This window comes from Nothobranchius furzeri, chromosome 3, assembly GCF_043380555.1.
Source record: "Nothobranchius furzeri strain GRZ-AD chromosome 3, NfurGRZ-RIMD1, whole genome shotgun sequence".
In the NCBI taxonomy this organism is placed as follows: Eukaryota; Metazoa; Chordata; class Actinopteri; order Cyprinodontiformes; family Nothobranchiidae; genus Nothobranchius; species Nothobranchius furzeri.
The window spans coordinates 46,071,775-46,208,732 of record NC_091743.1 but is presented as its reverse complement, the minus strand read 5'-3'; the positions used below and the strand labels follow the sequence as shown (position 1 = coordinate 46,208,732).

At 44.2% G+C, this 136,958-nt stretch overlaps 8 protein-coding genes and 3 non-coding genes across 17 annotated transcripts in view; 5 read left to right on the top strand and 6 right to left on the bottom strand.

Moving 5' to 3' along the window:
• Positions 1–10,028: 10,028 nt before the first annotated feature.
• Positions 10,029–10,135, top strand: LOC129157230 (U6 spliceosomal RNA). Its single transcript, XR_008560540.1, has one exon. It is a non-coding gene; the product is annotated as a U6 spliceosomal RNA (small nuclear RNA).
• Positions 10,136–12,391: 2,256 nt separating this feature from the next.
• LOC129165637 (uncharacterized) lies at positions 12,392–16,049 on the bottom strand. Its single transcript, XM_070549234.1, has 5 exons — positions 15,128–16,049; positions 14,818–15,024; positions 14,381–14,706; positions 13,862–14,262; positions 12,392–13,775 (listed from the first exon to the last, which is right to left on the bottom strand). Exons 1-5 carry the CDS (start codon positions 15,645–15,647, stop codon positions 13,196–13,198), a joined length of 2,034 nt encoding a protein of 677 aa, XP_070405335.1. The 5' UTR covers positions 15,648–16,049; the 3' UTR covers positions 12,392–13,195.
• Positions 15,563–45,131, top strand: LOC139068850 (uncharacterized). The gene is made up of 4 exons (XM_070549236.1): positions 15,563–15,702; positions 42,406–42,612; positions 42,724–43,049; positions 44,319–45,131. The coding sequence occupies exons 1-4, from the start codon at positions 15,651–15,653 to the stop codon at positions 44,409–44,411; spliced, it is 678 nt and encodes a 225-aa protein (XP_070405337.1). The 5' UTR covers positions 15,563–15,650; the 3' UTR covers positions 44,412–45,131.
• LOC139068849 (uncharacterized) lies at positions 17,097–21,776 on the bottom strand. Its single transcript, XM_070549235.1, has 4 exons — positions 18,826–21,776; positions 18,202–18,650; positions 17,796–18,120; positions 17,097–17,714 (listed from the first exon to the last, which is right to left on the bottom strand). Exons 2-4 carry the CDS (start codon positions 18,648–18,650, stop codon positions 17,478–17,480), a joined length of 1,011 nt encoding a protein of 336 aa, XP_070405336.1. The 5' UTR covers positions 18,826–21,776; the 3' UTR covers positions 17,097–17,477.
• A 14,893-nt stretch (positions 45,132–60,024) lies between the features above and the next one.
• On the top strand, positions 60,025–60,131 carry LOC129157234 (U6 spliceosomal RNA). The gene has a single exon (XR_008560541.1). It is a non-coding gene; the product is annotated as a U6 spliceosomal RNA (small nuclear RNA).
• Positions 60,132–61,968: 1,837 nt separating this feature from the next.
• On the bottom strand, positions 61,969–92,848 carry LOC139068844 (uncharacterized). Of its 7 annotated transcripts, XM_070549220.1 has the most exons (11): positions 88,141–88,602; positions 87,881–88,013; positions 83,877–84,504; positions 78,834–83,769; positions 76,294–76,453; positions 65,254–65,709; positions 64,850–65,174; positions 64,538–64,768; positions 63,700–64,261; positions 63,390–63,596; positions 61,969–63,278 (listed from the first exon to the last, which is right to left on the bottom strand). In XM_070549220.1, exons 6-11 carry the CDS (start codon positions 65,628–65,630, stop codon positions 62,938–62,940), a joined length of 2,043 nt encoding a protein of 680 aa, XP_070405321.1. In that variant the 5' UTR covers positions 65,631–65,709; positions 76,294–76,453; positions 78,834–83,769; positions 83,877–84,504; positions 87,881–88,013; positions 88,141–88,602; the 3' UTR covers positions 61,969–62,937. The 7 variants fall into 7 exon arrangements, with proteins under 7 accessions (XP_070405321.1, XP_070405325.1, XP_070405320.1 ...); XM_070549224.1 differs by lacking the exon at positions 88,141–88,602 and adding an exon at positions 92,709–92,848 and having other exon boundaries at positions 78,834–84,504; XM_070549219.1 differs by having other exon boundaries at positions 78,834–84,504.
• LOC139068947 (transcription factor Adf-1-like) lies at positions 80,114–83,048 on the top strand. The gene is made up of 4 exons (XM_070549788.1): positions 80,114–80,299; positions 80,663–80,840; positions 82,515–82,826; positions 82,981–83,048. Exons 1-4 carry the CDS (start codon positions 80,114–80,116, stop codon positions 83,046–83,048), a joined length of 744 nt encoding a protein of 247 aa, XP_070405889.1.
• On the bottom strand, positions 88,842–92,303 carry LOC139068845 (myosin heavy chain, clone 203-like). The gene is made up of 2 exons (XM_070549231.1): positions 92,281–92,303; positions 88,842–92,173 (listed from the first exon to the last, which is right to left on the bottom strand). Exon 2 carries the CDS (start codon positions 91,414–91,416, stop codon positions 89,623–89,625), a length of 1,794 nt encoding a protein of 597 aa, XP_070405332.1. The 5' UTR covers positions 91,417–92,173; positions 92,281–92,303; the 3' UTR covers positions 88,842–89,622.
• A 487-nt stretch (positions 92,849–93,335) lies between the features above and the next one.
• Positions 93,336–101,589, bottom strand: LOC129156157 (UDP-glucuronosyltransferase 2B33-like). The gene is made up of 9 exons (XM_070549787.1): positions 101,391–101,589; positions 99,876–100,004; positions 99,687–99,760; positions 98,828–98,890; positions 97,227–97,358; positions 97,062–97,149; positions 95,211–95,380; positions 94,402–94,739; positions 93,336–94,121 (listed from the first exon to the last, which is right to left on the bottom strand). The coding sequence occupies exons 1-9, from the start codon at positions 101,587–101,589 to the stop codon at positions 93,839–93,841; spliced, it is 1,476 nt and encodes a 491-aa protein (XP_070405888.1). The 3' UTR covers positions 93,336–93,838.
• LOC139069012 (U6 spliceosomal RNA) lies at positions 98,659–98,765 on the bottom strand. Its single transcript, XR_011520241.1, has one exon. It is a non-coding gene; the product is annotated as a U6 spliceosomal RNA (small nuclear RNA).
• A 33,720-nt stretch (positions 101,590–135,309) lies between the features above and the next one.
• The window catches only part of LOC129165611 (uncharacterized), a 15,743-nt gene continuing 14,094 nt past the window's right edge, over positions 135,310–136,958 (top strand). The window contains exon 1 of the mRNA XM_070549212.1: positions 135,310–135,898. The gene's annotated coding sequence lies outside the window, so the exon portion shown is untranslated. The remainder of the gene's footprint in view (positions 135,899–136,958) is intronic.

Here is a 136,958-nt window from a genome sequence, read left to right as displayed (position 1 = left end):
TCGCCGCTCACAAAGCCTGTTTGTGCACTACAGAGACTCTTCCCTTGGGCAAGCGCTGTTGACCCATGCGTCTTTCACACTGGCTATGTGACGCCATTTCACTCGCTTACACATCTTCAGGGCGGGATCCTCCTGAGACACTCAGGTCTCACTCAGCCAGAGGGATTTCCTCTTCTATGGCGCTCCACAGTGGTGTGTCGATGGAAGACATTTGTCAGGCTGCTTCATGGGCTTCCCCATGTTCCTTTACTTGTTATTATTTACGAGATGTGTCTTCAGGTTCCATCACTCGTTCAGTTCTTGGACCTCAGCAGGCTGAGTGAAAGCATTATGGCACCACATCAGCCCTACTTGAATGAATTTCATCCTCTTGTGGATGATATTTTAGTGGGAGCCCCACTCTTCTCTCTGGCTGCCGGAGCCTTTTAAGCCCTGGGCTGAGGCTGAGCAACCCTCGCTTAAAAGAGACATGTTGGGTGTGTCCATTGGTTGAGCTAACCAGTGTGGCGTAAACTCATCCAGCTGCGCATTATTCCAACAGCAGCTAGCTTAAGGGCTAAGACTAGACGAAATAGAACATTGGTTACGTATTGTAACCCCAGATTCTATGAGTCTAGTCGTAGCCCTTAAGCCACTGGCCCCACTGGTTCTGTTAGGATCAAGAGCCATCGGAGGTGAACAGTGGAGTCGCTCCACTTATATACCCACAAGGGGTGCCCACCATTGGTGGGCGTACATTTAAGCTCTTCATGATTGGCTGATGCTGAGATCATCCTTCCAAGACTAGACTCATAGAATCTGGGGTTACAATACGTAACCAACGCTTTTCCTCCTTCTGCGACGAGGAGCTGACGCAGCAACACCATACTGATGCTGTCTGCTCATTTGACTGTTTTAACAGGTTAGTATCATCATATTAGAGCGATAAACAGGTGAAAACAGGAGAAAACTGTGTCAAGATGTGTTTGTCAAATACCTGTTAATCGGTTTTGGGGACGTTTTGTTCTTAATGTGTGGTTAAAATGTGCTGTAGGCCCGATGGCGAAGTTGATATGGCGGCACAATAGCTGCTTCATGTTTATTTGGATTTTATCCTGTGTGCTCCATGTAAAATGAATGGCATTGCTGAGAAAGAAGTGTTATTTTGTTCATGTAGGTGAAATAGTGAAAATAGGCAAGGTAGTTGATGAGAAAGAGTTGTTATTTAAACTGGTTTACGTTTATATTATTTTAAAGCTCATGTGGAGTAGAAATATTTTATTAATTTTTTTCCCTGAGTGTTTTATTATTTTATGAACATGTAGTGATGAACCAGTATTGCAAGAAAATGTCAAATGCAGTAAAATAAGTGTCTGACTATTCAGAATTTGTCAAAAGGAAACTGGTTCAACAAAGTGAATGGTAGTGAGTGTGCTGCTTGACATGGTTAAACGTGTTAATAAAAATTCTGTGACGAGGAGCTGACGCAACAACACCATACTGATGTCCTGTCTGCTCATTTGACTGTTTTAACAGAATCACCTGTTGCATGGTCACATACCTGGGACCTGTAACAGATTTATGGGGGCTCGTCCGGGATTGGCGGCACCAGGAAGCTGAGAGAGGTCGTCAGTCCAGTGATCACTGAACCCGTGGACTGCCAGGACCACGCTGTTGGAGCTGGAGGGGGAAATCACAGGCCCAAGACGTCTGCTATCGGGATTCAGTGTTTCCAGTGCTCCTGAGAGGTGTGAACCATTTCAACTCACACAAGAAGAGAACTGGTCTGGTTAGTGAAGAAGAGTTTGCTGCACCTGACGGCAGACCAGATCTTTGAATTTGCACAGAACCTTCCAGAACTCCCTCACCAAGCTTCGGCTATAAAGAAGATGAAGGGGGTTGCTTTGATTATATTTGTTCATATATGTCTTCATCACTCCTACTTGAGTTAGAAGATCAAGGTCTATCATATTTACTGTCTTTAAAAGATGTTGTTGAGGAGTGCCGCACAAAACATAAACTAGATAGTGATCCTACTGAAGAAGTAGTAGTTCCGTTTGCTGCTATTCAGGTTAACCCATCTGCTAAGGTTACACGTTCTACCAATAATCAGACTAGTGATGGAGAAACTACCACACCGTCTGATGGTGGAGCCCCAACGCCACTACCCTTTCTATATGACAAACCACCCTGTGGGATTGAAAATTTCGTTGCCCTGAGAGATATGGCCATGTTCCACCGAAAAGAGTTCAAGATACATGGTGGCCAGATAGGTGATAGTGTGACTGACATTAGCTATAATAACATCAGTAAACAAATTGATGAAGGATTAAAGCAGGGGTGTCAAACTCAAACTCACACGGGGCCGAAATGAAACTCTGGGACGGAGTCGAGGGCCAAACTTAATATTTTTTGAAAAAGTGACGGCAAATTTGCACATTTTCTTTATCAACATATATGCAATTTTGAACCTTTAAATTGGGAAACAAACTTATTTCTGCATTAACACTGAATGTGGAATAACCAAATTACACATGAGCAAGTCAGTTACAAATAAAAGGCATCAGAGGTATTCAGTACTTGTGGTATAATCAGCATTTTAAAAATCTATTCAGGATTTGTTTTCTTGTTTATTCATTTTTCTTATTTTTATTCCTTTTTTTCTCCTGTAATAAGTGTCATCGCTGCTGTGACGTCTAGCTTTCCCCACTGAGGAACAATAAAGGGATTTTCTATTCTATTCATCTATCTGCAGCCTTTCCACTTCCTGTTTACTGTAGGTTAAATCTTTTCTCACGGGCCAACAACAAAATAAAAATATCATTTTATCTTAAATGAAAATGCAATATCTCACCTGTTAACTTTCATGTTTTGGAGCAGAAAAAGAGCAGAAAATCAACATATTTAAAGCTGTTTGCTCCACTGGTTTACTGTGATGCTCACCTGTTCCAGCCAGATACCTGCATCATGGGGTTGATCTGAGCTGAGGAGGAGACTCCTGTTGTTTTGTTCATCGCCATCATAATAATGACAACATTAGATGACAACAGGTGCTCACATAGGTTTGTGCTGCTGAACATGTCTGAGCAGCTTGACCACGTTGTTGTGTGTCGGGGAGGAAACACGACAGCAGCCACAGAGTCGTGCTGGTTTGAGCGTGTCGCTGTTCGCTGGAGTTATATCAGCTCTGTCTGGACGTTAGTTGGAAAACTTTCTCTTTCAGTCGTGAACACATTACTGAGCGGCTAGAATCTCCGTTTCTGGGCTTCAACGTCAGAAAATAGCTGACTGAACTCGGCGCTGAGTGACAGGAGTTTAGTTTGTCCGAGACAGAGGAGCTGCAGACACCGGCAGCAGACGCTGGAAAAAACACAAAGGAGGGGGAACGTCGGCTCCGCGCTGACGCCGCAAAGCATCATGGGAGTTGAAGTCTTTGCGGTAAAATCGGCCAGCGGGCCAGTTTTAATATATTTTTGATATTTATCTCGCGGGCCACATAAAAATGCTCCGCGGGCCAGATGCGGCCCGTGGGCCTTGAGTCTGACATATGTGGATTAAAGGAACAATACACACAAAGTGAAGTGATTCGTGCAGTGTTGTGGATCATAAAACCTGGACACTTAAAGGACATGTTAATAAGTAAAGATGATATGTCTATAAATGAACTAAAGAGCTTTCTGAGATTGCATATGGGGGAAAAGGGCCCCACAGAACTCTTCCAAGAACTGATAACAGCTAAGCAGCTTGAACATGAAACACCACAACAGTTTCTATATCGTATGGTGGGTTTAAAACAGTGGCTGACACACAAATCAAAACAGAAAGACACTGAGATTATATGTGAAGCAGAAACTGTACAGAATGTGTTTCTGCACACAGTTTATCAAGGTTTAAGTGAAAAACATGAAGATATAAGGCGTGAGTTAAAACCTCTCCTCTCAGAAAAGTCTGTTTCAGATGACGCCCTTCTAAGACAGGTCATCAGAACAACCGGCGAAGAGAGCGAAAGAAGACGGCGCCTTGGGCGTAACCCACATGCCAAATACGCTTATGCACAGAGTGGGCAGGTGACTTCAGGGAAGTTGGGAGACAGTAAAGAGGACCCCCACCTCAGAAGTAAGGATGAAGACATGAAGAAGCGGAGTGCACAGGTGCATGCATTAACACAACTAGTGGAATCACTGACACAGCCAAAACCAACTGATACGCGACCCCAGGCTCTACCACTTGAGTCTTGTTATTGTGCCAGCTATCAGACAAGACCACAACAACATAAAAAGGTTAAACAACACAGATGTCCCTCTTGCATTGAACAGAAGCTTGCTAATTGTCAACACTGTTTTTCATGTGGTGAAGAAGGGCATCGTGCGGTAGGCTGCCTAAACCACAAGCAGTCGGGAAACCAACAAAGGTCACATGTGAGGGGCGACCTGTGATCGAGGACAACATGCAGTCCCAATCAAATGGTAACAATACTAAACAAATTCCACAGTGCCAGCAGCAAACGTGTTTTACCAGCATGTCAGCCACTGATGAGCCTACATCTGAAAGAGTGGCACAGTTAATTGGAAAAAAAAGTCTGCTAAAGTGTAACATGAATGGTTACGCCGTGACAGCTCTGCTTGACACGGGCGCCCAGGTTAGTCTTGTGGACAGAGCCTGGAAGCAGAAATACTTACTTTGACAATTAGCAAGCTTCTGTTCAATGCAAGAGGGACATCTGTGTTGTTTAACCTTTTTATGTTGTTGTGGTCTTGTCTGATAGCTGATAGCAACTTTATTAACACAGAAAGGGGAGCTAACACATCTGAAGAGGTGGCAGTAAAGATAGGCCATCATGATCTTGTTCTTAAGCCAGGGTAAATAGCTAATATAAAGTTTCCAGTGCCTGCTAGCTTCACCCAATCGGTTGCTCTGTTTGAACTTTGCACTGAATATGATCAGGTTGAGTGGCTGGATGTGGGAGATGGTCTAGTTGAAGTACATCACACGGAAAGACCATTTGTTGAGATTCCAGTGGGCAATATAACAAAGCATGAAATTATCCTACCTCATCGCACAATGCTAGGAAACATTCAGTGCATTGAAAAGATTATTGAAACTGACCAGACAACTAGAACTGACACACAACCCACAATCAGTGGAGATAACAACACAGACACAGCAGCAGGTTGGCACCCTCCAGTCGACATCAGTCCTCTAAGTCCAGAAGAACAAGTTGTTGTGAGACAACTATTGTTTGAGGAATCCAAAGCTTTTGCTCGCAATGACACCGATATTGGCTGCATTTCAAATCTACAAATGACATTCAGTTTAAAAGACGACATACCAGTACAACGCTCCTATTCGGCCATTCCTAAACCTCTTTACAAAGAAGTTAAAGAATACATTCAAGATTTGCTAGCCAGGAATTGGATACTTAAATCCAAATCACCATACTCTGCTCCTGTGGTTTGTGTGCGGAAAAAGGATGGCACACTGAGGCTCTGCGTTGACTATCGCCTTTTAAATCGTAAGAACATTCCAGATCGACATCCACTACCGAATCCAGGACCTAATGAACACACTAGGGGGATACCACTGGCTCTCTATATTAGACCAAGGGAAGGCGTATCACCAGGGCTACATCTCCGAGGGATCCCGGCACCTCACTGCTTTTATAACCCCCTGGGGTCTATACAAGTGGGTCCGCATTCCTTTTGGCCTGTCAAATGCCCCAGCAGCTTTTCAGAGGTGCATGGAGGAAGTCCTGGACTCCTTAAGAGATGAGTGCTGCATTCCCTATCTGGATGATGTGCTTTGCTATGCCAAGACTTTTGAGGACCATGTGGAAGGGCTAAGGAAGGTCTTAAGGGCTCTTCAACGACATGGCATAAAACTCAGACCTACCAAATGTAAGTTATTCAGGAAGGAAGTGCGCTATGTTGGAAGGCTGGTGTCAGCCGAGGGTGTGCGTGTTGACCCGAAAGACATAGAAGCAGTCCAAGCCCTCAGGGAAAAGACACCAACTACAGTTGGAGGTGTCCAAAAACTGTTAGGTTTTCTGAGTTACTACAGAGCTTACGTGCAGGACTTTGCCAGAACTGCCAAACCACTGTATGATTTATTGCAGATCAAAGGGAACCATGCCGTTCACCCTCAGCAGAAAACCAGTAAAGGAAAAGTGGGACAGCTTTCTTCAAAAGCCCCTATTCAGTGGACTCAGGAACACCAGCATGTTCTGGACAGACTAGTCCACATCTTATCCACTCCACCTGTGCTAGCTTATCCCAACTTTGACTACCCTTTTGTATTACACACAGATGCATCGGCTGAAGGCCTTGGAGCTGTGTTGTATCAGTGCCAAGATGGAAACCTGAAAGTCATCGCATATGGATCGAGGACACTGTCTCCCGCAGAGAAGAGGTACCACATGCATTCCGGGAAAATGGAATTCCTCGCCTTAAAGTGGGCGGTATGTGAGAAGTTCCGCGATTACCTCTTCTATGCTCCTTCTTTTTTGGTATATACAGACAACAACCCCCTGACTTATGTCATGAGCACAGCCAAACTAAACGCTGTAGGTCACAGATGTGTTGGAGAGTTGGCTGATTTCCGCTTTGAAATCAAATACTGTCCAGACAAAGCCAACGGTGATGCGGACACCCTCTCTAGGTTGCCTCTTGACATCAGTAAATATGTGGATGAATGCTCAGAGACCCTTTCGAGAGAGACCATTCAAGCAACATGGGAAGGCACCCAGGCTGCCAGAGAGAAAGATGTGGCTTATGTGGCTATCCTGGACCTTTTGCATCAAGGCTTGGAGCCCTGCACGCTGGGAACTCAGTCTTCCATAAGCCATGAAGAGCTAAGACAAGCACAAAGAGAGGACAAAGTAATCGGTGAAATCATCAAACTGAAAGAACAAAACACACAACTCACAAGTCACACCAAGAAGGCTATGAGTGGTCCAGTGAAGAGACTGTTGCATGAGTGGGAAAGGCTACACACTGATGGGCTACTATATAGAAAGACGGTACAGAGACGACAGTTGGTTGTGCCTGAAAAATATTAATTGATAGCAATAAAATACCTGCATGATGAAATGGGACATGTAGGAGCAGAAAGAGTGACCAGTCTGGCTAGAGACAGATTCTATTGGCCTTACATGAAAAAAGATATTGAGGTTTATGTAACAAGAAAATGCCCCTGTATAAAGAAAAAGAAACCAGTAAGTCATGTCAGGGCTCCCATGGGTTCTATCGTCACTGTTGCCCCCCTGGAACTGGTGTCCATTGATTTTTTGCACCTGGAGTCCAGTGTAGGTGGCCACGAGTATATCTTGGTGGTGGTAGACCATTTCACAAGGTTTGCTCAAGCTTACCCCACTCGCAACAAATCAGGAAAGACAGCAGCAGAGAGGTTATTCAGTGACTTTATTCCAAGGTTTGGTTATCCCCAAAGGCTCCATCACGACCAAGGCCGGGAATTTGAAGATAACCTTTTTAAGGCCCTGCAACAACTTTCCTTAGTGATTCAAAGAGCTTACAGATCACATGGCTAGATCAGTTTCATGCAGCACTTAAAATGTATTTGACTCATTTTACTTAACATCTTTTAGCTTTCACCAGCACATCAATATCAGAAGTCACATCCTGAGTGGCAGCCAACTTCAGGATGTGATTCAAGTTCTTGTGTGAGCCTTGAGTGCAGCTTTGTCTTACCCCGGCTTTCCACAGGAGCCGTCAGCAGCACGTTACTGCAGCAGCACGTCATAGCTGCTCATAGGAACCGCTGTGGTCAACAGAACCTTTTCCACTGGAGCCGTTGGCAGCCGTCAGCAGCGCGAGTCGGCCGCGTCTCAGGAGCAGCATGTCACGGCCTTTACGCGCCGGTTCTATTTTCTATGCGCGACGCCTCTGAAACGGGTCAAGTTCGACATTTTTGGGGAAGGAAAGACAGGAAATCGAACGCGGAAATGGAGAGAAGCTCCCGAGATTTTCAGAATAAAGAACGTACTGCGTTCCGGTTGCTTTACTTTTAAAAACAGTTACTAACTGTGCGGCCCCGTGAGAAGTTATCACCTAGCTAGCGGTCTCCTTTGTTTTTCAGTTCCGTATTGGCGATTATAAAACGGACAGAACATAAAACACAAACCATGTTGTAGTTTTCTCCTGCTTGTTGTTGTGTTTACTGACGAAGTCACTCGTGTGACTTCGTGCTCGGTCGGTGACAGCTGCTCCCCTTCTGCTTCGCGTCTCGTGGGAAGGGCCAAGCAGCAGCTTACGCAAGCAAGACGCGCTGCTGCAGTAACGTGCTGCTGACGGCTCCCGTGGAAACCCGGGGTTACTTATACTCATTACAGAGAAAACTTGCTCACATCGATAATGTGGCAAGGTGGATAAACAAGGGCCCGGGCGGGATTCGATCCCCAGACTCCCGGGTGAGAGTCATACGCTCTAACCAGTCAGCCAAAGGGACATCCCCTTGGCCAAGTAGCCAGGGCGCATGATCAATCGGGACACTGTGACAGAATGCTCACACTGTCACAGTAAGTTTATTTTCACTCTACATTGTAAAGTATGAGAATAAAGTTTACACAACCGTCTCGCGGGCCGGATTTAACCTGGATCCGGCCCGCGGGCCGCATATTTGACACCCCTGATCTAATGTAATGTATTCCTGTGTGAAAAAAATATATATTTAATGAATTCCAGGCTAACAGGAAAAGAAAAAACTTAAAGTCTCTAAGGACATTGTTATTATTAGTCTTTGTAAACTGTTCTGTAAAAGTAATGCACCTTAATGCCAGTAGAGAGCAGTATGATACTTGGCAGCTGACCGGGACCATCGAGAGTTTGGTGCAGACGTCGCCTTGGATGTTAGCTTTTCCTCCTTCTGCGATGAGGAGCTGACGCAGCAACACCATACTGATGTCCTGTCTGCTCATTTGACTGTTTTAACAGGTTAGTATTATCATATAAGAGCGATAAACAGGTGAAAACGGGAGAAAACCGTGTGAAAATGTGTTAATCGTTTTTGGGGAAGTTTTGTTCTTAATGTGTGGTTAATGTGCTGTAGGCCCGATGGCAAAGTTGATATGGCGGCACAATAACTGCGTCATGTTTATTTGGATTTTATCCTGTGTGCTCCATGTAAAATGAATGGCATTGCTGAGAAAGAAGTGTTATTTTGTTCATGTAGGTGAAATAGTGAAAATAGGCAAGGTAGTTGATGAGAAAGAGTTATTTAAACTGGTTTACGTTTATATTATTTTAAAGCTCATGTGGAGTAGAAATAATTTATTAAGTTTGTTCCATGAGTGTTTTATTATTTAATGAACATGTAGTGATGAACCAGTATTGCAAGAACATGTCAAATGCAGTAAAATAAGTGTCTGACTATTCAGTCAAAGGGAAACTGGTTAAACAAAGTGAATGGTAGTGAATGTGCTGCTTGACATGGTTAAAAGTGTTAATATAAATTCTGCGACGAGGAGCTAACGCAGCACCATACTGATGTCCTGTCTGCTCATTTGACTGTTTTAACAGAAATTATAGCAGTCTGACCGCGACCTCTGGTGGTTAGTCAACCCAATTACAGTTTTTGAAGTCTATTTTGTTCTTTTTTCCACCTACGACAATCCACTTGAATAAGCCTTTACTCTTCGGGTAATTAAAAGAGGGCAAACAGCTGTTATGCGTTTTATTCAACCAATATAGTAAAAACAAGCAGGTTTCTTGATAATGGACCAGACAGATCGTGTGTGTACTGTTTAAGAGTGCTGAGAAGTTGGTCAGTGGGACTAAAACCAACGAATACCATAAATATTCAGTGTAACACAACGAGTTAGGTGTTATTGTTATCAAGTGTGCAGTGCAAGAGCCACAGTGTTTTCATAGCGTAACTGAGATGAGTTAAACACATTTATCCTCAACATTTTAGTCGGCATTTCCGCTTGGTCCGCCCACATATCCCATAATGCAGCTGGGTCCTTTCATTGACACCGTAAGTTAGTACACAGCCCAATCATTGAGTTTGGAAATCGGCTCAGGAATCGTCACATCATCGTGTTAGCTCGCTAACACATACACTAAAATTGGAACGATACAGAGAAGATTAGCATGGCCCCTGGCGCAAGGATGACACGCAAATTCGTGAAGCGTTCCTCATTTTTTTTAAATAACATAACTAACCCTAATATGACACTGTTATGAAGCAGTTAGGGGCGTGTCCCCCTGCGCAGTTCCAACATTTGACCAATCAAATGACTGGGTTGTTTCAATTTTGAGAAGCACAGGTTTTCAGCATCCAATCAGAGAGCTGGATTGTTTCAACTCTGAAATAGATCCTCTTTCACTCTGAGCTGGCGTTCCTCCACTACTGAAGTGACTGAGACGTACAATTGTTACTTTAAAAAAACAATTAGACTTTTAACATGTTAAAAAAACAGTTTGTTGTCCTACGAGCGATGTTTAAGATATGGTAATATTTTCTTCTGAACTAAGGAGGAGGAGAGTAGTGTGAAATGATCTTTCACCACGTCCCCAGTTGGCACAAAGTTCTCTGTTTTCTGTATTATGTGTGTAAAAGCATGTTTTTAAACTGGTATTTCCCTGTTTATGTTCTTTGTTTAATGTTATATTATACTGATCTGCTCGTTGGGAAACTTATTCCACAATTGTACATTTGATGCCTGTACAGTACTCTCACCATTCCTTTTCACTCTGCAGACTTCCAGAACAAGTCGGAGACCTGTCATCTGCAGAAAGACTCAGACGATTCTGCAGTCGTCGGGTTCATGAGAGATGGTCAAGAGTACAGAGAGCTGGTGGACCACTTTGTGGCGTGGTGTGGGGACACTCACATAATCTTGAATGTGAACAAACCAAATTGGATGATTTAGAAAGAAACGGGAATAGCTCAACATGCATTATTGGGGAGTAGGGGGAGGTGGTGGAAGATTACAAATACCTCGGTGTTCATCTGGACAACAGACTGGACTGGAGACACAAGCATGAAGCCATCTCCAAGAAGGGACAGAGTAGACTGTATATCTTGAATAATATTTTAGATCCTTCAAGGTCTGCAGCAAGAGGCTGCAGATCTTTTACAGGTCTGTTGAGATCTCTTGGGCCACCAGCTGTTGGGGCAGCAGCATCAGAGCCAGCAGGGACCTAAAAAGGCTCAACAACCTGGCAAAAAGGCTGGTTCTGTTCTGGAGACGACTGAGAACCACTGGAGATGATGGTGCAAAGAAGGATTTTTCATAAAATCAATAACATTATAGACAACACTGAGCATCCTCTTCATGCAACAAGCATCTTCTTCAGAGCTGCTGTAACACAGGAGATCCATCCTGCCCACAGCCTTCGGCATCTTTAACCACTCAGATTTCCAACTGAGCTCATTATTATTACTAGTATTTATTTTAAAGACTGCTTTGAATAATTAGTTAAGACAAATCTTAACTTCCTTCTGGGATTAATAAAGTAATTTTGGACTTTAGACAGAGAAACTTAGTTCTGTGGAGTCGATGAAGAAACCCAATAATGAACCGGTGACACTGCTGAACTCAAACATAATTGTGATGCTCTCTAACGTGTAATAAATGTGGCTTGTAAAAAATCCGCTCCACCACCTGCTGCTCAGCAGCAGAGTTTCTCCTCACATGTGTGACGAGGTTTTCGCCCCACGTTTGCTGGCTGTTTATCTGTGAACCACACCTGGTTTGTTGTTGGGATTTTTGTCCAGTCACACTATTTCTAACCTTCGTCCTCAGTGGTTTATTAATTTCCTCACCCAAGCTCCTGTTTTCCTGTAAACTCCTCCAAAGATGTGCTATCTACACCTGAAAAGGACGGGAGAATGGATGCGTTGAAGAGCTGAGGGAACAAGCTGTTTTCTTCAGTAAATAAATGATCCGACAAGAATACCAACAATCTAAATGTGTTAACAACAACCTGCTGTACACATGGACATGTAAAGAAAGGAACTTCACAATAAAAGCTCACTGCAAGAATTTAAAAACTTTTATTTGAAGTCATGAGTTCCAAAGATAATTAAGAGAATGTCTATGCCTAGGTCGATTTCATTCGTATAGGAAGGTAGCGGAGGCTACTGCTGCAGCTGCTGCTAGCGTGCAGGCTCCACCATCAAAGACAGCCCGCCTGCAGTACACCTGCAGCAGAGGTTGTCAGCCCAAGCGGCTGGACACTGGACACACACTGCAGGCGTGTCCTACTGCGCATCTGTTGGCGGAAAAGTCTGTAGAGGAGTGGAGGGAGGAGGAGATGAATAACACTGGAGGGAGATTGGATGTGTCGAGGAGCTGAGGGACCAAGACAGAAAAACTGTCTTCACCTTTTGGATTTTTCTTTTTAAAGACTTTTTCTTTTATTTCATATATATATATATATATAAACGAAAACACTTTAAATCTTTGAAAGTTTTTATGATCTTGGACACATACATTTATTACATGTTTTATGACATCACAAATATATTTCAACACAGATGTATTTTTTTCATATGTATTCTATATTTTACATGTGTATTATCACAAATATATTTCACAGCTCAGTGGTTCATCACAATCATAATTAAATTTAAAGAGGTAATTGTGAAAAATTATTTACGTAATAATTAGTGTTATTATGCAGATTTCGCATACATTTCCACTTTTGTATTCGCACTGAGCGGGAAGGGAGTCGAACCTACGCACTTCGACTCCCGGAGTGAGCGCGAGAAAACACGAGAAAACAAGCTGCAAGGAGCGAGAAGAACAAGCACCATCCGCCGAGACGGAGTCCAACTGCGTAGGTTCGACTCCCGCTCTGTGCGAATACAAAGTGGAAATAAAGATAAAGTGATAATATGCATAATAATACTTATTCATATATACTACATACTAATAATACTAATTATATAAATCTTTTTAAATAATTACCAATTTAAATGTAGTTAAAATTGGGATGAACCACTGAGCTGTGAAATATATTTGTGATAATACACATGTAAAATTATAGAACATATATGACAAAAATCTGTTCAAATATATTTGTTATGTTATAAAAAACATGTAATAAATGTATCTGTGTCCAAGGTCATAAAAATAGTCTAATATTTAAAGTGTGTATCATTTTAATACTGAAAATCACAATAATAAAAACATCTAAAAATTATTTACAATATTTACAAGTTCCAAAATTAAAAAATGAGAAAATGTCCCAAAAAGTCACTGTTTTTCGGGCCCTCCTCCAGTCTTGCTCTTCATCTCCTTCTTCCACTCCTCTACAGACTTCCCGCCAACAGATGCGCAGTAGGACACACCTGCAATGCGGGTGTGGCCAGTGTCCAGCCGCTTGGGCTGACCACATCTGCTGCAGGTGAACTGTTGGCGGGCTGTCTTTGATGGTGGAGCCTGCACGCCAGCAGCAGCAGCAGCCTCCGCTGCCTTCCTCCTTCTAAATGCTGTTGTCCTAGGCAAAACAACAGGAGGAGTCAGCGGAGTGGACCCCGGGAAGGGACGAATGGCGCGCAGGCTCTGAGCAGAAGAAGGAGGGAGGTTGCAGCTGGTAGAGGGACCGGGATGAGGAGCAGGTGGAGGTAGTGGTAGAGGTGGCAGTCCCCTGGAGGAGGGACCAGGTTGTTGCTCCTCAGGGAGGTTGTATTTAAAGGGCTGTCCTCTTCCCACCTGTATGGAGGACAGCCCTTTCACAGAAGGGATGGGCTGGTGGGAGAAAGTTGGAGCAGAAACGGTGCCAGTTCCCTGCTCCAGCACACCTTTCTCCCACCCCTTCTGTCTATGGCTGAACCTGGAAGGACAAGAGGATGAGCTGAGTTGAGGCTGCAAGCTTTAACCTGAAGTCTGAAACACGAGGAAATATCTACCAGTTCTCACCATTGAGAGATGGTCTTCTGGTTCAGCTCATAGAGATGAAGCTGGGTCTGAGCCATCAGCCTCGGGCAATACAGCACCACCTGTCTGACGGCCATGTAGTCGTCGCGGATTAGGAACCAGCGTGACCTGCTGACCCCGTCCACGCGACTGGCCGCAGGGTGAAGACGGCAGAGCTGGCTGCACATGGCCTCCACCACACGGCTGGCGTCTAGCCTCTCCCGGCATCTGCTAGGGTAGACGATCCGTCGTTTGTCACGATCTGGCAGGCGTTGCCAAAGCACGATGAGTGTGTCTACCCTGCTGTCAGACAGTCCCTGGAGACTCCTGAGCTCCACCAGGGCCTGAGCCAGCTTCAGGACATGCTGGTATCCTGTCTGGCCGTCAGGACCCTGGATCTCCTCCTGAGAAACAAAGAAAATGGGAAAAAGAAGTCAAATTTCTGAAATATCTCTGAATACGTGAAAAAACAAAATTAGGTGGGTCAGCTGTGAAATGATTAGCAGAGGGGGGATCAAAGACCTCTGAATCAGAGGAGTGTTTCTCTTCAGGAGTCTGGCTTCCAGGGACCTCGGGAGGGGCATGATGCGCAGGGGCGGCAGGATGTGCTGGCTCAGACCCGGGTGCGACAGCTGGATCCCCTGACCGGGCTGCTCCTGAAGTGCTGGTGGCTGGGTCGTCAAGGACGAAGGCGGCGACGTAGTCGCCCACGTCCTCCTGGATACCCTCGTCCACCTCGTCCAGGTCGGTGATGGCAGCAGCCTCGTCCGGAGCATCAGGGTCCATGCTGATGTCCTCAAGCACGCGGCCTGTCTGCTGGAACAGGTAGTCCACTCCGATGAGCTCACCTGAGATTTTGTGGAAATGTAAACGGTTCAAAGCTCCTTCTTAGCAAAGTATTGGTGCACAGTGTCATTAAAAGTCACGAGTAAATAAAACGTGTTTCTCTGTTCCTCTACCTGTGTAAGCAGCAGGCTTGGTGAAGTCCTTAACCATCTGATGACCAAACACCCTTTGGCTCTTCTGGTTCAGGGTGTGCCTGAGGTGGCCACTGTAGGACAGCAGAGGCGCCTCGTGTCCCTCAGCTGCCGCTGCGCGGTCCTCGTTCCACCTGACCAGTCCATCAATCAGGAACGCCTGGAAGTACTTGGCACTGGCCGACGTTCCTGCGTGATTAGATTATAAAATCAGCTTAAGCTTTTACTGACACCTGAAAATGAACAGTTTACAGAAATAAAACTGATTTCTTGACAGATTCTGGTTTCTCACCTGGGATGAAGCGGTTCAGGTGGAGATGGAAGGACTCCAGGGAAGTGGAGCCCCTCGCGCAGCGATAGATGGGCAGTCTGACCCCTCCTTTTTGCAGACTGCCCGTCTGGGTGTACAGCTGCATGCCAGGGGGGTCCTGGATGCAGCTGAGGTGGCGCCTCTGCGTGTCCCAGATGTCCTGGATGCGGAGAGCGTTTAGCAACGGGATGTTCAGCGTGTTGTGTCCTGCGGGCCCTCTGAAGGTGTCAAGGAGGTTTTGGATGAGGAGCGTCGACTCCTCTGCTCCACGCGTCCTCCTGCGGCAGTGGAGCCTCCATTCCTCCTTGCTGATCCGCTGGATCACATCAGCGTCCGTCAGGTTGACCATCCCGTGCGTCCCCTCCAGCTCGGACCGCTTGGCTCCCACGAGACGGCGAGCATCTTCGGCGTCCACCTCAAAGATGCAGTAAGACAGCTGCCTCATGAAGGTGGGATACAGCTCGTGGCTCTCTGTGGTGACACCTGATGCGAAGCGGCGCATCAGATGCCAGATGTCCAGCCGAACAATGAGCCGTTCCCACTCCTGCGACAGAGAGGTTAGTCATTGGAGTGTTGCACACCATGTTTTACCTGCACCTAGAGCTGAAACGATTCCTCGAGTACCTCGAATAATTCGAGTACAAAAAATCCTCGAGTCAAATTCTCTGCCTCGAGGATTCGTTTAATTCATATTTAATTAATTCATGGCTTTGCAATCGCCCGGGGTCATGTTTCACCCGGACCGAAATAAGTGACGCACATGCCCACTGGACTGAATGCACACGCGAGTGGCGAATGTAACTTAACTTTCTCTTAAGCCATGGCGGACAACTTGAACCCCGGTGGAGTGCGAAAAAGACAGAAAATGTCAAAGTTGTGGAACCATTTTTCACGTCGTTAGGCGGAAAACGTAGTCCAGTATAAATACTGTAAAATGGATTTAGCCTAGCACAACACCACATCCTCCATGCTGCAGCACCTGTAAATGTCACTTCTGCAAGCGGACTCGGAGCCTCTACAAGATAATGCTTTTTAGCCTGTTTTTCTATATATTCTGCGGACACTGTGCGACTTTTTCATTTGTAGCAGTCAGTTTCAGCTCACACCGTACATCTGGTAGCAACACGTCGGGCTTAAAATGTGCTAAAAATAGCAGTTTTTACACAACACGTCAGACTTTTTATTGTGTTATTGATGTCTGTTGTCCCTCGGGGTTTCTGCAGGAGGACACGGGTATTTATGAGTGGCGGAGGAAAACGAAAGAAAGTAAATACATGTTTTGTGATCAGTATAATTTGACAAAACCACAGCAAACATGCTTTTGGCAATCCTTGTTAGTGTGAGAAAAAAAGTGTGGAAATTAAAACGGACGTGTGTTAATAGGGAAACAGCCGGCGAGCTGTTTGCGCCGTGAGCGGTTCTGGTTCTGTTTGGGCCGCAGCCGCTCGCAGCGTTATCCTCCTAGTTTTTGTCTGACTTGCAGGCTAGCAGATTCTCGCACGAGGGGAAAATCGGCTCAGGTTTACTTATTTTTTGCACACGCATTTGTTTACTGTGAAGTAAAGTTGAAGTGCTGAAGTTATGCAAACTAATTTTGAATAAAACTTGAATAACTGGCAATTGCTTGCTCATTTTAAGAGGTTTTTCATAATTATAACATGCTATTTGATATCAAATCAAATCACTTTTATTGTCACGTCACATGTGCAGGTACACTGGTACAGTACATGCGAGTGAAATTCTTGTGTGCGAGCTTCACAGCAATAGAGTTGTGCAAAAATACAGTAATGTAAAAACAATTAAAATATAAAAATGGCTAATCTAAGTATGCAAATGAATAAAGTAAACAATAAGATAAGAGATATAAAATGTACAGAGGTTGGTATGTGCAAAACAGTGGCATTAATGTACAGTATGGAGCGTGTAATGTTGGAACTTGGTGAAGCTCGCGACGAGGCAGCCATACTCGGCGCCATCTTGGCTCATCAATATATGATATAAAGGTTTACAAACACAAAAGGGTAATTTATTAGAGTACTCGATTAATCGAAAAAAAGATTCGATAGAGTACTCGATTACAAAAATATTCGATAGCTGCAGCCCTACCTGCACCACAGTCAAGATCAGAACCCCAAAAACATTCACTGCTCTATAAATTGTCTTTTACAGAAATTTATTTGGGTGTCTGATTGTTTTAAAATTTTCAGAAAGACATTGGGTAGAAATTCAGGTGACCTGGTGATCCATTAAAGTAATTCACAACAAAGTAACGAATCATTGCTATGAAAAATTAAATAAACAACTAAATAAGTCAGTCAGCAACAATGCAAGTTTATACCGGAAATAAGGCAGCCGTCTTGGACACGCCGTCCTGTCTGCAGCAGTCGCGGTCCACGTAGATGAGCTGGGGGGCAGGTACCTCGGCTAATCGGTACCGCCTCATCAGTCCGGCCGCCATCTTGGACAGGCCCTCGGAGCCCTCGCAGCAAGTGAGGACGCTCATGAGGACCTGGCCGTGCTCGTTGCCCACGTTGGTAGCCCAGGCGGCACCTGCGAGCTTCTTCGTCACCTGCACACAGAGAACTTCCTGCGTAAAGACCAGCAGAACTGTTGTTCACAAGCAGCAAGTAAACACAACGCGGTGACCGACCTTCTTTGTGGAATCCATCTTTAGGATGGATCCGAAGGTGGACGTGATCCTGGCCTTGTACTCGTCCAGCCGCGTCAGCACGTCGTAACCGTAAACGGTCAGCAGCCAGACGGGTGAGGGCACAGGGGGCATCTGGGGAGGTGGTGCGATCTCCCCCCTCGTGGTACCCAAGGCCAGGAACTGCTTGCAGACGCCGAGGTACTGAATCGCTCTCCGCATCCAGGCGTCGGAATGCTGCTCCCGCAGGGTGTTGCACAGCTGAGTGGCACTGTTGCCCAGAGTGCGAGATCTCAGCGTAGCAACCACCCTCTGGTCACAGGACAGCCTGCGTGAACAAAACAAACATTACCACATTATACTCTGCTGGACACACCCGCATGAGCACACAGTTTCACTCTTCTCATACTTGTACGTGAGGACAGCTGGGAACTGGCAGCTGTAGGTGGCGGGCAGCTGCCTTAAGATGCCCTGTGACCACCCTCCGACCTTCTTCTTACATCGACGGCACTCCAGGTACTCAGTGGCCATGAGATACCAGCCGTCGATGTCCAGGACCCTCCGGATGGTCCTGTAGAGCCCAGCCTTTATCAGGATGCCGCTGCACAAAGGCTGGGGGCACGTCAGCTGCAGGTGCCACATCCTGTGAGGCATCCACAGGAAGAGCCGACATGCAAAGAAGGGGTCGGGAGAGGCGGGAGGCTGATTGTAGACCGCCCGGGGCTGGGGAGGGTACCACCAGGGACTGAGCTCCGTGATGAGATGCGGCCTCCCAGCACGGTCCCTGGTGAACAGCACCCGGCCGATCCACTCCTGCTGTTCTGCAGTCAGAGCTGCCTGCCAGGACTCAGGCAGCATCTAGAGAGAGAGAAAACAAAGCAGCAGAGTAAGAAAGGCGACTCGGGTTGCAGTCACCAATTCTTGTCATTTGTCTATGCCCATATATGTCTGCTCTCATAATTGTGTACTGAAACTAAGTTCCCTCTGGGATTAATGAAGTTTCTTTGAATTGAATTAATGTCTGATGCCTCACCTTAGAGCTGGCAGCAGGAGGTGGGGGAGGGAGGACTGCAGCAAGGAGCTCTGGAGATTCCTGCGTGGCCTCCAGGAGTTCCTCGTCTGTGGGTTAGGGTTAGGGGTATATTTTTTAAAGGCTCCATTTAAAAATTTATTTTCACATTTTCTTGCTGCGATGTTCAATTCTCCTATTAATAAATTAGGAAGTGGTATTGAACATTAGAGAAGAGAATTGTGTTTTTTACCATTTGTATCAAAGTCACTGGTAGAGCCTTACATACTTTCTTATATTCCTGAAGAGGACATTGAATGTTATTAAATTTGTATTCAAAATTATGTAACTGTAGTATTTCATCATCTTTATCCATAATATCGTGTACAAAGATAATTCCTTGATCAAACCACTGTTGTTTAAACAAAGACTTTGTTTGCAACAATTACTCGATTATTCCACAAGGTGGCACAATGAGGAGTAAAATTATGGGTAAATACCATCTTCCAATAATGCAATACTTGTTTGTGAAATTCAGATAATTTAAAAGGCAATTTAGTGATTTCAAAAGAAAGTTTAGCCCCCCAAACTTCTTGAAGACATTTTTTGGAATATGAAACCAAATTGTATCTGTCTTTATTAGAAATTCTTTCAGCCACTTTGTTTTAAATGTTCCCAGCATTGCTTCAAAATCCAGATTTCATACCTCCATTTTTATGTTCTTTGACTAACTGGGATCTTTTTATATAGTGGGTTTTATTTCTCCATATAAATTTGTATATAATAGCGTTAATATTTTTCACTGTTTTTGGAGCGATATGAAGAGATTGACATGGATAGATCAATTGGGAAATACCCCCAGACTTGGACAATAAATTTCGCCCAAAAATAGAAAGATCTCTGCTAAGCCATTGGTTCAGAGTTTTTTGTATTTGATCAGTTTTTTCTTTCATATTGATTTCTTCTCTTTGTTTTTCGTCTGCAACTATCTTAACTCCTAGATATTTAATATCTTTTTTAACAGGAATTGACATTATCTCATTATCTGTGCATTCATACAGTGAAAGAAACTCACAATTTTTTGTGTTCAGACGAAGACCTGATGCTTTGGAAAAAATTGAAAATAATTTGTAATGCTTTGTTAACCATAGATTTATCCTTTAGAAAAAAAAAGTGTCATCTGCAAACTGACTTAAACGAAATTCATAATCAAAAAAATGTATACCCTGAAAATTTGGATGATTTATTACTAGATATGCTAATAGTTGTGTACATAAGATAAACAGTTTGGGGCTGATTGGACATCCTTGTCTTATTCCACAAGTTATATTTATTCTTTTTGTTAATCCTGGGTTTAAGGAAACATAACTGTTAATATCAGTATAGAAAATTTTTATCACTGAACAAATTTTTTTTCCAAAACCGAAATATTCTAGGGTGGAAAATAAAAAATTATGTTCTATAGAATCAAAAGCTTTGAAATAAGTCTATAAATAAAACGAGGCTGTCCGTTTCCAAAAAAGACCTATAATCCAGCATATCCAGTACTAATCTCACATTATTATGTATGCTTCTTCCTTTTATAAATGCAGACTGATTATCATCTACTATTTCATCAATCAAAGGGTTATTATTCCAGTTTTCATTGTTGGGGTAAGACATCCTTCATTTATACACTCATTAAATGTACTTAATAACAATTCTTGAACATCTTCCCAAAAAAATTTAAGAAATTCCGAGGTCAATCCATCAATACCGGGCGATTTCCCATTTTTTCATGGAATTTTCTATTTCTTTAATATTCAAATCATCCTCCAGATTTTTTCTGTCTTCCTCTCCAGTAGATTTAATATTGTTCTTTATCTGAGTGAAGAAGGATTTACATTCCTCCTCACAGAAATTAGAACTATATAGGTCTGAGTAAAAACGTTGAACTTCCTCCTTTATTTGATTTTGGTCTACTATTACAGTGTCATTTTTTAATTTGCATATTTTCTTTTTGGATTGTCTAGACTTTTCTAATCCATAAAAATATGTTGAGTTCTTTTCGCCTTCTTCAATCCACTTAGCCCTGGATCTTACAAAGGCTCCATTCGCTTTTTCTATATAAATTTCGTCAAGCTGTTTTTGGAGCAAGTTTAGCTCTGTTAGTTCATCCTCCGTGTTATTAATTTTATCACAGAGTAGGCTGATTCTTTTTAGCAGTTCTTTCTGCTTTAATTTTCTCTCTTTTGTCATAATTTTCCCCATTTCAATTGCTAACCTTTTTGTTTCAAATTTAAACCATTCCCATTTTCCTTTATTTGACATATTCATCCTTTTTACTTTTAGACAAAGGGCTTTTATTTGTTTGCAAAACCCTTCATTTGATAAAAGGCTATTATTTAGTTTCCATAAACTGTCTGAAGAGCATGTTTGTTTTATTATTATTAAAGTTAAGCTTATTAAACAGTGATCAGTAAGCGGAGAAGTAATAATCTCACATTTCTTTATAATGTTACCTATAGAGTGAGAGATTAGCCAATAATCTATTCTTGACCGTTGGTTTCCATTAGAAGCACTGATCCATGTGTATTCTGATTTTGTAGGATTATTTAATCTCCAATAGTCAAAAGTATTAGTGATAGAACAGAAATCTTGTAAGATATCATTGTTTTCAGGTTGCTGACCTCTAGGTGGTAACTTAACTAACCAAGAGTTTGGTGCGATACTAAAATCTCCCACAACCACCTTATCTGTCATATGAACATTTTGCCAATCTGTTATCATTCTGCCCAAGTTTTCTAACATCTCTCTGTTTTTAGTTTTGTTATTATATCCATAAATAGAAAGTATAAAACATTTCTGATCATAAATTTCTATAGCTGCTATTAACCAGTGGCCGTCTTTGTCTCCTCTATGATTAATTACTTTCCCTGTAAATTTGTTAAATAGTATCATAACCCCTGCCAAATAGCTGGTACCATGGCTATATAAAATATTATCCCCCCACTGTTGTCTCCAAAATTTTTCCTCCTCTATGCCTGAATGTGTTTCCTGTAACAAAATTAAGTTGGCCTTAAGCTCGTTACAAAATAAAAAAGTGCCTTTGCGCTTTATGGTGTTTTTCAACCCTCTAACATTCAAAGAAGTAAACAAAACTGACATAACAAACAAAACAAATGGCCAGAATGTTACCTAGTATATCTGCTCTGGATTTATCCAAACAGCAGGAATGAGCAATATTGTCCAACTATATTATATCTCATCCAAAACCTCCTCCTTTAACAATCAGAAGATAAAAAAAACATTGGGCTGTTTGGTCTAGTGAGATCTCATTCTCAAAATAGCAGCCCATATTAACAGAGGAACAGTATATAAAAAAAAAAAGTGTATTGGTCCTTTCCTGAATATTGAAATGTATCATATTTCTAACATATATAGACCTTCCTCCCATCGATGATGGTGTATCCTTCCTTCAAGAAGGCCTTCTTTCCACGTCGTCTGGCTTCCTCCACCTGGGGCCACAGCTTCTCCCTCGCCTCCGATCCTCTTTGGAGAAGTCCATTTTAAAGATGATCCTCTTCTCCTTGCATACTCTGGCCTCTTTCGACATCTTCCACACTTCTTCCTTCATCGTACGTGACACAAACTGAATGATAATGGGTCTTGGCCTGGTATTCCTTGCATCTTTTTTTCCCAAACGGTGTCCACATTCCTGCAGAGCTCGTCAACAGACATGGGGACCACCCTTGTGAGTATGCTGATATCCTCTCTGATTTTCTCTTCCTCTTTTTCAGCTAACCCAAAAAGCCCGAGGTTCCATCTCCTCTTGTACCTCTCAGCTTCCAGTACCTTCTCTTTCAGAGCTTTATTTTCGACACCCAGAAACTCAACTTGTTTTTGTAGTTTAGTGATGTTTTCTTTGTTTACATTCGTTTCTTTCTTCGTGTCTTCTGTGCTTTTTTCAATGTTTTGTAGTTTGCTTTCTAGAGCCTCCAACTTTTTTAGAGCTTCTTGAACATTGTTCATTCTCCCTTCAATGTTCTCCAACTTCCCGTCCAGCCCGACACATTTTTTTTTTATCAGAATCTCCATCATTTGCACAAGACTGTTTGTACTCTCCTCTCTTGCCTTCACACTTCTATTCCTCAGCTTTTTGGGTTGCGGACTGTTCATATCAGTTTGACTGTCCTCAAGATTATCATCAGCTTTTCCGGCAAAATGGCGGAGCGGGTGCATCACAAATTCTGAACGCAATCTATTTGTCCCAGTTATTCAACAACCTGACCATCCAGCTATATTCACCAGATATTTCAAGCTTTATATCATTGTGAAATTCACTTTTAAGAAAGAGTTAAGCCATGGAACCGTCTTCAAAACGTGACACGGCCGCTACCCACCACAACTACGCAGCAAAGATGGAAACTTCGGCTGAGAGCCTCAAAAGGAAAGACCCTTTCTCTCCGGCAAAGAACAAAACAACCTCCAAAATGAAGGACCAGACTACAGATGAAGGTACGAAGGCCATCCTTGAAGCGATAAAAAAGCTCACAGATAAAGTGGAGGGCCTCGGCACGCAAATTAGTCACAACTCCAATATGCTAGCTAGCATGGCTAAAGCAGTGGAGTTCAACGCAGCGGAGATCAAAGACTGTAAAACGTGGCTACAAACCATGGAGCGAGAGGTATCAGTCAATAAAAAAGATAACACCATGCTAATGGAAAGTGTCCTGGAGTTAGAGAGGTACAAACGCCGATGGAACCTCAGAGTCAAAGGATTAAAGGAACGTGAAGGAGAAGACACGCGAGATATGATAGCAAACTTGCTGAAAAAAATCTCACCTGAATGGGCTCCGAACATCAACCATATCGTGGATTCTGCTCATCGGCTGGGGAAAAGAGAGGAGAAAAGAACCAGGCATGTCCTCGTCCAGTTCACACAAAGATTACACCGTGACGCGCTGTGGAAGATGACCAAGGATTCCTCCATTTGCAAAGAACTGGGGATCGGATTCATTGAAGACCTCTGCAAAGCTGACAGGGAGGCTCGAATGGCGCTGTGGCCTAAAATTCAACAAGCACGGGCGGCTGGAAAACGAGCGTACTACAGAGGAGGAGACGGTTACATCGATGGTCACAAAATCACGGTCTGAAGAACAGGAAGACTTAAATACGGTCCGGATGGTCCAATAATTCAAAATATTGAAGGGACATTAACATATCCTTTTGTGCCTTTTTGAGCCTTATGTCCTTTTTTTTTTGCAGACTTTTCCAAAAGTCGGTTGAAGTTATTGTTCTCTAGCAGTTGCTAGTTAGTTTAGTTAGTTTAATAATGAATGTTAATCTGTTTTGCATCTCTTTGAATGCTAGGGGCTTAAGAAACATTAATAAGAGAAAATCTATTTTTTTGTTTTGTAAGGGAGAGAAAGCTAACATTATTTTATTACAAGAAACACACTCACAACAGGAGGACGAAAAATTCTGGATTAATCAATGGGGGGATAAAATTCTTTTTGACCATGGCTCCACCAAATCAGCAGGAGTGGCCATTCTATTTTGTAATTCTCCTTGGAAATTAGTAGCTTCTAAATCTAGCAGCAATGGTCACTGGCTAATCTGTGTTTTAAATAGTGATGACCAGTATTGTATTGTGGCTAATATTTATGGTTTTAACAACCCAAATCAAAATAAACTCTTGCTTACAGAACTTTCTAACAATATCACTAATCTAAAACTAACCTACCCAAGTGCAAGTATTATTGTTGGAGGTGATTTTAACATGGTTTATGATGAGCATTTGGATAGATACCCTTCTAGGTGTCAACATAGTTCTCATAATTCCACCTTATCTAATTTCTGTGGCAATCACAGCTTAGTAGATCCCTGGCGCCTGGCAAATCCTAAATTTAAACAATACTCCTGGTTCAAACCAAATAATAACCTAAAATCTAGGATTGACTTCTGGTTAATTTCTGCTTCAGTTACATCTCATGTCTCAGACTGCTGCATGTCAGCAGCTCCTCTGTCTGATCACTCAGTTATAAAGTTGAAATTTGCGCCTCCTGGCGGTGGACTCAGAAATAAAGGCTACTGGAAATTCAATTCTGCATTACTAACTTCTCATGAATACTGTGATGGTATTAAATCTCTAATCACTGAAGTGATGGCTGATAACACTATAGGGTCTTATGTGTCAAAGTGGGAGTTTCTAAAATTCAAATTTCGAGAATTCTCCATCCATTTTGGGAAATCATTTCACAAAAACAATAAACTAGCAGAACTTAATCTAATTAAAGAAATTAATACGTATTGTAATAAGGCATCACCAAATGAAAGTGACAAACAAAAATTATTAACTCTACAAGGTAAGCTTGATGAGATGTATCTAAAAAAAGCAGAAGGAGCCTACATAAGATCCAGAGCTAAATGGATTGAAGATGGTGAAAAAAGCACAGCTTATTTTTGTCAACTAGAAAGAAGAAGGCAAGAAAGAAATTCAATTAAAACATTATTAATTCAAAATAAAATATGTACAGATCCAACTTTAATTACAAAAGAATTGACCTCTTTCTACAGCAAATTATACTCAGCGGCCTTCTCTGAGACTGATTCAAACTTTTTCTTCGATCACATTAAGAAATTTATCCCGAGTATAGATGATGATTTTGCAGAGTTATGCGATGCTGATATTACTATGCTTGAACTAGACAACGCAGTTAAAAACTTAGCCATAAATAAATCCCCCGGTTGTGACGGCCTAACGTCTAATTTCTATCGACACTTTTGGGATCTGTTAAAAAATCCATTTATTCTTATGTTAAATGAAGCAACTGATACTTTATATTTTCCTCCCACTATGAAACAAGGCCTAATTACTCTGATACCAAAACCCGGTAAAGACTCTAAAATTATAGATAACCTTAGACCCATAACATTATTGAATACTGATTATAAAATTGTAACCTTAGCCTATGCCAATAGATTAAAAAGCAAATTAAACTCAATTATAAGTGATTCCCAATCTGGCTTTATGAAAGGTAGATCTATTCACAATAACATTCGTTTGGTGATGGATCTCCTAGACTATAGTCACTTAATTGATGATGACGGTTTTATTTTATTTCTTGATTTTTATAAAGCCTTTGATTCTATTGAACACCCCTTTATCTTTCAATGTTTAAAACAGTTAGGCTTTAGAAACAAATTCTGTGCTACCATTGAATCTCTGTATGATAATGCAACTAGCTCTATTTCATTACCAAATGGAACGTCACCACGATTTGATATTAAAAGAGGGGTTAAACAAGGGTGTCCTATCTCTCCCTTTCTCTTTATAATTGCTACAGAAATGCTTTCTATCTTTATTAAAAATTCAGATATTGCTCCCTTAAATGTTATGGGATTACCTGTAATCATTAGCCAACTTGCAGACGACACAACTATTTTTATGAAACATCTTACAGAGACTCCTAAGATAATAGAAGTTCTTAAGGTGTTCTCCCAGGCCTCCGGACTTAGTCTTAACTTAAAAAAATGTGAGTTAATGCCAATTCATCAAAGTGATTTAACAGAAGCATATAACATTCCTATTAGGTCAACGGTAAAATACTTAGGAATACATATATCCAAAGACCCAACTGAAAGGGAAAACTTGAATATATGGAAAACAATAGCAGAGTGTCAAACTAAACTAAACTCCTGGTTGTTGAGAGACATCAGTTTACTTGGGCGTGTCTTTCTTACTAAAATGGAGAGCATATCTAGATGTATCTACCCCGCATATTCACTGACCATTCCTAATAGAGCCATTAAAAAGATCAACCAAATCAACTTTGATTATATATGGAGGAAAAAAATGCATTACATTAAGAGAGCAGAAATGACCAAAGAATATAAAGATGGTGGACTACAAGCTATAGACTTTGAGATCATGGATGGAACACTGAAAATTAACTGGTTAAAATCCTTCTTTAACAATAAAAGCTTCTGGTATCATATACCCAGGGAAATCTTCAAAAGGTTTGGAGGCATTGTGTTCTAAAATAAAATGTTTTATTTTATTTTAATTACCTTAAAAGACTCAAAGTCTCTTTTTACACTTTATATTTATTTAATCAGGATCGTTGTCAAGTCGACGCCAGAAACAATGAAACACAACTTGAATATTAGAGGAACAACAAGGCTTTATTCAACCAGCATTCATACAAGTTATCAATCATGAACAAAACATTTCTCTTACCGTTGCTTATGGGTGGAGAGCTGAACACCCCAGTTAGAAAACGTAATCCATGAACCTCGTCAAATAGAATCCTTCAAACAGCTCTAACAGCTCTGAGCTCTGCTCTGCTCCTTATACATTCCCTGATGTGCGTGCAAAGCTGCACACCTCCACCAGGATTACCTTGATTACATCCTCATGATCACATTATGTTCGGCTCTCCTTGATTACATCCTCATGATAAGTGTGATTGACAAACAGTAGTGATCAATAACTTGTATAAAGCAATTATACAACAGATGACAAGTTCATTTTTATTACATTCCACTCTTGAACTTTTCATCTAATTTATGTAACATATCCATCACCATTTCCCCATCAAAACCAACGTCATTTATAACATACCTTGTAGTTCCACTTTAATTTTCATCGTAGTCTTTGCATTATTACCCAATTTATTTCTCTTCTTAATCGAATAACATACCAACAAATAATAAGATTACACAATGTTAGAATGCTGATTATAATTAATGCTGCAATCATAGGTGGAATTAGCACTTTATTAGCGGTACTCGACATGCCTGTAAATATATCCCACCAATGATGAGCGGAAGCCTGTTCAATCAATGTAGCAACATGTTTTATTTCCCCTTGTGTCACAAGAGTAGACACCATGAGCCTGGAAAGGTTGGACCTATGAGAGTCAATCAATTTTGCCACTTCAGTGGAACCATCCAATGCGCATTTGAATCGTTCCAGTGAGAGTGTCCAAGGGGAGTGTAAAACCTCCCATTGTATCTTAGTCAGCCGACTAGATACAGTGTAATTACTCAACCAATAGGTCACGTTATTCCATTCCCACATATGTATACCCTTGAGACAACCTGAAAAGGGAACTGAAGGTACCTGTGGGGAATTGGTCATTGTAGCCACGCATAAGGTGTTAGGACCCACCTGCCAAAACTGTTCCTCTGGGGGTGTGACCGTCCAATCACAGAGTACGACCCTTGAATCAGTGAAACATGGATTGCTATGTCCTTTTACCAATGGGCAGGCTAAACCCTTATCAGTCTCATCACAGTGTTTTACTTCATATGTTCGATTTGTTTTAACATCCCACCACTCTCCACTAACATGGAGATACCAAAACCCTTTAGTGGTTATCACCGGCAGTATCTGATATCTACACACAGTCATTACTGATGTCATATTATACTGATCCCAGTATCCAGTACACATAGATTTATTACAAATCGTCATTTCTGCATGTAGCTGTAGCCATAATGAACTACTGATGTTCCATAATGTTCGCCATGCATGATAGTTATTACTCATTACCTGTATTTGAAACCTATTTCTCTGTGTCTCAGCATGAATAGTCTGCAAGGAACAGACTGTCCAATTACCTATGTGTGACAAATTATGCAATGCATCATAAGTTTCATTCCAAAGCTTTAGATTCCATTTAAATACACTTTTCCACACATCACTTCCTTCTAGCTGACTAGATACAGTCGAAGGCATCCATCTTGCAGTCTTGGTGACAGCTTGTGCGGTGTATTCTCCAGTGTTGGACAGCATAGTTCGTGTTACCTCATTGTTTGCTGTGTTAGCCAGACCATACAAAGTTCCAGTTCCTCCTAGCACGGTGTCATACCATGCTCGCCTCCTCCTGTTGCAAGGCGGAATAGGAGGGAATTTCACAGTCCATCGCACATATTCGGCTACCCTTATTTGTCCCATTTGTTGACAAGTGTGAACCAGGGGAGCTACAGCTGTCTGCGTAGCTCTAGCTGTGTCGGGCAGCACCCAGAATATGTACAAATAGGCGCGTCCTCCTGTGATTACAGTTCCATTCCTGATCCGGAAATCGCGATCAACCTTCATACTCCAATTTGTGCCATTTTGTATGCAAGTACCATTCCCCTGATGGTATGCACAGATGCACGCTGCAGAATTAAAGGTTACTGTTGATCCTTGAACCAACACCCCCGGGCTGATCACCCTTCCTCGGATTTTAAGACATCCTCTGCACCGGTACATCTTACCGGTAGATGTTAGGTTTCCCAAGTAGCAAGCGTCATTTGCTCTGCATGTGAATGTGCCTTGAGTGCGGTTGGACATACTGCTAACCAATTCCAGATGGCCCATGACCCCTTCTTCCAACACTTGTCCTTCCGTGAGCCCCCAACAGAAATGTGCCCTCAGTGCGATGACAGCGAGGACATGGAGGACGATGACCAAACATCCGACACCACCAGGTCCGCGGAGCCCATCCATCGCCTCGACAAAGGTTCAATCCTTTTGTAGGGGAAGGGGACCCAGTCAACCACCGTCACTCAGACACCCGCCTATGGGATACATACAAAACTGCAGATAGAATGACAAGCATTAATTTTCTCTCCTGTAACATTTGTTTATCGGAATATTAATCCATTTTTCCTCTCCGGGGAACAATACACTTACCACAGCATCTTTTCCCTGTGCAATAATCTCTCCAGCTCTGGGAGGACCATTGAGCTGCTCCACCCACACTTTTGCCCCCGCAGTAAAGTCTGATGATTCAAACCCAGTTTCACCCCTCTGAGTGATAGTGGTAGGTTTAGTAATCTCTTCAACTTTGGACATTACACACCGTTTGATTACTAACTGAGCTATCTTGTCTCCTTTTTCCAGTACCAACGGTTCTTTACCTGTATGCTGACAATGTTCACAATCTTCTATGGCAGTTTTAATATCATCAATGATGAGATCTATTCCTCTGTCCCTCGCCCATTTCAATGTTCCCTGCACACCCCAATGTCCAGCAGTAACGTGAGCCCATTTGGCTAATCCAGGACTTGATTGTCTTACAGCCTGAATTTTCACTATCTTATCTACAGTCTGATTATGCAGGGATTCAGGATCATTGTTATTAGTATGAGCATCCACATGTAATACTGACACAGGAATATTTTGGCATTTCTCCCAAATGTCCTTCCATAGGTCAGCTCCCCAAACCTCTTTTGAATGTATCTTCCATTGTGTAGCATGCCAAGTTGGCATCCAAGTTAACATTCCTTGGGCTACTGACCAGGAGTCAGTATAAATACTTACTCCCTGCACCCCAGCTGCCATTATTACCATGTGTACTGCTTTCAACTCCGCCCATTGACTACTCTTTCCTGTCCCTGTGAGTTCCATAACTTGTTGTGTACCAGGGTTAAATGCCCCAGCCTTCCATTTCCTGGTTCCTGCCACATATTGACAGGAACCATCAGTGAACCAGGCTCGCTCCTGCTGCTCTGGGGTGAGTTCGCTCCATCTTACCCCCAGTTTCACAGGAGAATCCTGGATTGGTTTTACCTCAAAAGGCACTTCATCCATTTCTGGAATGTCTGCCACTTGCTCGTGGAGCATTGATACTCCTTTTTCTCCTGGTTTCATTCTCTCAGAAACATACCACTTCCATTTTATGATGCTAGCCTCTTGAGCTACCCCTATGCGGTGAGTTGTAGGATTGCTCATGACCCAAGTTAGAATGGGTATATGTGTTCTCATCATTACTTCATGCCCCACAGTTTGGGCTTCTGTTTCCAACAAAGCCCAATAACATGCCAACAACTGTTTTTCAAATGGAGTATATCTCTGTCCTGCATCAGGCAATTTCCTAGACCAAAAACCCAAAGGTTTTCTGCACCTATCTTGTTTTTGCCACAAACTCCAGTTAGCATAATCATTTACTGCAGAAACCTGTAACTCCACTGGTCCTGACAACATCTTCCCCAAAGAAACAGCTTGTTGGATTGCCTCTTTAGCTAGTTCAAATGACTGTTGTTGATCAGGCCCCCATTCAAACTGCTCCTTCTTCCGAGTGCATCTGTACAGAGGCTGCAAGATCTGTCCTAAATGAGGTATGTGGTGTCTCCAGAACCCAAACAACCCAATATACCGCTGAGCATCTGTCTTATTCTGTGGTATTGGGAACCGTGCTATTTTCTCTTTAGCTTTAGTTGTTATTTCTCTTTCCCCTCTATTCCAGATAATTCCCAAGAACTTCACTGACTGTGCAGGTCCCTGCACTTTCGCTGGATTTATCTCCCATCCATGATTCTTCATATGTGTTATCAGAAGTGGGAGCAATTGCTCAACCTCTTCTTTAGTGTTTCCCTGAATCATGATGTCATCAATGTAGTGTGATAACAATATGCCTGATGGGATCTTTAAAGTCGACAGATTTTCAGCCACTATCCTATGACAGATTGTGGGTGAATGCACATACCCTTGTGGTAATCTGGTGAAGGTGTACTGTCTTCCTTCCCATGTAAAGGCAAACTGTTCCATCTTGTCCTCAGGGATAGGTATGGTAAAGAAAGCATTGGCCAAATCTATCACCGCATACCATGTACCAGAGTGATGCTGCACCCTTTCCACAATCGTGATAACATCCGGAACCGCAGACGTTAAAGGAGGAGTATGTTTATTCAGCGCTCTATAATCCACAGTCATTCTCCATGAACCATCTGATTTCTTCACTGGCCATAAGGGATTATTCCACCGTGTGGTGCATGTTTTCAAAACTCCTGCCTCCAGATATTCTTTAATAGTGTCCGTAATTTCTTTCTGACCCCCAGGCAACCGGTATTGTTTTTGTGATACCACCTGTGTTGCTTCAGGAATGGGAAAAGGTGTCATTTTGACCTTGCCTACCAAAATGGTGTGGATTCTGTTTATACCAAAACAAAATCGACCATGTTTCAGATGAAGAGTCATTCCGGCCAATATATCCATTCCAATAATCCATTCCTTTGCAGGAGCCACTACTACACTGTAATTTCTAATAGGTTGATTTCCTATTTTTAAGGGCAAAGTTACTCCCTTTCCTACTAACATCTGCCCCCCAAGTCCAGTCAAAGGTACAATGTTTCCCTTTATTTTATCAGGATTGCCATGAATTACAGAGGCCTCCGCCCCAGTGTCAACCAATGCCATTACTGTCTGTACTGATTTTTTCCAATAAATCTGTAATTCCACATGTGGTCTGATATCATTTACTGACCATCCTGAGGCACTGGCAACAACCCGAGCTTGACCTTCATCCTATTCATCATCATGTTCCCTTCGGTGCTGTTTTTTCTTTCTACGCTTCACTGCCGCCACCTGATAACACTCATCTGAACTCTCCTCCTCTGAAGATTCCTTGGGAGGGGCGGAAGGTTCAGCAGGCTTCGACGCCACCTCCCTGATCACATTCTGCAACATTCCAACCAATTCTGACACAGACATCCTGTCGTCCTTTTCAGGACAATGTCTGAACTGACAATGGACCTTCAGTCCCATTTGGCTGCATTTCTCCATCAATGCATTAGTGGGCAATCCATCAATCTCCTCAAACGGCACTCCCGCTTGTCGCAGTGCCCTCCACAGATCTGTTCTAGAGGGGCCCATTGCCCCCCCTTTACGACCCCTTGAATGTGGATCAATCCTGGGTTTATTTTCAGTTCTAGCTCCCTCTCTCCTCGTCTCAGACCAATCACCCAGCGTGGTGAGTTCGCCAAGACGATCTTTTATCGCGGCAAAAGTCTGGTCTGCCGCGCCAAACAACAAGCTGGTCACCATGGGTTTATAATGTGGTGGGGCATGTCTGATGAGGTGATCTCTAGTTGCCTTAGAGATGTTACAGTCCACCACTCCAGCTCCCCCGTTTCGAGCCACTTGCTCTCTAATAGTGAGTCTGGTGAGCCGCTGAATGGCATCTCTCACTGTCTGCCATTGCCCTTTAATCTCAGACCAGTCCGCCGTGGTAGGATAGATTACATGACATGCCAGAGCATATGCATCCCCCACATTGAAATCTTCATCAGCTGGCAATGCCCGGACTGTAGCCCTGTATTCAGCATTTATCTGTGCATCAGTACTTAATCCTGAAAATCTCATGGCATCACCGGCATCTATGGCTATATCACACGCGCCATCCTCCATAAGGCGATTAAGCCAGGAGTCAGTTGGTTCGCCTGGGCGCTGTTTCAGCTTCCCATTCATGTGATTTAACTCATCTTGTGAATAATCCTCTAGCGTTGTTAGCAGCCTAGGGGCGGGTTGTGGCTGCTGTTGTAACATCCTTCTTATATTACCCGCCTCATCGAGTTCCGGCCGTCCCTGATCATCCACCATATCTACCAGTATTGGTGGAATAATTTGCTGTTCTCGCCGACGCCTAGTAATAGGTCTTTGTTCTGACATCTTTATCCTCTGTAATGATGGATACGAGGGCTGAGGTGGTGGGTCAGGTTTAATCACCCACTCCTCCTCCTCATCATCCCCCCAAAGATCCCCGTTCCATTTCTGCGGGTCCCAATCTTCACCAACATTCTTTACAAACGCCCGGATCTGAGCAGGACCTGTTCTACGAGGTCGCTTCTTTTCCTTCCTTTGCGCTCGAGACACAAAAGTCAGCGTTTTATCCAAAACATTCTGAGCATGCTTTAGCTCTTTCCCCATCACACACACTCTCTGCTCAAACTCTGAGCATGATTTCTCAACTTCTTCAGCATGGATTTTCTCCTGCGCCGCTCGCTCTCTACAACTGCTCAATTCTAACTCCTGTTTTTTCCATGCTTCTGCAAAAAGCCACATCATATCTCTCACTCCTGCCAGCGGCGCTTTTTTTTTAACTTCTATCCGCGTCAAACGGTCCAGCACCACGGCGGGGCTGACCACTCCATTTAACTCTCCCCACGGCCCAGGGCGTCCACCGCGCTGCCTTAACATATCACCAATGGATCGGAACTCCTCCGTTTCCCAGCCGGGAATCGGCACGGGAATCGGCGTTCCCTCCCCAGAAGCACTCGGCTCCTTTTTGCTTCTCCAAAAACACTTCATTGTTGCTGGAATAGCTTGACTGATCCTGTTCGTGACGCCAAAAATGTTCTAAAATAAAATGTTTTATTTTATTTTAATTACCTTAAAAGACTCAAAGTCTCTTTTTACACTTTATATTTATTTAATCAGGATCGTTGTCAAGTCGACGCCAGAAACAATGAAACACAACTTGAATATTAGAGGAACAACAAGGCTTTATTCAACCAGCATTCATACAAGTTATCAATCATGAACAAAACATTTCTCTTACCGTTGCTTATGGGTGGAGAGCTGAACACCCCAGTTAGAAAACGTAATCCATGAACCTCGTCAAATAGAATCCTTCAAACAGCTCTAACAGCTCTGAGCTCTGCTCTGCTCCTTATACATTCCCTGATGTGCGTGCAAAGCTGCACACCTCCACCAGGATTACCTTGATTACATCCTCATGATCACATTATGTTCGGCTCTCCTTGATTACATCCTCATGATAAGTGTGATTGACAAACAGTAGTGATCAATAACTTGTATAAAGCAATTATACAACAGATGACAAGTTCATTTTTATTACACATTGACCTTTTGTTAAAATGCGATTTCAATATTAAGAAACTTCCGATTAAATTATCCCAGTTCCACCAACAAGTCCTTTTATATTGGAAACTTTTATACAACCATAATTTCACTCCACACAACACGCCAATTTGGAACAATAGATATATTACAATTAAAAACAAATCATTATATAAGAAGGACTGGATGGACAAAGGCATTTGGTCCCTAATTCATTTAACTGATAATGATGGGCGTGTGATGACCCATGAAAATTTCTGTCATAAATATAATATCACAGTTGATCAGAATTCATTCGATTCCATAATAAGAGCCATCCCTATTCCTACATTAAATCTAATTCAAGAAATTGTTTCGAACTCTCATTCAGTCTCCCCTGCTCTTCCTCATCTAGTAGCTGGGAACTTCGACTTCAAGAGCGTTAAAACTCCTAATAAAACAATTAGAAAAATGCTTGATGATATTTCACACCCTTCACTGCCTTTCAGAAATTCCATTAAACAAATTTTCTCCATAGATATTATATACTCATTACGCTCTAAATACCTCAAATTTCCTATAACTCCAAAAGCCAAAGAAATCCATTATAGAGTTTTAAATGACGTATACCCATCTGGGGAATTCTTACGACAGAGATGTGGTTTTGAAACAAATAAGTGTGTATTTTGTGATGATATAGAAACCTCTGTTCATTTATTTTTTCAATGCATCTACTCTGAAGCTCTCTGGACTGATATACATGACTGGCTATACACAAAGATGCGTATTGAACCCTTGTCGGAGAACGATGTCATTTATGGAGCCATATTAGATAATACTGAGTGGGACTTTCTGGTAAATAACATAATCATTGTTGCTAAATTTTATATTCACAAATGTAGATATGGAAAGGTGAAACCTAGATTCTATGCATTTCATAACGAGTGTCTTTCTTTCTCCAAAGCCCTTAAATTTATGAAAAGTAAACATGCAATGAAACTCCTTAATCTTTTTGAAAAGTATGATTTGAAAACAAAGCCCTAGCTCTGTCTCTTTTTTTGTTTGTTTAATTTATTTATTTATCTTTTGTTTGATTGTTTCCTTCACAAATATTCTTGCTCTCTACGCAAAATCTCTTTTGTTATCCTTTTTTGCACCTGATCCCGGGTAATGTAAAACAAAGGAATTTATGCCATGTTGTTTGTAAATGAAAAAGTTCAATAAAAAAAAAAAAAAAAAAAAAAAAAAAAAGATTATCATCAGCTTGCTCTAAATTTTGGGGTTCGTTTTCACTCATATCATCCATCACAGCCATGCCATAATCATGATCGATGATGCTAGCTTCGCTACGTTGTTCCATCTTTAACTCTCTCTCACCATAATTAGCTCTTCAAAAAAGTTCCTCAGTTTGTCAAAAAACGGATGAAAGTCGCTTCTAATACGTTATGGCTTGGTTTTCTTACCTTTAAACAGCGTTTGGACTTGGAAAAATACTGTTTTCCCTTTGGATCCTGCTATAAACCAACTGCTCACTCCGCCATCTTGTCGCCTCTCCAGTGGGAGCCCGCCCTGGACCAGCTCTTCATCACTGGGCTGCGAGGGCTCCGAGGGCCAGTCCAAGATGGCGGCCGGACTGATGAGGCGGTACTGATTAGCCGAGGTACCGAGAAGCGGCGGGAAGATGGCGGCGAGGGGGTAACATTCTAGAGCGTTTAGACTCCAACCATTATAAACTTTTTAAAACCCCGAAACCACGAAAAACGCCTCAGACACACATTAAAGAACTGACACATTTTTAAGACGGTGGCAGTTGGATAAACTTCGAAAGAAATAAGGAACTGCAACGGAAAACTACTCAGTGAGTTGTAAGCTAGCAGAATGCACCAACAAAGGAGAAAATGAGTCACCAACTAAAAAAATAAACGGAATTCAAGAGAAAAGACAGACTCAACTCCAACTAAAAAGAAAACTCCGTGTGCATTGCTTAGCGACCATAATTACAAGCCTTCACAGGAGGAAGAGATGGAATCACCTACCTCCATGACTCTCCATCAAGTAGCTTCTTCTTCTTCTTCTTCTTCTTCTTCTTCTTCTTCTTCTTCTTCTTCTTCTTCTTCTTCTTCAAGTTTAATGGCGGGTGGCATCTAACTGCTAGATGCATTTCCGCCACCTACTGTGCTGGAGTGTGAGTCGGAGAGCGAGAAAAGAAAAAAAATAAATAAATAAAAACTAAATTCTATGCAACAGACCACAGTGCTTTAGATACCCAACAACCAACTTATAATTCCTTTCTTCACCATTTAACAAATTCCTTACAGTCCCTGAGTTGCCCTCTACTTCCCTCATATTTTATGCAGTCACACAAAACATGTTCCACCGTTTCTCCCCCCACCCCACAACCACGCAAACCTGGATGTTTCCCCATCAGATGCATTGTATTATTAAGCCCAGTATGTCCCAATCTTAATCTTGATATTATCCTTTGATCTCTACTATTCATTCTTATATTTTTCCATTTTCCTACTTTCCCTTGTATCTGAAACAAATGTCTTCCTTTCTCTCCCCTTTCCCACATTCTTTGCCACTCTTCCATTATATGTGCTTTAATGATAGATTTAATTTCAGCAGCACTATATGCAATATTTAATATTTTCCTATCTCTTATTGCCTTTTTTGCAAAATAACCTGCCATTTCATTTCCTACTCCTCTATGTGCCGGTACCCATAAAAATTTAACTACCGTACCCAAATTCCCTAATCTAAATATGGTCTCATATATCTCATATAATACATCTATTCGACTCTTGGTAGACATTAATTCAACTGACACTAATACAGATAATGAATCAGTACATATAATTCCTTTTTTAATTCTATTTTGTTCCATCCATTGAAGACTAAATAAGATAGCCAACATCTCCACTGTGTACACAGATAAATGATTAGGAGTTCTTTCCCTAACTACTACTCCTATATGTGGTATTACAAATGCAAACCTCCAATGAGTAGCCCACAGCGGACAAATGGAACCATCTATGTATGAGCTACATAGGTACATAGGTCTGCTGGAGTCATTATATTAAAGGACAAATTTGATGGAAAGATTTTAGATAAAAGAATTGATGATAAAGGTCACTACATATTTCTGGCAATAGAGCTTCATGCACATATTTTATTATTAGGGATCATTTATGGGTATAACTCAGACTCTGTTAACTGTTATTTATTAAATGAAACTGAAAATGTTATTCATTCTCTTACCTGTAAATACCCTTCAGCCAACATTATTTTGGGAGGAGATTTTAATATGGTATGGTCTCAAGAACTGGACAGACACCCCCCGAAATATTCTAAATGTAGAGATGAGGAAAACAATCTTATAAAATTTAGCAAAAGATTCAACTTAATGGACATTTGGTGACATCATAACCCAAGAGCGAAACAACATGGAATAATAAAGATCTATCGCGCTGTTCCCGAATTGACTTCTGGCTGATCTCTGATAACCTTCATGAACAGGTCACTGAAGTGAAAATAAGTCCTACTGTTATGACAGATCATAAAACAATTTTTATTAAATGTAGTCTGTCTCAACAGCATAAAACAAAACAATTTAACTATTGGAAATTTAATAATTCTTTATTGAATAATAGTAGCTTTATAGAAACTACAAACAGACTTTTAAAACGATATTGGGAACAAGCAGTCTCTACAAATGAGTTTGGGAAACATTGGGAACTGTTCAAATTCCTGGTCGGGTCATACCAAAGACTTTGAAAAAATGGGACCCAATGCCTCCCTGCTTGACACTCAGCATTAAGGGGTTGGATTGGGGGGTTAAACCACCAAATAGTTCCCGAGCGCGGCTGTGTCTGCAGCTCACCGCTCCCCCAGGGGATGGGTCAAATGCGGAGAACAAATTTCGCACACACATCAGTGTGTGTGACAACTACTGGGACTTTAACTTTAACTTTAAATATGAAGTTAGAAAACTTGCCATTAGTCTCAGCAAAGACTAAAAAAAGAAAAGCTAGAATAGAATTTTTAATTAAAAGTATATCAAACATTACCCTGAATCTTACGGATAATGAAAAATTATTACAGCTAAACTCCTTTCAATCTGAATTAGATGACATTTATGAGGAAAAAGCTAAAGGTGCATTCATAAGATCAAGACTGAAATGGTTGGAAGCAGAGAAAAACAGTAAATATTTTTTAACATTGAAAAAATGAAACATTGAAAGAAGTACCCTAACTAAATTAAAAATAGGAAATGCCATAACAACAGACTATACTATATCCAAATTTGCGTCCAAATATTATACTAATCTGTACAAAATGGAAACATGTTCCGATTCATCCAATATATTTAATTTGCTTGAAGAGGTCAAAAAAGCAAGCACCACTCTTAGAGAAGAGTGTGACGAACCATTATCTTTTGAGGAAGTAAAATGGGGAATTAAAAATCTTAAACTCAACAAATCACCTAATGATGGCCTCACAGGTGAATTTTACCAAACGTTTATGTCACAATGGGTGTAGCTAACCTCTCTGAGTTTTCCTGTTTGCAGGTGGGCGCGCCCGGAGAGCAGCTGCTGCGAATTCCCTCATCAGCTCGCAGGGGATTTAAGGAGCGGTGTGACAACTCACCAGTGCCGGATGATTACTCACATTGGGTAGTTCACACCAGCTCTAGACCTGTTTCTAATTGTTCTGCATCCTGTTCTGCCTGTTTAAGCCTCATCCTCATCCTCATCCTCATCCTCATCTGTCCCGTTCCTCCGTTCTCCCGCCCAGGTACTCTCATCATCTGCCTGTTACCAACTCGTCAACCTGCATTCTCACCTGTTACTACAAGGAGCCTCTGGATCTCCTGTCCACCAGCCACACCGCTTCTCCTTTGGCCACCTGCTCTCCTGCCCGCTCTCGGAACCGGTGCTCAGCTCCCAGCCTCCTCCACCAGCTACCCCTCAGACCTGACACGCCCTCCTCTCAGCGCTCCACTACCGTACTGGAATCCGTAAGCCTCCATTCTATCACACCTTCCCCGTCTGCTTTACATTCCTCATTTTTGTTCTCTGTCTCAGAACGCTGCCAGAACTGTCCTCCTCCGACGTCTCCCCAGCCTCATCAAACTCAATAAATAACATATTTTACTCACCTTGTCTCTTTGTGATTCTGCATGTCGTGGGTTAAAAGACTCAATCACAACATGACAGTTTACTGCAGAAACCTCTAAATTCCTTTTGGCTGCATGTAATGAATCCCTAAATAATGAAGAATTACCTCACTCCTTGAAACAAGGTCTAATAACATTAATCCCAAAACCGAATAAAGATGCTCTTCTAATTGATAATTGGCGTGGCATTACATTATTAAACAACGATTACAAAATTCTTGCTTCAGTAATAGTCAAACGGCTAAAATATGGAATTAATGACATTATCCATGAAGCCCAAAATGGCTTCTTACCTGGATGTCATATTTCAAACAATATTAGATTAGTTTTGGACTTGATTAATTATAATTATTTACTCTCTGGGGACCCAGTTATTCTTTTTTTAGACTTTCAAAAGACATTTGACACAATTAACCATGAATTTATATTTGATACTTTAACCTTCTTAAACTTTGGTAATTTTTTCATCAAAGCAGTGCAAACACTATAGAAACAACAATAGCTCAGTCAAACTCATGTGTGGAACATCTCAAAGATTTAACGTAGAAAAAGGGGTGCGCCAGGGGTGCCCAGCCTCCCCTTATATCTTCTTGCTAGTAGCCCAAATATTAAACTATTTAATACTGCAATCACCTTTGAAGGGAATACAAATTTTTGACAAAGAAATCAAAATATCGCAACTAGCAGACGACACTACTTTCTGTAGTGTTTCTGCAAAATATTGAACAAATACCCACAGCTTTATCTACAATATCTGAATTTTCAAAAATATCAGGATTAAATCTAAATATAAAAAAATGTGAAATTCTACCCCTAAAGGACAGCTGCCAATCTGAAATATGTAACATTCCTATTAAAAACATAGTAACTTATTTAGGCATTAAGATATCAAAAAATAACAGAGAAACTCTGGACTTAAATATGCTCCCAGTGACTCAGGCTATTAAAACTAAGTTTAATTGTTGGGCCTCCAGAGATTTATCCATACACGGTTGAGTTCTGCTAAGCAAGGCAGAGGGATTGTCTAGAGCAGCCTATGTTTTTTCAGTCTTGGATATTCCCAAATCCATTTGTTCCCAACTTGATAAAATTCTTTATAATTTTATATGGAAAAACAAGCCTGACAAGGTAAAAAGATCTGTTCTCTCAAATCCAGTGGCTGAAGGGGGCCTTAAAGTACTGACCTTTACCTCATTTAACCAAATTATAAAAATCAATTGGATTAAAAGATTCATTAAAAGCCCTAATTGCGTGTGGAATATTGTCCCAGATAATCTATTTAATGCCTTTGGTCGACTTAACTTTCTGTTGATATGTCCTTTCTCAGTAGGAAAACTCCCAGTTAAATTAAGTAATTTTCATAAACAAGCTTTATTATGTTGGAATCTTATCATTAAACACAACTTCTCACCTAACAATTGTATTATTTGGAACAATACATATATTGTAAACAAAAATAAAACACTCTATCTACACAATTGGTCATTAAATAATGTAAACACTGTGAATAATCTACTAAACACTACTGGCGAAACATTATCCCACAAAGACTTCTTAGAAAAATATAATATTAATACTTCACAAGAAGAGTATAACATGGTAATTAAATCCATCCCTGTTTGTATTTTCTCTTTAGCACAGACCATACAATCAAACATTACCTTATCTGCAGCAGTCAGACCTCCAACTATTTCTGGGATTCCAATCACAGATAAGAAATGTAATAATTCTGTAGTTAGAAAAGTAATTGATCCTGTCTCAACCCCGATATGCAAACATCGATGGACTTTGATGAATACAAAACTCTGGAACAGGATCTTTCTGCTACCTCACCAATATATCATTGTGAATAAGATAAATGAAGTTTAATTCAAGATTGTTCATAGATATTACCCGTCAAAAGCAAACATCTGTATTTTTTTTCCAAATGTTTCTGACATCTGTACTTTTTGTGGTTGTAAGGGAGAAACTATTGCTTTCATGTAACTTTGTTTTGGTTCCAATTACAAAGATACATTTCCAGAAAGTTACAAAAAAATGTTTCTTTAAGCAAATATGAAATACTTCTTATTGTTAATAACCCTCATTTATCATCCAATGAAAAATACATAATTAACTTAGTCATTATTTTAGCAAAATATTATTTACATAAAATGATTTTTCAGAAAAGTATCCCCTCCTTCTATAATTTCAGAATTACAGACTTTATGAAATATTGGAACAGCATTGAAAAATTAAAAAAGAAGAACAATAAACTAACAAAGACCATGAACCTATTTCATCATTTCAACTTGGACACAGCAGACCCCTAAGTGTTATGTTTCTAAGTTATTTATGTTTTTGTCAGTTTTTTGTTTATTTCTTGTTTTTTTGTTTAATAGTTACCTAATGTTGCATGTATGTTATTGCAATTGTAAACAACTGTAAAATGTGATCCATGGATATATTGAATGTATTTTCTGAATGTATTGACAACAAGTTAATAAAACCTGTAAAAAAAAAAAAAAGATTAGCCGAGGTACCTGCCCCCCAGCTCATCTACGTGGACCGCGACTGCTGCAAACAGGACGGCGTGTCCAAGATGGCTGCCTTATTTCTGGTATAAACTTGCATCGTTGCTGACTGACTTATTTAGTTGTTTATTAAATTTTTCATAGCAATGATTCGTTATTTTGTTGTGAATTACTTTAATGGATCACCAGGTCACCTGAATTTCTACCCAATGCCTTTCTGAAAATTTTAAAACAATCAGACACCCAAATAAATTTCTGTAAACTCTTCATTTTCAGGTGTCAGTAAAAGCTTAAGCTGATTTTATAATCTAATCACGCAGGAACGTCGGCCAGTACCAAGTACTTCCAGGCGTTCCTGATTGATGGACTGGTCAGGTGGAACGAGGACCGCGCAGCGGCAGCTGAGGGACACGAGGCGCCTCTGCTGTCCTACAGTGGCCACCTCAGGCACGCCCTTAACCAGAAGAGCCAAAGGGTGCTTGGTCATCAGATGGTTAAGGACTTCACCAAGCCTGCTGCTTACACAGGTAGAGGAACAGAGAAACACGTTTTATTTACTCTTGATTTTTTATGACACTGTGCAACAATACTTTGCTAAGAAGGAGCTTTGAACCGTTTACATTTCCACAAAATCTCAGGTGAGCTCATCGGGGTGGAGTACCTGTTCCAACAGACAGGCCGCATGCTTGAGGACGTCAGCGTGGACCCTGACGCTCGGGACGAGGCTGCTGCCGTCACCGACCTGGACGAGGTGGACGAGGGTATCCAGGAGGATGTGGGCGACCACGTCGCCGCCTTGGACCTTGAGGTCCGGTCCACCAGCACTTCAGGAGCAGCCCGGTCAGGGGATCCAGCTGTCGCACCCGGGTCTGAGCCAGCACATTCTGCCGCCCCTGCGCATCACGCCCCTCACGAGGTCCCTGGAAGCCAGACTCCTGAAGAGAAACACTCCTCTGATTCAGAGGTCTTTGATCCCCCCTCTGCTAATCATTTCACAGCTGACCCACCTACCGTAAATCCTCTAATACAGGCCTGTATTCAATTAACGGCCGGGTCTCATATTTTGGCCGGTGTCGGAGTCGGCGGAGGTGAATAATGGCCGGTCTCTTATTGCGGCCGGGTGGAATGTGGTAACAAGCAAGTATGGGGGGCGGTTGTGTCATCGTCTCACTTTTGATTTGCCAGTGATAGACCGCGAGGGTAACTTTAACCGTGCGGAGACGAAGAGGAGGTGAAAATTTGATATCAAGGTCAAAGAGAACGTGCGCTGCAGAACACTTGGGAGCAATAGGGGGTGTATGAACTAGGCGACTTCACTATAGTGACTTTTTATGCTTGTCATCGACTAGTCGCTGTCACATTATAATGACCGGCAAGATGCAGCCCTCGGAAAAGACAGCAGTCTGCTGTCAGCAGGTGACAAGCTCCTGCGCTCGGGGGGGGCAACGCGCTGTGCCAGAGCGTCGGTACTGACACGCGATCGTTCATGTCGGTTCATTTCCTTTGATGTTTTCTGTCTTTTATTTGCGCCTGATGTGTTTCGCTGTGGAGCGGGGCGCATCACCTTGTCATCCGGTGACGCACCGATCACTGATGCGGCCACCAAGCAGCGAGCACTCCGCTGTTTTTGCGGTCGGTAGATCTTTTATAACTGTCGAGAGGTAACTCATAAGGTGAATATATATGAACCCAGGTAGCAGTTTCTCTTTAGGATTGAGAGGAGATGCAGGAAGATAATAAACAGGCAGGACAGAAAAATAGTCAAATAAAAACAAGTTAGTTTTTGTACCTGGTGGTTGCAACAAACAGACACCATTGAAGGTAATCAGAAGTGAGGAACAGAAAATGAAATAATTATTTTAATGTTTAGAGCAGCAGGAACTCCGAGAGGCTGCAGGCGCATCAGTGAGTTTGCGGCCGCTGCGCAGGGGGAGGGGGGGGAGGGCTGAAGCAGAAACCACCGTTGTTAAAAGAAATGTATTTAACTTTGAAAATGTAGGCGCAATTTTAATTGTCAAAAACTCCAGCGAACCATTAGTTCATTTTGCTCAAATAGAAATAGAGGCCTGCCTCTAATTCTGGCCCATCTTCCAATAAAGGCCTGGAGCTTGATGAGCTTGAGTCAAATACAGGCCCAGGCCTGTATTAGAGGTTTACGGTAATTTTGTTTTTTCACATATTCAGAGATAGTTCAGAAATTTGACTTCTTTTTCCCATTTTCTTTGTTTCTCAGGAGGAGATCCAGGGTCCTGATGGCCAGCTAGGATACCAGCATGTCCTGAAGCTGGCTCAGGCCCTGGTGGAGCTCTGTCTGACAGTAGGGTAGACCGACTCATTGCGCTTTGGCAACGCCTGCCAGAGCGTGACAAACAACGGATCGTCTACCCTAGCAGATACCGGGAGAGGCAACCAAAGGAGCGGTTCAAGGCAGCGAATGGGACTTTTGAACAATCAAATGACTGGGTTGTTCCAGTTTTGAGAATTACAGGTTCTGAGCATCCAAAGCTGGATTTTGTTTCAACTGTGAAATATCCTCAGAGCTGTGATATACATGATAAACTAATCTTTCACCATAACCTCAGTTGGCAGTTATGAAGTTTTCTATTTTCTGTAATTTTTCTTTTATATGCATGTTTTATAACTGGATTTAACTGTTTGTGTTGTTAATGTTATATATTGATCTGCTCCATTGGAATATTATTCTGCAAGTGCACATTTATGTCCCATTTATACTTGCATGTAAATACTTCAACAGAAAGAATTAATTTCTTTTAATGTTTAGCTTTGGATTTTTTTAAGACGAAGCACATAAGAAACCGCAACCTGATTTTTTAAAAAGTTGTGCTATTGTGACGCACACAGAAAGATGTGGTCACATTTTTTGTATTGATGCTTTAACCATCTAATGTAATGTATTCCTGTGTGAAAAAAATATATTTAATGGATTCCAGGCTAAAAGGAAAAGAAAAAAAAACTTAAATAGAGTCTCTAAGGACATTGATATTATCTTTGTAAACTGTTCTGTAAAGGTAATGCACCTTAATGCCAGTAGAGGGCAGTATGATACTTGGCAGCTGACCGGGACAGAGTTTGGTGCGGACGTTGGCGCAGACGTTAGTTCTATTTCGTCTAGTCTTAGCCCTTAAGCTAGCTGCTATTGGAAGGATGATCTCAGCATCAGCCAATCATGAAGAGCTTAAATGTACGCCCACCAATGGTGAGCACCCCTGTGGGTATGATTGGAGCGACTCCACTGTTTGCCTCCGTTATCTCTTCAAGCCAAGCTTAAGAGCTTTCTTTAAAGAGCAAATTATCTAAAAATAACATTCAACTCACCAGCCATGTCCAGCGACGCCAGGACCTGCCCGGCCTGCCAGACGGGCTCCATCCCCAGCGGCGACCTGCACGTCAAATGTGAGGTCTGTCTCAGGGCTCATCACGCTGGCCTGGCCTTGACCCCCCAGGCCTCATGCCCGTTTTGTGCCGGTCTGCCTGTGGCTGAAAAGATCTGCCGGGTCGAGTACTTCACCCCCGCCACCGACGAGGAATTTCCGGTGGCTAACACGTACTCGCTGGACAAGGCCTTACAGTTCGTCAACGTCGGCCAGGAGCCGGCTGGCTCCTACCAACTGGACGATGTCATCGACAGCAAGGAGTACGGCGAGGCTGGCTGCCATAGCCCTTCTTCCCTCCTGGACAACACGGAAGTCAACGGGCCTCCCTCAGCGGGCTCCTCTGCTCCAGTGCCTTCTCTCTCCTCCCTGCCAGCAGTTAGATCATTGCTCCAGGAGCTGCCTGTCATCATCTCCGCGGCTGCGGGCCGCAAGGGGCTAGCTGTGCCAGAACAGGCTTCGCCTGAAGCAGATGATTTGGCGGGAATTTTCGGGAGAACACAAACGCACTGTCCAGACCCCATCTGGCCGCGCTTCCCCGCTGCCATGAGCTGCTGGTCTGCCGCCTTCTCTGAACCTGCTAAGCTCAAGGCGCCTATTTCCACATATGCGCCCATTACCAAAGTCGAGTGCTTCTCCGACCAGGGCTGGCTATCCGTTCCTCCACTGGAGCCGGACTTGGCCTCGCTGTTCGGCGCCAAGAACCACCTCACTGGCCCGCGAGCAGTTCCTGCTTCTAAGCATGACCAGCTGCTGACGCGGCTCACCGATTGTGCACACCAGTGCGCCTTACAGACCGGCGCTGCAGGAAATAACATTGCCCTTCTTGCCTTTGGATTTTCCAAAATGGTGGAAGAGCTTGACGTGCCTGACGAGTCGAAAACCATCATCACTAAAACTGCTGATGCCATTTTCAATCTGTGATTGATTCAACCGGTTCTGCTCGCATTGCGGCCTGGCAGACCCTTATCCAGCGGGTCTTGTGGCTCAAGGCCCTGCCCTCCATTCCTGCAAACCTGCACAGAGAGATGCTGGAAGGCCCCATCACCTCTGACGTTCTGTTTGTTCCCCACCTTAGGAGCGTCATCGAGAGGGCTCAGAAGACAGCTGAAGTGTCAGCCACGGTGCGAGACCTGGTCCACCCTCGGTCCGCCTCTCACTCCGGCCGTTCCTCCAGAGGATGGGACGAACCGCGTGGAAACTTCAGATGCCCAGCTGCTTCGCCCGCCCCATGGAGCTGGCCTCCCACTGAGGTGGAACTGAAGCGGGACCAGAGAGTTGACAGCCAACGGTTTCGAAAGAGCCAGCGGACACCGTCTTGGCCATCACAGTCGCAAGAACCTCGCCGAAAGCAACCACGAAAATGACTCGTTGGGGGGAATGTGTGTGCTTCTGACTTAATGTTAACTCTGTGAATGATTTTGGTTTTGAAATAAAACCCAAAAAAACGTCACATCGAGAGCACAATCCTACAGTCCTCTGCAGAATCCTCTGCTGAATCCTCACACACGTTCCCCACACCAAGCACTGCAACACATCTGCATGTTCACGCAGTCAGTCATATTACACGGCCAGCTGTACGGGTGCGCTCCATCTGCGCACCGGCCCTAATTTCCAGCCAGGCCCAACACATCCCGCTCCCCCCGCAACGTAGGGTGGGATGGGATGTCATGGCGCTATCGCGACCACACGCGGCGACGCAGTGTGCAGCTCCATCTGCTGGCACTTTGTCTTCTCCGTGCACGGGTCCGGCTCCCACTCGTCCTTTATCTTTGGACTCCACGCTCCGCGGTGTGGATCTGCCTCTTCCAGCTGTTTCACACTCGCCCTTTCGAGCGCAGCCCTCCACAGGTCGCTCCCAGTTCTCTGGTGCGAGCGACGGTGGTAAGGCCGCGAACCCAGTCCTCAGACGTCATTCAAGTGACCTCGAACACGTGTCCGCTGTCGGAACGTGCGCAAGAATGGCGCCGCCTTTGTCTCATGAGCAAATGGATATCGGACACCATTCATTGCGGTCACACACTTCATTTTCAGTCCGCTCCTCCTCCCTTCAACGGGATTGTGGAGACGACGTTCACGTCACAGGAACATTCACAGGCCCTGGAGATGGAGCTGCGGGAACTTCTGTCCAAGGACACCATTTCCCAAGTCCCTCGCGGACAAGAGCTCTCAGGCTTCTACTCCCGCTACTTCGTAGTACCGAAGAAGTCGGGAGGAATGAGACCAATTCTCAACCTTTCCCTGTTCTACTGCTCCATAGCAGTGATGCATTTCCGCATGTTAACAATGAGGCAAGTTCTAGAATACGTGCGCTCCGGGGACTGGTTCACGTCAATAGACCTGAAAGACGCATACTTCCACGTCCCAGTAATTCCCAAACACCGGAAGTTCCTGCGCTTTTCATTCAAGGGAGTTCAATACCAGTTCAATCGTCTCTCTTTCGGCTACTCTCTAGCGCCGCGCACCTTTTCCAAATGTCTGGAGACCGCTCTGCAGCCATTGCGCACGGCGGGAATGAGGGTTTATTTTGCCTCGACGATCTGCTCCTATGCGCCCGGTCCAAGGACGAGGCGTCAGAGCAAACCAGGAAGTTAATAGAGCATCTGTAAACCCTAGGGTTTTCCCTAAACTGGGAAAAGAGCTCCGTCCTTCCATCCCAGTCGATTGTGTTTCTCGGGGTGGAGCTGAATGCCTCCCTAATGAGAGCACGTTTGTCACCGGCGAGAGCAGAAGATCTCACCACGGTGATCTCCTGCGTGCAACCCCGCAAGATCGTGACAGCCCTGTTAGTCATGAAACTTCTGGGCATGATGGCTGCAACCCACGCTGTGGTGCCTTTAGGTTTACTGCACACGAGATGCCTACAGCGTTGGTTCATCTGCCTCCGGGTACACCCGATACGCCAGAAGAGACCTATGTTGAGGGTTCCCCCTTCACTGGGTGGGGACCTCGCTCACTGGGGGAATCCCTGCATCCTCTCACACGGGGTCCCCATCGGACGTCCTACGTCACACGTATCTGTTTTTACGGATGTGTCACTGTTGGGATGGGGGGCACGTGCTTGTCCCATACGGTGGCAGATCGCTGGCCCTCCCACAGGCACGAGCACATAAATGTGTTGGAGCTTATGACAGTGAGGAATGTGATCAGACACTTCGCTGCCCTTCTCGAGGGCCGTCATGTCGAAGTTCACACAGACAACCAGGTGGCGGCAGCCTATATAAATCGCCAAGGGGGAGTTCGATCCCTCCCACTGTTGCACGCAGCCACAGATTTACTGTGTTGGGCACATGTCTACCTGCTGTCCATCAAAGCCACCTACATTCCAGGGGTCCTGAATGTGGCAGCAGGCATCCTGTCGAGAGGGGGACCCCGCGACTCTGACTGGCGTCTGCATCCCGCACTGATGTCACAGATCTGGATCAAGTTCGGGGAACCCTCTGTGGATTTGTTCGTGGCTCGCGAAAACACTCAGTGTCGCCTGTGGTTTTCCCTGAGTCCCCGGGACCACTCCCCACTCGGAGCGGACGCCTTCTCATGCCAGCCCTTGCCTCAGACGCTCCTGTGTGCGTTCCCGCTGGTCCCACTGATTCCCCGTCTCCTAGATCGAGTTCGGCCGGAACAGCTCTCTGTAATTCTGGTAGCTCCCAGACGCTTGTCCGCGTCATGGTTTCCGGACCTGCAAGCGCGTCCGGCTCCCCGTGGAGGCTCCCGTGGAGGGCGGACGCCCTTCTGCAGGCGGATGGGATAATCAAACATCCTCCAGAAATAGGCCAACGGCTGTGGGTCTGGCCGCTGAGCGGTCACTCTTAGAGGCTTCTGGGCTGCCGCATGATGTGGTCGCCACAATTCAGAGTGCGTGCGTGCCTTCTACCGTTGCATCTAATGCTGCTAAATGGGCAGCTTTCCAAAAATGGTGCACAGAGCAGAATGTTCAAGCGCTCTCCTGCCAGCTGGCAGTTGTCCTATCGTTTCTGCAGATACTGATGGACAGGGGCCTCGCATTCAGCACTGTTAAGACATATGCTGCAGCTATCTCGTCCTGTCATCAGGGTTTTGGAGATAGATCTGTTTTCAATCATCCCCTCACAAAACGTTGTCTAAAAGGTGTCAGAAGGAACAGACCTGTGTCCCGCCCGCTATTTCCCCAGTGGGACCTAACGGTGGTTCTGCGCGGCTTATCTGAAGCCCCATTTGAACCCTTGGACCAGGTCTCACTCAAGTTCCTGTCACTCAAAACTGCCTTGCTGCTGGCACTGGCATCAGTCAAGAGAGTGAGCGGCCTAACCGCCCTCTCAGTGGCTCCCGCATGCCTCAGGATCCGGGAAGATGGCGGGTCTGCTGTTGTATGCCCCAACCCAGCCTTTGTGCCCAAAAACATTAATACTTCCTTCAAATCCAGGTCAATTTCATTGGCTGGACTTTTTCCTCCTCCCCATAATTCTGATGAGGAGGCGGCTTCCCACCTTCTCTGCCCGGTGCGCACGCTCACACGATATGTGTCACGCACTTCAGGGATTCGCCGCTCACAAAGCCTGTTTGTGCACTACAGAGACTCTTCCCTTGGGCAAGCGCTGTTGACCCATGCGTCTTTCACACTGGCTATGTGACGCCATTTCACTCGCTTACACATCTTCAGGGCGGGATCCTCCTGAGACACTCAGGTCTCACTCAGCCAGAGGGATTTCCTCTTCTATGGCGCTCCACAGTGGTGTGTCGATGGAAGACATTTGTCAGGCTGCTTCATGGGCTTCCCCATGTTCCTTTACTTGTTATTATTTACGAGATGTGTCTTCAGGTTCCATCACTCGTTCAGTTCTTGGACCTCAGCAGGCTGAGTGAAAGCATTATGGCACCACATCAGCCCTACTTGAATGAATTTCATCCTCTTGTGGATGATATTTTAGTGGGAGCCCCACTCTTCTCTCTGGCTGCCGGAGCCTTTTAAGCCCTGGGCTGAGGCTGAGCAACCCTCGCTTAAAAGAGACATGTTGGGTGTGTCCATTGGTTGAGCTAACCAGTGTGGCGTAAACTCATCCAGCTGCGCATTATTCCAACAGCAGCTAGCTTAAGGGCTAAGACTAGACGAAATAGAACATTGGTTACGTATTGTAACCCCAGATTCTATGAGTCTAGTCGTAGCCCTTAAGCCACTGGCCCCACTGGTTCTGTTAGGATCAAGAGCCATCGGAGGTGAACAGTGGAGTCGCTCCACTTATATACCCACAAGGGGTGCCCACCATTGGTGGGCGTACATTTAAGCTCTTCATGATTGGCTGATGCTGAGATCATCCTTCCAAGACTAGACTCATAGAATCTGGGGTTACAATACGTAACCAACGCTTTTCCTCCTTCTGCGACGAGGAGCTGACGCAGCAACACCATACTGATGCTGTCTGCTCATTTGACTGTTTTAACAGGTTAGTATCATCATATTAGAGCGATAAACAGGTGAAAACAGGAGAAAACTGTGTCAAGATGTGTTTGTCAAATACCTGTTAATCGGTTTTGGGGACGTTTTGTTCTTAATGTGTGGTTAAAATGTGCTGTAGGCCCGATGGCGAAGTTGATATGGCGGCACAATAGCTGCTTCATGTTTATTTGGATTTTATCCTGTGTGCTCCATGTAAAATGAATGGCATTGCTGAGAAAGAAGTGTTATTTTGTTCATGTAGGTGAAATAGTGAAAATAGGCAAGGTAGTTGATGAGAAAGAGTTGTTATTTAAACTGGTTTACGTTTATATTATTTTAAAGCTCATGTGGAGTAGAAATATTTTATTAATTTTTTTCCCTGAGTGTTTTATTATTTTATGAACATGTAGTGATGAACCAGTATTGCAAGAAAATGTCAAATGCAGTAAAATAAGTGTCTGACTATTCAGAATTTGTCAAAAGGAAACTGGTTCAACAAAGTGAATGGTAGTGAGTGTGCTGCTTGACATGGTTAAACGTGTTAATAAAAATTCTGTGACGAGGAGCTGACGCAACAACACCATACTGATGTCCTGTCTGCTCATTTGACTGTTTTAACAGAATCACCTGTTGCATGGTCACATACCTGGGACCTGTAACAGATTTATGGGGGCTCGTCCGGGATTGGCGGCACCAGGAAGCTGAGAGAGGTCGTCAGTCCAGTGATCACTGAACCCGTGGACTGCCAGGACCACGCTGTTGGAGCTGGAGGGGGAAATCACAGGCCCAAGACGTCTGCTATCGGGATTCAGTGTTTCCAGTGCTCCTGAGAGGTGTGAACCATTTCAACTCACACAAGAAGAGAACTGGTCTGGTTAGTGAAGAAGAGTTTGCTGCACCTGACGGCAGACCAGATCTTTGAATTTGCACAGAACCTTCCAGAACTCCCTCACCAAGCTTCGGCTATAAAGAAGATGAAGGGGGTTGCTTTGATTATATTTGTTCATATATGTCTTCATCACTCCTACTTGAGTTAGAAGATCAAGGTCTATCATATTTACTGTCTTTAAAAGATGTTGTTGAGGAGTGCCGCACAAAACATAAACTAGATAGTGATCCTACTGAAGAAGTAGTAGTTCCGTTTGCTGCTATTCAGGTTAACCCATCTGCTAAGGTTACACGTTCTACCAATAATCAGACTAGTGATGGAGAAACTACCACACCGTCTGATGGTGGAGCCCCAACGCCACTACCCTTTCTATATGACAAACCACCCTGTGGGATTGAAAATTTCGTTGCCCTGAGAGATATGGCCATGTTCCACCGAAAAGAGTTCAAGATACATGGTGGCCAGATAGGTGATAGTGTGACTGACATTAGCTATAATAACATCAGTAAACAAATTGATGAAGGATTAAAGCAGGGGTGTCAAACTCAAACTCACACGGGGCCGAAATGAAACTCTGGGACGGAGTCGAGGGCCAAACTTAATATTTTTTGAAAAAGTGACGGCAAATTTGCACATTTTCTTTATCAACATATATGCAATTTTGAACCTTTAAATTGGGAAACAAACTTATTTCTGCATTAACACTGAATGTGGAATAACCAAATTACACATGAGCAAGTCAGTTACAAATAAAAGGCATCAGAGGTATTCAGTACTTGTGGTATAATCAGCATTTTAAAAATCTATTCAGGATTTGTTTTCTTGTTTATTCATTTTTCTTATTTTTATTCCTTTTTTTCTCCTGTAATAAGTGTCATCGCTGCTGTGACGTCTAGCTTTCCCCACTGAGGAACAATAAAGGGATTTTCTATTCTATTCATCTATCTGCAGCCTTTCCACTTCCTGTTTACTGTAGGTTAAATCTTTTCTCACGGGCCAACAACAAAATAAAAATATCATTTTATCTTAAATGAAAATGCAATATCTCACCTGTTAACTTTCATGTTTTGGAGCAGAAAAAGAGCAGAAAATCAACATATTTAAAGCTGTTTGCTCCACTGGTTTACTGTGATGCTCACCTGTTCCAGCCAGATACCTGCATCATGGGGTTGATCTGAGCTGAGGAGGAGACTCCTGTTGTTTTGTTCATCGCCATCATAATAATGACAACATTAGATGACAACAGGTGCTCACATAGGTTTGTGCTGCTGAACATGTCTGAGCAGCTTGACCACGTTGTTGTGTGTCGGGGAGGAAACACGACAGCAGCCACAGAGTCGTGCTGGTTTGAGCGTGTCGCTGTTCGCTGGAGTTATATCAGCTCTGTCTGGACGTTAGTTGGAAAACTTTCTCTTTCAGTCGTGAACACATTACTGAGCGGCTAGAATCTCCGTTTCTGGGCTTCAACGTCAGAAAATAGCTGACTGAACTCGGCGCTGAGTGACAGGAGTTTAGTTTGTCCGAGACAGAGGAGCTGCAGACACCGGCAGCAGACGCTGGAAAAAACACAAAGGAGGGGGAACGTCGGCTCCGCGCTGACGCCGCAAAGCATCATGGGAGTTGAAGTCTTTGCGGTAAAATCGGCCAGCGGGCCAGTTTTAATATATTTTTGATATTTATCTCGCGGGCCACATAAAAATGCTCCGCGGGCCAGATGCGGCCCGTGGGCCTTGAGTCTGACATATGTGGATTAAAGGAACAATACACACAAAGTGAAGTGATTCGTGCAGTGTTGTGGATCATAAAACCTGGACACTTAAAGGACATGTTAATAAGTAAAGATGATATGTCTATAAATGAACTAAAGAGCTTTCTGAGATTGCATATGGGGGAAAAGGGCCCCACAGAACTCTTCCAAGAACTGATAACAGCTAAGCAGCTTGAACATGAAACACCACAACAGTTTCTATATCGTATGGTGGGTTTAAAACAGTGGCTGACACACAAATCAAAACAGAAAGACACTGAGATTATATGTGAAGCAGAAACTGTACAGAATGTGTTTCTGCACACAGTTTATCAAGGTTTAAGTGAAAAACATGAAGATATAAGGCGTGAGTTAAAACCTCTCCTCTCAGAAAAGTCTGTTTCAGATGACGCCCTTCTAAGACAGGTCATCAGAACAACCGGCGAAGAGAGCGAAAGAAGACGGCGCCTTGGGCGTAACCCACATGCCAAATACGCTTATGCACAGAGTGGGCAGGTGACTTCAGGGAAGTTGGGAGACAGTAAAGAGGACCCCCACCTCAGAAGTAAGGATGAAGACATGAAGAAGCGGAGTGCACAGGTGCATGCATTAACACAACTAGTGGAATCACTGACACAGCCAAAACCAACTGATACGCGACCCCAGGCTCTACCACTTGAGTCTTGTTATTGTGCCAGCTATCAGACAAGACCACAACAACATAAAAAGGTTAAACAACACAGATGTCCCTCTTGCATTGAACAGAAGCTTGCTAATTGTCAACACTGTTTTTCATGTGGTGAAGAAGGGCATCGTGCGGTAGGCTGCCTAAACCACAAGCAGTCGGGAAACCAACAAAGGTCACATGTGAGGGGCGACCTGTGATCGAGGACAACATGCAGTCCCAATCAAATGGTAACAATACTAAACAAATTCCACAGTGCCAGCAGCAAACGTGTTTTACCAGCATGTCAGCCACTGATGAGCCTACATCTGAAAGAGTGGCACAGTTAATTGGAAAAAAAAGTCTGCTAAAGTGTAACATGAATGGTTACGCCGTGACAGCTCTGCTTGACACGGGCGCCCAGGTTAGTCTTGTGGACAGAGCCTGGAAGCAGAAATACTTACTTTGACAATTAGCAAGCTTCTGTTCAATGCAAGAGGGACATCTGTGTTGTTTAACCTTTTTATGTTGTTGTGGTCTTGTCTGATAGCTGATAGCAACTTTATTAACACAGAAAGGGGAGCTAACACATCTGAAGAGGTGGCAGTAAAGATAGGCCATCATGATCTTGTTCTTAAGCCAGGGTAAATAGCTAATATAAAGTTTCCAGTGCCTGCTAGCTTCACCCAATCGGTTGCTCTGTTTGAACTTTGCACTGAATATGATCAGGTTGAGTGGCTGGATGTGGGAGATGGTCTAGTTGAAGTACATCACACGGAAAGACCATTTGTTGAGATTCCAGTGGGCAATATAACAAAGCATGAAATTATCCTACCTCATCGCACAATGCTAGGAAACATTCAGTGCATTGAAAAGATTATTGAAACTGACCAGACAACTAGAACTGACACACAACCCACAATCAGTGGAGATAACAACACAGACACAGCAGCAGGTTGGCACCCTCCAGTCGACATCAGTCCTCTAAGTCCAGAAGAACAAGTTGTTGTGAGACAACTATTGTTTGAGGAATCCAAAGCTTTTGCTCGCAATGACACCGATATTGGCTGCATTTCAAATCTACAAATGACATTCAGTTTAAAAGACGACATACCAGTACAACGCTCCTATTCGGCCATTCCTAAACCTCTTTACAAAGAAGTTAAAGAATACATTCAAGATTTGCTAGCCAGGAATTGGATACTTAAATCCAAATCACCATACTCTGCTCCTGTGGTTTGTGTGCGGAAAAAGGATGGCACACTGAGGCTCTGCGTTGACTATCGCCTTTTAAATCGTAAGAACATTCCAGATCGACATCCACTACCGAATCCAGGACCTAATGAACACACTAGGGGGATACCACTGGCTCTCTATATTAGACCAAGGGAAGGCGTATCACCAGGGCTACATCTCCGAGGGATCCCGGCACCTCACTGCTTTTATAACCCCCTGGGGTCTATACAAGTGGGTCCGCATTCCTTTTGGCCTGTCAAATGCCCCAGCAGCTTTTCAGAGGTGCATGGAGGAAGTCCTGGACTCCTTAAGAGATGAGTGCTGCATTCCCTATCTGGATGATGTGCTTTGCTATGCCAAGACTTTTGAGGACCATGTGGAAGGGCTAAGGAAGGTCTTAAGGGCTCTTCAACGACATGGCATAAAACTCAGACCTACCAAATGTAAGTTATTCAGGAAGGAAGTGCGCTATGTTGGAAGGCTGGTGTCAGCCGAGGGTGTGCGTGTTGACCCGAAAGACATAGAAGCAGTCCAAGCCCTCAGGGAAAAGACACCAACTACAGTTGGAGGTGTCCAAAAACTGTTAGGTTTTCTGAGTTACTACAGAGCTTACGTGCAGGACTTTGCCAGAACTGCCAAACCACTGTATGATTTATTGCAGATCAAAGGGAACCATGCCGTTCACCCTCAGCAGAAAACCAGTAAAGGAAAAGTGGGACAGCTTTCTTCAAAAGCCCCTATTCAGTGGACTCAGGAACACCAGCATGTTCTGGACAGACTAGTCCACATCTTATCCACTCCACCTGTGCTAGCTTATCCCAACTTTGACTACCCTTTTGTATTACACACAGATGCATCGGCTGAAGGCCTTGGAGCTGTGTTGTATCAGTGCCAAGATGGAAACCTGAAAGTCATCGCATATGGATCGAGGACACTGTCTCCCGCAGAGAAGAGGTACCACATGCATTCCGGGAAAATGGAATTCCTCGCCTTAAAGTGGGCGGTATGTGAGAAGTTCCGCGATTACCTCTTCTATGCTCCTTCTTTTTTGGTATATACAGACAACAACCCCCTGACTTATGTCATGAGCACAGCCAAACTAAACGCTGTAGGTCACAGATGTGTTGGAGAGTTGGCTGATTTCCGCTTTGAAATCAAATACTGTCCAGACAAAGCCAACGGTGATGCGGACACCCTCTCTAGGTTGCCTCTTGACATCAGTAAATATGTGGATGAATGCTCAGAGACCCTTTCGAGAGAGACCATTCAAGCAACATGGGAAGGCACCCAGGCTGCCAGAGAGAAAGATGTGGCTTATGTGGCTATCCTGGACCTTTTGCATCAAGGCTTGGAGCCCTGCACGCTGGGAACTCAGTCTTCCATAAGCCATGAAGAGCTAAGACAAGCACAAAGAGAGGACAAAGTAATCGGTGAAATCATCAAACTGAAAGAACAAAACACACAACTCACAAGTCACACCAAGAAGGCTATGAGTGGTCCAGTGAAGAGACTGTTGCATGAGTGGGAAAGGCTACACACTGATGGGCTACTATATAGAAAGACGGTACAGAGACGACAGTTGGTTGTGCCTGAAAAATATTAATTGATAGCAATAAAATACCTGCATGATGAAATGGGACATGTAGGAGCAGAAAGAGTGACCAGTCTGGCTAGAGACAGATTCTATTGGCCTTACATGAAAAAAGATATTGAGGTTTATGTAACAAGAAAATGCCCCTGTATAAAGAAAAAGAAACCAGTAAGTCATGTCAGGGCTCCCATGGGTTCTATCGTCACTGTTGCCCCCCTGGAACTGGTGTCCATTGATTTTTTGCACCTGGAGTCCAGTGTAGGTGGCCACGAGTATATCTTGGTGGTGGTAGACCATTTCACAAGGTTTGCTCAAGCTTACCCCACTCGCAACAAATCAGGAAAGACAGCAGCAGAGAGGTTATTCAGTGACTTTATTCCAAGGTTTGGTTATCCCCAAAGGCTCCATCACGACCAAGGCCGGGAATTTGAAGATAACCTTTTTAAGGCCCTGCAACAACTTTCCTTAGTGATTCAAAGAGCTTACAGATCACATGGCTAGATCAGTTTCATGCAGCACTTAAAATGTATTTGACTCATTTTACTTAACATCTTTTAGCTTTCACCAGCACATCAATATCAGAAGTCACATCCTGAGTGGCAGCCAACTTCAGGATGTGATTCAAGTTCTTGTGTGAGCCTTGAGTGCAGCTTTGTCTTACCCCGGCTTTCCACAGGAGCCGTCAGCAGCACGTTACTGCAGCAGCACGTCATAGCTGCTCATAGGAACCGCTGTGGTCAACAGAACCTTTTCCACTGGAGCCGTTGGCAGCCGTCAGCAGCGCGAGTCGGCCGCGTCTCAGGAGCAGCATGTCACGGCCTTTACGCGCCGGTTCTATTTTCTATGCGCGACGCCTCTGAAACGGGTCAAGTTCGACATTTTTGGGGAAGGAAAGACAGGAAATCGAACGCGGAAATGGAGAGAAGCTCCCGAGATTTTCAGAATAAAGAACGTACTGCGTTCCGGTTGCTTTACTTTTAAAAACAGTTACTAACTGTGCGGCCCCGTGAGAAGTTATCACCTAGCTAGCGGTCTCCTTTGTTTTTCAGTTCCGTATTGGCGATTATAAAACGGACAGAACATAAAACACAAACCATGTTGTAGTTTTCTCCTGCTTGTTGTTGTGTTTACTGACGAAGTCACTCGTGTGACTTCGTGCTCGGTCGGTGACAGCTGCTCCCCTTCTGCTTCGCGTCTCGTGGGAAGGGCCAAGCAGCAGCTTACGCAAGCAAGACGCGCTGCTGCAGTAACGTGCTGCTGACGGCTCCCGTGGAAACCCGGGGTTACTTATACTCATTACAGAGAAAACTTGCTCACATCGATAATGTGGCAAGGTGGATAAACAAGGGCCCGGGCGGGATTCGATCCCCAGACTCCCGGGTGAGAGTCATACGCTCTAACCAGTCAGCCAAAGGGACATCCCCTTGGCCAAGTAGCCAGGGCGCATGATCAATCGGGACACTGTGACAGAATGCTCACACTGTCACAGTAAGTTTATTTTCACTCTACATTGTAAAGTATGAGAATAAAGTTTACACAACCGTCTCGCGGGCCGGATTTAACCTGGATCCGGCCCGCGGGCCGCATATTTGACACCCCTGATCTAATGTAATGTATTCCTGTGTGAAAAAAATATATATTTAATGAATTCCAGGCTAACAGGAAAAGAAAAAACTTAAAGTCTCTAAGGACATTGTTATTATTAGTCTTTGTAAACTGTTCTGTAAAAGTAATGCACCTTAATGCCAGTAGAGAGCAGTATGATACTTGGCAGCTGACCGGGACCATCGAGAGTTTGGTGCAGACGTCGCCTTGGATGTTAGCTTTTCCTCCTTCTGCGATGAGGAGCTGACGCAGCAACACCATACTGATGTCCTGTCTGCTCATTTGACTGTTTTAACAGGTTAGTATTATCATATAAGAGCGATAAACAGGTGAAAACGGGAGAAAACCGTGTGAAAATGTGTTAATCGTTTTTGGGGAAGTTTTGTTCTTAATGTGTGGTTAATGTGCTGTAGGCCCGATGGCAAAGTTGATATGGCGGCACAATAACTGCGTCATGTTTATTTGGATTTTATCCTGTGTGCTCCATGTAAAATGAATGGCATTGCTGAGAAAGAAGTGTTATTTTGTTCATGTAGGTGAAATAGTGAAAATAGGCAAGGTAGTTGATGAGAAAGAGTTATTTAAACTGGTTTACGTTTATATTATTTTAAAGCTCATGTGGAGTAGAAATAATTTATTAAGTTTGTTCCATGAGTGTTTTATTATTTAATGAACATGTAGTGATGAACCAGTATTGCAAGAACATGTCAAATGCAGTAAAATAAGTGTCTGACTATTCAGTCAAAGGGAAACTGGTTAAACAAAGTGAATGGTAGTGAATGTGCTGCTTGACATGGTTAAAAGTGTTAATATAAATTCTGCGACGAGGAGCTAACGCAGCACCATACTGATGTCCTGTCTGCTCATTTGACTGTTTTAACAGAAATTATAGCAGTCTGACCGCGACCTCTGGTGGTTAGTCAACCCAATTACAGTTTTTGAAGTCTATTTTGTTCTTTTTTCCACCTACGACAATCCACTTGAATAAGCCTTTACTCTTCGGGTAATTAAAAGAGGGCAAACAGCTGTTATGCGTTTTATTCAACCAATATAGTAAAAACAAGCAGGTTTCTTGATAATGGACCAGACAGATCGTGTGTGTACTGTTTAAGAGTGCTGAGAAGTTGGTCAGTGGGACTAAAACCAACGAATACCATAAATATTCAGTGTAACACAACGAGTTAGGTGTTATTGTTATCAAGTGTGCAGTGCAAGAGCCACAGTGTTTTCATAGCGTAACTGAGATGAGTTAAACACATTTATCCTCAACATTTTAGTCGGCATTTCCGCTTGGTCCGCCCACATATCCCATAATGCAGCTGGGTCCTTTCATTGACACCGTAAGTTAGTACACAGCCCAATCATTGAGTTTGGAAATCGGCTCAGGAATCGTCACATCATCGTGTTAGCTCGCTAACACATACACTAAAATTGGAACGATACAGAGAAGATTAGCATGGCCCCTGGCGCAAGGATGACACGCAAATTCGTGAAGCGTTCCTCATTTTTTTTAAATAACATAACTAACCCTAATATGACACTGTTATGAAGCAGTTAGGGGCGTGTCCCCCTGCGCAGTTCCAACATTTGACCAATCAAATGACTGGGTTGTTTCAATTTTGAGAAGCACAGGTTTTCAGCATCCAATCAGAGAGCTGGATTGTTTCAACTCTGAAATAGATCCTCTTTCACTCTGAGCTGGCGTTCCTCCACTACTGAAGTGACTGAGACGTACAATTGTTACTTTAAAAAAACAATTAGACTTTTAACATGTTAAAAAAACAGTTTGTTGTCCTACGAGCGATGTTTAAGATATGGTAATATTTTCTTCTGAACTAAGGAGGAGGAGAGTAGTGTGAAATGATCTTTCACCACGTCCCCAGTTGGCACAAAGTTCTCTGTTTTCTGTATTATGTGTGTAAAAGCATGTTTTTAAACTGGTATTTCCCTGTTTATGTTCTTTGTTTAATGTTATATTATACTGATCTGCTCGTTGGGAAACTTATTCCACAATTGTACATTTGATGCCTGTACAGTACTCTCACCATTCCTTTTCACTCTGCAGACTTCCAGAACAAGTCGGAGACCTGTCATCTGCAGAAAGACTCAGACGATTCTGCAGTCGTCGGGTTCATGAGAGATGGTCAAGAGTACAGAGAGCTGGTGGACCACTTTGTGGCGTGGTGTGGGGACACTCACATAATCTTGAATGTGAACAAACCAAATTGGATGATTTAGAAAGAAACGGGAATAGCTCAACATGCATTATTGGGGAGTAGGGGGAGGTGGTGGAAGATTACAAATACCTCGGTGTTCATCTGGACAACAGACTGGACTGGAGACACAAGCATGAAGCCATCTCCAAGAAGGGACAGAGTAGACTGTATATCTTGAATAATATTTTAGATCCTTCAAGGTCTGCAGCAAGAGGCTGCAGATCTTTTACAGGTCTGTTGAGATCTCTTGGGCCACCAGCTGTTGGGGCAGCAGCATCAGAGCCAGCAGGGACCTAAAAAGGCTCAACAACCTGGCAAAAAGGCTGGTTCTGTTCTGGAGACGACTGAGAACCACTGGAGATGATGGTGCAAAGAAGGATTTTTCATAAAATCAATAACATTATAGACAACACTGAGCATCCTCTTCATGCAACAAGCATCTTCTTCAGAGCTGCTGTAACACAGGAGATCCATCCTGCCCACAGCCTTCAGCATCTTTAACCACTCAGATTTCCAACTGAGCTCATTATTATTACTAGTATTTATTTTAAAGACTGCTTTGAATAATTAGTTAAGACAAATCTTAACTACCTTCTGGGATTAATAAAGTAATTTTGGACTTTAGACAGAGAAACTTAGTTCTGTGGAGTCAATGAAGAAACCCAATAATGAACCGGTGACACTGCTGAACTCAAACATAATTGTGAAGCTCTCTAACGTGTAATAAATGTGGCTTGTAAAAAATCCGCTCCACCACCTGCTGCTCAGCAGCAGAGTTTCTCCTCACATGTGTGACGAGGTTTTCGCCCCACGTTTGCTGGCTGTTTATCTGTGAACCACACCTGGTTTGTTGTTGGGATTTTTGTCCAGTCACACTATTTCTAACCTTCGTCCTCAGTGGTTTATTAATTTCCTCACCCAAGCTCCTGTTTTCCTGTAAACTCCTCCAAAGATGTGCTATCTACACCTGAAAAGGACGGGAGAATGGATGCGTTGAAGAGCTGAGGGAACAAGCTGTTTTCTTCAGTAAATAAATGATCCGACAAGAATACCAACAATCTAAATGTGTTAACAACAACCTGCTGTACACATGGACATGTAAAGAAAGGAACTTCACAATAAAAGCTCACTGCAAGAATTTAAAAACTTTTATTTGAAGTCATGAGTTCCAAAGATAATTAAGAGAATGTCTATGCCTAGGTCGATTTCATTCGTATAGGAAGGTAGCGGAGGCTACTGCTGCAGCTGCTGCTAGCGTGCAGGCTCCACCATCAAAGACAGCCCGCCTGCAGTACACCTGCAGCAGATGTGGTCAGCCCAAGCGGCTGGACACTGGACACACACTGCAGGCGTGTCCTACTGCGCATCTGTTGGCGGAAAAGTCTGTAGAGGAGTGGAGGGAGGAGGAGATGAATAACACTGGAGGGAGATTGGATGTGTCGAGGAGCTGAGGGACCAAGACAGAAAAACTGTCTTCACCTTTTGGATTTTTCTTTTTAAAGACTTTTTCTTTTATTTCATATATATATATATATATATATAAACGAAAACACTTTAAATCTTTGAAAGTTTTTATGATCTTGGACACATACATTTATTACATGTTTTATGACATCACAAATATATTTCAACACAGATGTATTTTTTTCATATGTATTCTATATTTTACATGTGTATTATCACAAATATATTTCACAGCTCAGTGGTTCATCACAATCATAATTAAATTTAAAGAGGTAATTGTGAAAAATTATTTACGTAATAATTAGTGTTATTATGCAGATTTCGCATACATTTCCACTTTTGTATTCGCACTGAGTGGGAAGGGAATCGAACCTACGCACTTCGACTCCCGGAGTGAGCGCGAGAAAACACGAGAAAACAAGCTGCAAGGAGCGAGAAGAACAAGCACCATCCGTCTCGGCGGATGGTGCTTGTTCTTCTCGCTCCTTGCAGCTTGTTTTCTTGGTATCCTGGCTGGCCGTCAGGACCCTGGATCTCCTCCAGGGAAACAAAGAAAATGGGAAAAAGAAGTCAAATTTCTGAATTATCTCTGAATACGTGAAAAAACAAAATTAGGTGGGTCAGCTGTGAAATGATTAGCAGAGGGGGGGATCAAAGACCTCTGAATCAGAGGAGTGTTTCTCTTCAGGAGTCTGGCTTCCAGGGACCTCGGGAGGGGCGTGATGCGCAGGGGCGGCAGGATGTGCTGGCTCAGACCCGGGTGCGACAGCTGGATCCCCTGACCGGACTGCTCCTGAAGTGCTGGTGGACGGGTCGTCAAGGACGAAGGCGGCGACGTAGTCGCCCATGTCCTCCTGTGTGCCCTCGTCCAGGTCGGTGACGGCAGCAGCCTCGTCCGGAGCGTCAGGGTCCACGCTGACGTCCTCAAGCACGCGGCCTGTCTGTTGGAACAGGTACTCCACCCCGATGAGCTCACCTGAGATTTTGTGGAAATGTAAACGGTTCAAAGCCCCTTCTTAGCAAAGTATTGGTGCACAGTGTCATTAAAAATCACGAGTAAATAAAACATGTTCCTCTGTTCCTCTACCTGTGTAAGCAGCAGGCTTGGTGAAGTCCTTAACCATCTGATGACCAAACACCCTTTGGCTCTTCTGGTTCAGGGTGTGCCTGAGGTGGCCACTGTAGGACAGCAGAGGCGCCTCGTGTCCCTCAGCTGCCGCTGCGCGGTCCTCGTTCCACCTGACCAGTCCATCAATCAGGAACGCCTGGAAGTACTTGGCACTGGCCGACGTTCCTGCGTGATTAGATTATAAAATCAGCTTAAGCTTTTACTGACACCTGAAAAGGAACAATTTACAGAAATAAAACAGATTTCTTGACAGACTCTGGTTTCTCACCTGGGATGAAGCGGTTCAGGTGGAGATGGAAGGACTCCAGGGCAGTGGAGCCCCTCGCGCAGCGATAGACGGGCAGCCTGACCCCTCCTTTTTGCAGACTGCCCGTCTGGGTGTACAGCTGCACGCCAGGGGGGTCCTGGATGCAGCTGAGGTGGCGCCTCTGCGTGTCCCAGATGTCCTGGATGCGGAGAGCGTTTAGCAACGGGATGTTCAGCGTGTTGTGTCCTGCGGGCCCTCTGAAGGTGTCAAGGAGGTTTTGGATGAGGAGCGTCGACTCCTCTGCTCCACGCGTCCTCCTGCGGCAGTGGAGCCTCCATTCCTCCTTGCTGATCCGCTGGATCACATCAGCGTCCGTCAGGTTGACCATCCCGTGCGTCCCCTCCAGCTCGGACCGCTTGGCTCCCACGAGACGGCGAGCATCTTCGGCGTCCACCTCAAAGATGCAGTAAGACAGCTGCCTCATGAAGGTGGGATACAGCTCGTGGCTCTCTGTGGTGACACCTGATGCGAAGCGGTGCATCAGATGCCAGATGTCCAGCCGAACAATGAGCCGTTCCCACTCCTGCGACAGAGAGGTTAGTCATTGGAGTGTTGCACACCATGTTTTACCTGCACCACAGTCAAGATCAGAACCCCAAAAACATTCACTGCTCTATAAATTGTCTTTTACAGAAATTTATTTGGGTGTCTGATTGTTTTAAATTTTTCAGAGAGACATTGGGTAGAAATTCAGGTGACCTGGTGATCCATTAAAGTAATTCACAACAAAATAATGAATCATTGCTATGAAAAATTAAATAAACTAAATAAGTCAGTCAGCAACGATGCAAGTTTATACCGGAAATAAGGCAGCCGTCTTGGACACGCTGTCCTGTTTGCAGCAGTCGCGGTCCACGTAGATGAGCTGGGGGGCAGGTACCTCGGCTAATCGGTACCGCCTCATCAGTCCGGCCGCCATCTTGGACAGGCCCTCGGAGCCCTCGCAGCAAGTGAGGACGCTCATGAGGACCTGGCCGTGCTCGTTGCCCACGTTGGTAGCCCAGGCGGCACCTGCGAGCTTCTTCGTCACCTGCACACAGAGAACTTCCTGCGTAAAGACCAGCAGAACTGTTGTTCACAAGCAGCAAGTAAACACAACGCGGTGACCGACCTTCTTTGTGGAATCCATCTTTAGGATGGATCCGAAGGTGGACGTGATCCTGGCCTTGTACTCGTCCAGCCGCGTCAGCACGTCGTAACCGTAAACGGTCAGCAGCCAGACGGGTGAGGGCACAGGGGGCATCTGGGGAGGTGGTGCGATCTCCCCCCTTGTGGTACCCAAGGCCAGGAACTGCTCGCAGACGCCGAGGTACTGAATCGCTCTCCGCATCCAGGTGTCGGAATGCTGCTCCCGCAGGGTGTTGCACAGCTGAGTGGCACTGTTGCCCAGAGTGCGAGATCTCAGCATAGCAACCACCCTCTGGTCACAGGACAGCCTGCGTGAACAAAACAAACATTACCACATTATACTCTGCTGGACACACCCGCATGAGCACAGTTTCACTCTTCTCATACTTGTACGTGAGGACAGCTGGGAACTGGCAGCTGTAGGTGGGGGGCAGCTGCCTTAAGATGCCCTGTGACCACCCTCCGACCTTCTTCTTACATCGACGGCACTCCAGGTACTCAGTGGCCATGAGATACCAGCCGTCGATGTCCAGGACCCTCCGGATGGTCCTGTAGAGCCCAGCCTTTATCAGGATGCCGCTGCACAAAGGCTGGGGGCACGTCAGCTGCAGGTGCCACATCCTGTGAGGCATCCACAGGAAGAGCCGACATGCAAAGAAGGGGTCGGGAGAGGCGGGAGGCAGGAGGCTGATTGTAGACCGCCCGGGGCTGGGGAGGGTACCACCAGGGACTGAGCTCCGTGATGAGATGCGGCCTCCCAGCATCGTCCCTGGTGAACAGCACCCGGCCGATCCACTCCTGCTGTTCTGCAGTCAGAGCTGCCTGCCAGGACTCAGGCAGCATCTAGAGAGAGAAAACAAAGCAGCAGAGTAAGAAAGGCGACTCGGGTTGTAGTCACCAACTCTTGTCATGTGTCTATGCCCATATATGTCTGCTCTCAGAATTGTGTACTGAAACTAAGTTCCCTCTGTGTACTGCCTCTGCTAGGGATGGGCAGTCAGCTAAACTCCTTCCCCACATCAAGACTCTGACGACACGATTCCCGGTTCACAGGTTTATTGACACAGGGAAAGGTGAAACTGTAACAAACAGTACAAGGCATAATCACTGTACTTATTCACCATGTACATATATAACGATGAAAATGTATTAACCCAGTTTCTTTTTAAATATGTCAACATGCAATGTCCATATGAATTACTTATCTTTTTAACTCAAATACAAACATCAAATTATGATTTTAACAAGTCTCGCTATAATGAATGGTTTTAATGTGTTTGCTGTTCCCCTTTAACTAGCTCCATTAGCGATTGCTAGCTCAAACTGCACAAGATCGGTTTTATCATTTAACTTACAAAAAAAATGAACTTACTCGAAAGAAAATGATTTATGCATGCAAATAACATATAAAACAAGTCTATACATACCCACAATGCTACCAAAGACATAGGATGTGTGTGGATGCCACTGGATTTATCCGGCTAAGGTCACAGTTTAGGGATGGGTACCTTTGACATTTGAATCGATCCGGTACTAATTCCCGGTACCTACGAATCCATACCGGTACTTAACGGTACCAATTTTCGATACTTTTGAGTGTTTAATATTTTAATTCTCTTTTATAATTAAATATATATTTTTCTCAATTTATAACCATATTTGATAAATATCATGATAAATAACATACAACTGTTTGTATTTTCACATCGTCCTTGTAGTTTTATAAGCTGATAATCAAATTGAAGCAAACATCTTTACTGTAAACTAAATTTACTGTGTATCTTCATTCCTTTTGCCGTCTTTTTTCAATTGATTTTTCCTATTGGGAAGTTAGAATTCCCGAGGAGGAAGCGAACGCACCATTAGATGATAACAATGGTGGCATAGGAAGCCAACATATCAAGCTACGTTATCTTAAACAGTTTATTTAACTGCTGGAGCAGATTAAAACGATGATGCCTCACACTTAGATCGTTGTCGCTGGTTTCATCTTCACCCAATCACCCGTCGCATTTAGTAAAATGAAGCCAAACTTTAGAGTGCGTTCATGTTCTTCTAGTCGGAATTTCGGAGTTCCGAGGAGAAAGCGAACGCACCATTAGTGAAACGGAAGCTAACAAATCAAGCTAATGTTATCTTACATTTTATTTACCTACCGGAGCAGATTAAGATGAGGATGTCTCACTTAGATCTTTGTCGCTGGTTTCATCATCACTCAGTTACCCATCACATTTAGTGAAGTGGACCCAAGCTTTAGCGTTCGTTCTTTCTACCATGCTGCTCTGTTTACAACTCGCTCGCAGCGACCGATGACATAACGCTCTTGCGCATGCACAGCTGTCTAGGCAAGTTCTCGTTGTGAAGGACGGGTACCGAAATGAGGCACCGTTTCAAATGAAGTGAATCGGTGCTCGGTCGGTACTGTGGAATTCGGTCGGTACCTTAAAAAGTACCGAATTCGGTACCCAACCCTAGTCACCATGCTGCACATGCCTTCTCCTTAATTCACAGACTTACTTCCTATTTACTGATCACATCATGTCCTGTTACCAACTGCAAGTTTTTAAGGTGGCACCAGGGAGTTACAATGGCATATTTAAACATTTACCTAATACAAGATAACAGTCTTCCTTAACATAATCTTTGATATCAGAACACTCCCCGCCTGGCGTGATTAACGCCACCACACTTTGCCAATGACAGTTTAACAACTAGACATTTGGAGCCAGAAGAAGTACTATTTCTGTAATGGTCTGACAAACAATGTTTCTCCTCCGGGCTTGATGACCTTGACCTCGACCTGGCGAACTTTACCATCTTTGCTTTGGAAGGTCTGTGTTATCAGACCAAGTGGCCACTTATTTCTTTGTACTTGGCTGTCCTTGAGGAGAACAACATCCCCTGGCTTAATGTTTGGGTTAGACGAATGCCACTTCCTACATGATTGCAATGTTGGAAGGAACTGCTTGCGCCACCTGTCCCAGAAGGTGTTGGACAGGTGCTGGACTTGTCTCCACTGATGCTTGTAGAGGTCAGAGGGTCCAAACTCTCCTGGAGGTGCAGGAACACATGGGCCATTCCCATCTGTACCGGATTGGCCCGGCCCGGGTAGCGTAGGTTGTTTACATATCTGGATGGCCTGGTATTTTTCTGGGCCAACCAAGGCTCATTCTCAGCCCTCTTCTCGAGGGGGTCTGCTTCAGGCCGACCAGGGCCAACACACCCACTGCTGACAGCAAATTCACACCTTCCATTAGAGCAAGCCTCTGATTGGTGGGTAGAATCAGCCCACATGGGCTTAAGGCAAGGATGTGTGTAATCAACCGGGCCAGGCTGGGGCCGACTGGGGCTACCCGGCCCGGGCCGACCCGGTACAGATGGGAATGGCCCAACAGTTTACCTTCTGTGTTAGAAGAGCAGCTGGCGTAAGAATGAATGAGTTATCGGGGTCAGTTTAACAGGAACAAGAGGTCGGGCATTAATAATGCCTGCTGCTTCTGCCATGAAAGTTACCAACACTTCATGGGTAAGCTTCCCTTTGAGCTGGAAGAACATGGAGTCAAGAATCCTTCTAGCCAGACCAATCATCCTTTCCCACATTCCACCAAAGTGGGAGGCATGTGGAGGGTTGAATGTCCAAGAGCATCCTTGGGCTGACAGGTAAGACTTGACACCATTGTGGTCGACGTTAGAAGGTATCTTCAAGGCCTGACAAGCACCCACGAAGTTAGTGCCTCTGTCTGATCGAATACTTTTGACTGGCCCTCTGACTGCAAGAAACCGCCTTAATACGTTGATAAAGCTGGACGTGTCAAGGGATTCTATGACTTCAATATGTACTGCTCTTACGCTCATACATGTAAAAATCACAGCCCACCTTTTGCTGTGTGAGAGGCCTCCTCTAGTCCGGCGTGCAGAAACACTCCAAGGACCAAACACATCAAGGCCAACATTTGTGAAGGGAGGGTCTGTTGAAACACGATCTGCCGGAAGGCTGACCATTTTTTGACAGCTTACTGGAGCTCTGAGTCTTCCGCATGTCCCACATCGGTAGATGCTGCTGCTCACTTTTCTCTAGCCACCAACAATCCAAAACCCAGCTGAATGGACAGCCCCTTCCGTAAACAGACGCCTTTGATGGTGAACTTGTTCGTGGTACTGTCTAATGAGCAGGGTCACAATATGATGATTCCCTGGAATAATCACAGGAGACTTCTCTCTCTGAGCAAGGCTTGAATAGTTAAGACGACCTCCGACTCTTAGTAGGCCATGTGCATCAATAAAGGGATTGAGACTTTTCAGAGGACTACTTCTGGGAACCTCTTTGTGTACCATGATACATTTGATCTCCTCACCATAAACCTCTTCTTGGACTGATCGAATGATGATGTCTGAGGCTTGAGTGGATTCCTCAACACTCAATCCTGTCTTGCAAAGATGCCAGCCCTTACAAAGTCTGTTTGTTGTGATCATGTTGTAGCAACTGGCAATATGTTTCAGATGGGCGATTGCACGAGTCAGTGATCGCCACGAAGAAAACTTGGTGAATCGTTGGGACCCAAGTTGCTTGGATGCTGTGGCAGTGCTTAATGTAGACACAAACGGTCGGATGTCTGGATCTGAACCTGGTTCCACAAGATCAAAGGTGATACCAGGGACATCTTGCTCTGATTTGGACAAAAACCTGGGTCCACTAAGCCAGTTGGTGTCTTTTAAAGTGCCCGCAGCAACCAAACGTGTTGCATGGTCTGCAGGGTTCTGGTTTGTGGCCACGTAGCGCCACTGGCGTGGACTGGAGGATCTTCGAATGCGCAGGACTCGATTGCTTACGTACACATAAAATCGCCTAGTCTCATTGCAAATGTAGCCCAGAACCACCTTGCTATCTGTGTAATAAGTCACAGCATTAAGCGGAAGATCAAGTTCTGCTGAGATCAGGTCTGACAACTCAACAGCCAGTACTGCTGCACAGAGCTCCAATCTCGGGATTGTGTGCTCTGGACGAGGAGCCAGCTTGGCCTTTCCCATGACGAACCCCACATGATGGTTTCCAGCAGTGTTTGTGACTCTAAGATATGCTACTGCAGCAATAGCTTTTGTTGAAGCATCAGAGAAAACACACAATTCTCGGTTGACAGCTGTCGATGGTGAAGTTTCATTGTAGGGTCTGGGTTAGGGCTGCAACAACGAATCGATAAATTCGATGAAAATCGATTACTAAAAGCGTTGGCAACGAATTGCGTCATCGATTCGTTGTGTCGCACAACTCTTCCAAAAGCCCCCCCCCCCCCCTTCCCGCCCGCCGTTGCGCGCAGACCAGAGCAAGTCAGATCAGCGCGAGGTAGAGCCGGCAGATCAGCGCGAGGGAGAGCCGCAGATCAGCGCGAGGGAGAGCCGCAGATCAGCGCGAGGGAGAGCCGGCAGATCAGCGCGAGGGAGAGCCGCAGATCAGCGTGAGGGAGAGCCAGTACCGGCAGATCAGCGCGAGGGAGAGCCGGCAGACTTGCGCTGCTGCGAACCGGTTCCGCATTGTCGCGCAGCGATCCAGGCAGCTGCTTCCAGCGCACGGTCCATTCTCAAAGTGGCGCAACCAAAAAACTATAATTGGCACACGATCGTTCATGTCCGCACATGTTCTCTATTTTCTGTCTTATTTGTGCCTGAAGCTCGCTACTGCGGAGCTCATCACCTGTGCTGTGGTAATGTCACCTCACGCAGCATCGAAAACGCGCTCTGCGCTTTTCGGTCAGGAGATACTTTGATCTGCTCAAAAGTAACTGATGAGGTGAAAAGGTAAGAATCCAGGCAACAGATTTTCTGGAGAATTATGAGGAGATGCAGGAAGATGAGAGACAGACAGGACAGGAAAATAGTTAAATAAAAACAAGAAAACAAAACAAAGTGTTGAAAAGTCAAATGTAGGTAGATTTATCTCCACGACACGTTTTTACCAGTAAAAAACAATAAGTTATACACATGTCATATTTATACATCTGATACAATTCAGATCACCTTCAAATCTCAGTCACACACCCAGGGCCGTTTCAAGACATTTTGGGGCCAAGGCAAAATGCCCCCCCCCCCCCCCCCCCCATAACTGGGCTCCCCAGAAGCCTCTGTGTAATCCATGCCCTCTCCAGTAGTGTTAGTTATATGGTGTTTATAAAAGCCCCTCAGACATTACTGACATGTTCTAATATTATCAGATGAAAAACTAAATTATCAGACATGCTGTCTCATCTGCTTCTTTTATAAACTTGCAAAAAGTAACAAAACCATTTGAAAGCCACTATTTGTGGATTCTCTGAAAGTTTCCATGGAGTGTGTGACAACTTATTTTTTCATTGATCCTATCGTCTAATCTCACAGCTGAAACAAGCATCCTTAATAATCTGTGCACAGGAAGCTTACTGATGCTGTAGTAAAACAAAAGGTATAATAATTTATTATTAATAAAACCTTGTTGCAGCACTAAAGCAGAAAAATTAGATTTTGCATTAAATATGCAAAATATTTACATATGAATAGTTTTAGAGCCCTTTAATTGGCAGAATCTGATATTAATTTAGTTCTTACAAAAAATGGGTCCCAACATGGTTTGTGTGGCGTTGCCATAGTGTGACGTCATAGGCACAGATCCCCTGTCCTCTTGTTTGGAAATGGAAATATGGTCACCCTACATTAAACAAACTGTCCACCCGGGCTTTTGCACTGCACAGAGACGCTTTGCTGCCTACGACTGAACGTCAGTTGAGTCAGTCTCATGCAGACTGACCAATGAAGAGAGGGCCTCAAGTTAAGACCCTCTCCTCATTGGTCAGTCCACACGAGGTGGGTCAAAGGTTACTCTGGGTGGCTTACGTGTTGTCAGGCATTCAAGTATTGAGTATATTTACTGCATATTACAGTAAAATATTCTGTATGTGACCACATTATGGTGATCCTTGGGTCGTGATGATGGAGCCCTTGAATATTGTTGCCCAGGGTACAACAAAGTGTTAATCTGGCCCTGGTTCCGCCGTCACATTCCCGCAGAAACTGGTTGATCACACCGGGGCCAGACTACTAGCATGTGGTTTTACAACCACAATGTCCTCAGAAGCAAAAACGCTTTTAAAAGGGATGGAGGAGTCCTAACTGTTGCTGCAGGCGTGTTGTGTGAGAGTGCAGTTATATACTGGTTAATATATTTTTGGGTTCAGTTGCTTTCATGTGGCCTAATGTGAGTCTATTTGGGATCATTGGAATGATCAGCAGCATTTCTTGATGTGACTTTATGACAGTTGCCCAGGGCATCATCGCAAGGAGGATGGCATTCATTTACTTTTGTTTTATTTGGTATTTTTTCAGTCAGTTTTGGAAATAGTGATCAATTTTGATTAATTCACAGCCTATGTTTAATTACATTTAAAATAAATATTAACAGATGAGATCAAACAAAACAGATGAGAATTGCCCTTAAGCTGTTTAACTTGGACCAAGCATTTTAGGTCACAGATAGATGTAGCTTAGGGTCTCTGTCTATACACCTTATAAGACAATTTAGGTGATGGCATGTTGTTTTTCTGCTATTGAACTGTTTTCTAATAATGTTGTGTTAAATAAAGTGAAGGAAGGAGAGAAATAACGTTTCCCTAGCAGTTTTTAAAAATTTCCCCATGTAATCCGATTAATCGATTAATCGTGTCGAGACCCCATCCGATTAATCGATTATCCAAATAATCGTTTGTTGCAGCCCTAGTCTGGGTATCATCAGACTTGACAACTCTGTCAGTGAAGCTCTCCACGAGGTCCAAGCTTCCTCCTTGTCTCGAGGTAATGGCGCATCCCAGTCACAATTCTCAGCAGTGAGCTCTCGTAGAATGGTCTTGCCTTGTATTAAAACTGGTGCTACAAACCCAAGAGGGTCGTAGAGACTGTTAATGATAGATAAGACTCCCCGGCGGGTATAAGGTTTTGTCTCCTGAGAGACACTGAAGACAAAGCAATCTGTTTGAAGGTTCCAGTTGAGCCCGAGACTGCGTTGCATCGGCACTGTGTCTGCATCGAGGTCAAGATCTTTAAGGTCACTTGCAGTCTCTTGAAGGAAAGGCTCTCATGACCTCCATCTTGTTTGCTGCAATCTTATGCAACCTCATGTTAGATCTGGAGAGGACATCCTGTGTCTTCTTTAACAAGTCGATAGCTGCTTCGACTGTAGGCAGAGACTTCAACCCATCATCTACATAAAAGTCTTGCATCACAAAATGCTTTACTTCAGGGTCAACCTGGAACCCACTTACCTGAACGGATTGACGCAGGCCGTAAATAGCCACTGCAGGCGAGGGGCTATTCCCAAACACGTGGACTGTCATGCGGTAGTCCACGATGTCTTTGGAGAGGTCTTTATCACGGAACCATAGAAACCTCAAGAAGTTTCTGTCCTCTTCTCTGACCAAGAAAGAGTAGAACATTTGTTCTACGTCTTCTGAGAATGCAACAGCTTCCTTTCTAAAGCGAATCAATACACCCAGCAGTGTGCTGTTCAGGTCAGGCCCTATCAACAGCACATCGTTGAGTGACACACCATTGAATCGAGCACTGGAGTCAAAAACTAATCTGATCTTCTTTGGTTTCTTGGGATGGTACACACCGAATGTTGGTAAATACCATCGCTCTTCCTCCTCACCCAACAGAGGAGCCAACTCTTCATGACAATTTTTGAACATCTGTTCCATGAAGCCAAGGAAGTGTTCCCTCATTTCAGGCTTCCTCTCAAAGTTGTGAATGAGAGACTTGAGACGCTTCAGTGCCTGAGGCCTGTTGTTAGGAAGCTGCTGACGTGGACTCTTGAAGGGTAACGGGGCTACCCAGCTGTAATTTGTGTCTTTCTGTAGTCCATCCTTCATTATTTTCATAAATGAAGCGTCCTGAATCGATGGAGCAACTTGGTTATCCTCTTTGGTCCTTTTGAACACATTGCATCCAAGATGGTCAACATCGCAGGTGGACCATTGTTCAGAACATGTTGGAAGATGGTTTGCAACCTGGGTGATGCTGTACCTTTCTTTAATACAAAACACATTAGGGCACGGGTTAAAGATAGATGGCCTCCGCAGCTCTGTGGTATTTGTGTAGAAGGAGCTGATTGCTGATGGCCTATGGACACTGCCGAGACACACATTGCCCACAACAACCCACCCCAGATCTAACTTCTGAGCATAGGGCTGGTTGTGTGAACCATTCACCTGCTTGCAGACTTTATGTACTCTGATAACGTCCCGCCCTAAGAGAAGCATGATCTGGGCATTTGGGTCCAGATCTGGGATGAGGTGTGCCAGTGACTTTAAATGTGCATGACGAAGAGCGATATCAGGGGTTGGAATCTCATCCCTATTGTCGGGAATTTCCTTGCATTCTGTGAGACTGGGTAATAGAATACGGACTGTCCCATCAAGAGATTCCACCTCATAGCCACTTGCCCTCCTTCCTGATGATTGTTTTACTCCTGCACATGTTCTCAGTATGTACGGCGCACTTGGGCTTTTGTCACCAAACACTTAAAAAAACTGTGAGCGAACTAACGACCTGTTGCTTTGCTCATCCAAAATTGCATACAGCTTTACTGCTTTTTCTCTCTTCCCAGCTGGATATACCTTCACGAGGCATATTTTGGAACAGGATCGGTCCATCATATCTCCCCGCAAACCTTCGTGCATTTGGCGGTGATGTCCGATTGAGGCAGAGTTTCAATTTCCTCTCCGCCATGGTCTGGAGCAGGGTCCTTCACTTCTATCCAAGGTGCAGGCCCCGGATGCAGAGCTGTGTCGTGCCTTTCACTCTTGCACACGGAACACTGCACTTTGACCTTACAATCCCTAGCAAGGTGCGATGATGCTGCGCAGCATCTGAAACACAAATTGTGTTCCTTCAAGAACATCTTGCGCTCTTCAATTGATTTTTCCCTGAATGCACGACATTTGCGTAATGGGTGTGGTTTCCCATGAATGGGGCATACTTTATCACAATCATCAAGCTTTGATGAGAATTTACTAAAATCAGAACTAGCTCTGGAGGATACGTTCATTTTACAAACTGAGATTTCTCTATGCTTGTTTGGCTGCCACGCTAACTTCTCAGTCCTATGGCTGATATCTGTCTGAGTGATGAAGTTGAAGCTTGGATCGTTGGCAGTGTTAGCCTCCTGGCAAACAAACTCTACAAAAAAGGTAAAGGGCGGATATGGCACATGCTCTCGCCGTTTGTACGATGCACCAGCTGAAGCCCACTTTTCTTGCAGACGAAAGGGGAGCTTCTGCACGATTGGGTTAACACCTCTTGCTGTGTCAAGGAATGGAAGTCCAGGTAGGTCTCCTTCATTCTTAGCGGAAAGAAGCTCCATCAGAAGATCACTCAACTTTGTTAACTTAACATAGTCTCAGTTTTCTACCTTTGGAAACGTGTCAATGCGCTTAAAGAGAGAATCCTCTATTGCCTCTGTTGAGCCATAGGTTCTATCGAGTCTTTCCCATATCATATCCAGCCCAGCTCCTGGATGATTAACATGAATTGCTCTGATCTGCTCTGCCTGTTCTTTTGACTCCTTACCAAGCCACTTTAAGAGAAGATCCATCTCTTCACTCGCAGTCAAATCTAAGCCACTGGTTGCAGAAAGAAATGAGCGTTTCCAGGCTCTGTAATTCTGTGGCTTGTCATTAAATTGAAGTAAGCCTGTAGACACAAGTTCACGGCATGCAAGATATCTCACAAAATCATTTGGGTTGGGGTTGCTATAGTTGGCGTTAGGAGAAATGGGATAGTCTGAGGAAAATGCACCCCTATAGTCATTTTGAGATCTCAGTTTCTGGGTTGGAGTAGCAGAACTATGTTCAAATCTTACTCGTTGAGACTCGTGGACATCTTCTTCTTTACAGATCTGAACTCCATGTGAGCTGGGGAATGACTGTTTTTATTGGCGTAACATTTTCATGCCGCTGATGCTCTGTCTCTGATACTTTGCTTTGGTCCGCAACATACTGTTGTGTCCGTTGAGTTGTTTCTAGAGGGTCGCAATCTAGTACAAGGTCACAACTACGTCTTTCACTATTGATATCAGCTGCAGCTTCCAACGCTTCTGCCTCTGCAATGGCTGCAGCAGTTTCTTTCTTATATTCTAGCATTTTCAGTGAGGCTTCCAATTTAGCCTTTTCTAGTTTTAGGTTTATTTCCTCCTCAGCATAAGAAAGACGAGCCTTTGCTGCTTCTGCGCGTGCTTGTGCCTTGGCTGCCGCAGACCCATTAGATGATGCACAGGAGTGCACAGAAGGAGTGTGCGAGTTTGTTTTTGACATGGTTGTTTCTTCTGACTTGGACTGAACAATTTCTTAGCGAATCTCTGCTTGGATGTGTTAATTGTCCATTAGTTGCTTGAGATGATGGTCTCCTTACCATCTGTCAGCGTTTCCACGTTATCTTGCCCGCTAGGAAGTGTGGTTTCACTGTACTGCCTCTGCTAGGGATGGGCAGTCAGCTAAACTCCTTCCCCACATCAAGACTCTGACGACACGATTCCCGGTTCACAGGTTTATTGACACAGGGAAAGGTGAAACTGTAACAAACAGTACAAGGCATAATCACTGTACTTATTCACCATGTACATATATAATGATGAAAATGTAATAACCCAGTTTCTTTTTAAATATGTCAACATGCAATGTCCATATGAATTACTTATCTTTTTAACTCAATTACAAACATCAAATTATGATTTTAACAAGTCTCGCAATAATGAATGGCTTTAATGTGTTTGCTGTTCCTAGGGTTGCCAACCGTCCCTTGAAAAACGGAATCGTCCCGTATTTAGAAACACAAGTGCACGTCCCGTATTGAACTCAAAAGGGACGCACTTTGTCCCGTAATATAGTATGGATCAAAATTAGTCTGTAGTCTATTACCGGAATTAACGCTTTGTTTGAAAGCCAGCCCTTCGCCTGCTCTGTGACCAATGAACTGACCGCATGCTTACACACGAATATGACGATACAGATTACCGCTTATTTCATTGGTCGAGGAACGGTCGCTTGGGGAGAAGATACCGGAAGAAAACAGACGACAGCAAACAGCACGGCCAACCAGGAAACTAACGCCGACACTGCTGTACAAGTCTCGGACGACAGTACCCCTCCGAGAAAGAAGAAAAAAGGCTTCAAAAATACAGGGAGGAATGGGAAAAGGAAAATTCCTGGCTGGAAAAACTGCGCGATAACACCTATAAAGCGCACTGCACCGTGTACCGGCGCAGTTTTTCCAAAGGGCATGGTGGACTCACTGACCTCAAGCAACATGCGTCTAGTAGTAGCCACATGAAAAACATAAAGGACGTGAAATTACGGGGAACCCTCGATCAGTTTGTCGTCCACAAGGCCACGGCAGAAGCAGATATGGTAAGTAAACATTGCTTTTTTAAACCCTCTGGTTAAAGTGAAGGTATTTATATGAAGAAAAAAAACCACTGTGTTGGGGCTTGTTTACTATTATTTTTATTATTTTTGTTGTCTGTTTCTGTTTTGTCATTAGTTTTTCTATTTTTTTTTAACTTGGGTGTTTAGTTTCGATGTAGCCTTGTCTTGGTTTATATGTTGTTTGGATAATTTTAAACTAAAAGGATGGATAAATACATAATAAATAAAGTGAACTATTGTATTGTATAAAAGCTATACAATGTAATAAATATACAATAAATGTTTTCCATTTATTTACCACTGTAAGTGTTCTATGTGGTGCTTATAACCCAGGTTTACTTCTTATCTCCATTGGCAGGTTAAACATCTCTATGGATGAGCTTTATGACGAGTGTGTCACTGCAACCAGCCTTCTGGAGCCCCTCACCAAAGGACCTCAGGAGAAGGAAAAGTGGCAGTCCAAGGGAACAGCAGAGAAGTGTATAGAAATTCTTCAGGCAGCTGACCTCTCCAACATCCAGCCTGTTGTATCGTTTGTACTCAGCATCCCATCTTCCACTGGATTGGCAGAGAGGATTTTCTCTCTCATGAAGAATAAGTGGACTGATGTGCGGAACAAATGTTCTACTGAAATAATTAGATGTGAGCTCATTGTCACTCTAAATTGTGACATGTTTTGCTCAGAGTTTTACTCTGCAGTACTGAAAGACAACTCCTAAATGCAGCAAGATCTCAAAAGAAATACAAATGGAGAAAATAGTCTGTTTTCACATAATGTAGCATTGAGCTTTTGAGTTCATGAGATTGGACTTTTTTTTTTTTACTTCAACCGTAGGCTACAGTCAAGGCCTTTGAGGCACAAATATGTTTACAGCTTCTCCACAGACTTTCTGTTTGCACTTTTCTAATTGCACTCAATGTGCAGTTACAGCGTTGCTCTTTCTGTTGTTTTCTATTAATTTATACAATTTTAAGTTAAGCAGAACAGAGTTGTTTTAAAGAGTTATTTATATTCTAAAAAGTAAAGCATAACAGGCTACCGTTTAAGAAAGAGACCTACTTTTTTTTGTCATTTTGCACAAAAAGTTGAGCATAACGGTTTTCTGTTTAAGAAAAATACCTTTGTTACTTAAAATAATTTTGTAATTTCACGCCATAAATAAATGGCTAAATGATCATTTGTTTCCCATGTTTTCATATCACAAAGAATATGCATCTTCTTAAACCAACTTCAAGTCAAATAGTAAAAAAAAAAAATCCTTTCACACCCACACACAAAAAAAGAGCAAAAAATCACCACGCTGGGAAGGGTGGCCTGGAGCGGCCGGCCCTGCCCGCGAGGTGTCCCTTATTTATTTTTCAGGGAGTTGGCAACCCTAGCTGTTCCCCTTTAACTAGCTCCATTAGCGATTGCTAGCTCAAACTGCACACGATCGGTTTTATCATTAAACTTACAAAAAAAATTAACTTACTCGAAAGAAAATTATTTATGCATGCAAATAACATATAAAACAAGTCTATACATACCCACAATGCTACCAAAGACATAGGATGTGTGTGGATGCCACTGGATTTATCCGGCTAAGGTCACCAAGCTGCACACGCCTTCTCCTTAATTCACAGACTTACTTCCTATTTACTGATGACATCATATCCTGTTACCAACTGCAGGTTTTTAAGGTGGCGCCAGGGAGTTACAATTGCATATTTAAAGGAGACATAACATGAAAAACTGAAAAACCCACTTTTTTATCCATTAACACAGTGTGTTTCACATTTTAAGTGTCTAAGTGAGCAAAAAGGCTTATATTATTCACTGGAGTTGCTATTTAGATATTTAATAATTAAGTTTTGGGCATATTTGTCCACCTGTTCAGTTTTTCAAATTATCTATTATATCAGTAATTTATTTCGTCAGGATAACTACCAAATATGGTCATGGCCCTCGGCTAAACACAGAGCCAATCCGCCATTTTTTCTTCTCGCTAAGATTTTTTGTAGTCCTATTGGAAAAATGCAGAATGTCTGGTTATTTTAGCCAAACACAGCTCAAAACTGTTCCTCGTTTTAAGGAAGGGTGGTGTGGCAGTATTTAAACCCAGAAGCTGATGACACAACTGCTAAAAAAAAAAAAAAAAAAAAAAAAAAAGTAGTGTTTCTGTGTGTGTGTGTGTGTGCGCCATAGACTGGTGTGCGCGCGTGCGCGTTCGTTCGTGTCTCCCAGGCTAGTAAGTACTGAAGGCTTCATCTATCTAAAAGGAGTCATTTCCATCTGAATGTGGCAGCAACGGGACACGGCAGCAGAGCGGTAAGCTTCATATCACTCTAAAATGTCGACAAACTTTACTTTAGATTTACGGGCATTAGCAGCACTAAAGCATTAGCATCTGACTTGCTATCACTAGCACAGTATGCTAGTAAAGTTAGCACCCAGATTAATGTGGATTTGGCAGATTTTCTTGGAATAAAACGTGATCTGGGATTTCTGATCAACGCCTTTTTTTTACACCAGATGATAACCTTCCACTGATTGTAACAGCAGAGAGCCTGTGTGTTAAGCCTGATTTATGCTTCTCCGTCTGCGTCAGTGCAGAGACACGCAACGCCATTATCCGTCCTTGCGTAGGGCTCCGGCAGGCACGCAAGTACTTACGGAGTCGAGCCCACTTTTTTAAACATCCGTCGAACGAGACGGATTACGCAAGCTAGTGATTGGTTGGTCCAGAAACCTGAGATCACTTCCGTCATGACGCAATCTCCTGTAAATTTGTCAACAGTGCCGGAGTCGTGTGTAGAAAGAAGTAGATATGGACCAGTTCGAGGAACGTCTTCTAGCGGAGGAAGTACGGAAATACGAACATTTATACAATCCATCTTTAAAGAATTATAAAGATGCCCAGGTCATTTACAACTCCTGGAAGGAAATAGCCCGTATTTTGGAAGTGGATGTGGAGAAATGCATGAAGAAGTGGAGGAGCATGCGGGACAAATTTGTCTGAATGAAAAAAAAACTTGAGGGGCACCAGTGGCGATCCAGGTGGCAAAAAGGTTCCAGCTTTTTATGTTTTGCTGTCGTGGTTGGAGCCGCACATAAAGCATAGACCCACATCTTCAAATTTCAAGGTAAGTACTTTAGCACGCGGTGTTTGTACTTCCTGTTTGTCTGTGCTACCAGCTACACATGGCGCTAACAAGCTGCAGTTCTAGTTAAAAGCTTTCATCAAAGTCATCCAAATCCATCTTATTATACTACTGTGATTACCTAAACCTATTAAAAAGTGTATTTGCATTCTGTTTTTACCAGTGTATGTAAGTAATAAAGAGATAATTATATGCCTGTGTTTGTTGAACAACAGGCCCCAACTGAACCACCTCAGGACCAGGCCTCATGTGGATCCTCACAGGATGAGGCCCCATCACAACTTCAGGGGTCTTCACTGCCTGCCTCTCAACAACAGCAGGATGAGTCCTCACCGGATCCTGTGTCATCACATTCCTCATCAGCAGTAGCGGTTTTAGGCACGGGCAGACAGGGCAGTTGCCCGGGGCGGCATTTTTTCATGACACAAAAGGGGCGCACAAGCGCTGAGTAAAAAAAAAAAAAAAGGAAATCTGCGCCGCACCGAGGTTTTCTATTATCTGTCATATGACAGTGTCTGGATTGGAAACAGCAAGTTGGCGCCCCCTGCAGCTGCAGGCGCTCCTGCTGACTGAGAACGTTCACGTGCACCGTGTGTCTATGAAGAACAGGAAGGGGAGGGGTGCGGCGGGGGAATTCACCTCTGCGTCTTTCCCAAATGAAATGAGCGTGCAGGGGCTGAATCAACTGTATTAACATGGCTAAAGTCAATCACATCTTAACGTTCTTCCATTTTTCATTCATAATATCATAAACACAGGCCTTTCATTCTTTCAGGTTTCTCTGAATTGTGTAAAATGGCCGAATAAAAAAAGGAAAAACAAAACGATTTTGTGGTCACCCCCCATCAAAGTCAAATAGTTTAGTCCTGACTAAAGGAAACTTACTGAGTCAGGAGCCAAACAGAAGAGATGAACATAAAAAAGGCTAAAACCACCAGTTGCCCCATTCAGGGGGAAAAAAAAGAAAAAAGAGGAGAAAGATAAAGGTATGTAGCTCTCATGATGCATGTTTTCAATCTTTTGAACCAGTTAACTGGGATTTTAACGGTTAAATGTGGTCAACTAATTGCTAACAGAGCTAATAGGGCTGAAATATTGAAACGAATATTCAAATGGTTCGAAAAAAGTCCTTGAATCGTTTTTTACTGATTCAAACTAGGATTTGTTAAATGCTCGCTGCAGCCTGTGGCCTGCCTGAACAACAACAAACATGTTGATCATGTTCACATAATAATAAATAAAACAACTCTACAAGCAGAAGAAAACTCCCCAGTCACCACTAACTATCCTGTTTATTTATTGCAGATGGCTGCACTGATTATTTTTTTACATGATTTGTTCTGTAAAAGTTGGCATTTTTGGTAGTCTACAGTTTTTTATGTCAGTTTAAATTACAATTTCAGAGGCCATTCTAAAATATTATGGATCATGAGATCTATTGGAGATCTACCCCAACTTTTGGACTGCTCTGCCAGTCTCTGTGGCTCAAGCTGAGAGGAGCTTTTCAAAACTTGATCAAGTCATACCTGAGGTCACCTATGTTTCAGGGGCGGCTCACTAACCTGTCTCTGATTAGTATCAATCACTCAGTAGGGGAGCAGATTTCATATGATGACATTATTGATGACGTTGCATCAAGGTTAGGTTTTAATTTTAGTTTGTGTTTTCTGTTCTAAGTGCAATGCTGTAGTGATTATCTTTAGTTTGTTATGTGTGAAATATTTTTGCTATTTAGACTATTTATTATATATTATGTTCATATATTCTTAATATTTAGTTATTGTTTGTTTTTGTATATTTGATTCTATATATTTTGATACAGTATATAATGTATATTGCTTTACATTCTGACAACTTCATAGTAATTAATGTAAATATGTGCAACTTAGAAAAATGAATGTTCAATAGTCGTTCTAATAAAACATGCCTGTTTGTAGAAAACATGCGTGTGTTCATGCAGGTGGGGTGGTGTGGTGGTGGTGGTGGGGGGGCGGTTGGGGGTGGGGGGCGCTCAAAGGGGGCCTCGCCAGGGGAGTAATTCGATGTAGAACCGCCACTGCTCATCAGCTTCATCAAATTCATCCCCATCTCTCCATGCCTCCCTTGCCCGAGAATCCGTTTCAACGGATCAACAAACAGCCAATGAGTTGCTAGAGTCCACCAGCACACCACGACCTGCTCTCAAAAAGAGGCGGTGCCAGCAGCATGTGGATGACAGCTTTTCTGAACAGATGGCCCAAATTGACAAACGTAGGAAAGAACTCAGTGAGATACTGCAGAAGGATGATGAATATGACAGGTTTGGGCAGGTTCTAGCGGACCTACTGAGGAAGGTCCCTGAACATAAGCAGGTGGTGGCCAGGCGCAACCTTTTAGCATGTGTGTGCGACCTTCTGCGACCTTCTGGAGAATTGAAATGTGTTTGTGTTGAAAGTTTTTTTTATTAGCATGTTATTATTTTTATTCCTAGAAGTGTTTCATTTGCATGCTTCTTTTCTATTAAAAGCGAAGTCTGTTTTCTTCCACTTTCCAGTTTTGTTTGTCATTTTCAGTTATTTGGCATCAGTTTGCACACAGTATTATTTCGCACTCATTGACTAGGCTCCAAAAAGCAGATAAACACAAATTCTTGAAAAAATGATTCATACCCCAAGATAATGTCAGGTTTTCAGTTGAGATTTTTTAAAGGTTTTATTCACTCAGCTTCAATTTGTAGTTAATTCAACTAGCACTTGCACAACAACATATGAGCTGTACAATCATGTAAACATCAGTTAACAAAGCACCAGAAAAATGGACCTGGTGAACAGCAATAAAAAGAAAACAGAACAGTACCACCAGGCACTGATTACGATGGACAACATCTAGTCTGCGAGTGTGCCACGTGACACAGTCTCCTCCTGCCAGGACACAGCTCCTTCTGGTGACAAAAAGAATTGTGCCAGTTCATTTCTCACACAAACGGCATTCCTGTTTGAGCGGCTCTTGCTCATCATCTTTGTGTTGACCGGTAGCAGATTGGAGTCACCCTCCACCATTCTCCGCCAATCTCCAGGGTGCGCCACTCCTGCCGAGTCGCTGTCAGCAAAAGTGGGTGGGATGTATCGGCTCTCTGGTGTGTTCGCATTGTCACTGTATGCCAGGTAGTTGTGGAGAACCACACACGCCTTCACAACCTTGACCGCTTTATCTGGGTGGAACTCGATGGCCCTCCCAAGAATTCGCCAACGCGCTGCTAGGATCCCAAAGCTGTTCTCAATGACACGCCGGGCTCTGGAAAGGCGGTAATTGAAGATAAGCTTATCCTTGTCCAAATTATGTCCTGAAAATAAAAACAGCAGCATTGAGTGTTATTAAACAGAACATAACCACAACTTAACACACATGACACACTTATTTTAAATGTGAAACATATGGCTAGTCGCATACCTGGAAAAGGTCGCATTACGTTGATGTGCAGGTGGAAGGCAGCATCAGCAACTAGCACGTGTGGTGCTTCAGTCCTGGTTCCAGGGAGAATCGCAGGAGGTGGCAGGTTCAACTTGTTGTTCAGGAGTGTTGAACCAAAGTCACTTTCTTTAAACACACCACCATCACTTTCCCGTCCATACCCACCGACGTCCACCATCGTAAATCGATAGTTGGCATCACATGTTGCCATCAGCACAATGGAGTGAGTGCCCTTGTAATTTTGAAGTAGTCACTCCCTGCATTTGGTGGGGCTTTGATGGTCACATGTTTGCCATCCAGGCTCCCCACACAGTTTGGGAAGTTCCAAAGACACCAAAAATCTGCTGCGATGACTGCCCACTGGTTAGTTGAAGGACATGGCAGGTAATCTGGTTGGAGTGCTTCCCACAACGCGCTGCAGACCTCAGAAACAATCATCGACACTGTGCTGGATGCCATTTTGTAGCTGGAAGCCACAGCCTGTTGACTGCTACCAGAACTCAAAACACGCAGAGTCACGGCCAGTCTCTGGGCAACATTGATCGGTATGCTGTGTGTCCCCTGGTGATGTATCAATGGTTTCAATCGCCGAACCAGCTCATCAAATCTGTCAACCGACATACGGAAATACCTGAAATGCATTTCTGCATCCATGTCCCTCAAAGGTTGCACAAGTCCAGAAAATTCGCCTGTTGTCGGCCTAGGCCTGTTTAGCGGACGGACATCCCACCGACGCCGCTGTCTCCTTTTATGTTCACGCTAGTATTTCAGCAGGATAAGCATTTCTTCATCTAGGTAACACTGTTCCAACTCGATCAAACTTCTCTGTCTCTTGTTGCTCGCCATTTTTCAGACTGCGAAAGTGATTTCCAAGGAAATAGTACGTCACTGTACGCTACGCCCTCTGTTGCCCTGGCGGAGAATTGCTTTGCAACACCCCTGCAGCAAAGGGAGAAGTATGAGAGCAAAACGCCTCCGTCAATCCGTGCGTGTCTGTCCCTTGCGGAGCTGACGGAGAAGCATAAACTAGGCTTTATTCTACGTGAGTGTGATGTAATCTTAGCATCCAGGAAATAAAGTCCCATATCAGCTCAAATGCAGAGTGACAAAGTCATTAAAGTGCGGCAACACAGTGGATTTAATAGAGTTTTAAAGAACAATCTCTGAGTGAAGTGAGGTTAGTTTTTTGTCTCACTGCAGATATAAAAACTAACTCTGCATCAGTCAGATGCAGCAAAGCTCACTGTCTGTATGAGCGTGAGTGTCGGAAAGCTGATAAAATCGGCTGTAAAATAATTAAAACAAAAGTAAAAATGCTCCTTTGCTTTTCAGAGTCCACATCCAGAAGGCTGGAGCCGTGTTTCACTGACAGGCTGTCAGACTAAAGCCCTGATGAGCTCAGCTGGGACAAACTGGTTTGATGTTTAGGTAAGTGAAGATCTGGTTCAAGACCTTGAAATGCTAGTAAAAAATAATTTAGCCAGCTTGCTAATGTTACTTTTCTTCTCCTCTAAAGCCTGATTTATGCTTCTCCGTCTGCATCAGTGCGGAGACACGCAACGCCATTATCCGTCCTTGCATAGGGCTCCGGCAGGCACGCAAGTACGTACGGAGTCGAGCCCACTTGTTTAAACATCCGTCGAACGAGACGGATTACGCAAGCTTGTGATTGGTCAGGACGCCGCTGTTGTTTACAGTGCCGCCATTGCAAAGAGAGCCGAGGATAACTAGCGGCAGACACGGAGAAGCTTGAAGACTACCTCGCGACAAACTCTAAAATTTAGGGCTGGGACTTGATTAAACATTTTAATCTAATTAATTACAGGCTTTGTAATTAATTAATCTCAATTAATCGCATTTTAATCGTTCAGGAAAATGTGCTCTCAAAGTAAAACTTTTAATTAAAATGTTGAGACAGAGAATCAAACATTAGACATGGTTATTACTGTAAACTAAAGCTTTTAATAAAAAAAATGCATTTTAATTATTCAAATGTCACTGTGTGATATGAAACAAAACCCAAATCAACTAAAATTTATAATTACAAATAGAAGGTTCCTGAGCCTTTAAATAGTCTCTCTGTCTAGTTGAATGACTGAAATAAATGTGACTTTGCACCAGATTCAAATTTTTCCAGTTTCACTTGTGTGTATAATTGGGAGTTTTTATTAGCATTTCTACTCATAATGTAGTAAAAACACATAAATAATAATCCTTCAAAATGACAGTAGAGCAGGAACAAATATGATCTAGGACTTAAATGTACTAACTTTTAACACCAGAGCAGGCGTGACATATTCTGAGAATGATCAGGAACACTAACTGGTTTCAGTTGGATGACTGGAGGTTGATGGGATGATAAAAGATCATGGCGAGGAAATAATGATCTGACGAACAGGTGAGCGGACCTTCCTTACGTGGGAAGTCCTGATGTTAATAAGGGGATGCTGCAGACCCGCAGATTCACGCCTGCAGCAGCGAATCTGGTGTGATCTCCAGCCTGATCACAACTTTCTCGTTCCTCGCTGCCCTTGATGTACTTAAGCATCCGGCAGCTTCAAAACACCTCGCAGCGTAATGATAGTAATGCATGTGATGTTTAGACAGTGACTCGTCTCAGAAACATAACACCCCGACAGCATTGTTTAGAAAATCATCAGAAAAGTTTCAGAGTGTTTCTGTTTTAACTTAAACTTCTGTTTTCAACTTTAAGACACGTTGTTTTTGACTGTTTACAGAGTAGTGAGAACACGGAGCGTTCTCCCAGCGGCAGCCAGGTGCCTCTCGTTTGTCTGACAACTTTCATAAACTACTGTTAGGGCACAGAATTATTCTGTCTGGTGCTTTCAGCGCTGCACAGATGTTACGTAAATGTTAAAAATATAGCTTACCGCAACTTTTGTAAAGTTTCCGGTGCCACCGGGCAGCCGCAGCAGGGACGATCTCTGAAAAATGTCCGCGACACAGACTCCGTTGTTGTCTGGAAGTTATTTTCCCCCCAAGTTAAGAAAAGAGGCGGACGTGTTTCCTAAATCCTGCATCAGTCCAAGCAAGGCAACTTCTTTCTGTTTTTATTACGTTTAGTAGCCATTAGCGCTGTGCATTGTTGTGTGCGTCAGTGATATTCAGTCTACGAGGAAGTCGTGCAATGACAAAAGTTCCGCCAGTGGCGGCTGGTGAAAAATATTTTTGGTGGGGCTGTGCTATTTTTTTTTTAAACAAACTTGTGCTTTCTGAGCTTTGTGCACAACTTCACTATTTCCTGAATTAAGCACAGCTCTTTTATTTCCAGCTAGGCCTGGACAAACTGATTAATCCAGGTGTGTCTGACTATTGGCACGCTGCCTTGCGGACCAAGGTTGAAAACTACTGCATTAAATTGCACATAAAATAACATGACCATAAATGGTAAATAGGCAATGCAAGAGGCAAGTAACAAAAACATTTTGTTTAATTTCAACATTTGAGTGAACACGAAAAATTATGAGCAGGTCACTGTTACAGTAATGGTAGTAAACACTACTTAGACAAAATGCCAGAAATTTACACTGTTAGGACTTATGGAAAGTGGAAACACTTTCATAGGAAATAATGTCATCAGTATCCTCTTACAAATGTCATATTTCCCACTTTTTGGGACAATAAAACATTTCTGGTTCTCAATGAGATGTTTTTACTTCAAATGTAAAAACATCTCATTGAGAATCAGAAATGTTTTATTGTCCCAAAAGCTGGGAAATTTGTTTGCTGCAGCAGAAGTGTAACAAGTAAAATGGAATCAGATTGATGTATGTACAAATTTACTTAAAATACACATTTACGTGATTAAATATGTATAATAGGTATGTGTGTTGAAATTAGTTTTTACAGTTATTGCACATTAAACAATGTACATGTTATTAAACAAATGTCCCGGTTTGTGGGACAACCAAGGATTTCTGATTCTGACTGTCTTGTTTACATAAATGTAATGTACAGCTTACCTCTGCACCCAGCTGCTGTTCTCCCTGTCCAAACGTCCTCCGTTTCTTTGTTGGCTGCTGCACTGATGCGCTGCATTCCTCAGTCAGAGAATGAATGGAGTCCCCAATGAGACACAAGTTCCACATCCACCTTCTGTGGATCCCAGCCGTTTTGAATAACAAACACAGAAAGCAAAATAACGCATTAGCGTGATTGCATCCAGCTAGCCACTGCTTCCTGGTGTACCAATTTTGGGAGAAGCCTCGTGTGTACAGTTTACCCTTCTCCTTGTCCTGCTGGCTTATCTTTACGTCGGGCTGATCTGGTCCAAGCTCTTTGACATTAAGTTTTTCCACCATAGTTCTCCTCTCGAACGGATACTGGAGAAGAGACCGAACTGAATTCAGTGGCTGCTGAGATCCGGTATCCATGTTGTAGGCGCACTGGCGTCCATGTCTACGTCTGCATCATGACCGTCACGAGTCACGACCAAATACGTGCTGGAGTCGAGACTCTCCGAGTTCTACCGAACACCAACGAAACCCTTGGCGGTAGCTCTATCGCCCATCATGCTTCTGAAACGTTCTGAAACAACGTCAACGCTGATTGGATACATTCCCATTCCTACCCTTTGATTTTCTTGTCAGCAATTGGACAGCTGGTCTCGTCCTGTTTGGGCGATTGAAAAATAGCACACAGCCTCCACCGCTCGGCAGAGACCGGCAGAGATCGGCAGGGACCAGCAGAGACCAATATATATATATATATATATATATATATATATATATATATGTATATATATATATATATATATATATATATATATATATATATATATGTGTATATATATATATATATATATATATATATATATATATATATATGATTTATTTTTGTTACAAAACACACAATTAACTTAGAATATGTGATTATTGTTAATTTTATTTATTTATTTTTTAAAATAAAAATTAAAAACACAGGGGAAACTGAGAGGGCGGCGCCCTATCGCCCTCTACTGGCCAGCCGCCACTGCTGCTGACCGCACCTGGAACGTAGGAAGGTGGAGCAGGTAGCTGACCACACAGCCTCTCCCAGTTGTTTGCTATCGAAAATCTCAAAGAAAAGACTAGATGGATGCCCAAGATTTCAGCAGTTAAATTGCTTCCAGAATAGATGGGATCAGCCAGGAGAACGTCATAGTTTCCCTTCCTCAGCTTCTTCATGATGGGCTCTGATTTCACCACACCACCGTCCAAAAACTGGAGGGAAATCTCAGTGTTGATCTTGAACAATTCCATGTCTTTGATGTAAAGCTGAAAGTAGTTCAGCAGCAGATTGCATGGAGTCACCCACTTTTTGTGTCAGAGGCTTTCCAGCAATCCCCACACTAAGCAAGCATGTTTCTATGTTAAAGAAAGCTGCATCAGTTACTCACTCACTCACACCCAGAGACATGTTAGGGTCACTAGTTAACCCTACGTGTGTGTGGGGGGAACCGGAGCACCCGGAGTAAACCCACGCATTCATGATGGGGAACTAATTCTCCATCAGGAAGCCCCTATTTTTCTGGTGTGCTTGTGTGTGCTCTAAGGGGTGTTGCATCTAAGATTAGATATTCACTCACTCACTCACTCACTCACTCACTCACACAAAAATGTCTAAATTTAGAGAATGCTAATGCTAATTTTCGTGAGGTCACAGCTGGGGTTTAAACTGGTGACATCATCATGAAGCCTGAGTGTTTTGGGGGTCAGATGCTAATTTAAGGCCTAACTTTATGTTTCCGTAGACACGCCGGAGTGAGAAACTTCTTGAAGCGCCTCCACAATGAAACGTTCTGGTTCCTGACTGTTTGTGGAACGCTGTCTTTGGGGGAAGGCTCGTTTTCATGAAGACTTCTGCTTGCTTCCACTGAATCTATCTGTTCTTCAGGTGGAGAGCAAACATCATGTCCCATCTCGTAATCCTCGTCAGGCTCCAGACTCTCAGAAGTTTGTTCCTGAGGTTCACATAGAGAAGCTTCCTCTACCAGCTGGTACGTAAAGGCTTCCAGCTCCTCAGACAGCTCATCGTCTGGCTCAGGCGTGTTCTTCCTTGAGTTAAAGGTCTCCAGTTGTTCTGAGAGATCGTGGTTGATTTTCTCCAGATCTCTAATTTGTGTCTGTAAGTCCTCGTTGAACGAGTCCTTGTTCTGAATCTCCTGTCCCAGCCGGAGTTTCAGCTCTGACTCCTGTTTTAAACGCTGTTGCTGGTCTTCAATCAGATGTTCTCCTTCCTCCAGCTGAGTTTTGAGAGTCTGAATTGTTATTTTGAAGGTCTCTGCATTACTCTGGTAGTAATCCAGTCCCTCTTCTAGATCACTAATTTCTACCTTTAATTTCTCATAAACTTTGTCTTTGTTCTGGATTTTCTGCTGCTGATCAAACTTGGATCTCAGCAGCTCAGATTCCCGTCTGAGTCGCTTTTGGAGGTTTTCCAGCAGATTATCTTTCTCCTTCAGCTGTAAGTTTACCTCTTGCATCATTTTGTTGCAGGACTCTTCCTCACCTCGGTAATAATCCAGTTTCTGTTTGAGTTCATCAATCAGAGTTCTGGATTTTTTACACTCGCTCTCTACCGTTGAGCTTATTTCAGCTTGGTCACTGAGACTTGTGTCCAGGCGAGACAGCCGTAGGTGTTCCGAGCCGACTGTCTGGAAAAGGGAATCGAAAGTTGGATGCCGACATCCAGGCGACTCCTGCTGGACTGGCTCAGCTAATCTGAGACTCGGTCCCAGCTGAGTTTTGTCCTCTGAACTGGGTTCACATTCCCCACTGAGAGAAGCCTTTTCTCCGTCCTCCTCAGAAAGCTTCTCCTCTGCCTCGTTCGTCTCAGAGAAGATACTTTTCATCTCGTCTACCAGAACCCCGTTTATAATCTCTAAATCTCTGATTTGTTCATCTAAAGCCTCGGTGAGCGAGTCTTTATTCTGTTTCTCCTCTTCCAACTGCAGTCTCAGCTCTGACTCCAGTCCTAACTGGTTTTGCAAACTTTCAGAAACATTTAGTTTTTCCTCTAACTTAATTTTCAAAGCCTGAATTGTAGTTTTGCAGGTCTCAGCGTTAAGCTGGTAGTAATCCAGACGCTCTTTCAGTTCATTAATTTCTTCTCTTAGTTTCTGATGAACTTTGTTCCTAATCTGGTCGTTCATCTTCCCCTGTTCAAATCTACGTCTCAGCTGGGATTCCTGCTTTAAAAGATTTTGCAGATTTTCACACACAGTTGCTTTCTTCTTCAGTTTGGTCTCTAAAGTCTGCAGGGTGACTTTGCAGGTCTCTGCGTTGTCTTGATAAACGTCCAGTTCTTGTTCCAGGACGGTAATTATGTCGTTGTATTTTTCCAATTCAGTCTCTGCTTGTAATGTTTGCTGCTTTTCATCACTTAACCATTTCTCCGTGATTAAAAGCTGAGACTGGACTTTCTCCAAGAGCGCCATATGGGAAAAATAAATTTGGGGGTGTTTACACCCAGTTAATTCCCGCTGAAGCTCCTCAGATGAAAAATGTAGAATAGACATGATTCTAGAGGCTCTTGGTCTTTTATCAAACTCAGAAAAAAGGTTTGAGGTTGTAAAAGATGATTGTCTCAGAGAGTCGATGTGTCTCACACCAGCAGTCGACTGCTAATGAAGTGGGAGCTGGCTGATGCTAGATAATAGGACTCTGAGCCTTTATGACGTCACTTCAAAGGATCACGTGGGCGGGGTGAAAGAAGTAGTAGTAGTAGGCACTGGTGGTCATAGTAACCCAAATGGGCGGAGCCTAACTTTAATGCATTTATCTCAGTCTGGACCATCGACGCTCCAGTGTTAACATCAACAGCAGCACCTGAACGCCCCTTTCTTTAACTTTATATGTAATAAAAATGAACTTTAACCTGAACCAACGTATTTCTTTCAGAAAATGTAAAAAATATCTCTTTTTTTTTCAAAATGTTAGCTTATAAGTCCTTTTGTCCCACATTTTGAATTTTTTTGTCATATTTTATTATTTATCTCAATTATAACATATTACAATAACACAACACCAATGTTTAAAATGCATCATTTTGGAGCAGCAGAGCTGTTTTTGTCAAAAACAACGTAAATGAGAAACGGGGGGGGGGGGGGGGGGGCTGTGTCACATTGAAGAAAATGTCGAGCAGAGCTAGAATTACGAAGCCCTCGACGTCCTCACCCAGGGCTGTGTATCTGCTTGAACTCTTGGGGCACCGGGGATTCTTGAGCAGAGAGGAGGAACAGCGCTGATCTTTGATGCGCTCCAGGCAACTGCGTCCTGCGCGCACGGCACATTGTCAAAGTGGCGCAACCCAAAAAATCTAATTAACCCACGGGGGCAAGGCTCTACAGCAGAGCCCCCCTGTAGATTCCCCCGTTTCTGACCTTTTGTGGGACTTGAGCGAGGGCAGAGGCGATCATGCCTTGTCTGTGGTCAGATTCTTGACAATAGATCCCAAAGAAAAGACCACGATGCCGTCATCTCCAGAGCTTTGGACAAACTTTTCGAAATACTGCAGGAACAGAGATTTTTAATTCTTTTAAGCAGAAAATTGTATTTTTTAAAATCAAAATCTGCTTTTTTATTCAATAAAACAGCTAATAAGATGTCTATTTTTGTAGATCTTTTTTTCCAGATCTTATTCTTTACATTAGGATTTAACCCTCTGGAGGTAGGCGTTGCAGATGTGCAACATTAGAACCATTTTTACACTCAAAAGAAGGATTTAGTTGTTTGCCCTTTTATCAAAACTTGTTTTGAGCCTGAGAGGGTTAACTATGATTTTTTTGGTGTACAATTATGGAAAAAGCACCTTTGATAATGGTTTAGCAGGTTTGCAGTGAATCCCTCCAACAAATTTGAAGTTGGGAAGTAATGGACGGGGAAAGTCAAAATCCCAGTAGGTTCTCAACAACCAGATGTCAGCATTACCCATCATCTTACAGGCACTGGTGGGTGTTCCTGAGAAAACAAACATGTTCATGATGACTGGATGAAATCCATTACGTAATTTTCTAGTCAGTAATTCTCACCTTCTTCCACATACACTGATCCAGAACTAAGTCCTGCAGGACGTAGAAGAGGACGTTCCACGTTCTCTCTGAGAAGTTAATCTTGTCTGTCAGTCTGCTGACCGCACCTGGAACGTAGGAAGGTGGAGCAGGTAGCTGACCACACAGTCTCTCCCAGTTGTTTGCTATCGAAAATCTCAAAGAAAAGACTAGAGGGATGCCCAAGATTTCAGCAGTTAAATTGCTTCCAGAATAGATGGGACAGCTGCCCTGGGGCGTCCTGACAGAGGCGAGTCTGCCATACGCAGGCGACGCCGGTCCCTCCGAACAACATTTAAATGAAACATTGTCCTGCTGTAGCCACAGACATGAAGAAACATTACTAATAAAACCATAAATAAATCCACTAATATCACTTCTCAGGTGCAGCATGACATTTGACCCCAAATTTCCTCCACACACCGACTTGAAAACCCTTTACAAGTGCAGGTCATTTATAACTAGTCATTTGGACAGCAGTAGCTCCCGAGGGAGAGCGGGTCGTTCAGTAATCAGAAGGTTGCGGGTTTAATCCCGGCTGTTTGATATTTTTTCTAAACAGTTTGACAGAAGTTACTGAAACTTGAGCAAAAACTCAATGGTCAGAATTTAACAAAAAGATGTGAAGTACAAACCATTTATTCAGAAGTGAAAACATTGGACACTGATGTTTTTCCTTTTCCTTTTTTGTAATAATAAAAACCCAAAACCCTATTTGATCACACAGAAGATAAAAAATACATCAAAACACTTTTGTTTTTTGCTTTTTTTAAACAGTTTCTTACTTCCCTGTTTTTACACAAGAGGTCAGTGGTCAAAAGACAGATTAAAATCTATATTAAGTCAGCCTTTCTATTGAATATTTAACTTTAATAAACCTGAGCTGAGTTTGTTATTCAGCCTTCCTCTTGGTGTTCCTTCTGCAGCAGCTCCTCCGGAAACAGAACCTGCAGGTCTTGTCGAGGAGGAACAGGAGCAGCAGAACCACAGAGAGCAGGAAGCTCAGGACATGCAGGCTGTGATACTGGTACCAGGTGAGCTCGTGGGCCTGGACCCTCAGGTGCTTTGCTCCTTTGTGCCTCATGGTGAACTCGATCCAGAAAACCGCCTCGTCCAGAGGACTCATAGGTCTGTCGTGGTGGATTCTGGACAGTCTCATAGCACTTTCTTTGTAGCTGTGGATAAACAAGTTAACATAAAGAGTTATTCATAATGTATTGTCAGAGATTAATTTTCATCTCACAAACTGGGAATAATGAAAGGCACATTTGTAGTTTTGTACATTTAAGCTAGGTTACTCTTTCGGGCCATACAGTAAAAATTTGCCACGAAAACAGGAAATTGAAGGGAAATATTTATTCTGGTAATAAAGTTAATGCTGACTCATCACCAAAAACAAAACATTTTTTTTAAACCTTTAAAACAGACTTGGTGCGGAAATTTAAAAAATCTTACGTTGTGCCATCGATGACGGTGTTGATCGCATCTCTGAGGTCTTCAGATGTCAGTGAGATTAATTCCACAACAACTGCAGCTCCTTTGGCTTTCATGTGCACCATGTTGTCTGGCTGGTTGTCATGGTCTGCGTCAGCCCCTTTTTTTTGTGCCTCCTGGTGTCCTCCATCCCTCTCTAGATTCCCTCTTGTGTCCCTTTGTTCCCCAGCTCCTCTTGTGCTCCACTCCAGGTTCCCCCCTTGTGCTCTCTTAGTGCCCTCATGTGTCCTTGTCTGCATCCCTGTTATGTGTCTTATGTTGTAGCCCTTTGGCGCCCTCGTGTGTCCTTTTTCTGCATGTCAGTTTAGTGTCTTATGTTATCTTATCTACCCTTTCCTCACAGGTCAGCTCCAGTCTCGTTCTCCCCAGCTCAGTGTGTGTGGGTGTATGTGCTATGTCCTCCTCCAGCTAGTTTGTGTGAGTCCTTCCCTCTGTCTTTTGGTAATATTTGTTTAGTTTTGTGTTTAGGTATTTGCCCTCCTCTGTCTCTGTTTTTCCCCATTGAGTTGATTAGTGTCACCTGCCTTCCCTCCAGCCCTCACTCCACACACCTGCTTCCTGTTTCCTTAATTTGTCTCCCAGTCTATTTAAGCCCGGTATTGTCTCTGTCTTGTGTCGGTCCATTAACGTATCTGTATGTTAATTCTGTCAGTGTTTGCTCGTGCTCTTGGTGAGCTTTGTTTCTCCAGCCTTGGAGTTTTTGGACTTTGGCTCACTGCCTGGATTTACTCTTGTTCCGCCTTCAAAATAAAGGATTTTACTTTTCATCATCTCTGCCTCGTGTCATCCTGGGTAACTACATAATTGGGTCCTAACATCCTCAGAATGTGACACTGGTCAGCAAAAACTGGAATTCCCACCATGGGAACGCCGTGATAGATAGCCTCATAAACCCCGTTTGCACCTCCATGAGTGATAAAAGCTCTAGTTTTAGGGTGACCTGATGACGGGAGAAAAAGTTTACCATATTTTCTGGATTACAAGCCGCTACTTTTTTCCCCACGCTTTGAACCACGTGGCTTATAATGAGGTGTGGCATTACTGAAGGTTTTCCTTCACCTGCCACCAGGGGGCGCTTTAGCAGGAAGTGAAACAGGTGGAAGTCAAAAGTGGAAATCGAAGAAAGTGCTCATTTTAATTTAGCACATTCAAGCAGCCGGCACGACGAAGAATTTGTTTCAAATCCATACCCCCTCATCATGGTAACTACACGTATGAGTTCATATGATGCCGCATTCAAGTTGAAGGCCATCGATCTGGCAGTAAAGGAGGGAAACAGTGCTGCCGCATGTAAGCTTGGCATGAATGAATCCATGGTTCGGCGCAGGAGACGGCAGCGGGAAGAACTCATTCAAGCCAGCTTCACCCGGGGATGATGACAGCAACACGGACAGCGACACTGACATCGCCACAGAAATATGTGATGAAGCTCTTCTGAGGCTGTTCAACTCCGACACTGAAGAAGAGGACTTTAATGGTTTCAGCGCACAAGAGGAAGATGAATAAACTAATCGATAACTTTTCTGTTTTGTTTCTTACTGATCAGTTCAGTTACGTTCAGTTAAACTACGTTTTCAATTCAGAGATCAGCTGCTTTTAGCCCGGTGCGGCTTATATTGAGGTGCGCTCTATAGTCCGGAAATTAAGGTAATTAACTTTAGAGAAGAAGATAAAGTATTTTATTTAAGACCTTTATTTGAATAAATACACACTCACCTAAAGGATTATTAGGAACACCACACTAATACGGTGTTTGACCCACTTTCACCTTCAGAACTGCCTTAATTCTACGTGGCATTGATCCAACAACGTGCTGAAAGCATTCTTTAGAAATGTCAGCCATATTGATAGGATAGCATCTTCCAGTTGGGAGATGTGTGGGATGCACATCCAGGGCACGAAGCTCCCGTTCCACCACATCCCAAAGATGCTCTATCGGGTTGAGATCTGGTGACTGTGGAGGCCGTTGTAGTACAGTGAACTCATTTTCATGTTCAAGAAACCAGTTAGAAATGATTGGAGCTTCATGACATGGTGCATTATCCTGCTGGAAGTAGCCATCAGAGGATGGGTACATGGTGGTCATGAAGGGATGGACATGGTCAGAAACAATGCTCAGGTGCCCAGTTGGCACTAAGGGGCCTAAAGTGTGTCAAGTAAACGTCCTCTAGCAGCAACAAGGCATTTTCGCCCACAGGACTGCTGCATACTGGATGTTTTTCCTTTTTCACACCATTCTTTGTAAACCCTAGAGATGGTTGTGAGTGAAAATCCCAGTAACTGAGCAGATTGTGAAATACTCAGACCGGCCCGTCTGGCACCAACAACCATGCCACGCTCAAAATAGCTTAAATGACCTTTCTTTCCTGTTCTGACCTTCAGTTTGGAGTTCAGGAGATGGTCTTGACCAGGACCACATCCCTAAATGCATTGAAGCAACTGCCTTGTGATTGGTTGATTAGATAATTGCATTAAAGAGAAGTTGAACAGGTGTTCCTAATAAACTTTTAGGTGAGTGTATCAAGTGCAAAAGTTTGACTAAGAAGCAAAAATTAAATTATTTTCAACTTGATTGTCTCTTTTTGCATCAGTTTTTAAATCTGATGTTTATATTTACTCACCCAGCAGGTCATTCTGTGGAATCCATGAGTAGAGTTTAGTGTTGGACCCCAGAGTTTCGGGAGTGTTCCCACTGTATTTCCACAGCACCTACAAACCATAACAACACTTTTGATCAAGTCTGCATCATTTTTGTCAGAATTTCAGAGATGTTCCTGACCCCCGACCTTTTGTGGGACTTGAGCGAGTCCAGAGGCTATCAGGTTTGCCTTGTCTGTGGTCAGATTCTTGACCACGGCCCCTAAAGAGAAGACCACGATGCCGTCATCTCCAGAGCTTTGAACAAACTCTTCTATATCCTGCAGAGGGATGAACACGTAGAAGTAAACGGCACAATTAGGATGTCATCTTCAAGTGGTGCTCGCTGCAGAACCACAAAGGCGGAGCTGCACCAGAGTCAGCCCCACCCATTCCATCAGTCAGTCCAATTCCTTCCAGTTGTCAGACTTGATAGCATTCTGGAACCAAAGAGGGTGTTATAGCTTATATCATCTAAAATGCAAGATTGAGGACGGAGCTGAGGTTCCATATAATTAAAAATCTAAATTTTGGAACTTTTTACCATGTTTTATTGTCATTTCCTCATAAGAAACATGCCAAAGCCATTTTTAGCCTCATTCATGCATTTTCCTCCCATCTCAGCTTCAATTTGGTCTCCTTCCCTGAAGCGGGTCTAGTGTTGGTTCTCAAATCTGGATATTCTGTGAATTTTCTGACAAATTATTTCTGAAATGACTTCTACTGAGACACTGCCGGATAAACTATACATCCCATCTACAAAGACACGCTTGAATCCAAAATTACATGTCACGCCATGTTTTCTATCAGATGTGGTGGACAAGTGGTTATGGAGTCAGTTTGACATGTAGTTTTGTGCAGGTTCGCCTCCCAGTAGCGGCAAAATAGAGGTGATTTGTAACCCTTTTTCTTCTTTTCTAGCTATACTTGCCAGTACTATGTTTACAACAATTTATTGGTATACAGTTTAAAATATAATGACTAATGTGTTTTTTATTTATTCGTTTATTTAGCCAGTGTTTGTGAGCAGAGTTTAGACTAAAATGCTGTTTAGGAACGACCAAATTCAAAGAACTTTTAGAGAGATACATATTTTTTTGCAGAAAATAAACATTACAACTAAAATATGAACAAATTAAATGTTTCAGCTGGCTAAATAGATTGCTGCCGAGCCCACAGAGAGTCGAACCAGCATCAGCTGAGGGGAAAGCAAAACTTAAATCTTACAAACTTGCCACTGGACTACCAGAGGACACAATGACTGTGTAGGCCGCTTTAATTAGAGCAGCTATGGGCAGATATTTGCTAAATGAAGCCTTTTTGTTTCGGGATATATTCAGGCTTTGTCATGTCGCAGGTTATATTTATCTTGTTTAATTGGAGCATATACATAGCATTAACAATTGTAAACTAGTAGCAGCCGTAATTCATGTGGGTCAGGTTAGTTTGCGATAAAGTTGAAAAACAAAAACAGAAGAAGTCAGTGGGCTAGGCTGAGTTTGCATGAATGGGCGGGGCTGACTCTGGTGCAGCTCCGCCTTTGTGGTTCTGCAGCGAGCACCCTCTCCAAAAACAAGCTGCAAAGAGCGAGAAGGACCGAGAAGAACAAGCACCATCCGCGCAAGAGGGGCCATGCTAATCTTCTCTGTATCGTTCCAATTTTAGTGTATGTGTTAGCGAGCTAACACGATGATGTGATGATTCCTGAGCCGATTTCCAAACTCAATGATTGGGCTGTGTACTAACTTACGGTGTCAATGAAAGGACCCAGCTGCATTATGGGATATGTGGGCGGACCAAGCGGAAATGCCGACTAAAATGTTGAGGATAAATGTGTTTAACTCATCTCAGTTACGCTATGAAAACACTGTGGCTCTTGCACTGCACACTTGATAACAATAACACCTAACTCGTTGTGTTACACTGAATATTTATGGTATTCGTTGGTTTTAGTCCCACTGACCAACTTCTCAGCACTCTTAAACAGTACACACACGATCTGTCTGGTCCATTATCAAGAAACCTGCTTGTTTTTACTATATTGGTTGAATAAAACGCATAACAGCTGTTTGCCCTCTTTTAATTACCCGAAGAGTAAAGGCTTATTCAAGTGGATTGTCGTAGGTGGAAAAAAGAACAAAATAGACTTCAAAAACTGTAATTGGGTTGACTAACCACCAGAGGTCGCGGTCAGACTGCTATAATTTCTGTTAAAACAGTCAAATGAGCAGACAGGACATCAGTATGGTGCTGCGTTAGCTCCTCGTCGCAGAATTTATATTAACACTTTTAACCATGTCAAGCAGCACATTCACTACCATTCACTTTGTTTAACCAGTTCCCCTTTGACAAATTCTGAATAGTCAGACACTTATTTTACTGCATTTGACATGTTCTTGCAATACTGGTTCATCACTACATGTTCATTAAATAATAAAACACTCATGGAACAAACTTAATAAAATATTTCTACTCCACATGAGCTTTAAAATAATATAAACGTAAACCAGTTTAAATAACTCTTTCTCATCAACTACCTTGCCTACTTTCACTATTTCACCTACATGAACAAAATAACACTTCTTTCTCAGCAATGCCATTCATTTTACATGGAGCACACAGGATAAAATCCAAATAAACATGACGCAGTTATTGTGCCGCCATATCAACTTTGCCATCGGGCCTACAGCACATTAACCACACATTAAGAACAAAACTTCCCCAAAAACGATTAACACATTTTCACACGGTTTTCTCCCGTTTTCACCTGTTTATCGCTCTTATATGATAATACTAACCTGTTAAAACAGTCAAATGAGCAGACAGGACATCAGTATGGTGTTGCTGCGTCAGCTCCTCATCGCAGAAGGAGGAAAAGCTAACATCCAAGGCGACGTCTGCACCAAACTCTCGATGGTCCCGGTCAGCTGCCAAGTATCATACTGCTCTCTACTGGCATTAAGGTGCATTACTTTTACAGAACAGTTTACAAAGACTAATAATAACAATGTCCTTAGAGACTTTAAGTTTTTTCTTTTCCTGTTAGCCTGGAATTCATTAAATATATATTTTTTTCACACAGGAATACATTACATTAGATCAGGGGTGTCAAATATGCGGCCCGCGGGCCGGATCCAGGTTAAATCCGGCCCGCGAGACGGTTGTGTAAACTTTATTCTCATACTTTACAATGTAGAGTGAAAATAAACTTACTGTGACAGTGTGAGCATTCTGTCACAGTGTCCCGATTGATCATGCGCCCTGGCTACTTGGCCAAGGGGATGTCCCTTTGGCTGACTGGTTAGAGCGTATGACTCTCACCCGGGAGTCTGGGGATCGAATCCCGCCCGGGCCCTTGTTTATCCACCTTGCCACATTATCGATGTGAGCAAGTTTTCTCTGTAATGAGTATAAGTAACCCCGGGTTTCCACGGGAGCCGTCAGCAGCACGTTACTGCAGCAGCGCGTCTTGCTTGCGTAAGCTGCTGCTTGGCCCTTCCCACGAGACGCGAAGCAGAAGGGGAGCAGCTGTCACCGACCGAGCACGAAGTCACACGAGTGACTTCGTCAGTAAACACAACAACAAGCAGGAGAAAACTACAACATGGTTTGTGTTTTATGTTCTGTCCGTTTTATAATCGCCAATACGGACCTGAAAAACAAAGGAGACCGCTAGCTAGGTGATAACTTCTCACGGGGCCGCACAGTTAGTAACTGTTTTTAAAAGTAAAGCAACCGGAACGCAGTACGTTCTTTATTCTGAAAATCTCGGGAGCTTCTCTCCATTTCCGCGTTTGATTTCCTGTCTTTCCTTCCCCAAAAATGTCGAACTTGACCCGTTTCAGAGGCGTCGCGCATAGAAAATAGAACCGGCGCGTAAAGGCCGTGACATGCTGCTCCTGAGATGCGGCCGACTCGCGCTGCTGACGGCTGCCAACGGCTCCAGTGGAAAAGGTTCTGTTGACCACAGCGGTTCCTATGAGCAGCTATGACGTGCTGCTGCAGTAACGTGCTGCTGACGGCTCCTGTGGAAAGCCGGGGTAAGACAAAGCTGCGCTCAAGGCTCACACAAGAACTTGAATCACATCCTGAAGTTGGCTGCCACTCAGGATGTGACTTCTGATATTGATGTGCTGGTGAAAGCTAAAAGATGTTAAGTAAAATGAGTCAAATACATTTTAAGTGCTGCATGAAACGGATCTAGCCATGTGATCTGTAAGCTCTTTGAATCACTAAGGAAAGTTGTTGCAGGGCCTTAAAAAGGTTATCTTCAAATTCCCGGCCTTGGTCGTGATGGAGCCTTTGGGGATAACCAAACCTTGGAATAAAGTCACTGAATAACCTCTCTGCTGCTGTCTTTCCTGATTTGTTGCGAGTGGGGTAAGCTTGAGCAAACCTTGTGAAATGGTCTACCACCACCAAGATATACTCGTGGCCACCTACACTGGACTCCAGGTGCAAAAAATCAATGGACACCAGTTCCAGGGGGGCAACAGTGACGATAGAACCCATGGGAGCCCTGACATGACTTACTGGTTTCTTTTTCTTTATACAGGGGCATTTTCTTGTTACATAAACCTCAATATCTTTTTTCATGTAAGGCCAATAGAATCTGTCTCTAGCCAGACTGGTCACTCTTTCTGCTCCTACATGTCCCATTTCATCATGCAGGTATTTTATTGCTATCAATTAATATTTTTCAGGCACAACCAACTGTCGTCTCTGTACCGTCTTTCTATATAGTAGCCCATCAGTGTGTAGCCTTTCCCACTCATGCAACAGTCTCTTCACTGGACCACTCATAGCCTTCTTGGTGTGACTTGTGAGTTGTGTGTTTTGTTCTTTCAGTTTGATGATTTCACCGATTACTTTGTCCTCTCTTTGTGCTTGTCTTAGCTCTTCATGGCTTATGGAAGACTGAGTTCCCAGCGTGCAGGGCTCCAAGCCTTGATGCGAAAGGTCCAGGATAGCCACATAAGCCACATCTTTCTCTCTGGCAGCCTGGGTGCCTTCCCATGTTGCTTGAATGGTCTCTCTCGAAAGGGTCTCTGAGCATTCATCCACATATTTACTGATGTCAAGAGGCAACCTAGAGAGGGTGTCCGCATCACCGTTGGCTTTGTCTGGACAGTATTTGATTTCAAAGCGTAAATCAGCCAACTCTCCAACACATCTGTGACCTACAGCGTTTAGTTTGGCTGTGCTCATGACATAAGTCAGGGGGTTGTTGTCTGTATATACCAAAAAAGAAGGAGCATAGAAGAGGTAATCGCGGAACTTCTCACATACCGCCCACTTTAAGGCGAGGAATTCCATTTTCCCGGAATGCATGTGGTACCTCTTCTCTGCGGGAGACAGTGTCCTCGATCCATATGCGATGACTTTCAGGTTTCCATCTTGGCACTGATACAACACAGCTCCAAGGCCTTCAGCCGATGCATCTGTGTGTAATACAAAAGGGTAGTCAAAGTTGGGATAAGCTAGCACAGGTGGAGTGGATAAGATGTGGACTAGTCTGTCCAGAACATGCTGGTGTTCCTGAGTCCACTGAATAGGGGCTTTTGAAGAAAGCTGTCCCACTTTTCCTTTACTGGTTTTCTGCTGAGGGTGAACGGCATGGTTCCCTTTGATCTGCAATAAATCATACAGTGGTTTGGCAGTTCTGGCAAAGTCCTGCACGTAAGCTCTGTAGTAACTCAGAAAACCTAACAGTTTTTGGACACCTCCAACTGTAGTTGGTGTCTTTTCCCTGAGGGCTTGGACTGCTTCTATGTCTTTCGGGTCAACACGCACACCCTCGGCTGACACCAGCCTTCCAACATAGCGCACTTCCTTCCTGAATAACTTACATTTGGTAGGTCTGAGTTTTATGCCATGTCGTTGAAGAGCCCTTAAGACCTTCCTTAGCCCTTCCACATGGTCCTCAAAAGTCTTGGCATAGCAAAGCACATCATCCAGATAGGGAATGCAGCACTCATCTCTTAAGGAGTCCAGGACTTCCTCCATACACCTCTGAAAAGCTGCTGGGGCATTTGACAGGCCAAAAGGAATGCGGACCCACTTGTATAGACCCCAGGGGGTTATAAAAGCAGTGAGGTGCCGGGATCCCTCGGAGATGTAGCCCTGGTGATACGCCTTCCCTTGGTCTAATATAGAGAGCCAGTGGTATCCCCCTAGTGTGTTCATTAGGTCCTGGATTCGGTAGTGGATGTCGATCTGGAATGTTCTTACGATTTAAAAGGCGATAGTCAACGCAGAGCCTCAGTGTGCCATCCTTTTTCCGCACACAAACCACAGGAGCAGAGTATGGTGATTTGGATTTAACTATCCAATTCCTGGCTAGCAAATCTTGAATGTATTCTTTAACTTCTTTGTAAAGAGGTTTACGAATGGCCGAATAGGAGCGTTGTACTGGTATGTCGTCTTTTAAACTGAATGTCATTTGTAGATTTGAAATGCAGCCAATATCGGTGTCATTGCGAGCAAAAGCTTTGGATTCCTCAAACAATAGTTGTCTCACAACAACTTGTTCTTCTGGACTTAGAGGACTGATGTCGACTGGAGGGTGCCAACCTGCTGCTGTGTCTGTGTTGTTATCTCCACTGATTGTGGGTTGTGTGTCAGTTCTAGTTGTTTGGTCAGTTTCAATAATCTTTTCAATGCACTGAATGTTTCCTAGCATTGTGTGATGAGGTAGGATAATTTCATGCTTTGTTATATTGCCCACTGGAATCTCAACAAATGGTCTTTCCGTGTGATGTACTTCAACTAGACCATCCCCCACATCCAGCAACTCAACCTGATCACATTCAGTGCAAAGTTCAAACAGAGCAACCGATTGGGTGAAGCTAGCAGGCACTGGAAACTTTATATTAGCTATTTGCCCTGGCTTAAGAACAAGATCATGATGGCCTATCTTTACTGCCACCTCTTCAGATGTGTTAGCTCCCCTTTCTGCGTTAATAAAGTTGCTATCAGCTATCAGACAAGACCACAACAACATAAAAAGGTTAAACAACACAGATGTCCCTCTTGCATTGAACAGAAGCTTGCTAATTGTCAAAGTAAGTATTTCTGCTTCCAGGCTCTGTCCACAAGACTAATCTGGGCGCCCGTGTCAAGCAGAGCTGTCACGGCGTAACCATTCATGTTACACTTTAGCAGACTTTTTTTACCAATTAACTGTGCCACTCTTTCAGATGTAGGCTCATCAGTGGCTGACATGCTGGTAAAACACGTTTGCTGCTGGCACTGTGGAATTTGTTTAGTATTGTTACCATTTGATTGGGACTGCATGTTGTCCTCGATCACAGGTCGCCCCTCACATGTGACCTTTGTTGGTTTCCCGACTGCTTGTGGTTTAGGCAGCCTACTGCACGATGCCCTTCTTCACCACATGAAAAACAGTGTTGACAATTAGCAAGCTTCTGTTCAATGCAAGAGGGACATCTGTGTTGTTTAACCTTTTTATGTTGTTGTGGTCTTGTCTGATAGCTGGCACAATAACAAGACTCAAGTGGTAGAGCCTGGGGTCGCGTATCAGTTGGTTTTGGCTGTGTCAGTGATTCCACTAGTTGTGTTAATGCATGCACCTGTGCACTCCGCTTCTTCATGTCTTCATCCTTACTTCTGAGGTGGGGGTCCTCTTTACTGTCTCCCAACTTCCCTGAAGTCACCTGCCCACTCTGTGCATAAGCGTATTTGGCATGTGGGTTACACCCAAGGCGCCGTCTTCTTTCGCTCTCTTCGCCGGTTGTTCTGATGACCTGTCTTAGAAGGGCGTCATCTGAAACAGACTTTTCTGAGAGGAGAGGTTTTAACTCACGCCTTATATCTTCATGTTTTTCACTTAAACCTTGATAAACTGTGTGCAGAAACACATTCTGTACAGTTTCTGCTTCACATATAATCTCAGTGTCTTTCTGTTTTGATTTGTGTGTCAGCCACTGTTTTAAACCCACCATACGATATAGAAACTGTTGTGGTGTTTCATGTTCAAGCTGCTTAGCTGTTATCAGTTCTTGGAAGAGTTCTGTGGGGCCCTTTTCCCCCATATGCAATCTCAGTAAGCTCTTTAGTTCATTTATAGACATATCATCTTTACTTATTAACATGTCCTTTAAGTGTCCAGGTTTTATGATCCACAACACTGCACGAATCACTTCACTTTGTGTGTATTGTTCCTTTAATCCACATATGTCAGACTCAAGGCCCGCGGGCCGCATCTGGCCCGCGGAGCATTTTTATGTGGCCCGCGAGATAAATATCAAAAATATATTAAAACTGGCCCGCTGGCCGATTTTACCGCAAAGACTTCAACTCCCATGATGCTTTGCGGCGTCAGCGCGGAGCCGACGTTCCCCCTCCTTTGTGTTTTTTCCAGCGTCTGCTGCCGGTGTCTGCAGCTCCTCTGTCTCGGACAAACTAAACTCCTGTCACTCAGCGCCGAGTTCAGTCAGCTATTTTCTGACGTTGAAGCCCAGAAACGGAGATTCTAGCCGCTCAGTAATGTGTTCACGACTGAAAGAGAAAGTTTTCCAACTAACGTCCAGACAGAGCTGATATAACTCCAGCGAACAGCGACACGCTCAAACCAGCACGACTCTGTGGCTGCTGTCGTGTTTCCTCCCCGACACACAACAACGTGGTCAAGCTGCTCAGACATGTTCAGCAGCACAAACCTATGTGAGCACCTGTTGTCATCTAATGTTGTCATTATTATGATGGCGATGAACAAAACAACAGGAGTCTCCTCCTCAGCTCAGATCAACCCCATGATGCAGGTATCTGGCTGGAACAGGTGAGCATCACAGTAAACCAGTGGAGCAAACAGCTTTAAATATGTTGGTTTTCTGTTCTTTTTCTGCTCCAAAACATGAAAGTTAACAGGTGAGATATTGCATTTTCATTTAAGATAAAATGGTATTTTTATTTTGTTGTTGGCCCGTGAGAAAAGATTTAACCTACAGTAAACAGGAAGTGGAATGGCTGCAGATAGATGAATAGAATAGAAAATCCCTTTATTGTTCCTCAGTGGGGAAAGCTAGACGTCACAGCAGCGATGACACTTATTACAGGAGAAAAAAAGGAATAAAAATAAGAAAAATGAATAAACAAGAAAACAAATCCTGAATAGATTTTTAAAATGCTGATTATACCACAAGTACTGAATACCTCTGATGCCTTTTATTTGTAACTGACTTGCTCATGTGTAATTTGGTTATTCCACATTCAGTGTTAATGCAGAAATAAGTTTGTTTCCCAATTTAAAGGTTCAAAATTGCATATATGTTGATAAAGAAAATGTGCAAATTTGCCGTCACTTTTTCAAAAAATATTACGTTTGGCCCTCGACTCCGTCCCAGAGTTTCATTTCGGCCCCGTGTGAGTTTGAGTTTGACACCCCTGCTTTAATCCTTCATCAATTTGTTTACTGATGTTATTATAGCTAATGTCAGTCACACTATCACCTATCTGGCCACCATGTATCTTGAACTCTTTTCGGTGGAACATGGCCATATCTCTCAGGGCAACGAAATTTTCAATCCCACAGGGTGGTTTGTCATATAGAAAGGGTAGTGGCGTTGGGGCTCCACCATCAGACGGTGTGGTAGTTTCTCCATCACTAGTCTGATTATTGGTAGAACGTGTAACCTTAGCAGATGGGTTAACCTGAATAGCAGCAAACGGAACTACTACTTCTTCAGTAGGATCACTATCTAGTTTATGTTGTGTGCGGCACTCCTCAACAACATCTTTTAAAGACAGTAAATATGATAGACCTTGATCTTCTAACTCAAGTAGGAGTGATGAAGACATATATGAACAAATATAATCAAAGCAACCCCCTTCATCTTCTTTATAGCCGAAGCTTGGTGAGGGAGTTCTGGAAGGTTCTGTGCAAATTCAAAGATCTGGTCTGCCGTCAGGTGCAGCAAACTCTTCTTCACTAACCAGACCAGTTCTCTTCTTGTGTGAGTTGAAATGGTTCACATCTCTCAGGAGCACTGGAAACACTGAATCCCGATAGCAGACGTCTTGGGCCTGTGATTTCCCCCTCCAGCTCCAACAGCGTGGTCCTGGCAGTCCACGGGTTCAGTGATCACTGGACTGACGACCTCTCTCAGCTTCCTGGTGCCGCCAATCCCGGACGAGCCCCTATAAATCTGTTACAGGTCCCAGGTATGTGACCATGTAACAGGTGATTCTGTTAAAACAGTCAAATGAGCAGACAGGACATCAGTATGGTGTTGCTGCGTCAGCTCCTCGTCACAGAATTTTTATTAACACGTTTAACCATGTCAAGCAGCACACTCACTACCATTCACTTTGTTTAACCAGTTTCCTTTTGACAAATTCTGGATAGTCAGACACTTATTTTACTGCATTTGACATTTTCTTGCAATACTGGTTCATCACTACATGTTCATAAAATAATAAAACACTCAGGGAAAATAATTAATAAAATATTTCTACTCCACATGAGCTTTAAAATAATATAAACGTAAACCAGTTTAAATAACAACTCTTTCTCATCAACTACCTTGCCTATTTTCACTATTTCACCTACATGAACAAAATAACACTTCTTTCTCAGCAATGCCATTCATTTTACATGGAGCACACAGGATAAAATCCAAATAAACATGAAGCAGCTGTTGGGGTTATTAGGAGCGAACAATTAGTAAGCTTCAACTTACTTTTGGATTCTTCAATAAATTCTGTAAATATGTAAATATTTACTGATTTATTAATTAATTAAGATATTCTTAGATATACGGGGCACCATTCCCCTTTAACCGGGGAAAAATTGAATCCAAAACTCTTATCAGTCTTTCTTGAAGTTCGTAGAATCCTTGGAGCAGAGACTTCTCTTCGACACAACAAAGCTACTGGAGACGAAAATCTGAATTTTATAACGTTTAATTAACAATTTGTCAAATGAATAAACAGTGGCATAAATGAATAATAACCATGTGATATAATAAAAGGATGTATATTCAAAATAATGTTCAAGGTGTTTTGTGTGTATGTATGTGTGTGTGTGTGTTTCTAAAATGGAGTCTGTATGCAAGATGGCTGACCCCTTTGTCTGGCTAAAGTGTGAGTGGCAACTTGCACTTTAACTTCCAAGGCACTTAGAATCATCAGTAACTTAACCTTAAATTCACTCAAAACATTTCAAAGGATCATGAAACAACACAAAGGATTAATCACGAATAATATCTTTTAGTTTAACCACGTGGCCAAGCAGAAAACATTTAAAGATACCAAACAATGATCAATAAGCAGTTTATTTATTCAAAATGACCCGAAGGACGAATTGGGAGCGAAAGAGGAAAACACGAAGCTACTTTTTAAGCAATAGCGCGGTTTTATTGCTTATTCTGGACTATAGAGGAAACGGGAGAAGAAAAGGAGAGAGAGAAATGAGTTTTCTGATCACCAGAAGAGCAGCAAGGCGTCCCCAGCTGTTTGATTTGACGGTTCTCCGTTTTCTCCGCAGTTTTCAGCGTCATCCGTCGGTTTAATGCTTTCTCCGTTGTTTGGCTCCACGAGTGTTTCTCCACGGGCTGGACACAAAGAGAACGAAGTTTCTTTTGTGCTGAGTTTGACAACTTACAGCGTCTCTGAGAGCTGAATGGAGCTCCGCTCGTTCCCAGTCAGGTCCCGATAATGGTGGAGTGGTTTCCAGCGGTTGCGTGGCTCAACTTGGGCACTTAGAGCTTCCACGTGCTCAAGTTGTCGGAGCGTTCGACAAGCGTGTCCTTACCGCCAGGTATCCTGGGCAAAAGAACGAGGTTTCTTTGTCTCTGCTGAAGATTTATGGTCTTAGTTCGCGGGAAAAGCTCCACGGCTTCCCGCACATGCGCAGAACGTGTTTCTGGTACTAGGCGGTGACATCACCCAATGCTTCCGTGTGCAAAGCATCATGGGAAATGAAGTTTCTTGGCGCTGATGTGATTATTTGCTTTTCAGAGAAATTTAAGCACAGTCATTTTGGAGAAAATCACTGCATAGTAATTTCCTCATGAGGTCAGACCCTCAACATTCCCCCTTTTGGTTTCGGGGATCGCGCCCAAAGCTCGATCGTCGGAAGCACAGATGGGTTTGTTCCTCATGAACGTAGGTCGACTTGATTGTCGGAAGCACAGGTGGGTTTGTCCCTTAGGACGTTGGTCTCCTTGGACGCCTTTGTCTTTGTTCTTTGTCTTGGATCCTGGCGCCTTTGGTCTTTGATCCTGGTCAGGCACAAAGAGGATAGGAAACGGGATAGTCCCCAACGCGCATAACGAGAAGAAGCCACTCACGCAGGTGGTACGCAATGATGATGTCGTCCATGCGAGAGGTAGTAGTGTAGAAGGAGGAAGGTCGGTGGGCGGTTAACTCCACGAGTGGACACAAAGGCATCTCACCGCCGGCCATACAGTTCAGTTTATGGAGCACGCGGTGATGTACGAGGTCCATAGTTCGCAAACGCGCATTGACCTATGTGGTCCCAAGATTCCCCCCTTTTTGGTCCAAAGGGTGGATCAGGACAGTCTTTGGGCTAAAACAAGGACCATAAAACTAAGAGGTACTACAATGTGCTGGTGCGTCAGACAGAGTCATTGACAGACTGAGCTGGGCCGGCACATAACCACTAGTTAATATGTGACCAAGTAAGAAACAAAAATACAGAAAACCCAAAAAAAAACATATAACATCCAAGAAAATTCATAGCAACCTTGAGGTCTCATAAAATACATTCTTAGGTCATACATTCAGTGTGTAGCTTATAAAGAATGTGACATACTGCAACACTCAGATAAATATGTGAGGTAGACTAAAATGAGAACTACTGTTAGGGTTACAGAATAACAAAGAAAATGTTGCTCACCCCCTTTAGACAGGTGTGGGACATTCACGCTTGGAGTCTCCCAGAACGCGGTCACGAGGCACACCGTAGGTGAGCAAGTGCATCTTATCTTGGAGTTTCTTAACACGCCTGTAGGCAGAATAAGCTATCACGGCCGTGATGAGCCATCCCATCCCCAGGGCGACCAATGTGCAGATTAAGGTCGTATAATCTGTGTCAATGTAGCGTCTTGGGCGTCAAAGTAAGTTCACGCGGGGTTTGTGGGAACTTAACAAATTTGGTTCCTTCAATCAGTAATTGTTGGTCAATTTCTAAATCGAAGGCAAAGTTATAACCCTGGAAAGCGTCCATGATCTCAATCTCCGAATCATGCTGTTCGAGGTTGAGGTGATGGAGTGCCAGGTTTCTAGTTCAAAGTGGAAATGCCTACCGTCCTTTCAAATACCAAAGTTCAGCATCGACTTAAACCTATAGATGTGAGGTGTCACAATTATGGGAACATGTAACAGGAAACCGAGTTCTAATTTTCTGCATCAACGTGAATGGGAATTGCACTACCTAGGCTGTACGCTAGGTGGATTTGTGAAAGGTGCACAGTAGAGGGGTAGCAGCTGTCAAGCTAACTTTGAGCAGGTCCAGTGGTACCAAGTACGGGGAAATACGACTTTCAACCAAGCTGTCTAGCGTGGAACTTACTTCCCTGAGCAGGTCCTGCATCAAATCTCTCACCACTCGTGTGTACACAATATCCTGATGTATGGTTTCAGACAAAGTCTTGATTGCACGTAGAGATTCATTAATCAGAGCCTAGTGTAGGTACCAGAGTACCCTGTAAGGTTTTAGTAAGTACTTCCTGTTAGCGTTCTAGGAGGAGTTTCTCTTGGTTAGTGAAAGTGACGGCGGGGGGGGCCTGGTTCTTTGTCGGTTAGTACATGTTAGTGGGTTAAATGTGCACTTCCCCCCCTTTCCATTTCCATGCATAGAACTATGTAGAGACTACGTCTACCTCCTGCGGGGAGTCTGGTCTCTGTACCCGCGGGGACGGTTTGACGTAGGGTTTGATTTGGTTTGCATGCACCCATTTGTAGACAGGCTCCTGTCTCGCTTTGGTGATGCGTAACCTGTATGCAACTGGAGAGAGTTTTGCCACGATCTCAAATGGTCCTGACCAGCAGGGCAGGAACTTCTTAGGTTTGCGTGCCGGTTGGGCGAACCGAAAGTAGAATACTTTGTCACCCACCTCGTATTCGCGGCTGGTTGTCTTTTGGTCGTAGTAGGCTTTAGCGCCTTCTACGTTGGTCTCCAGTTTCTTCTGAGCATGCGCGAACGTAGCTCTGAGGTGTGTTTTCAAGTCTGCCACATACTGATGAGCGGTATAGGCAGTGGCAACACTGACATCCTCTGGGTGATACAGGAGGTGCAGTGGTAGAGTCATCAGTCTGCCGGTCATCATCTCAAAGGGCGTAACCCCCGTGGATCGCTGGGGAGTAGACCGTATGGCCATCAGGACCAGAGGGAGATTAACGTCCCAGTCCTTCCCGGTGGAGCAGACGTACTTTTTGAGCATGGAGACGACCGTGCGGTTCATCCGTTCGACCTGTCCGGATGACTGTGGGTGATAGGGGAGGTGGAATCTCACTTCCACTCCCAGAAGTTCAAACAGGGACGTCATTACACTGGATGTGAAATGAGTTCCCCGGTCAGAGTCAATGCAGAGTGGAAGTCCCCATCGACTGAAAACGTGGTTAATCAGCAGTACAGCGGTTGTGACGGCTGTATTGTTTGGCGCTGGAAGGCATTCCACCCACTTTGTGAAACTGCAAGTTACAGTTAGCATATATTTGTTTCCTCTTGCCGATTTGGGAACCGGTCCAACCCAGTCGATCTGCAGGTGGGACCAAGGGAAGGTTATTCCCCTGCGTTGCAGTGGTGCTCTAGCAAGCGGCTGGGAGGGTTGAAACTGGGCACAGATGAGGCAGCCTTGGACATAGCTGTGTACGTCCTTGGACATCGACGGCCAATATGCTATTTCTGTCAGTGACGCGAGGGTAGCTTTTGCTCCGCGGTGACCTCCAACCGGAGTGTCGTGGGCGTAGGCAAGCATCACTCCTCTGTGGTCGAGTGGAACAACCCAGCGCGGCGGGCTGTGATCGTCACGCATGTAAACTAACAAATCGTTTTGTAGTTTCAGGTGCGCGAGTTGACGATGCAGGGTTACCAAATCTCGGCTTGCGCCCATAGGTGGTGATGGTTGTTCAGGTATCGGGCCCTTTTGGAGAAGCTCGCGGATGAGCTTCAGGTCAGGATCTTGTTCCTGCATGGTGACTAGGTCCGCGTCCTGTGGTTGTCTGCCTAGAAACACTGGTACCTCAACGGTCCGAGGTTCGTCTGCCTGTTTAGCATGGCGACGAGTAATCGCACAGACCTCGTGAACGGCCTTGGGTGGAAGCCACTCGTCTTTGAATTCCCAGCAGGTTCCCTGGTCAGCACCGAGCTTAGCAAGGCGGTCTGCTTCGTCATTACCATCTTTCTCCGGACCTAGGGTCCTGGAGTGACCTTTGACCTTTTTCCAGTAGACCATTATGCCTTTCTCAGTGGTGAGCAGATCACACGCTAGGAATAACTCCGAGTGTTTCACGTCTCTGTTCCTGGCGTTTTTCATGTGGTTCTCCTTCCACATGGGGAAGTGAGAGATGAAGCTGTGTCTAGCGTAGTTTGAATCTGAGCAAAGGACGATTTGAGTGATGTCCAAGGCTGCCGCCTGCTGGAGGGTTATCAACACTGCAGCAATTTCGGCGTACTGACTAGACTTTTGGCCCAACCGGTAGTGATTTGGTTGCTTAGTGTCACAGTCCACCCAAACGACTCCAACCCCGGCACGGAGCTGGCCTTCGTGAAGGTAGGCACATCCGTCAGTGTAAACTTTCGGAAGCCCTTGGCAAACATTCTCATCAAAGTAGCGATGATTGGATGCGGTTGGGTAGACTGCGGCAGGTGTGTCCAGGGGGCCCATGACGGAGTCAGAGTCACAGTGCTGGCAGCCTGCTAGCCCTTGTCCTAGCGCTAGCTTGGTGTTCTGACCATACTTGACCTCAATGTTGTATCCTTGGAGCACCATCATCCACGTCGCAATGCGGCTGTTTGACACTCTTCCTTCGCACAGTCGCTGGCTGTTTAGGAAGGTGACAGGCTGATGACACGTTTCAATGATCACTTTCTGTCCACCGATGTAACTACGAAAGTGTTCGACGGCCCAGACTGTAGAGAGGAGAGCTCTCTCGCAGTCTGAGAACTGGAGTTCCACCTTGCTCAGAGGCTTGCTGGCGTATGCCACAACTCTCATGTCCTGATCGTGTTTCTGCTTCAAAGCAGCGCTCAGGCAGTGAGAGGAGAAAGTAGCCTCTATGTAGAACTCTTTATCCTTGTCTGGGTAAGCCAGACAGGGTGCGGACGCCAACTTCTGTTTTAGGAACTGGAAGGAGAGTTCTTGGGGTCTGTCCCACACGAAAGGTGTGTCGTTCTGAAGCAGCTCAGTGAGGGGCCTTGCTATTTCAGCGTACTCCTCAATGAACTGCCTGGAGTAGTTGCAGACTCCGAGGAAGCTCCTGAGTTCAGTCAGATTAGCTGGGGCTTTGATGTCCTGAATGGCTCTAATGCATCCCGCTTGGGGCTCGACTCCATTAGGGCCAACCAGCAGTCCAACATACTCCACTTTGGTTCGACACCACTGTCCCTTGAGAATCGCCAATTTAGCTCCGGCGTCAGCGAGCTGTTGCAGCACGTGACGGAGTTCGGCCAGGTGCTCCTCGAAGGTTCGACTCCTCATCAAGATGTCATCGACATATATGAGGTTCCCTCTAGAAGCAGCATCTGACATGGCTTTGTGGAGGAAGATGTTGAACTCTGCAGGTGAGTTAGAGTAGCCAAAGGGGCAGCGGTTCCAAGTATATTGGTGATTTCCAAAGGAGAAAGCCAGTTTATACTGGTCCGCCGGCTCAACCTTCATGGTCCAGAAGCCGTTGGCTACGTCAACCGTAGAGAAGAAACGAGCATCTCTGACTCTGGCTAGCTCCTGATCTAAATGGATCATAGGCCACCTGGAGAGAGGTACTTGTTTGTTCAGTGCACGATAGTCTATGGTGAGACGCCATTTCCCAGTCGGTTTCAGAACCGGCCAGATGGGAGAGTTGTAAGTGGAGTTACACTCTCTGATGATGTTTTTCTCCTTCAGCTGATCGAGGATCTCCTGGATCGACTCATAAGCAGCGAGGGGAATCTTGTACTGACATACAAAAGTAGGAGGGGCATTCGGGTTCGTCGGAATGCGAACCGTGTGCAGGTTTGTGAGTCCACAGTCCAGGGAGTCCCTGGATAAGATGGACTGAAACTCATAGAACAGGCTTCTAAGCCCTGCTCTCTGCTCCTCTGACTCCAGCACATCCGCTTTGTCAAGCTGCTGGCTGACTTCGGCCTCGAAGCCGTCATAAGGTTCAGAGGAGGAGGGTCTCTGGTGTTCCGGGCTTTCAACCGGTGACTCAGAGGGTTGAGTATTTATTGCAAAAACCGTTAGACACTGACCGCCGTCAGTATCTAAGGTTGCACTGCAAATGGGTTCCTCAGGAAGGGCTTCATGCCGCTTGATGGTAATCATTTGTGAGGGGAAAGTACTGAATGTGTCTACACCAGCCTGTCTGTCGTTCAAGAACAACGGAAGTTGTCCGATCACGGGGACTGAAAGTTCGAAGTCATGGAATGAGCTATCTATCAGCATGCCCAAGGGCTTTCCTGCCGGCATGTGGATAGGACTCCGGGTCGGATTTTCGACCAACAAGTAGGCAGAACGATTGTTCAGCTCCAAGAGTGGCGTGCCACAGACGGCTAAGTTGAGCTCCAAGAAGTGTGGTGATGGCTGGAAGAAGGCCTGTGTGCCTGGCAGCTTCTGATGCTTCATCAGAGTCAGACGAACAGGCACTCCTTTTACCAGTGGGGGCAGAACCGTGCTGGCCTCAACCACTGCACGGCAGGCCTGTGGAATGGTCTGTCCGGACAGCAAGTGTTCACGGCCTTCTGAGCGAGGCTCAGAGGAACGTGTGGCACGGGCCCAAAGGACTTGATTGCAAGTGTCCAGCTGGGCACCGAGTCGAACCAGCAGATCTGCTCCAATGAGTGCAGGTGGATCAAGCTGTGGTATGATGCTGAATGTATGTGTGAGCTGTCTTGCTCCAAGTTGGATAGTCAGAGAGCAGACCTCTGGCGCTTTCAGGAGCCTCTGCGGCCAAGTAGGTGACAAGAGCCGATGGCTACGTGCCACACTGACCAGAAGGGGGTCCTTCTGACGCAGGTGTTCAAACGTCTGCTGGCTGATGGCTGACTTTTCTGACCAAAGAGCAAGGCGAGCATCTGAGATGTGGGTGCAGTTGATGGTAAGACCACCAACTATGTGTGGTGCATATGGCTGCAGGCTGACGTTCTTCAGCGAGCAGAGAAAAGATGAATGTGTGCGGAGCGGAGTTCCAGGAGCGGTTTCATGCCTTTGCAGGCGGACATCGTCTGTGGGAGCTGTAGGGAGGGGCATGACCTTGGAACAAGGGCTTTGCTGCTCACTTATGCTGACTTCAAGAATGGAGGATGGTCGGCTGCTATCCGGGTTCCAGGGCTTAGGTGTGTCCACCTGGGCCCACAGTTGACCCTTCTGGCAGTCGATGAGGGGAGCTAGACGTTCAAGCAGGTCCTGACCAATGAGAAGTGGTTCAGTGTCTAGCTGGCAGACATAAAACGGGTGAACCAGAGTCATGTCTTGGAAGGTGATATCCAGCCACGCCCGGTGAGTGATACACTCCCGGGTCTGGGTGTAGCTGGTGATTTTCAGGTCACAGGGTTCTACCTGGACTGGTTTCCCGAGCGACCGCATGGTGTCAGACACGCGATGGAACAGTGTGGAGCACATCAGGGTGATTTCTGAGCCGGTATCCAGCAGAGCATCAACCTGTATGCATCCACCTACGTTGGTGCTACAGTACAAACGGCGAGCATGATCATGGTTTGTTAAGTCACCAAGGAACTTCAGAAATTTAGTATCAGGTTTCTCTGGGGGGTAGATTTCAGGAGACTCCTGTGATCTACCAGTAGTGTTTCCCCAGCTGATCAGGTAGGTCCTGGCCACGCTGGGAGGTTGAGCCACGCCTAGTCATGCGGACGTTGGCTCTGGGTCTGGCTTCTTAGAAGAAGACTTTGGTGCAGGGGTCTCATCTGCAGATCTCAGCTGTTCCTTCTGTTTAGCTAGGAACTGCTGAAACATCTCCTGGAGGTCGGCTTTGGTCAAGTACTCACCTGCGGACTTGCGTTCAGGACCTACCTGTAGGCGGCGCTCCTTAAACCTTCCACTGTTCCAGCCTGCTTGCCGTTGGTTTTGGTTGGGCCACTTCCTGTCTGATTGTCCAGACCTAGGCGGCCAATCAGCACCCCCCTTCCCCTGTTGAGGAGATTGGGACTGCTCTCGCGGTTTAACAGGTCTAGGTTTAGCAGATTTTGGCTTAGTGGGTGGAGCTTCTGTGCCTTCGAGCTCCAAACGCGGCTCGGCGTCGGGAGCAAGGTGCATGACGCGGTGATGTGCGTCAGCCTTTTGGGGCTTTCCGCCGGCTTCCCAAGCCTGTTGAGCATATCTCCTAATCTCCTGAGTTGTCAGTTTTTTCATCCGACAATACATTGAGACTTCGGATCGAACACACTCGTGCAGGTTGTGAATGAACAGGGATCTGAAGGCAGGGTCTTCCTCGAGCCCAGGGCCGTTTCGACCTTGGAAATAAGCACTTTTGAGTCGGCGATAATACTCTCTGGGGGGTTCGTTTCTCCCGTGTTTGATGGAGAAGGCCCCCATTGTAGCTGACGCAGAGTCTGCATACGTGGCGTATTCATCTCTCAACGCTCGGCAGAGCGAGGAGTATCGATCTCGAATGTCAGGTGGTAGAGTTTCCATGAAACCGTGCACCGTTCTAGATGTGGTTTTCCAAATTAGCTTGAGCTTTTCCCTTGAAGAGGGTGCTGGAAGATCAAGCAGACAACGTTCTATCTCCCTGAGATAATCGTCGACATTGGATTCATTGGTGTTAGGATCAAAGCGTTCTATGTCTTTAGCTAGCGATTCAATTTGACGTACACGGAGCCCTGACTCACGGTACGGCGCGTCATCCTCTGACTCTGACCCACGGTCTGTCTCAGAGGGTGCTGGATATCGCTGGTGTGCTCTGGGCTCCCAATGTTGACTCCTGGGGCCCAAATCGGGGTTCGGCATGCTGTGACGGGCTGCTGGCACGTCACGTGGGTGTCCTGGGAGGTCCTCCTCCCGGGGCACGTCTGCGTAGTGCAGCCTGCGTCTTTCAACTGGGGCTTCTGCGTAATACGCTCTGTCCGGGTACGGACTGGCGTATGATGCTTTGTCCTGCAGCTGGTTGCTGGCATGCCAAATACCGGAGTAGCTAGGATGGGTGGATGGTTGAGGTGCAGGTTGGTCTTGTGCATAACCCCAGCCGGCACCTTGCACCCTTCGTGGACTGGGGGAGCAGTCTAAATAGAGGTGCCGCTCAGCTGGTCGACTTCTCACTGATTGAGAAGGCCGTGAAGATGAGGGTGGTGGTCCAACCTGGGGTTCGAGGGCGAACTGCCCTCGGCCCCTAGGTGGTCCTGAATGCCCTAGAGTGTGTGTAGGGAACGGGGCCGAAGATTGGGACAGATAAGCTTCATCTCTCCCCTGCGGCGTGCGTCCGTCCAGAGAGTCCCACACCACATACTGTTGATTATCGTATGGAGACGTATCAGGAGGTAGCCTACCTTTACGGCGGGACGGCGGTCCCTCGCTTCCTTGGGTGGAGGAAACCAATTGGTCTTTGGCGATCGTCCTGGGCGGACCCTGGTTGGCTTTGCCGGCTTGCTTTCGTACCGGTGTGGGAGAGGACTCTGGCTCAGCCTCAGCGTCGTGGTCTTTCCCCCCTTCCCACTGTCTGTTGTCATCAGCAGAAGGGGGCGGGGTCTTCTCCCCATCTTCCCCAGAATCGGTGCTGGTTTCGTCTTCCTCCTCATCATCCTTCTGCCTTCCATTTTGCTGCCTTTCAGCTAGCATGCTCTGGAGCTTCATGATCTCTCGATCATGTTGGAGTTCTCTCTGATAGAGGATCAAGGCTAACTTAGCTAAGTGAACCTGGATTGGTTTTGTACCATCCGGATTTCCTATTTGATCAATTACAGCTTCTAGCTCGTCGCTACGCTGTTCTTCAGTGAAATCCCTAGAAGGGTAGTCGGGTTCTCGAGCAACCGCGACCAGTTTGGACAATATTTGTCCAGAAAGTAGGCCAGGTTCATAGTCGTGGGCCGCAGCGCCACCTGGTTGCTGGGAGTTGGTCAGTTCACTACTCTGTCCCTCCATTTTAACAACCGAACCAAAAATAGCCTAGTAGAGCTTCTGCAGATAGCTCAAGCTGCACCTTTTGGGCAGCAACTGCTAGCTTTGTAGCAGAAAAACACTAAATTAACCTTTGTGCGCACAGGTTTTAGCGTTTTAAGATTGCACGGAATGCCGTGACTGACGCTTAAAATACTATTCCTTTCAGTATTTTAGCAAAAGCAGGTGCGTTGCCGTAGCAACGTCTTACAACACTTTCAGTGTTAAATGTGCTAGTTATTCCTTCAGAATATTAGCAAACAGGGTGTTATCAGTCTTTGAGTGAAGGTTTCAGTTAGTTATAATAGCCACTGTGAGTTAAAGTCGCTAAATTAGCAGTTAATTTTTTTTTTCCTAAAAGGGTTAGACAGAATCACTTACACACTGCACCTTTAATGAAGAACTGAATTTTAACCTAAAAGGTTAACCAGAATTAATTACACGTTGCACCTTTAAGGAAAAACTGAATTTTAACCTAAAAGTCAACCAGAATTAATTTACACGTTGCACCTTTAAAGAAGCACTGAGTTACTGGTGAGAGTTCGATGCAGCTTCCTGCTCAGCAAAATCAGCACCACTCTGTTGCTGGTTCAAGGCTGAACAACTGATTATTTTTAATTCAGGCTCTTTGGATTTATTTGTTTGTTTGTGCCGGATAGAAATCTCTGTGTATCCAAGCCTCACACGGGGCACCAATTAATGTTGGGGTTATTAGGAGCGAACAATTAGTAAGCTTCAACTTACTTTTGGATTCTTCAATAAATTCTGTAAATATGTAAATATTTACTGATTTATTAATTAATTAAGATATTCTTAGATATACGGGGCACCATTCCCCTTTAACCGGGGAAAAATTGAATCCAAAACTCTTATCAGTCTTTCTTGAAGTTCGTAGAATCCTTGGAGCAGAGACTTCTCTTCGACACAACAAAGCTACTGGAGACGAAAATCTGAATTTTATAACGTTTAATTAACAATTTGTCAAATGAATAAACAGTGGCATAAATGAATAATAACCATGTGATATAATAAAAGGATGTATATTCAAAATAATGTTCAAGGTGTTTTGTGTGTATGTATGTGTGTGTGTGTTTCTAAAATGGAGTCTGTATGCAAGATGGCTGACCCCTTTGTCTGGCTAAAGTGTGAGTGGCAACTTGCACTTTAACTTCCAAGGCACTTAGAATCATCAGTAACTTAACCTTAAATTCACTCAAAACATTTCAAAGGATCATGAAACAACACAAAGGATTAATCACGAATAATATCTTTTAGTTTAACCACGTGGCCAAGCAGAAAACATTTAAAGATACCAAACAATGATCAATAAGCAGTTTATTTATTCAAAATGACCCGAAGGACGAATTGGGAGCGAAAGAGGAAAACACGAAGCTACTTTTTAAGCAATACTGCGGTTTTATTGCTTATTCTGGACTATAGAGGAAACGGGAGAAGAAAAGGAGAGAGAGAAATGAGTTTTCTGATCACCAGAAGAGCAGCAAGGCGTCCCCAGCTGTTTGATTTGACGGTTCTCCGTTTTCTCCGCAGTTTTCAGCGTCATCCGTCGGTTTAATGCTTTCTCCGTTGTTTGGCTCCACGAGTGTTTCTCCACGGGCTGGACACAAAGAGAACGAAGTTTCTTTTGTGCTGAGTTTGACAACTTACAGCGTCTCTGAGAGCTGAATGGAGCTCCGCTCGTTCCCAGTCAGGTCCCGATAATGGTGGAGTGGTTTCCAGCGGTTGCGTGGCTCAACTTGGGCACTTAGAGCTTCCACGTGCTCAAGTTGTCGGAGCGTTCGACAAGCGTGTCCTTACCGCCAGGTATCCTGGGCAAAAGAACGAGGTTTCTTTGTCTCTGCTGAAGATTTATGGTCTTAGTTCGCGGGAAAAGCTCCACGGCTTCCCACACATGCGCAGAACGTGTTTCTGGTACTAGGCGGTGACATCACCCAATGCTTCCGTGTGCAAAGCATCATGGGAAATGAAGTTTCTTGGCGCTGATGTGATTATTTGCTTTTCAGAGCAATTGAAGCACAGTCATTTTGGAGAAAATCACTGCATAGTAATTTCCTCATGAGGTCAGACCCTCAACACAGCTATTGTGCTGCCATATCAACTTCGCCATCGGGCCTACAGCACATTTTAACCACACATTAAGAACAAAACGTCCCCAAAACCGATTAACAGGTATTTGACAAACACATCTTGACACAGTTTTCTCCTGTTTTCACCTGTTTATCGCTCTAATATGATGATACTAACCTGTTAAAACAGTCAAATGAGCAGACAGCATCAGTATGGTGTTGCTGCGTCAGCTCCTCGTCGCAGAAGGAGGAAAAGCGTTGGTTACGTATTGTAACCCCAGATTCTATGAGTCTAGTCTTGGAAGGATGATCTCAGCATCAGCCAATCATGAAGAGATTAAATGTACGCCCACCAATGGTGGGCACCCCTTGTGGGTATATAAGTGGAGCGACTCCACTGTTCACCTCCGATGGCTCTTGATCCTAACAGAACCAGTGGGGCCAGTGGCTTAAGGGCTACGACTAGACTCATAGAATCTGGGGTTACAATACGTAACCAACGTTCTATTTCGTCTAGTCTTAGCCCTTAAGCTAGCTGCTGTTGGAATAATGCGCAGCTGGATGAGTTTACGCCACACTGGTTAGCTCAACCAATGGACACACCCAACATGTCTCTTTTAAGCGAGGGTTGCTCAGCCTCAGCCCAGGGCTTAAAAGGCTCCGGCAGCCAGAGAGAAGAGTGGGGCTCCCACTAAAATATCATCCACAAGAGGATGAAATTCATTCAAGTAGGGCTGATGTGGTGCCATAATGCTTTCACTCAGCCTGCTGAGGTCCAAGAACTGAACGAGTGATGGAACCTGAAGACACATCTCGTAAATAATAACGAGTAAAGGAACATGGGGAAGCCCATGAAGCAGCCTGACAAATGTCTTCCATCGACACACCACTGTGGAGCGCCATAGAAGAGGAAATCCCTCTGGCTGAGTGAGACCTGAGTGTCTCAGGAGGATCCCGCCCTGAAGATGTGTAAGCGAGTGAAATGGCGTCACATAGCCAGTGTGAAAGACGCATGGGTCAACAGCGCTTGCCCAAGGGAAGAGTCTCTGTAGTGCACAAACAGGCTTTGTGAGCGGCGAATCCCTGAAGTGCGTGACACATATCGTGTGAGCGTGCGCACCGGGCAGAGAAGGTGGGAAGCCGCCTCCTCATCAGAATTATGGGGAGGAGGAAAAAGTCCAGCCAATGAAATTGACCTGGATTTGAAGGAAGTATTAATGTTTTTGGGCACAAAGGCTGGGTTGGGGCATACAACAGCAGACCCGCCATCTTCCCGGATCCTGAGGCATGCGGGAGCCACTGAGAGGGCGGTTAGGCCGCTCACTCTCTTGACTGATGCCAGTGCCAGCAGCAAGCCAGTTTTGAGTGACAGGAACTTGAGTGAGACCTGGTCCAAGGGTTCAAATGGGGCTTCAGATAAGTCGCGCAGAACCACCGTTAGGTCCCACTGGGGAAATAGCGGGCGGGACACAGGTCTGTTCCTTCTGACACCTTTTAGACAACGTTTTGTGAGGGGATGATTGAAAACAGATCTATCTCCAAAACCCTGATGACAGGACGAGATAGCTGCAGCATATGTCTTCATAGTGCTGAATGCGAGGCCCCTGTCCATCAGTATCTGCAGAAACGATAGGACATCCGCCAGCTGGCAGGAGAGCGCTTGAACATTCCGCTCTGTGCACCATTTTTGGAAAGCTGCCCATTTAGCAGCATTAGATGCAACGGTAGAAGGCACGCACGCACTCTGAATTGTGGCGACCACATCATGCGGCAGCCCAGAAGCCTCTAAGAGTGACCGCTCAGCGGCCAGACCCACAGCCGTTGGCCTATTTCTGGAGGATGTTTGATTATCCCATCCGCCTGCAGAAGGGCGTCCGCCCTCCACAGGAGCCTCCACGGGGAGCCGGACGCGCTTGCAGGTCCGGAAACCATGACGCGGACAAGCGTCTGGGAGCTACCAGAATTACAGAGAGCTGTTCCGGCCGAACTCGATCTAGGAGACGGGGAATCAGTGGGACCAGCGGGAACGCACACAGGAGCGTCTGAGGCAAGGGCTGGCATGAGAAGGCGTCCGCTCCGAGTGGGGGGTGGTCCCGGGGACTCAGGGAAAACCACAGGCGACACTGAGTGTTTTCGCGAGCCGCGAACAAATCCACAGAGGGTTCCCCGAACTTGATCCAGATCTGTGACATCAGTGCGGGATGCAGACGCCAGTCAGAGTCGCGGGGTCCCCCTCTCGACAGGATGCCTGCTGCCACATTCAGGACCCCTGGAATGTAGGTGGCTTTGATGGACAGCAGGTAGACATGTGCCCAACACAGTAAATCTGTGGCTGCGTGCAATAGTGGGAGGGATCGAACTCCCCCTTGGCGATTTATATAGGCTGCCGCCACCTGGTTGTCTGTGTGAACTTCGACATGACGGCCCTCGAGAAGGGCAGCGAAGTGTCTGATCACATTCCTCACTGTCATAAGCTCCAACACATTTATGTGCTCGTGCCTGTGGGAGGGCCAGCGATCTGCCACCGTATGGGACAAGCACGTGCCCCCCATCCCAACAGTGACACATCCGTAAAAACAGATACGTGTGACGTAGGACGTCCGATGGGGACCCCGTGTGAGAGGATGCAGGGATTCCCCCAGTGAGCGAGGTCCCCACCCAGTGAAGGGGGAACCCTCAACATAGGTCTCTTCTGGCGTATCGGGTGTACCCGGAGGCAGATGAACCAACGCTGTAGGCATCTCGTGTGCAGTAAACCTAAAGGCACCACAGCGTGGGTTGCAGCCATCATGCCCAGAAGTTTCATGACTAACAGGGCTGTCACGATCTTGCAGGGTTGCACGCAGGAGATCACCGTGGTGAGATCTTCTGCTCTCGCCGGTGACAAACGTGCTCTCATTAGGGAGGCATTCAGCTCCACCCCGAGAAACACATTCGACTGGGATGGAAGGACGGAGCTCTTTTCCCAGTTTAGGGAAAACCCTAGGGTTTACAGATGCTCTATTAACTTCCTGGTTTGCTCTGACGCCTCGTCCTTGGACCGGGCGCATAGGAGCAGATCGTCCAGGCAAAATAAACCCTCATTCCCGCCGTGCGCAATGGCTGCAGAGCGGTCTCCAGACATTTGGAAAAGGTGCGCGGCGCTAGAGAGTAGCCGAAAGAGAGACGATTGAACTGGTATTGAACTCCCTTGAATGAAAAGCGCAGGAACTTCCGGTGTTTGGGAATTACTGGGACGTGGAAGTATGCGTCTTTCAGGTCTATTGACGTGAACCAGTCCCCGGAGCGCACGTATTCTAGAACTTGCCTCATTGTTAACATGCGGAAATGCATCACTGCTATGGAGCAGTAGAACAGGGAAAGGTTGAGAATTGGTCTCATTCCTCCCGACTTCTTCGGTACTACGAAGTAGCGGGAGTAGAAGCCTGAGAGCTCTTGTCCGCGAGGGACTTGGGAAATGGTGTCCTTGGACAGAAGTTCCCGCAGCTCCATCTCCAGGGCCTGTGAATGTTCCTGTGACGTGAACGTCGTCTCCACAATCCCATTGAAGGGAGGAGGAGCGGACTGAAAATGAAGTGTGTGACCGCAATGAATGGTGTCCGATATCCATTTGCTCATGAGACAAAGGCGGCGCCATTCTTGCGCACGTTCCGACAGCGGACACGTGTTCGAGGTCACTTGAATGACGTCTGAGGACTGGGTTCGCGGCCTTACCACCGTCGCTCGCACCAGAGAACTGGGAGCGACCCGTGGAGGGCTGCGCTCGAAAGGGCGAGTGTGAAACAGCTGGAAGAGGCTGATCCACACCGCGGAGCGTGGAGTCCAAAGATAAAGGACGAGTGGGAGCCGGACCCGTGCACGGAGAAGACAAAGTGCCAGCAGATGGAGCCGCACACTGCGTCGCCGCGTGTGGTCGCGATAGCGCCATGACATCCCATCCCACCCTACGTTGCGGGGGGAGCGGGATGTGTTGGGCCTGGCTGGAAATTAGGGCCGGTGCGCAGATGGAGCGCACCCGTACAGCTGGCCGTGTAATATGACTGACTGCGTGAACATGCAGATGTGTCGCAGTGCTTGGTGTGGGGAACGTGTGTGAGGATTCAGCAGAGGATTCTGCAGAGGACTGTAGGATTGTGCTCTCGATGTGACGTTTTTTTGGGTTTTATTTCAAAACCAAAATCATTCACACAGTTAACATTAAGTCAGAAGCACACACATTCCCCCCAACGAGTCATTTTCGTGGTTGCTTTCGGCGAGGTTCTTGCGACTGTGATGGCCAAGACGGTGTCCGCTGGCTCTTTCGAAACCGTTGGCTGCCAACTCTCTGGTCCCGCTTCAGTTCCACCTCAGTGGGAGGCCAGCTCCATGGGGCGGGCGAAGCAGCTGGGCATCTGAAGTTTCCACGCGGTTCGTCCCATCCTCTGGAGGAACGGCCGGAGTGAGAGGCGGACCGAGGGTGGACCAGGTCTCGCACCGTGGCTGACACTTCAGCTGTCTTCTGAGCCCTCTCGATGACGCTCCTAAGGTGGGGAACAAACAGAACGTCAGAGGTGATGGGGCCTTCCAGCATCTCTCTGTGCAGGTTTGCAGGAATGGAGGGCAGGGCCTTGAGCCACAAGACCCGCTGGATAAGGGTCTGCCAGGCCGCAATGCGAGCAGAACCGGTTGAATCAATCACAGATTGAAAATGGCATCAGCAGTTTTAGTGATGATGGTTTTCGACTCGTCAGGCACGTCAAGCTCTTCCACCATTTTGGAAAATCCAAAGGCAAGAAGGGCAATGTTATTTCCTGCAGCGCCGGTCTGTAAGGCGCACTGGTGTGCACAATCGGTGAGCCGCGTCAGCAGCTGGTCATGCTTAGAAGCAGGAACTGCTCGCGGGCCAGTGAGGTGGTTCTTGGCGCCGAACAGCGAGGCCAAGTCCGGCTCCAGTGGAGGAACGGATAGCCAGCCCTGGTCGGAGAAGCACTCGACTTTGGTAATGGGCGCATATGTGGAAATAGGCGCCTTGAGCTTAGCAGGTTCGGAGAAGGCGGCAGACCAGCAGCTCATGGCAGCGGGGAAGCGCGGCCAGATGGGGTCTGGACAGTGCGTTTGTGTTCTCCCGAAAATTCCCGCCAAATCATCTGCTTCAGGCGAAGCCTGTTCTGGCACAGCTAGCCCCTTGCGGCCCGCAGCCGCGGAGATGATGACAGGCAGCTCCTGGAGCAATGATCTAACTGCTGGCAGGGAGGAGAGAGAAGGCACTGGAGCAGAGGAGCCCGCTGAGGGAGGCCCGTTGACTTCCGTGTTGTCCAGGAGGGAAGAAGGGCTATGGCAGCCAGCCTCGCCGTACTCCTTGCTGTCGATGACATCGTCCAGTTGGTAGGAGCCAGTCGGCTCCTGGCCGACGTTGACGAACTGTAAGGCCTTGTCCAGCGAGTACGTGTTAGCCACCGGAAATTCCTCGCCGGTGGCGGGGGTGAAGTACTCGACCCGGCAGATCTTTTCAGCCACAGGCAGAGCGGCACAAAACGGGCATGAGGCCTGGGGGGTCAAGGCCAGGCCAGCGTGATGAGCCCCGAGACAGACCTCACATTTGACGTGCAGGTCGCCGCTGGGGATGGAGCCCGTCTGGCAGGCCGGGCAGGTCCTGGCGTCGCTGGACATGGCTGGTGAGTTGAATGTTATTTTTAGATAATTTGCTCTTTAAAGAAAGCTCTTAAGCTTGGCTTGAAGAGATAACGGAGGCAAACAGTGGAGTCGCTCCAATCATACCCACAGGGGTGCTCACCATTGGTGGGCGTACATTTAAGCTCTTCATGATTGGCTGATGCTGAGATCATCCTTCCAATAGCAGCTAGCTTAAGGGCTAAGACTAGACGAAATAGAACTAACGTCTGCGCCAACGTCCGCACCAAACTCTGTCCCGGTCAGCTGCCAAGTATCATACTGCCCTCTACTGGCATTAAGGTGCATTACCTTTACAGAACAGTTTACAAAGATTATATCAATGTCCTTAGAGACTCTATTTAAGTTTTTTTTTTTTCCTTTTAGCCTGGAATCCATTAAATATATTTTTTTCACACAGGAATACATTACATTAGATGGTTAAAGCATCAATACAAAAAATGTGACCACATCTTTCTGTGTGCGTCACAATAGCACAACTTTTTAAAAAATCAGGTTGCGGTTTCTTACGTGCTTCGTCTTAAAAAAATCCAAAGCTAAACATTAAAAGAAATTAATTCTTTCTGTTGAAGTATTTACATGCAAGTATAAATGGGACATAAATGTGCACTTGCAGAATAATATTCCAATGGAGCAGATCAATATATAACATTAACAACACAAACAGTTAAATCCAGTTATAAAACATGCATATAAAAGAAAAATTACAGAAAATAGAAAACTTCATAACTGCCAACTGAGGTTATGGTGAAAGATTAGTTTATCATGTATATCACAGCTCTGAGGATATTTCACAGTTGAAACAAAATCCAGCTTTGGATGCTCAGAACCTGTAATTCTCAAAACTGGAACAACCCAGTCATTTGATTGTTCAAAAGTCCCATTCGCTGCCTTGAACCGCTCCTTTGGTTGCCTCTCCCGGTATCTGCTAGGGTAGACGATCCGTTGTTTGTCACGCTCTGGCAGGCGTTGCCAAAGCGCAATGAGTCGGTCTACCCTACTGTCAGACAGAGCTCCACCAGGGCCTGAGCCAGCTTCAGGACATGCTGGTATCCTAGCTGGCCATCAGGACCCTGGATCTCCTCCTGAGAAACAAAGAAAATGGGAAAAAGAAGTCAAATTTCTGAACTATCTCTGAATATGTGAAAAAACAAAATTACCGTAAATCCTCTAATACAGGCCTGGGCCTGTATTTGACTCAAGCTCATCAAGCTCCAGGCCTTTATTGGAAGACGGGCCAGAATTAGAGGCAGGCCTCTATTTCTATTTGAGCAAAATGAACTAATGGTTCGCTCGAGTTTTTGACAATTAAAATTGCGCCTACATTTTCAAAGTTAAACACATTTCTTTTAACAACGGTGGTTTCTGCTTCAGCCCTCCCCCCCCTCCCCCTGCGCAGCGGCCGCAAACTCACTGATGCGCCTGCAGCCTCTCGGAGTTCCTGCTGCTCTAAACATTAAAATAATTATTTCATTTTCTGTTCCTCACTTCTGATTACCTTCAATGGTGTCTGTTTGTTGCAACCACCAGGTACAAAAACTAACTTGTTTTTATTTGACTATTTTTCTGTCCTGCCTGTTTATTATCTTCCTGCATCTCCTCTCAATCCTAAAGAGAAACTGCTACCTGGGTTCATATATATTCACCTTATGAGTTACCTCTCGACAGTTATAAAAGATCTACCGACCGCAAAAACAGCGGCGTGCTCGCTGCTTGGTGGCCGCATAAGTGATCGGTGCGTCACCGGATGACAAGGTGATGCGCCCCGCTCCACAGCGAAACACATCAGGCGCAAATAAAAGACAGAAAACATCAAAGGAAATGAACCGACATGAACGATCGCGTGTTAAATTCGTTTTTGAGGTGACGCCACCTGATTTGATAATGTTACTGTGGCCATGCTCAGGACGCAGATCTACCGACCGCAAAAACAGCGGAGTGCTCCCTGCTTGGCGGCCGCATCAGTGATCGGTGCGTCACCGGAGGACAAGGTGATGCGCCCCGCTCCACAGCAGCGAAACACATCAGGCGCAAATAAAAGACAGAAAACATTAAAGGAAATGAACCGACATGAACGATCGCATGTCAGTACCGACGCTCTGGCACAGCGCGTTGCCCCCCCCGAGCGCAGGAGCTTGTCACCTGCTGACAGCAGACTGCTGTCTTTTCCGAGGGCTGCATCTTGCCGGTCATTATAATGTGACAGCGACTAGTCGATGACAAGCATAAAAAGTCACTATAGTGAAGTCGACTAGTTCATACACCCCCTATTGCTCCCAAGTGTTCTGCAGCGCACGTTCTCTTTGACCTTGATATCAAATTTTCGCCTCCTCTTCGTCTCCGCACGGTTAAAGTTACCCTCGCGGTCTATCACTGGCAAATCAAAAGTGAGACGATGACACAACCGCCCCCCATACTTGCTTGTTACCACATTCCACCCGGCCGCAATAAGAGACCGGCCATTATTCACCTCCGCCGACTCCGACACCGGCCAAAATATGAGACCCGGCCGTTAATTGAATACAGGCCTGTATTAGAGGATTTACGGTAGGTGGGTCAGCTGTGAAATGATTAGCAGAGGGGGGATCAAAGACCTCTGAATCAGAGGAGTGTTTCTCTTCAGGAGTCTGGCTTCCAGGGACCTCGTGAGGGGCGTGATGCACAGGGGCGGCAGAATGTGCTGGCTCAGACCCGGGTGCGACAGCTGGATCCCCTGACCGGGCTGCTCCTGAAGTGCTGGTGGACCGGACCTCAAGGTCCAAGGCGGCGACGTGGTCGCCCACATCCTCCTGGATACCCTCGTCCACCTCGTCCAGGTCGGTGACGGCAGCAGCCTCGTCCCGAGCGTCAGGGTCCACGCTGACGTCCTCAAGCATGCGGCCTGTCTGTTGGAACAGGTACTCCACCCCGATGAGCTCACCTGAGATTTTGTGGAAATGTAAACGGTTCAAAGCTCCTTCTTAGCAAAGTATTGTTGCACAGTGTCATTAAAAATCAAGAGTAAATAAAACGTGTTTCTCTGTTCCTCTACCTGTGTAAGCAGCAGGCTTGGTGAAGTCCTTAACCATCTGATGACCAAACACCCTTTGGCTCTTCTGGTTAAGGGCGTGCCTGAGGTGGCCACTGTAGGACAGCAGAGGCGCCTCGTGTCCCTCAGCTGCCGCTGCGCGGTCCTCGTTCCACCTGACCAGTCCATCAATCAGGAACGCCTGGAAGTACTTGGTACTGGCCGACGTTCCTGCGTGATTAGATTATAAAATCAGCTTAAGCTTTTACTGACACCTGAAAATGAAGAGTTTACAGAAATTTATTTGGGTGTCTGATTGTTTTAAAATTTTCAGAAAGGCATTGGGTAGAAATTCAGGTGACCTGGTGATCCATTAAAGTAATTCACAACAAAATAACGAATCATTGCTATGAAAAATTAAATAAACAACTAAATAAGTCAGTCAGCAACGATGCAAGTTTATACCAGAAATAAGGCAGCCATCTTGGACACGCCGTCCTGTTTGCAGCAGTCGCGGTCCACGTAGATGAGCTGGGGGGCAGGTACCTCGGCTAATCTTTTTTTTTTTTTACAGGTTTTATTAACTTGTTGTCAATACATTCAGAAAATACATTCAATATATCCATGGATCACATTTTACAGTTGTTTACAATTGCAATAACATACATGCAACATTAGGTAACTATTAAACAAAAAAACAAGAAATAAACAAAAAACTGACAAAAACATAAATAACTTAGAAACATAACACTTAGGGGTCTGCTGTGTCCAAGTTGAAATGATGAAATAGGTTTATGGTCTTTGTTAGTTTATTGTTCTTCTTTTTTAATTTTTCAATGCTGTTCCAATATTTCATAAAGTCTGTAATTCTGAAATTATAGAAGGAGGGGATACTTTTCTGAAAAATCATTTTATGTAAATAATATTTTGCTAAAATAATGACTAAGTTAATTATGTATTTTTCATTGGATGATAAATGAGGGTTATTAACAATAAGAAGTATTTCATATTTGCTTAAAGAAACATTTTTTTGTAACTTTCTGGAAATGTATCTTTGTAATTGGAACCAAAACAAAGTTACATGAAAGCAATAGTTTCTCCCTTACAACCACAAAAAGTACAGATGTCAGAAACATCTGGAAAAAAAATACAGATGTTTGCTTTTGACGGGTAATATCTATGAACAATCTTGAATTTAACTTCATTTATCTTATTCACAATGATATATTGGTGAGGTAGCAGAAAGATCCTGTTCCAGAGTTTTGTATTCATCAAAGTCCATCGATGTTTGCATATCGGGTTTGAGACAGGATCAATTACTTTTCTAACTACAGAATTATTACATTTCTTATCTGTGATTGGAATCCCAGAAATAGTTGGAGGTCTGACTGCTGCAGATAAGGTAATGTTTGATTGTATGGTCTGTGCTAAAGAGAAAATACAAACAGGGATGGATTTAATTACCATGTTATACTCTTCTTGTGAAGTATTAATATTATATTTTTCTAAGAAGTCTTTGTGGGATAATGTTTCGCCAGTAGTGTTTAGTAGATTATTCACAGTGTTTACATTATTTAATGACCAATTGTGTAGATAGAGTGTTTTATTTTTGTTTACAATATATGTATTGTTCCAAATAATACAATTGTGAGGTGAGAAGTTGTGTTTAATGATAAGATTCCAACATAATAAAGCTTGTTTATGAAAATTACTTAATTTAACTGGGAGTTTTCCTACTGAGAAAGGACATATCAACAGAAAGTTAAGTCGACCAAAGGCATTAAATAGATTATCTGGGACAATATTCCACACGCAATTAGGGCTTTTAATGAATCTTTTAATCCAATTGATTTTTATAATTTGGTTAAATGAGGTAAAGGTCAGTACATTAAGGCCCCCTTCAGCCACTGGATTTGAGAGAACAGATCTTTTTACCTTGTCAGGCTTGTTTTTCCATATAAAATTATAAAGAATTTTATCAAGTTGGGAACAAATGGATTTGGGAATATCCAAGACTGAAAAAACATAGGCTGCTCTAGACAATCCCTCTGCCTTGCTTAGCAGAACTCAACCGTGTATGGATAAATCTCTGGAGGCCCAACAATTAAACTTAGTTTTAATAGCCTGAGTCACTGGGAGCATATTTAAGTACAGAGTTTCTCTGTTATTTTTTGATATCTTAATGCCTAAATAAGTTACTATGTTTTTAATAGGAATGTTACATATTTCAGATTGGCAGCTGTCCTTTAGGGGTAGAATTTCACATTTTTTTATATTTAGATTTAATCCTGATATTTTTGAAAATTCAGATATTGTAGATAAAGCTGTGGGTATTTGTTCAATATTTTGCAGAAACACTACAGAAAGTAGTGTCGTCTGCTAGTTGCGATATTTTGATTTCTTTGTCAAAAATTTGTATTCCCTTCAAAGGTGATTGCAGTATTAAATAGTTTAATATTTGGGCTACTAGCAAGAAGATATAAGGGGAGGCTGGGCACCCCTGGCGCACCCCTTTTTCTACGTTAAAGCTTTGAGATGTTCCACACATGAGTTTGACTGAGCTATTGTTGTTTCTATAGTGTTTGCACTGCTTTGATGAAAAAATTACCAAAGTTTAAGAAGGTTAAAGTATCAAATATAAATTCATGGTTAATTGTGTCAAATGTCTTTTGAAAGTCTAAAAAAAAGAATAACTGGGTCCCCAGAGAGTAAATAATTATAATTAATCAAGTCCAAAACTAATCTAATATTGTTTGAAATATGACATCCAGGTAAGAAGCCATTTTGGGCTTCATGGATAATGTCATTAATTCCATATTTTAGCCGTTTGACTATTACTGAAGCAAGAATTTTGTAATCGTTGTTTAATAATGTAATGCCACGCCAATTATCAATTAGAAGAGCATCTTTATTCGGTTTTGGGATTAATGTTATTAGACCTTGTTTCAAGGAGTGAGGTAATTCTTCATTATTTAGGGATTCATTACATACAGCCAAAAGGAATTTAGAGGTTTCTGCAGTAAACTGTCATGTTGTGATTGAGTCTTTTAACCCACGACATGCAGAATCACAAAGAGACAAGGTGAGTAAAATATGTTATTTATTGAGTTTGATGAGGCTGGGGAGACGTCGGAGGAGGACAGTTCTGGCAGCGTTCTGAGACAGAGAACAAAAATGAGGAATGTAAAGCAGACGGGGAAGGTGTGATAGAATGGAGGCTTACGGATTCCAGTACGGTAGTGGAGCGCTGAGAGGAGGGCGTGTCAGGTCTGAGGGGTAGCTGGTGGAGGAGGCTGGGAGCTGAGCACCGGTTCCGAGAGCGGGCAGGAGAGCAGGTGGCCAAAGGAGAAGCGGTGTGGCTGGTGGACAGGAGATCCAGAGGCTCCTTGTAGTAACAGGTGAGAATGCAGGTTGACGAGTTGGTAACAGGCAGATGATGAGAGTACCTGGGCGGGAGAACGGAGGAACGGGACAGATGAGGATGAGGATGAGGATGAGGATGAGGATGAGGATGAGGCTTAAACAGGCAGAACAGGATGCAGAACAATTAGAAACAGGTCTAGAGCTGGTGTGAACTACCCAATGTGAGTAATCATCCGGCACTGGTGAGTTGTCACACCGCTCCTTAAATCCCCTGCGAGCTGATGAGGGAATTCGCAGCAGCTGCTCTCCGGGCGCGCCCACCTGCAAACAGGAAAACTCAGAGAGGTTAGCTACACCCATTGTGACATAAACGTTTGGTAAAATTCACCTGTGAGGCCATCATTAGGTGATTTGTTGAGTTTAAGATTTTTAATTCCCCATTTTACTTCCTCAAAAGATAATGGTTCGTCACACTCTTCTCTAAGAGTGGTGCTTGCTTTTTTGACCTCTTCAAGCAAATTAAATATATTGGATGAATCGGAACATGTTTCCATTTTGTACAGATTAGTATAATATTTGGACGCAAATTTGGATATAGTATTATAGTCTGTTGTTATGGCATTTCCTATTTTTAATTTAGTTAGGGTACTTCTTTCAATGTTTCATTTTTTCAATGTTAAAAAAATATTTACTGTTTTTCTCTCCTTCCAACCATTTCAGTCTTGATCTTATGAATGCACCTTTAGCTTTTTCCTTATAAATGTCATCTAATTCAGATTGAAAGGAGTTTAGCTGTAATAATTTTTCATTATCCGTAAGATTCAGGGTAATGTTTGATATACTTTTAATTAAAAATTCTATTCTAGCTTTTCTTTTTTTAGTCTTTGCTGAGACTAATGGCATGTTTTCTAACTTCATATTTAAAGTTAAAGTTAAAGTCCCAGTAGTTGTCACACACACTGATGTGTGTGCGAAATTTGTTCTCCGCATTTGACCCATCCCCTGGGGGAGCGGTGAGCTGCAGACACAGCCGCGCTCGGGAACTATTTGGTGGTTTAACCCCCCAATCCAACCCCTTAATGCTGAGTGTCAAGCAGGGAGGCATTGGGTCCCATTTTTTCAAAGTCTTTGGTATGACCCGACCAGGAATTTGAACAGTTCCCAATGTTTCCCAAACTCATTTGTAGAGACTGCTTGTTCCCAATATCGTTTTAAAAGTCTGTTTGTAGTTTCTATAAAGCTACTATTATTCAATAAAGAATTATTAAATTTCCAATAGTTAAATTGTTTTGTTTTATGCTGTTGAGACAGACTACATTTAATAAAAATTGTTTTATGATCTGTCATAACAGTAGGACTTATTTTCACTTCAGTGACCTGTTCATGAAGGTTATCAGAGATCAGCCAGAAGTCAGTTCGGGAACAGCGCGATAGATCTTTATTATTCCATGTTGTTTCGCTGTTGGGTTATGATGTCACCAAATGTCCATTAAGTTGAATCTTTTGCTAAATTTTATAAGATTGTTTTCCTCATCTCTACATTTAGAATATTTAGGGGGGTGTCTGTCCAGTTCTTGAGACCATACCATATTAAAATCTCCTCCCAAAATAATGTTGGCTGAAGGGTATTTACAGGTAAGAGAATGAATAACATTTTCAGTTTCATTTAATAAATAACAGTTAACAGAGTCTGAGTTATACCCATAAATGATCCCTAATAATAAAATATGTGCATGAAGCTCTATTGCCAGAAATATGTAGTGACCTTTATCATCAATTCTTTTATCTAAAATCTTTCCATCAAATTTGTCCTTTAATATAATGACTCCAGCAGACCTATGTACCTATGTAGCTCATACATAGATGGTTCCATTTGTCCGCTGTGGGCTACTCGTTGGAGGTTTGCATTTGTAATACCACATATAGGAGTAGTAGTTAGGGAAAGAACTCCTAATCATTTATCTGTGTACACAGTGGAGATGTTGGCTATCTTATTTAGTCTTCAATGGATGGAACAAAATAGAATTAAAAAAGGAATTATATGTACTGATTCATTATCTGTATTAGTGGCAGTTGAATTAATGTCTACCAAGAGTCGAATAGATGTATTATATGAGATATATGAGACCATATTTAGATTAGGGAATTTGGGTACGGTAGTTAAATTTTTATGGGTACCGGCACATAGAGGAGTAGGAAATGAAATGGCAGGTTATTTTGCAAAAAAGGCAATAAGAGATAGGAAAATATTAAATATTGCATATAGTGCTGCTGAAATTAAATCTATCATTAAAGCACATATAATGGAAGAGTGGCAAAGAATGTGGGAAAGGGGAGAGAAAGGAAGACATTTGTTTCAGATACAAGGGAAAGTAGGAAAATGGAAAAATATAAGAATGAATAGTAGAGATCAAAGGATAATATCAAGATTAAGATTGGGACATACTGGGCTTAATAATACAATGCATCTGATGGGGAAACATCCAGGTTTGCGTGGTTGTGGGGTGGGGGGAGAAACGGTGGAACATGTTTTGTGTGACTGCATAAAATATGAGGGAAGTAGAGGGCAACTCAGGGACTGTAAGGAATTTGTTAAATGGTGAAGAAAGGAATTATAAGTTGGTTGTTGGGTATCTAAAGCACTGTGGTCTGTTGCATAGAATTTAGTTTTTATTTATTTATTTTTTTTCTTTTCTCGCTCTCCGACTCACACTCCAGCACAGTAGGTGGCGGAAATGCATCTAGCAGTTAGATGCCACCCGCCATTAAACTTGAAGAAGAAGAAGAAGAAGAAGAAGAAGAAGAAGCTACTTGATGGAGAGTCGTGGAGGTAGGTGATTCCATCTCTTCCTCCTGTGAAGGCTTGTAATTATGGTCGCTAAGCAATGCACACTGAGTTTTCTTTTTAGTTGGAGTTGAGTCTGTCTTTTCTCTTGAATTCCGTTTATTTTTTTAGTTGGTGACTCATTTTCTCCTTTGTTGGTGCATTCTGCTAGCTTACAACTCACTGAGTAGTTTTCCGTTGCAGTTCCTTATTTCTTTCGAAGTTTATCCAACTGCCACCGTCTTAAAAATGTGTCAGTTCTTTAATGTGTGTCTGAGGCGTTTTTTCGTGGTTTCGGGGTTTTAAAAAGTTTATAATGGTTGGAGTCTAAACGCTCTAGAATGTTACCCCCTCGCCGCCATCTTCCCGCCGCTTCTCGGTACCTCGGCTAATCAGTACCGCCTCATCAGTCCGGCCGCCATCTTGGACTGGCCCTCGGAGCCCTCGCAGCCCAGTGATGAAGAGCTGGTCCAGGGCGGGCTCCCACTGGAGAGGCGACAAGATGGCGGAGTGAGCAGTTGGTTTATAGCAGGATCCAAAGGGAAAACAGTATTTTTCCAAGTCCAAACGCTGTTTAAAGGTAAGAAAACCAAGCCATAACGTATTAGAAGCGACTTTCATCCGTTTTTTGACAAACTGAGGAACTTTTTTGAAGAGCTAATTATGGTGAGAGAGAGTTAAAGATGGAACAACGTAGCGAAGCTAGCATCATCGATCATGATTATGGCATGGCTGTGATGGATGATATGAGTGAAAACGAACCCCAAAATTTAGAGCAAGCTGATGATAATCTTTTTTTTTTTTTTTTTTTTTTAATTGAACTTTTTCATTTACAAACAACATGGCATAAATTCCTTTGTTTTACATTACCCGGGATCAGGTGCAAAAAAGGATAACAAAAGAGATTTTGCGTAGAGAGCAAGAATATTTGTGAAGGAAACAATCAAACAAAAGATAAATAAATAAATTAAACAAACAAAAAAAGAGACAGAGCTAGGGCTTTGTTTTCAAATCATACTTTTCAAAAAGATTAAGGAGTTTCATTGCATGTTTACTTTTCATAAATTTAAGGGCTTTGGAGAAAGAAAGACACTCGTTATGAAATGCATAGAATCTAGGTTTCACCTTTCCATATCTACATTTGTGAATATAAAATTTAGCAACAATGATTATGTTATTTACCAGAAAGTCCCACTCAGTATTATCTAATATGGCTCCATAAATGACATCGTTCTCCGACAAGGGTTCAATACGCATCTTTGTGTATAGCCAGTCATGTATATCAGTCCAGAGAGCTTCAGAGTAGATGCATTGAAAAAATAAATGAACAGAGGTTTCTATATCATCACAAAATACACACTTATTTGTTTCAAAACCACATCTCTGTCGTAAGAATTCCCCAGATGGGTATACGTCATTTAAAACTCTATAATGGATTTCTTTGGCTTTTGGAGTTATAGGAAATTTGAGGTATTTAGAGCGTAATGAGTATATAATATCTATGGAGAAAATTTGTTTAATGGAATTTCTGAAAGGCAGTGAAGGGTGTGAAATATCATCAAGCATTTTTCTAATTGTTTTATTAGGAGTTTTAACGCTCTTGAAGTCGAAGTTCCCAGCTACTAGATGAGGAAGAGCAG

Coding starts and splice junctions, on each gene's coding strand:
- LOC129165637 (XM_070549234.1), bottom strand. CDS start 15,647: ATGCGCCGCTTCGCATCAGGTGTCACCACAGAGAGCCACGAGCTGTAT. Junction 15,025..15,127: donor CCTGAACCGCTTCATCCCAG/GTGAGAAACCAG, acceptor CTAATCACGCAG/GAACGTCGGCCAGTGCCAAG. Junction 14,707..14,817: donor CAAGCCTGCTGCTTACACAG/GTAGAGGAACAG, acceptor ACAAAATCTCAG/GTGAGCTCATCGGAGTGGAC.
- LOC139068850 (XM_070549236.1), top strand. CDS start 15,651: ATGCCAGATGTCCAGCCGAACAATGAGCCGTTCCCACTCCTGCGACAG. Junction 15,703..42,405: donor CCCACTCCTGCGACAGAGAG/GTTAGTCATTGG, acceptor CTAATCACGCAG/GAACGTCGGCCAGTACCAAG. Junction 43,050..44,318: donor AACACTCCTCTGATTCAGAG/GTCTTTGATCCC, acceptor TTTGTTTCTCAG/GAGGAGATCCAGGGTCCTGA.
- LOC139068849 (XM_070549235.1), bottom strand. CDS start 18,650: ATGCTGCCTGAGTCCTGGCAGGCAGCTCTGACTGCAGAACAGCAGGAG. Junction 18,121..18,201: donor CCAGCTGTCCTCACGTACAA/GTATGAGAAGAG, acceptor TTGTTCACGCAG/GCTGTCCTGTGACCAGAGGG. Junction 17,715..17,795: donor AGATGGATTCCACAAAGAAG/GTCGGTCACCGC, acceptor CTCTGTGTGCAG/GTGACGAAGAAGCTCGCAGG.
- LOC139068844 (XM_070549224.1), bottom strand. CDS start 65,630: ATGCTGGGAGGCCGCATCTCATCACGGAGCTCAGTCCCTGGTGGTACC. Junction 65,175..65,253: donor CCAGCTGTCCTCACGTACAA/GTATGAGAAGAG, acceptor TTGTTCACGCAG/GCTGTCCTGTGACCAGAGGG. Junction 63,279..63,389: donor CAAGCCTGCTGCTTACACAG/GTAGAGGAACAG, acceptor ACAAAATCTCAG/GTGAGCTCATCGGGGTGGAG.
- LOC139068947 (XM_070549788.1), top strand. CDS start 80,114: ATGGACCAGTTCGAGGAACGTCTTCTAGCGGAGGAAGTACGGAAATAC. Junction 80,300..80,662: donor GGAGCATGCGGGACAAATTT/GTCTGAATGAAA, acceptor GTTGAACAACAG/GCCCCAACTGAACCACCTCA. Junction 82,827..82,980: donor CAGGCGCAACCTTTTAGCAT/GTGTGTGCGACC, acceptor TCCACTTTCCAG/TTTTGTTTGTCATTTTCAGT.
- LOC139068845 (XM_070549231.1), bottom strand. CDS start 91,416: ATGTCTATTCTACATTTTTCATCTGAGGAGCTTCAGCGGGAATTAACT.
- LOC129156157 (XM_070549787.1), bottom strand. CDS start 101,589: ATGGGTTCTATCGTCACTGTTGCCCCCCTGGAACTGGTGTCCATTGAT. Junction 97,359..98,827: donor TGGGTCCTTTCATTGACACC/GTAAGTTAGTAC, acceptor ATCCCTCTGCAG/GATATAGAAGAGTTTGTTCA. Junction 97,150..97,226: donor TCGCTCAAGTCCCACAAAAG/GTCGGGGGTCAG, acceptor TATGGTTTGTAG/GTGCTGTGGAAATACAGTGG.